Consider the following 143,682-nt stretch of genomic DNA (forward strand, 5'->3'; position numbering starts at 1 on the left):
TGGATACATCTACATTCACTGGGAAAATGTATCAATTTAAACGGGTCGGTTTGAAATGACATCCAGCCCATTAAAACCACACGTGCTGTTCCCAAAGTTGCCATCCTGCGTTCCTCTCTCACTGTCAAAGCCTGGGGAGCCTGTGGTGAAGAGTGGCCATCTGTCCTCCCCATCTCCATCCCCATCTCCCACTCAGGATCTAGCAGGGAGGTTTGAGCAGAGACCTTGCACACGTTTCCTTCTACCTGAGCAGGAGAGCGCCCATGATCTCCCTAGCAAACTTTCCTCTCACAACATGAGGAAGTTATTGGCTTTCCGTTGCCATAAATGACACAGATACCACAATACAAGACACATCATTTTCTCCACACTGAGTGGTTTTTTATGACAGCAGCTAGATTTCTCAATGTAATTTTTCTTAAGGTCAGATTTTCTTCACCGAGTGTATTCAGTGATATGAAACTTGTCAGAACAAATCTAGAAACATCTTCATGTTCTCCTATTATTTGATTTCAAGATTCTATTGGGAAGATAGAGAGAAAAACAATATACCATTAGCAACAAAATAAATGTCAGACAGTGCTCTGTACAATATCTGTGTAAAGCAGATGGAAAGCATCCCAGTGGAAAAAAAAGAGAATTGGGTCCTGCTGAGGTCAAGTGTTAGTGTTTTTCTCTGGAAAATAATTACTCAGCTTTTGCTGGAATTTATTTCCTGATTCTAGGACACTATCACAGTAAGATATATCTTAGGTTAAACAGGAACTTTTAAGGGGAAGAGAAAGGAGATTAAGGACTTATCAACTGCAAAATACAATCTAATTGAAGAAATGTTAAAATGGGAAAAGGTTATTTATTTGATGAATTCAAACTAGCAAATGTGGCTCTGTCTCATAGGAACTCAGCCATTAGAAACTACATAAGAAGGAGTAGCCTGCCAATCCATACTGGGAGTAAAAGAAGGTTATAAACTTGGACCCAAAGGATTGGGGGAGATTGCCCAGAGGTTAAAGACACTTTCTTTACAAAGCCTGCTGGCCCGGGTTTAATTCCCCGGCACCCACGTAAAGCCAGATGCATACAGTGGTGCACGCACCTGGAGTTTGTAAGCAGTAAGACGTTCTGTCACACCTATTTCTCTCTCCTCATAAATAAGTAAAAATATTTTTAAAACTAAAAAAAATAAACTTGGAATAAAGGGATAGAGGTGAGCTTTTCCAGGCCCTCTCAACAGGGCCCATAGTAGTAAAGACCACGGTCTTTGGGGACTGTGGAGTCAGATCTCAATTCTGGTATTCACAGCCCGTGTGACTTGCAACCTCAGTTCCCCTGTTTGTAAATGAGGACTTATCTCATTTATGCAACAAGTATTTTTGCTGGCTAAAACATTTCTGGTGCTTTTCTACACACTGAGGATATACAGAGAACAAGATCCAGAATGTTCCTGCCTCCTAGAATTTACATTCAGGGGAGAAAGGGCAAACATGCAGGAAAAAAAAGAAAAATCTTTGTCCATCGTGAGGAGTGCATTGAGGAAATGAGACTGGGAGGGGTGACCTCATACACAACGTGGGGGGGGGGGTGGCAGAGTCTGCGACAGGACCTAAGGACGGCAGTCCCCCTGAGGAGACAGCATGTGAGCTGACCTCAGACAGCTGGGAACATCATTCTAGAAGAAGGGGAAACAGCCAATACAAGGGCCCTTAGAGAAGGAGATGGCAGTGTCTGCGACGTCACGCACGTGGCTGCATGGCCAGTACAGCTAGACGGGCCGAGGGGGTAAGAGCTGAAACCAGCACGCTAGCACAAGCTGCGGTTCTGCACCCCTGAAGCCATGCTGAGGCGCCTGACTATGTTCTAAAAGAAATGGGCAGCCCTCTGAAGCTGAGGTTGCCACGATCAGATTTTTTGTTTAAAAATCCATTCTAGGGCTGGAGGGATGGCTTAACAGCTAAGGTATCTGCCTGCAAAGCCAAATGACCCAGGTTTGAATACCCAGGACCCACGTGAGCCAGATGCACAAGGGAGTGCACGTGTCTGGAGTTTGTTTGCAGTGGCTGCATGCCCTGGCATGCCCATTCCCCCCTCCCCCCCCCCTCTCTGTCAAATTAATAATTAAATAAAAATATTAATAAAAAAACATTTTTAAAAAAATCCATTCTAGGACTGGAGAAATGGCTCAGACACTTGCTTGCAACACTTGACAGCTCTAGTTGATTTTTATAGCACCCACGTAAAGTCAAATGCACAAAGTGGTGCATGCATCTGGAGTTTATTGCAGTAGCAGGAGGCTCAGGCATACCCATTATCTCTCTTTCTCTTTCTCTTTCTCTTTCTCTTTCTCTTTCTCTTTCTCCCTCTCTCTCCCCTCTCTCCCACTCTGCTTGTAAATAATAATAAATAAGTTTTTTAAAAATTCCATTTTGGGGTTCGGGAGATGGCTTAGCAGTTAAGGCACTTGCCTGAGAAGCCAAAGGACCCAGGTTCAATTCCACTGGGACCCAGGTAAGCCAGATGCACAAAGTGGCATATACATCTAGAGTTCATTTGCAGTGACTAAAGGCCCTGGCACACCCATTTTCTCCTCTCTCTCTCTCTCTCTCTCTCTCTCTCTCTCTCTCTCTCTCTCTCTGTCTCCCTCTGAAATAAATAACAATTTTAAATATTTTTTGTTTTGTTTTGTTTTTGTTTTTTTGAGATAGGGTCTCACTCTGGTCCAGGCTGACCTGGAATTAACTATGTAGTCTCAGGGTGGTCTTGAACTCATAGTGATCCTCTTACCTCTGCCTTCTGAGTGCTGGGATTAAAGGCATGTGCCACCATGCCCGGCTTAAATATTTTTTTTTAATTTACCCTTAAAACAAAATCCATTCTGGCCAGACATGGTGGCCCACACGGTTAACCCCAGCCCTTGGGAGGCAGAGGTAAGCGGATCGCTGTGAGTTTGAGGCCAGCCTAGAAGTACAGAGTGAGTTCCAGGTCAGCTCGGGCTAGAGTGCGACCCCACCTAGAAAAACTAATCCACTCCCCATGTGGCCATCCAGACAGATATGCAGTGGCAGAATCATATTGCCTATATTAAAAGGTTGGTTGTGGAACAGGTGAGGAAACATCACCTAGCACAGTGCCCTGGTCCTCTCACGTGCTCTTGAATGGTCACCGTTAATTATAGCATGGATTAATCTACCCATATTTTCTTCAGCATTACAAGCATGAAGGCCTATTTCCCTCTTAAGAATGACCATGAGCCTCTGGGGGGTGTTTGTTTGTTTGTTTGTTTGTTTGTTTTGTTTGCTTGCTAGCTTATGTATGTGTTTTGTTTGGTTTTGTTTGTTTGTTGAGATAGGTTCTCTCTATGTAGCCCAGACTTGCCTCTACTTTATGATCCTCCTGCCTCAGACTCCTGAGTGCTGAGATTACGGCTGGGTACCACCAGGACCAGCTCGAGGTTGAGCTTCTTTTGGTGTTTGGTGCTGAATATCAAACCCAGGGCCTTGTAGATGCTAGGCAATCACTCTGCCAGCAAGCTGTATGCCCAGCCCCAAGACTGAGCTGCTGTTTGTTTGTTTGTTTGAGACAAGTTTTTTTGTTGTTGTTTTTTAATATATTTTATTATTTACTTATTTGTGAGAGAAAGAAGGAAAGCGAGAGAGAATGGGCATGCCAAGGCATCCAGTCATTGCGAAGGAACTCCAGTTGCAAGCGCTTCCTTGTGCATCTGACTTATGTGGGTCCTGAGGAACTGAAGCGAGGTTCTTTGGTTTTGCAGGCAAATGCCTTAACTGCTAAGCCATCTTCTCCAGCCCATTAAGACAGGTTTTCATGTAGCCCAAGCTGGTCTGGAACTTGCTATGTAGCCAAGGCTGGCCTTCAATTCTTGATCTTCCTGCCTCTACCTCCCAAGTGCTGGGTTACAGATATGTGCCACCACTCCCAGCTCCAGGATTGGACTTGTGGGTGGCAGATACTGGGCCACATCCACCATTGTATCCTTGAGGCTTGGCATGCTTCCAGTACTTAATCATATTTGTTCAGTAAAGGGCTATGTATTTATCAAATATTCCTCTGAACATTGAGCAAGGAACCAGGCACAGTCTCTGCTCTTCTGCCATAAGCAGAAAGAGATAGAGACTCTGGTTTAGAAAGGTGAGTGAAGTACAAAAGAAGGTGGCCAGGGCTGGAGGTGTGGCTTAGTGGTTAATGCATTTGCCTGCAAAGCCAAAGGACCCAGGTTCGATTCCCCAGGACCTACGTTATCCAGATGCACAAGGGGCGCACGCATCTGGAGTTCATTTGCAGTGGCTGGAGGCCCTGGCATGCCCATTTTCTCTCCCTCTCTCTCTTTCTCCCTCTCTCTCTCTCTCTCTCTCTCCCCCCCCTTTCTCTGTCAAATTAATTAATTAATTAAAATAAAATAAAATAAGATGGCCAGTCCTCACCTGGCAAGGTAAATGCAAAAAGCAAAAACAGCCACTAAGCCAGACATGGTGGTCACACGACTTTAATCCCAGCACTCGGGAGGCAGAGGTAGGAGGATCGCCATGAGTTCAAGGCCACCTTGAGACTACGTAGTGAATTCCAGGTCAGCCTGGGCTACAGTGAGACCCTACCTCAAAACAACAACAAAAAAAAAAGACACTAAGTCTTTTTAGCTCCTCCTACTGCCAGGGGTACCTGCTCCCTAGCACTTGAATCTGAGATGGCTGCATGCATTGCCTGTGCGGAGTCAAGCAGGAGTCTGTCCTACAGTATAGGAAACTCACAAACTGAAAGCAGATACGCCGAACTTTAACTCTGGGGGCCCAAGTGAGGAGCCAATTCGCCTTAGGAAATGCAGCGTCATTTATTTATTGTTTGTTTGAGGGAGAAGAGACAGTATGGGCATGCCAGGGCCACTCGCCACCACAAACAAACTCCAGCTGCATGTACACTTTGGGCATCGGGCTTTATGTAGGTCCAGGGTAATCCAAACCAGGCTGGCAGTCTTTGTTCACAAGTGCCTTTAATGGCTAAGTCATCTCCCCAGACCAGAAAAAGAAATTTCTTAAGTGCCTGTCATAAACTCGCCTAGCGAAAGCTTTTTCGGGTACCTCCAACTTCCTGCAACTCTTGCTGAAAGCATCCCTGCTATGGAAACCTGCTTGGTCCAACCGAGGCCAGAAGCGGCAGGGAGTTAAGGGCCCCGTAGCAAATACCCGGGAATAGGAGTTGCTAACTAGAACCTTAGCGCTCCTTCAGGAACACGCCTTTGCCCTGGTGCGCGCATCCTTCCTTTCTTGTTCTTTCCCCCTTCCTGCACTCACTTCCCTACTTCTTTGACACACTTCTTTTTTTTTTTTTTTTTAATTTGAGAGAGAAAGAGTCAGAGAGAGGGAGGGAGAGAGAATGGGCGTGCCAGGCCATCCAGCCACTGCAGACGAATTCCAGATGCGTGCGCCCCCTTGTTGCATCTGGCTAACGTGGGTCCTGGGGAATCGAACCAGGGTCCTTTGGTTTTGCAGGCAAACGCCTTAACCGCTAAGCCATCCTTCCAGGCCCTCCCTTGCCACACTTCTTGGGATTGCCTGTCAAACCAAATATCCATGTAAGTACTTGTCTCAAGGTCTCCTGTGAAGAGCATTGTGTCCCCACATTGTCCCAGGTGGGTTTTGTCTCCAGCAGCCTCCAGCACAGCACGTGTGGGCCTCTTGCACGCTGCCACGGCCATGGAGGTGGGCCCTACTTACGTTGTCTCGGGTCGGTCTAGCCACCATGAGCCACGCCACTTCTGATCCCCCTGTTGAATTTAAGAAGCCAGAAGTAACTCCAGATGACATAGCTCAGCTTCTTCACTCAACTCAGGAAAAAGAGCCATCCCATCTGGTCCTCTGGGATCCAGCTCAGCCTGGGCTTAGATGGATAGTTGTCCCTTCAAGAATGTGGAGACAGGAGCCGGGAGTTGTGGCGCACGCCTTTCATCCCAGCACTCGGGAGGCAGAGGTAGGAGGATCGCCGTGAGTTCGAGGCCACCCTGAGACTAATAGTGAATCCCACGTCAGCCTGAGCTAGAGTGAGACCCTACCTCAAAAGAACAAAAACGACAACAAAATGTAGAGACAGGGCTGGAGACGTGGCTTAGTGGTTACGGTGTTTGCCTATGAAGCCTGAAGACCCACGTTCAATTGCCCAATACCCATGCAAGCCAGATGCACAAGGTGGCACATGCATCTGGAGTTCATTTGCAGTGGCTGAAGGCCCTGGCAAAGTCCTTTAAAAAAAATGTGGAGACAAAATACCAAAAGTTAAAGTTAAATCCCCACACTTTAACAATCAGGTCATACCTAAGTTCGGACCCCAGCACCTTCACAAAAGCCAGTCTTCGTGGCACGTGCCTCAGGGCTAGGGAGGCAGAGATAAGAAGACACCCAGGGCTTGCTGGCTAGCTTGTCTAGAAGATTTGGTGAGCTCAGGGTTTTGTTGGAGATCTTGTCTCAAAAAATAATGTGGAGAGCACTTGAAGAAGAAGTGCCAAAATCTTTTTAAAAGACCCAACAAGAGCTGGAGAGATTGCTTAGCGGTTAAGGCATTTGTTTGCAAAGCCAAACGACCCTGGTTTGATTCTCCAGGACCCACATAAGCCAGATGCGCAAGGGGGCGCATGCATCTTGAGTTCGTTTGCAGTGGCTGGTGGCTGGAGGCCCTGGCATGCCCATTCTCTCTTTCCCTCTCTCTGCCTCTTTCTCTCTCCCTCTCTCTGTCTCTGTCTCTCTCTCTCTCTGTCTCTCTCTCTCTCTCTCTCTCTCTCTCTCTCTCTCTCTCTCTCTCTCAAATAAATAAATAAAGATAAAGTTTTAAATTTTTTTAAAAGGCCAAACAATTTTCCCCTTAACTGTTATAAAAAATAAAACTAAAGAACCTCCCTTCTCTCCCCCAATCCCTCAGCAGTATAATGGCCTTTCTAGAAATTTGCCTGCTGCTTTCTTACAACGAATTCCAATAAATTTTCCCCTTTTCTGTTCATGTTGTTTTAGGTAGGTTGGCATGATCAGGCATGAAGGACAATCCCTGCCTCTGGGCTCCCTGGTATGAAAGGTATGCCAATCACACATCTGGTCAAGAGACCATCCCTCACCTACAGACATGCTAAAGAGGTGGGAAGGACACTTATCCTTTTAAAGAAATAGTGCACTATACTCTCAGAAACCCCTACCCCAGTGCGGCTGCTCATAGATGCTCCCTGCCCACTCCTCTGAGTTCTAACTCAGAAGGAATAACTCTTCCCTTTCTTCCTTTCTTTCTCTTCTTTGGATGCCAGCCAAAGTCCTAAATGTATTTGCTGTGACATGTTGGGGCTTTTTCACCTTTACCTCAATTAGTCTCCTTTGGTCTTGCACCGTTATCTATACGCCTAATTTTTCATGGTCAAAGACAAAAGACCACAATAGAATAAAATCTGTGACAATGTCTTGTTAAATTGGATTGTTTTGTTTATGAGAGAGAGAGAGAAGGAGGAGGAGGAGAAGGAGGAGAAAGGTAGAAGGAGAGAGAGGGAGAGAATGAGCATGCCAGAGCCTCCAGCTGCTGCAAACAAATTCCAGATGCATGTGCAACCTTGCGCATTTGGCTTATGTGAATACTGGGGAATCGAACCTGGGTCCTTAGTCTTCACAGGCAAGCACCTTAACCACTGAGCCATCTCTCCAGCCTCAGTAAATTATTTTACTACCTTCTCAGTAAATTATTTTACAGGGCCTTCTATACACCAGTGCACATGACCAAAAAAGGGGGGATGTCTAGGAAGGACCCCCCGTGTAGCTACCCACTACTCAAACTAACTGGAAGTAAGAAATTCACAGACTTAATTTCCCTGGGAAGCAACAGTCAAAGAGATCTGTGCGCCGAGTTACCAGGAACTGCTCTCCGTAGCAGCACATGTTGCGTGTGAAATCGGCTCATAACAATAATCAATAATCAGTAACAGTGAATGAAGTTCAACTGGAAAGAGGAGGAAACTGTGGTTAGTGGAGCAAAGGCATCCCCTGAACCTGCAGGAGACACACGGTTGCCCTGCAGAGCTGAGCTGGGTTGAGACAAAGGGGACAGTGTCTTTGTAGTCACTAGACATGAGCTACCCCAGAGAGGGCCAAGTGGACACAGTGAGGAAATGCCTGGAAGACTGGACTTGCTACAGCTTATCATCACAAACATTTGTTTACATGCATCTGTAGAGACGGGAGCAGGCCAGGGTCTCTTGCCACTGCAAATGGACACCTGTTTGGCTTCTGTATAAATAGCTGGGGAATTGAACCCAGACCAGCAGGCTTTGCAAACAAGCACATTTAACCACTGAAACACCTCCCAGCCCTGGGAATTCAATTGTTAAGTTGTGCTTTATTCAGTCTGAGAAGTCAAAGGTTTAACATCTTAGAGATCTGCCTTCCCTGCACACATCATAGAGAACAGGAGCAAAAGCAATCCACGGGGCTGGAGAGATGGCTTAGCAGTTAAGGCACTTGCCTGTGAAGCCTAAGGACCCATGTTTGACCCTCCAGATCCCACATAAGCCAGATGCACAAAGGTGAGGCAAGTGCAAGGTCACACATGCCCACTAGGTGGCACAAGTGTCTGAAGTTCAGTTGCAGTGGCTGAGGCCCTGGTGTGCCAATTCTCTCTCTCTTGCTTGCTAGCTTTTGCTTTCACGCTTTCTCTCTTTAAAAAAATAAAAAATAAAAATAAAAAAAGCAGCCCAACATTCAGCATTCAGTCTGATCCCTCTGGCCAGATGGTCAGCCTTGTCTCTGACATTCATGCGCTTCTCCTCTTATCATCTCCTGTGCTTTTTCCTCATCATCTGTGTGCAGTTAGGTTTGTATATTCCCAAGGCTGCTGAGTCTGGCTTTCCTCCTGAGACAACACCTGCGTCAGACCTGGGTTAACTCAGAACAAATAAACCGTTGGCAGTATGTGTGTACTGAGCTATTTACAAGGTGCACATGCAGGCCCCTTTCCACAATGTGAAGTCCACATGCATCTTTAAAATATAAAATAAGGCTGGAGAGATGGCTTAGCATTTAAGGTGCTTGCCTTTGAAGCCTAAGGACCCAGGTTCAATTCTCAAGGTTCCATGTAAGCCAGATGCAGATGGTGGAGCATGCATCTGGAGTTCATTTCCAGTAGCTAGGGGCCCTAGCACACCCATTCTCTCTCTCTCTCTCTCTCTCTCTCTCTTTCTCTCCCTCTCTGTCTCTAATAAATAAATAAAAACTGTTTTTAAAAATTAAAATAGGGCTGGAGAGATGGCTTAGCAGTTAAGGTGCTTGCCTGCAAAGCCTAAGGACCCATGTTCGACTCTCCAGATCTCATGTAAGTCAGACACACAAAGGTGAGGCAAGCACAAGGTCACACATGCCCACTAGGTGGTGCAAGCATCTGGAGTTCGATGGCAGTGGCTGAGGCCCTGGTGTGCCAATTCTGCCTCTCTTCATGTCTCTTTCTCTCTCTGTCTCTCTTAAAGTAAAAAATTGTAAATACACACACACACACACATATAATGTAAAACTGCTCCCAATCCATCCCTTGTGTCCCCTATCAAGGAGCTAGCTCAGCAAAGGGCAAGACTATCAGGGTAGTTCTTCCGGGATAGTCACAAGATAGTCACAGTGTCCATATCAGCCTTTATACCTTGGACCCCCTAAAGCAGTTAAAAAGTGCGAAGTGATTACCTTATGATGATCCAGCTGAGAAGGAGCTGATGCTGAGCCCCAAGAAAAGGTGAGTCACTTGGCAGTCCCCACTGGGACTGCTTCCTGGAAAGGGTGTCCCCTAGAAGGCTCAAGCGAAGCTCTTCAGGTGAGGTCCGCCTCACGTAGCTAGCATGTTTTGTAAGCCAAGAGATGATGCGCAGGTCAGGTCTCTTCTGAGCCTATAGCTGCCACATGGAAAGTAGGCCGAGGATTGTTAACATAGGACACAACTCTTGCTCCAAAGGGATGAGGAAATCATTTATTCTGAGCTAAATATGAGTGGCCATGGCCTGGTTACACGGATTGAAGTTGCACTAGATGACACGTTCCGTAACAGGAGTGATTACACAAGCTTTTAGAGTTGCACAATAGAACAAAGCCGTAAGTTAGTGCAAGTACCAAATACACGGGTGGCAGCATCAGACGGGCAGGTTACAGCAAAGCGGGGAAATCGCTTCTGGAAGTTTTCAGACATTTTCATAACATTCTTGGCTTTGGGGCTGATGAAAGCTAGTGGTCTGCCATGTTAATGCATTCAAAAAGGCTTTATCTGATAGCTCAAAGACGCTAGGTCAGATACATACAGATTAATGTATGTTCAGGAGACTAATAATTTTGGCTCTCAATTTGCAGCGTCTCAACTACTCTCCACAATCATGAAGTTCTAACCGTTTAGGCAGCAGAATCTTCAACTCAGGTGTGTTTGGGGAAGGACAGAATCATGCCTGCTGGTCTCTGTGTTGTTCTGAGATGGAAATGGGAAGTTACCCCAAGATATAAAGTACCCCACAACCGTCAAAACTCTGAACATGCCTGTGTTGAACTATAATTCCCTGGCTCTCACCTCCAGTGTTAATGTCATCATGGTACAGACCCCCTTCTGTTATTGAGAACATGTTTTACTAACACAGAAAGACCATGGTTCACCTCATTAGTTATGTGGTGGAGCCTAGATGCTGGGAGATCACTGGGTGAGTCGCCGGCTGGTGATCTCTGCCATGTTTTGGATCTCTAGGGGTAACTTTTTATTATGTTTCTCAGTCCCTGGAAAGCCAACCCTGAGGTTCAGAATATCACTCAAAACATATGTAATGGCTCAGCTCCTCTGACCATAAAGACAAAACTGACCAAGGAAGAAAGAAGCTGGGCTACAATGCATGTAAGGACTTAGAAGCTGGGCATCTCTTCAGCATTGTTCACACAAGGGGCAGGTGTTAAGCCACCTATGTGGACCAGTCACTGTGTAGAGCCTGCCCGTGACAGGTCTAGAGCTAACAGCTAAGAGCTGTCTACCAGCTGCAAGCCAGTTTCTGTCCTTCCCATCTGAAAGAACATCTGGGTGGCCGACTGTAGCCTCCACTACAAGGTGTTTCTTCTCCAAGCTTCTAGGCACTGATAACCCCGGCCTGTTGTCTACCTGGGAATGGACGCTGATCCGTGCAGCTGCTGTCTCTCAACCATAGCTTGGTCTGTTCCCCAACACCTTGTTTAAGTAACTCTTGACTAAATTCTCCAGTGTTGTTACTGCTTTTCCACCCACGTAATGGAAAAGCTGACAGAGAAGACAGGGAAAGGACGAGAAGCCTGTGTTCTGGCTGAGCCTATGGACTGCTTGAGCAGGTCACACAAGACCTGGAAAGAGCAATTCGAGCAAAATCAAGAGAAAAAAAAATTACTCTTTCAGCTCCCACTCACTCCCAGCATCATCTGAAGTCTGGAGTGTTTATTCCATGCCCTTTGCGTATATGCTCTGCAGATGGGAATAAGACCAGACTCAGAGCCTCTTCCAGTTCCTGAGGGAGCCACTCGCTGCCTTTCTGATATATTAGTCAGCTCAATGGCTCCCTTCTGATCTGAAAATGATAACGTCATCGCAGCTTGCAGGCCTGACTCCATATAAAAGTGAGTCAGGATCAAGGATAGTGGAGGTCAAAAAAAAAAAAAAAAAAACCAGCATAACTATGCTACAGGTGCAAGAATGATTCGGTGATTTCTTCCAATTTAAAAAATATGTGTATTTTTTATTTATTTGAGAGAGAGCTAGCATGTACCAGGGCCTCCAGCCACTGCAAACACACTCCAAATGCATGTGTCGCTTTGTGCATCTGGCTGTATGTGGGTCCTGGGGAATCGAATCTGGGCCAGCAGGCTTTGCAAGCGAGTGCCTTTAACTGCTGCCCATCTCCCCAGCCCTCTTCCGTCCAGTTCTCAGGTTGTACCAGAGCTGATTTTTCCGTTGGGTCTAAAATGCTGGGGACATGGGTTAACACATTCTATATGTAAAGAGTTCTTGCCCATCCCTCAAATGTCTGTCACACTTAGGTATAGTCACAATGGCCTCAGGAGACAAAACTGAGCGTTTCATTCACCACTAGCATCAAGTCTTCAGAGTCCAGATCCCACTCTGTTAGTCCGCGCGTGTGTCAACACAGAATGGCCGTGGTCCGCTTCGTTCATTGCATGGGGGACCTTAGACACTGGGAAGCGCCACTTGTGCAATACACTGTGAACTTGATTACATGGAACCAGAGTATAGCATTAGTACCAAAATTCCTCACTGGTTACAATTCTTAACCAAAAAGTATTAAAGTCTTTGGATATATAAATCTAAAAGTATGGTGCAACATTTAACGGTAGGACTCAGTTTGTTTTTAAAGTGTGCTCCGTGTCCTCAGTCCTCATTACCAGCCGCAAGAGGAAGTGTCTCTTAGTGTCTTGCCTGCAGATCCTGTGTCCATGAGAAGATCTGAGACCAGAGAGGTGCCCGAGGCAGGACTAGGACGCCTGTTCTGCAAGCCTCTTGTGCTGGCTCTGGATTTGGCCTTCACCGCTGGGGGGATCCTCTTTCTGTGGGTTCCCCAGACTGATCTGTCCAACGGTCTCGATCCAGGGGTGCTGAAGGACCTGGTGGGCCGTATACCGCTTTTTGGGGTCTATCACCAGCAAATGCCTCACCAGATCTTTGGCAGCTATGAGAGAGAGAGGAGTTGGGGGAAGAATGGTAAGTGCGCATGCCTCTGAATCAGGTCTTCATGCCCACACAGAAAGCGGGCACTCACACACCCACACCAGCACTAGGGGCTCCTCTGTGTTCTAAAACAGCACAGTTACTCATGACCACTGGAACTGGAAATACGGCTAAGTGGAGACAGAAGGATCACCATGAGTTCTAGGCCATCCTGGCTTACAGAGTGAGGCCTTGTCTGGAAGAGAGAGAGCGGAGAGCTGGCCCAGTGGATAAGAGCACTTGACATAAGCATGAGGGCCTGAGACCACCTGAGTTCACTTCCCCAGGACCAATGCAGATAGCTGGGTGGAACCATGAATGCCTTATAACCCCAGTACTGTGGGGACAAGAAGAGAGACTCCATGGTCCAGTGGTTAAGGTGCTTGCTTGCGATGCCTAATGACCTGGGTTTGATTCCCCAGTACCCACATAAAGTCAGATGCACAAAATGGTGCATGTGTCTAGAGTTCGTTTGCAGTGGCAAGAGGTCCTGGCACACCCAAACACACTCCCTCCCTCCCTCTCTCTCTCTCTCTCTCCTTGACAATAAATAAAAGGAAAACACATGGATGACTGATAGAAAAAGAACACCTCCTCTGGCTTCCACATGTGTGAATGAAGAGGTGTGTGCCTCTGCACACATGCCTGCATGGGCTCCACACACCACCACACGCACTACACATGTAAGAAAGGAATAAAGAAAGAGAGAGGGGGAAGGGGGAGGAGAGAAAAGGAGAAAAGAGAAGAGAAGAAAGGAGAGGGGAGGGAAGGGGGGGAAGAGAAAGGTAGGGTGAGAGAGGAGGGGCAACGGAGGGGAGGGGAGTAAAGAAGGAAGGGAAGGAAGGAGAAAGAGAAGGGAAAAAAGAGGTTAAGAAAACATTTTTACTGTTTTGTTTTGGTTTTTGGTTTTGGGTCTCACTCTAGCCCAGGGTGACCTGGAATTCATGATGTAATCTCAGGCTAGCCTTGAACTCACAGCAATCCTCCTAACACTGCCTCCCAAGTGCTGGGATTAAGGCGTGCACCACCACGCCCAGCCATTTTTACTGTTTTTCAGAGATGCCTCTTGTTCAAGGTCAGCTCTTCACCCACAAGTCACCTACTCTCCACACTTCCTCCCCAACCTTCTCCAGAGCCCAGAAGTGATCAATGTCTCTTATGCTGCCCAGTTCAACCTGGGAAGATTCTGCCCTCCTCTTACAAGCACCTTTCCTTCAAGGGCTTCTGAGGCCCCAGAGGTTGGAAGGCCAGACATAGACTGAGAATCCTCAGGTTCTTCCTGTATGCATTTGGACAACTGAACATGCCACTCCAAGCTCTCTCCACACCCACCAAACATCTGCTCCATGCCACCCTTTAGAACCATGGGAAGAGGCCCACAGCCCTGCTTCCCTGCCTGGGAAGCCTCAGCTCTCACCATCGGAGATGTTGTCCCAGTAAGGGGCGAGAAATTCAAAGTGGCCCTGCTGGATGATGTTGAAGAGCTCCTCCTGGTCCCTCTCAGGGCTGCGGAAAGGTGGGAAGCCACACAGGAGGATGTAGAGGATCACGCCAGCAGCCCACATGTCCACCTCCAGGCCATAACCTGCATAGAACACGGACAGAGACAGGGGACCCTGAGATGGGCAGGTCAAAATGATGATGGACTGCTAGAGGCCCAAGACAGACTCAGTAAGCCAGAGCCACTGCTAAACACAGAGGGCTCCACCTCTGGCTTCCACGTGTACACATGTGTATACACACACACACACAGAGAGAGAGAGAGAGAGAGAGAGACATGCCAAAAAATAAAGATTAAAAGAATGGGGGACTGGAGAGGTGGCTTAGTGGTTAAGGCGCTTTCCTACAACGCCAATGGACCCAGGTTTGATTCTCCAGGACCCACGTAAGCCAGATGCATAAGGGGGGGCACACACATCTGGAGTTCATTTGCAGTGGCTAGAGGCCCTGGTGCGCCCATTCTCTCTCTCTCTCCTCTCCCTCCTCTCCCTCCTCACCTCTCTGTCTCTCTCTTTCTCTCTCTCTCTCTCTCTCTCTCTCTCTCTCTCTCTCTCTCAAATAAAGAAAAAAATAATAATAATGGGGCTGGAGAGATAGTTAAGGCATTTGTCTGCAATGCATACCCACCTGGGTTCAAGTGCCCAAAACCCACGTAAAGCCACATACACAAAGTGGTGTATGCATGTGGAGTTCATCTGCTATGGCTACCTGGTGCACCCATTCATTCTCCCTCTCTCTCTCTCTCTCCTCTCTCTCTCTCTCCTCTCCCTCTCTCTCAAATAAATAAAAATATTTTTTAAATTGAAGATAGATGCTTATTTCTAAACCCCAAAACAAGCTTATCAAAATACAATTCAGCCAGAAATTATTAAGGGGATAAGTCACTGGTGTCCTATTTGGACCACATTGAAGGTGTCTGTTCAGGATGCAATCTCCATTTACTCTTGGCGAGGCGTGGATTCTCCCGGAGTCTCACCGTCCTCTTGAAATTTTCCACTGGCCTCTGGGACTTTCCTAGTCTTGTCCCGGCCTTCAGGCTGGCTCTGCTCTCTCGCATGCAGAACCTTTAGTGTCCCTCGAGACCCCGAGAGTAGCTGTCCCTTTCCAGGCGTCGCCACAGAGCCCACCATCTTGGTGGTTTAGCGACTATGACGGGGTCTCTCCAGATGACAGGCTCATCAGTCTCCCCTTCCTTGCCAAGTGGACAGCTGTGGGTGACCACCCTGCTATCTCTGCAACAGTGTGCACAAAACCCAACTCCTCCCACATCACCCCCCCAAATGGGTTTTCTCTCCAACATTCTATTTCAGTTGGTTCTACCCCCGACGTGTCCTTTGCCTGACAAGCTCACACTATCTGTTTTCTTGCTCATCTAATCCTCCTCTTTCCACTAAAATGTGTACGTCCCACAAGTTGGGGCATTATGCACAGAGACATTGCCTCTTCCCCATGACTGATGGCTACCCCCACAATGCATGACCCACAATGCCCAACGAGGAGGACAGGAAGGAGGCTAATGATGGTACCGACGTGGCTGTTTGCACACTGCGTAGGTACATAACTAATAAAGGAAAAAATAAGTAACCAAAAGTAAATGTCTACATCCCTCACTGTTCTCCTGGACCCCTGTCACCACTGTGCTGTGCCCTGATACCCACCGTTCCAATCTAAACACTTTCCTGTTTATGATGGATCTGGGCTCAGTTGACCCAACCCATTGTTCCTCCATGTCCACGGAGACCAGTCTTCTCAAGTCTCCACTCCCCAGCCTCAGCTTCCGGGTACCTCTGCTGATGAGGAGCTAACCCCTTCTTCCCCCCATCACCATCCAGCGCCTCCCATCCAAGCTAGTGGGTAAATTCTCTTCCACCGTGCTGCAATTGTGCGGTAGCCTTCCAGAAAAGTGAGGCGGATAATGTTTAGTACCGGTGGATACGTCTCACAAAGCATGTTGCTTAAACCTCTTCACTGCATCCCCACAGAACACGTAAACACATGAAAAATATTCATGGAGTTCAAAATGGGACCTCTTTTCACTTTGAACGCAGGGTTGGTGGAGGATTTTGAAAGTAATTGCCCTGAGCGTTGCTGCAAATTCCTTGCAGCGAGCTTGTTTTGCATGAGTGGCATAAAGGGCCTCGTTTGGTCCCAGTTGCCCTTACGGTTTGCCACTGCCTGTCATTGTCCTGCCTACACAAGCCACCACCATCAACCCATCCTCTGAGTCAAGCGTGGCCCTGATGGGAAAACGTTCTCATGCATAGGTCAAAGGAAGCCTGCCTCGTATGTCCACTGAAACCCTGGTTTCCAACCCTGAGATTGTTGAACTACTCCTGATTAGAAATACTAAACCAGGTGTGGTGGCGCACGCCTTTAATACCAGCACTCGGAAGGCAGAGGTAGGAGGATCACTGTGAGTTCAAGGCCACCCTGAGAATACAGAATGAATTCCAGGTCAGCCTGAGCTAGAGACCCTACCTCAAAAACAAAAAAAAGAAAAGAAAAAGAAATATTGAATACTGAGCTGGAGAAATGGCTTAGTGGTTAAGGCACTTGCCTGCAAAGCCAAAGGACCCAGCTTCAATTCCCCAGGACCCACGTAAGCCAGCTGCACAAGGTGGCACATGCGTCTGGAGTTCATGTGCAGAGGCTGGAGGCCCTGGCACATCTATTCTCTCTGTGTGTCTCTTTCTCTCTATCTCTCTTCTCTCCTCTTTCTCCACTGCAGAAGAGGTGGCAGAAAGAATGTAAGAACAAAGGAAGGCTACCACTCCTTACATATAATTGCCCAACATCTTGCAGTGCCTAGCAATACCTACGCAAGACCCTCATAGTAGGAGAAAAAGATGATGTCATCAAATTAAAAGACAGACTAATGGAGAGAGGGAGGAGATAATGATGGAGAACGCAGTTACGAAAGGGAAAGTGGGGGAGGGGTGAGAAATACCATGATTTGTTGTCTGTTAAGTATGGAAGTTGTCAATTTTATATATTTTTTTAAAAAAAGAGAGAGAGAGAGATGAGCTAGAATCCCAAACAGAAAAATGCAACACTTACCTTTCTCCGACAGAATCTCAGGAGCTACATATGTCGGGGTTCCACACACAGTAAAGATGGGCCTCACCACGTGTTTCGCAAGACCAAAGTCAGCCAGCTTCAAGGTGGTCGATTTGTCTTCGTTGCGCTGAACCTGTAAGGAGCCATCAAAACCGTGACGGAGACCAGGAGATTCTGGGACAGCGCACACACAAGCAAGAAGCCACAGCAGCCTGGAGTGTGGCCCAGGATTAACACGGCCATCCTGACCTCAGGAAAAGAGCTCACATTCTCCACCAAAGAACCAAGGTCAAGTTCACTGTACCATCCAATAGTCACATGGGCTGTTTAAACTCATTCAGTAAAATTCAGTTTCCCAGCTGCATTAGGGACATTTTGATTGCTCAACAGGCCTCCCATGACTTGGGCTACACCATGCTGGACAGTGGCTTGGGCTGCCCTACCAAAGAGAGCAGATGGGGAAACTCCTCATCATTGCCACTGTCACTGCAGGGACAGCGCACTGGACAGCCCCGCGTTAGAGCCGGGATCCATGGTGCTTTCGGCATAGGCCAATCTCTGTGAGAACTGAAAATTGCCTACGGGTGATAACAAAGGATAGGTGGTAGGAAAAAGAGCTGGGAATTAGAACAAAGAAGTAAGCAAAGAAACAAGAGAGAGATGTAAAGACTCCTGTAAAACCAAAAACTGGGACTGCAGGACACTAAACACTGGTCAAAAGAACAGCCGGGAATGGTGGTGCACGCCTTTAATCCCAGCACTCGGGGAAGCAGAGGTAGGAGGATCACTGTGAGTTTGAGGTCAGCCGGAGACTACATAGTGAATTCCAGTTTACCCTGGGCTACAGAAAGACCCTAACTTGGAAAAGAAAAAGGAGATCTGAGTCAAATGTCTGGCCCTGGGTAGACATATGATATTCTGAATCACCCAGAAGGTTACTACAGGGATAGGGAGATGGCTCAGTGGTTAAAGGTGCTTGCTTGCAAAGTCTGTTGGCCCCAGGTTCTATTCCCCAGTATCCGCATAAAGCCAAATGCACCAAGTGGCACATGTGTCTGGTGATCCTTTGCAGTAGCAAGAAGCCCTGGCATATGCATATACCCTCTCTCTCCTCATAAATAAATGAGTAAAAATATTTTTCTAATAGAGACTTTCTGATAAGTAACCAGGACCTGGGCCAGACATGGTAGCTCATGCCTTTAATCCCAGCACTTGGGAGGCCAAGGTAGGAAGATCACTGTGAGTTCAAGGCCAGCCTTGAACTCATAGTATATTCCAGGTCGGTGAGATCCTACCTCAAAAAAACCAGAAAACAAACAAACAAACTAGGAACCCCCAGTTCTAAAACCTGGCTCCACTGAACTAGTAGAGACCCACTGAATATTCTGGAAACTTTGACTCTGAAATGTTATTATTTTCAGTGTTTATAGGCTAGTGGATACATTTTCAAAATGCTACATCTGTTTTGAAATAAATTTATGGGCCTGGTGAAAACATATTATACCCCTCCTGTCTCTTCACAGGTCAGCTTTTCCCATTAAGTCTCAGGACCACCCTGGAGCACTAGCCATTGCCTGAGAAGGATTGGTGAGGTTGAGACTCCAGGCTTCTGCAGTCCGCAGTTTCTTAATCATCTAGAGTTTACTCATGTCACTGCGGAAAGGGCTTCCTTCCATTTAAGAGTGTGCATGATGTGTTTGGTCTGGGCTTTGTATCTCAATAGCTAACCTTGTCCCCAGTGGTCTCTGCCTGGCTGTTTCCAGGGTCTTGACATCTTATTCACAGAACTGAAGAATGTCCAACGAATAGTAAAGCAGTAAGTTTTATCAGAGAGCAAAGCAAAGGGTCAAGGGAAGTGGGGATACACTGCAAGGGAACAGTGGGCTCCTTGGGCCAGAAAACAGTGGATACTGCTGCTCGGGGCTTCCTTATATGGAGTCCAGGTGGAGGGGGAGTTGGTTGGTCTGGGGTGGAGATGGGTGGGTTTTCTGTGTTGATTGACAGGCTTGGGTTATGTAAGCGTGGGCTCACATGTTCTTTCCCATGCTGCGTCTGACTTTAATCATATGGACACTAAATCATGCATAGACATAAGAAGATAACTAGGATTTTCCCCCAAAAAAGTTCACTCAAAGGACACAGCTTATCTACTGAGCATGCACCGAACCCAGTCCAGTTGATTTGGCCCCCTGCCTCCTGCCCCAGATGTGTGCCGAAACATGTCTGAATAGAAATTAGCCATCAGGAGCCGGGTGCAGTGGCGCATATCTTTCATCCCAGGCACTCGGGAGGCAGAGGTAGGAGGATCGCTGTAAGTTTAAGGCCACCCTGAAACTACATAGTGAATTCTGGGTCAGCTTGGGCTAGATCAAGAACCTACTTTAAAAAAAGAAAAGGAAAGGAAAAGGAAGGAAAAAGGAAGAAAGAAATAAAGAGATTAACCATCAGGGGCTTGAGAAATGGCTTAACGGTTAAAGCACTTGCCTGTGATGCCTAAGGACCCAGGTTTGATTCCTCGGTACCCACATAAGCCACATGCGCAAGATGACACATGCATCTAGAGCTTGTTTGCAGTGACTGGCAGCCCTGGTCTAACCGTTCTTTCTCTCTCTCCCCTGCCCCCCCCTTTCTCTCTCTCTCTCTCTCTCTCTCTCTCTCTCTCTCTCTCTCTCTCTCTCTATCTGGTTGCAAATAAACAAACAATTTATTTTCTATCTCTCTGCTTGCAAATAAATAAGTATTTTTTAAAAAGAGAGAGGACAGGGCTAGAGAGATGGCTTAGCAGTTAAGCACTTGCCTGTGAAGCCTAAGGACCCCAGTTTGAGGCTTGACTCCCCAGGAACCAGGTAAGCCAGATGCACAAAGGGGCGCATGCATCTGGAGTTCATTTGCAGTGGCCGGAGGCCCTGGCGTGCCCATTCTCTCTCTCTATCTGCCTCTTTCCGCCTCTTTCTCTCTCTGTCGCTCTCAAATAAATAAGTAAAATAAACAACAACAAAATAAAGGACGGAGCTATTTCATTGTTTGGAGTGGGACGCGTGACAACGCACGTGAGGGGCAGAGGCTGGTAGGCGCGAGGTTGGGAAAGATGTGTGTTCCACTCGTGCCAAGCAAAGTCCCAAGTCGCATGGCTATCCATATTCTTCCCTGCCTCACCTCGCTCCTCTCTTCTCTGAGAATAACCCTTAGACCCGCATCACTTTCATCCCTTGGGAGCTTGTCAGAGACATCAGAGCCCCAGGCTCCTGAAACAAACTCAGCACTTCTGTGGAACCCCACGACACCAGTACCTCTTTAGTCATAGAACTGAATATCACACCAGGTATGATTTGACTTGGGGGGCTGGAGAGGGCTTAGATCTGAGCAAGCACAGGGTGGTCCTCAAGGCAGGCCAACGCCCTACTAAACGTCCCACAGCAATGTCCTATCGCAGAAAGCCTGTCTGGTTTTCCTGAGAGCATTTCTGCCTAGAGTCCTCCTCACCGGTGCCTCGGCTTTCTCTCCCCACACATCTCCAGGTCCCTGACTTCTGATTAATTTAAAACTCACTCTCCTGGGTCATGTCCCTGCTGGGGCTGCCTCAGGCCCTGTCCGAGAGAGAGAGAAGATGGCTGCACACAGCACATGTAATGAGTCAGTGTCCCAGTACCCCTTCCCAGCCATACCAGACCATCCTGCTTTAAATCCACATGGTCCTCACTAGAGACGTAAGCAACAGATGACTGTGGCCCACGTGGTCTCAAGAGTCAAGGGGATCTCTATCTTTCTGAATAATTAGCCTCCACTCTGTCCCTCAATAGTATATCAAGTTAAACATGATCTTGAAGCCAGACATGGTGTCATATACCTGTAATCCTAGCACTCAGGAGGCAGAGACAGGAAGATCATGAGTTCAAGACCAGCATGAGCTAAGCTACCTAGCAAAAAACTCTGCCTCAGGAAAACATTCTCTTGCGCTCTTCGCATGTCTGACCAGAAGATGGCAGCAGAGTGCAGCCCAACAGCCCTGAAACACTAAGCTTTGTTTCTTTGTTAACTTCTTGGTCTTGGGTGAGTGTTGGGATCACCTCCCTCCAAGATGTATCTTCCAAATGGCCCTAAAGATTTAAGCCGGCTTAGAAACTAAATCACCCTTAAAAGCCAATGCCTAGAACCAACTTTGGAAAAGGTGCCGTAATCCTGGCCCATCCAAGTTCGTGGCTGCACTCTTCCCAACAGCTGAGCCAGGGAGGCAACCTAGATGTCCACCAGCAGAGGAACGTGCAAAGAAAATGCGGGACATCTGCACCACAAAGCCTTATTCAGCCACGAGTGAGGATGAAACCATGGCATTTGCAGGGAAATGGATAGGACTGGAGATGATGTCAAAGAAAATGAGCCGAGCTCAGAAAGACAGATAACAAATACCATATGTTTTCTCTCATGTAGTGCATGTGTACGCGTGTGTGTGTGTACGTGTGTGTGTGTGTGTGTGCGTGTACATACACAGGTATGTAGGGTATAGAAGGGAGGGGAGGGTGGTACTAGAATACATGTGACATGAAAACAGAAGGTGAACTACTGGGAGGAGGAAGGGGAACAAGAGCAGGGGCACGGGGGGGGGAGTGCAGCAGGGTAGGAAGATCAACAGAAATAAAGTGTGTATAAAACTACTACAGGCTGCCAGGCACGGTGGCGCACGCCTCTGATCCCAGCACTCGGGAGTTTGAGGCCGCCCTGAGACTACACAGTACATTCCAGCTGAGCCTGAGCTAGAGTGAAATCCTACCTTGAAAAACAAAAACAATAAAAAAAAGGTATATGATAGTGAATTCCAGGTCAGCTTCTAGTTACAAGCATTACTGAGATGGGTAATTTCAGGCACTAATAAGTGCTAAAAGTAAATGTGGGGGCGGGGGAGGTGCTGGAAAGATGGCTTAGCAATTAAGGCATTTGCCTGCAAAGCCAAAGAACCGAGTTGCAATTCCCCAAGACTATGTAAGCCAGATGCACAAGGTGGCACATGCAGTTGGAGTTTGCAGCTGCCTGGTTCTCTCTCCCTCCCTCTCTCTCTCAAATAAATCAATAAAAATAAGATGTTTTAAAAACTCTTGTATTGGCATTTTTATACATGTAAAGAAATGTATTCTGATCATAATACTCCCCTGCTCCCTTCTCTTTTCCCCCCCCACCCATCATTCTTCCACTGAGCTCCTTCTCTCCAACTGAGGCCTCTTCTACTTTGATGTCTTTGCCCCCCACACACCACCACCCATGATGGAATGTGAACGGGCCATACAACACTCCATCTCTTTCCTATATATAGCTCTTACATTCTTTTTGTTTTTGTTTTTGTTTTTTAAGGTAAGGTTTCACTCTAGCTCAGGCTGACCTGGAATTCACTATGTAGTCTCAGGGTAGCCTCAAACTCACGGTGATCCTCCTACCTCTGCCTCCCGAGTGCTGGGATTAAAGGCGTGCGCCACCACGCCCGGCTGGCTCTTACATTCCCTCTTCTCCCTCCATTCAGCCCCTGACCACGGGGCATCCAGCACAGCTGACCAGAACATGAGATCCACAGTGCAGCACTGGTGAAACTGGAAGCCATCCCAAAAGGTAACCGGGTCCTACTCACACAAAGGCACGTGCATAGGCCTGCACTGGAAGTGCTAATCTCTCTTTCCATGTCAGACATGAGTTACATATTCTTGGTTGGCTTTACCGTTCTCAATTAAGCTGTATGTTGGGGTTTACCTTTGTTGCCTTTGACATTTCCTGATTCATAGGGCCTTTGTCTGTTTCTTCTATCATTATTGGGGGTAGGGTCTGACTCAGCCCTAGGCTGACCTAGAACCCATTGCAGACCAGAAATCTCAGCTTCTCGGCTGACAAGAGCAAGGATGTGGGCAACACACACCCTCAGGGACTTGGGCTTTATTCGATTATCTGTTTGTTTCAATTGCCACTCTTGCATAAATACCCTGTGCTGGTTTGGAGTAAATGTGTATACTACTCGGTTAAATTTTAGAATTTGCCAATAAATTGCTCCACCCAGTCTCCTAGAATAGTTGACTAGCAGGCAAATTCAGCACCTAGGGTCACTTCTGCTGTTTTCTTGGAATATAAGAGCTACACCTGGCACCTTAAACTCCTGCCCTGAAGACATATAAAATTGGATTTACACGGCTACAAACATGGCAGATAATTAAAAAAAAAAAAAAAAAAGCAAGCATCAAATTAACTCAAGATGCAAAAATCTTTCTTCCCCCTCTTCTGTAATGTTCCCTGGACCCTGGAGTGGGCAATATCGATGTCTCACTTAATGGTGAGCACTCAACAGCCATCTATTTTCAGTGCTTCGATGAGTTTTGTCACCACTAACTCAAAAAGAAGAAGTTTCTCTGAGCAAAGGTGAGAGCAGAACTAATCTATGTGCATATATAGTATAAATATATGAGGACAATCTGATGGATACAATGCATTGAGCCAAACAACAGAAGTAGTGTCTATCCTGGGACTTACGATGTTGGCAGCCACCGGCTTTTGAGTCGGTTTTCAGTATTAGACGTGAATTCTCTCCCATGAAGCCGGCCTCAAATACAATCAGAGTAGCTGGGTAACTCCAAAATAGCCATGCCCCTGTTGCACCAGTGAGCACATTTTGCCTAGCTGGTTGGTTATTGTGGTGGTTTGATTCAGGTGTCCCCCATAAACTTTGGTGTTCTGAATGCTACATTCCCAGCTGATGGAGATTTGGTAACTAACGTCTCTTAGAGGGAGTGTATTGTTGGGGGTGGGCTTATGGGTGTTATAGCCAGTCTCCCCTTGCCAGTGCTTGGCACATGCTCCAGCTACTGTTGTCCACCTGATGTTGCTCAGGAGGTGATATCCACCCTCTGCTCACGCCATCATTTCCCCCTGCCATCATGGAGCTTCCCCTCGAGTCTGTAAGCCAAAATAAACCCTTTTTCCCACAAGCTGCTCTTGGTCGGGTGTTTTCTGCCAGCTATATGAACCTGACTGCAACAGTTACGTAGTGTTCACGGTACACTGTTGGTTAGACTGTTGATGACCCCTCTCCCCCAGGACTGCGCAGCACTTTCCAGCACTGTGACAGCTATCGTGACGCTATTTCTTTAGTGATTTAATGTCATTGCCGAAATCTGTATTTCTTAATTTAGTTAAGTATAGCATAATAAGATTGTTTGAACATAAACAGGGTCGCTTTAAGAGGCTTTGCTGCCCAGGACCAGTTGCCAGGGAAACCCAAGGCCACCAGTGCAGATCAACCCTTCCCCCTTAGACACCCTGAGTGCACAGAGGCTCTCTTTACGTCCTAGCCTCCATGGCCTGGGTGGCCCCTAGCACACACAGGCTAAATTACATGGAGTAGAACTCTTCCCCTCCTCCACCACCCACCCAGAAATTCGGTCAAAGTAATCCTTTCCTTTCTTCATTGGATTTTCTAGCATCTCTCTTTCTCTTTTCCTCTCTTTCCCTCTTTCCTCTTCCTCCTCCTCTCTCCTCTCTTGTCCTTAACCACCAACCCCAACTTTGGCATGTTACTCTACTAATCAAGCTTTAACCCTTTAAAAGGATCGCTCATCTCAGCTACCTCTCCTCAAGCAGCCCGCTCTCCCAGAGCTCTATTCCTTTATCTGTCAAAGGTATGTTTCACAGCTGCAAACTTTTTTAAAATATTCATTTATGGGCTGGAGAGATGGCTTAGCGGTTAAGCGCTTGCCTGTGAAGCCTAAGAACCCCGGTTCGAGGCTCGGTTCCCCAGGTCCCACGTTAGCCAGATGCACAAGGGGGCACACGCGTCTGGAGTTCGTTTGCAGTGACTGGAGAACCTGGCGCGCCCATTCTCTCATTCTCTCTCTCTCTCTGTCTGCCTCTTTCTCTCTCAAATAAATAAACAAATAAACAAAAAAATTAAAAATATTCATTTATTTTTTTGAGAGAGAGAAAAAAATGGATGTGCTAGAGCCTCCTACTGCTGCAAACCAACTCCAGATACATGAGCCACTTTGTGCGTCTGGCTTTACATGAGGACTGGGGAATTGGACCTGGGCCATCAGGCTTTGCAATCAAGCACCTTGAACCACTGAGCCGTCTTTCCAGTCCCAGTTGTCAATTTTTTTAAAGTTGATAATAGGTGGGTACCTATCTCATGGGTCAAGGAGAATTAGACACTACTGAAACCCCTGGAGCAATGATCATGGAGTCCCTTTCATAGCAGAAGTAGAAAAAAAAATTTAAAGGAATTAAGGCCACCAAAATGACTGAACGGGTTACCTAAGAGAAAGAATGGTCCAGGAGAGTGTTTGGCCAGTTTTATGTTTTTCTACGGTTCCCTTCCCACCCTTGATGTGCGTTAGTGTAATTAATTTGGTAATTAAAATTCCAGACAGGGATGGGAGACTGCTCAGCATTTAAGGCAAAGCCTCATGACCCAAGTTCGATTCCCCAGTGCCCATGTAAAACCAGATACACAAAGTGGCACATGTGTCTGGAGTCTTTGCAGCAGTTGGAGGCCCTAGCATACCCATTTTCTTTGTCTCTCTTCTATCTCTCTGTGCTTACAAATAAATAAAATATGGAAAAAAAACACCACATAATACGTATATAAGTCTGTTTCTTCCCAGAACGAATGAAAGAATGGAAGGAGGGTGCTGATTTTGTCTTCAACCAAGCCATGTCCTAGCCTCACAACCTCACCACCACATCCCCTGGAGTCCAAAGGTCTCTGCCCCAAGCATGCCAGAGCTCTAGCGCCTGGGCTAGGGACAGAGACACGAACCAGAGAACTGGGGGCCAAGGATGTGGCTCAGTTGTCAGAGTGCTTGCCTAGAATGCACAAAGCCCTGGGTTTGATTCCTAGATATGCATGCCTATAATCCCAGCACTCTGGAGATAGAGGCAAGAGGCTCAGAAATTCAAGGTCATCCTCAGAGAGATATACAGCAAGTTCAAGGCCAGACTCTGTCTCATAAAGAAAGGAACTTAAAGAGATTAGCATTAATGTCAAATAAAAGGGCAGCTGCCCATCTCTCAGCCTCTTTCCAGAGAAAACCTGTGTCTCTCTTCCCCTTCATCCTGGGAGTGTCTTTCCTCAAATACAACTCATGGCACTCCCCTAGCTTTCTTTACAGGCTGTAAATAAACTGGCCTGTCCACTTCCCATCTGAGTAGGTTGGTCTAAAGATCATCAGTTCTCCAGCTTATGTTTCTCATCCCTGCTTCCCCAAGGCCCAGCCAACACAACAAAGCATATTCCAACCCCTCCAGGGGATCCCACACTGGCAGAAGAAGCAATTAACGTGGATATTTCTGCAAGCTGGAAATTCTCATAATTAAAGCTTCTTTTGCAAGCTCTCAAGAGCCTAAGGAACCCTAAGGGAAGAAGGATGCTAGCATCTTATCAAGAAATGCGATTGCCAGAGCCAGATGAACTTGGTAATATAGGCCTGAAATTTCACTCTAAGGCCTAATGATCAGACACAAATATTCCTGTTGATTAAAACAACATGATAAGTTAGTGCCATTCATTGCAAGCTCTTAGCATGTACACAAAGTCTCCAAATGCAGCTCAGTTACAAGCAGCTGTGCAATCCGAAGTCAGTTCTGACATGGTCACTCTCCTCAGCTTAGCCATGGCAGGTCTAATAGAGACCTAGCAGCCGTCCACTAAGGGAAGTCAGTTCTGACACGATCACAGTCCCAGAGCACAAATGATTCCATTCCATGTACTTGAGAACTTGAGTAACTGGTACAGTGCTTTGGTAGTAGGTACATGTCACAGGTGCTCAGCTCACAGGACCTACTCAGGCCTCTGGTCAGAATCTTTCCTATTTAAGTGATTCAGTGAAGTTTGCCAAGCCATTAAAAGAACACCGTTCTGGGCTGGAGAGATGGTTTAGCAGTCAAGGTGCATGCCTGCAAAGCCTAAGGACCGCAGTTCGATTCTTCAGGACCCACGTAAGCCAGATGTACAAGGTAGTGCGTGCATCTGGAGTTCATTGCAGTGGCTAGAGACCCTGGCATGCCCATTCTCACTCTCCCTCAGCCTCTAATAAATAAATAAAATAAAATAAAAATTCTAAAAAAAGAACACTGTGCTATTGCAAAGTCCAAAGTATCCACAATGAATGCCTTTTAGAACATGCCACACACGTGTGTGACATGTATATATGTATAGTATATGCACATGTGTGAGCAGATGCACGCCTCCCTCGTGCACACACATGTGGAAGACACAGAAGTATGTCCGGAGTCTTCTTCTATCACTCGTTCGTGTTTTTCTTTTCTTGAGACAGAGTCACTCACTGAACTTGGAGCTGTCATTTTCTTTTTCAGTCAGACGAGCTGACCAGTGAGCCCCAGTGATTCTCCTATTCCTCCCCCCACATAGGACCGGGGTTACAGGGGTGGCTGGCTATGTCTGGCTTTTTCCTGTGGGTGCCAGAATCAAACCTGGGCCCTCATACTTACACAGCAAATGTTCTTACCCACAACACCACAGTGTACAGAAGCGTATCATATGTGAAAAACACCTCAGCTCACATACAAAAGACAGAAATTCAAAAAGTGAGCGGATGCGCTGTTAAAAACGTAATAATCAGGGCTGGAGAGATGGCTTAGCATTTAAGTGCTTGCCTGTGAAGCCTAAGGACCATGGTGCGAGGCTCAATTCCCCAGGACCCACGTTAGCCAGATGCACAAGGGGGCACACATGTCTGGAGTTCGTTTGTAGTGGCTGGAGGTCCTGGTGCACCCATTCTCTCTCTCTTCATCTGCCTCTTTCTCTGTCTGTTGCTCTCAAATAAATAAATTAAAAATAAACAATTTTTTAAAAAATTAATAATCATTTAAAAATGAAATTTTAGGGTCTGGAGGGATGGCTTAGCAGTTAAGGTGCTTGCCTGTGAAGCCTAGGGACCGAGGTTCGACTCTCGAGGTCCCACGTAAGCCATATGCACAAGATCACACATGAGTATAAGGTGGCACACTTGTCTGGAGTACAATTCCAGTACCTGAAGGCCTTGGCACACCAATTCGCCCTCTCTGTCTCTCTCTCTCTGTCCCTTTCTTCCTCCCTCATAAAAAAAAAGCCCGTCTGAGTCAGGCGTAGTGGCTCACGCCTTCAATCCCAGCACTCGGGAGGCAGAGGTAGGAGGATCACCATGAGTTCGAGACCGCCCTGAGACTTTGTAGTGAATTCCAGGTCAGCTTGGGCTAGAGTGAGACCCTACATTGAAAAAAAATAAAAAACAAAAGATCTTTGAAAATATGACTGGAGAATGGACAAAAAAACCACTGGCTATAGACAAAACTAAATTTTCAAAGATGGCTATCCAAGGCTAGTTGAGACCACCCAGACACCAGCCAAATTATTCCTGCAATTCTATGAAATTTGGCAAGAACAAGGCTCCTTAAGTTAATGGTCAACATAGACCTCAACTCACCAGAAAATTAGCTTGACTCAGTCTGCGCTCAACCTGCTTGTGGGAGCAGTTTACAGACATAGTTCTACATCTGTGCAAATTAAAGGAAACAAGCTGACCCCCTTACCTTGCCAAAAACTATGCGGCTGCCTGCGTTCACGACTGCTTTACCTGCAGTAACCTTGCTTTGAGGACCAGCTTGGGAGAAGCGCCTGGGTGTGACCGTTATTTCGATGTGGCAATCGTGATAGCTGCTGCCACCAATGCAATGTTTATTTCCCAGACCAGCGTGCTATGGTCTCTCTCCACTCATCCAACTAACTAAAAACGACTAAAAGAAAAATTAACTAAAGGTCATTTGGTAGAGAGAAACGCTTAGACAAATTTCTTTCTGGTGTGGGGGGGGAAGGTTTATTAGAAAATGGTTAGTATGCAATAAAAGAGCACCCTAAATGGCCTTGGGTTTATCTGCTCCTGCCTGCCTGGCTTTGTACCCCAGGCGGCTTGGCCTCACATGTTTTCTAACACTACTGTCTCTTAAATGTCAACCAGAAGACGAACTTGTTCTGGGTTTCATGGTATAGTCGGCATAAAACAGTCCCTAGTGCGTGGAACTGTCTTTCCGGTGAGAAAGAAGACATAAAAAAGCAATGTGGACCGGGTGTGGTGGCGCACGCCTTTAATCCCAGCACTCAGGAGGCAGAGGTAGGAAGATTGCTGTGAGTTTGAGGTCACCCTGAGACTCAGCCTGGGCTAGAGGGAGACCCTACCTCGAAAAACCAAACCAAAACAAACAAACAAAAAAAAAAAAAAAAAGCAATGTGGATGGTATCGGGTGGTACACATGGCTGTGAAGAAGCAAGGGGGACAAAGATGCCAAGTGGTCACAGTGTGAGCTACGCTATCCTGACAAAGACCTCCAGGAAAGCACCCTCTAGAGAAACACGTCAACTCACTGCAATAGAGAAAGCACATGTCACCTAGAGAGTGTCCAAAGGATTTATAAGGTTTGGGAGCCGGGCGTGGTGGTGCACACCTTTAATCCCAACACTCAGGAGGCAGAGGTGGGAGGATCGCTGTGAGTTCAAGGCCACCCCTGAGACGACAGAGTGAATTCCAGGTCAGCCTGAGCTAGAGTGGGACCCTACCTCAAAAAAACAAAGAAAGGGGATGGGATTTATATGGTTTGGGGTGCTTTAGGTGATTGGAGAACATGAGAAAGTGGGACCTGCTTTGGGTTGGACAGGGTCAGGAAGTGACGGTAGCTCTAGAGTTGGGCGTCTTTTTTCCCATTTCTTTTTATTCTGGGGGGTAAGTTTTGAGGTAGGGTCCCGCTCTAGTCCAGGCTGACCTGGAATTCACTATGTATTCTCAGCGTGGCCTCGAACTCACAGTGATCTTCCTACCTCGGTCTCTTGACTGCTGGGATTAACGGCGTGCACCACCACACCCAGATTTTACTATTTCTTTTTGAGACTGTCTCATGTAGCTCACGCTGGCCTCAAATGCTCTGTGCAGCAGAGGAGGATGTTAAAACCCCGATCCTCCTGCCGTCACCTCTCTAGTGCTGAGAGGACAGTACGGGTACGTGGTACCACACCCAGCCGCCCATCTGGGGTTTCTTCACTCACATGAGGGTTGGGGAAATAAGGCAGTCTCTGGGCTAACAGAGGCACATGTGGCCACCCTCATGATTCACACAACATTGTCCTTCTCGGCAGCCTCCTGACATTACTACAGTCTCTCTGTCTGGATGTTGTTTCTGTCTTGACCCACCAAGGACGCAGAGTGGCCCTACGGGATGTCCATGTCCTAAGACATTGCTATGATCTATATTTAACTTGAGAATGGAACAGCCAAGCCGGGACTCTAGGGCTGGCTCCCTGCTGTCGGGGGCTGGGTTTTTCCCCCCATGCTTACTCTGCACTTATCCTCCCAAAAACAGTATTATTGCTATTCTTTTGTTTAATAAGAAAAGTGAAGTGTTATACAGCTATCTCCTCCAAACTGGAGCGAAGATTCCCTCCTGGAGGAAGGAGAGTTCCTAAGAATCAGGCTCAGGAGGCCCAGAACGTTGCAGGACTCACGAAGTCCCCTCCCCGCAAAGTAGTCATGAACAACTGCTGAAGGAGAGGAGACCCTTGGGCAGAGCTGCCTGCAAACTGAGCAAGGGGACCCTCCCCCACCCCCCGTAAGCTTTTCCATGATACAGCTGCCTTTGAGCTATCATGCTTCTCCATGTAATCCCATTAAAATTCATTGGTTCACGGGCTGGGGAGATGGCTTAGCAGTTAAGGTGCTTGCCTGTGAAGCCTAGGAACGTGTCCAAATCCTCCAGATTGAATAACCAGATGCAACAGTGACACAAGTGTGCAGTGTCACACATGCGCACAGGGGCGCACACGTCTGGAGATCTTTCACAGCGGCTGAAAAGCCCTGCAGCACCCTCTCTCTCTCTCTCTCTCTCTCTCTCTCTCTGTGTGTGTGTGTGTGTGTGTGTGTGTGTGTGTGTGTGTGTGTGTCTCGCTCTCTGCCTCTCTCTCTCTCTCAAAAAAAAAAAAAAAAAAGCCATATGTGGTGGCGCACGGCTTTAATCCCAGCACTCGGGAGGCAGAGGTAGGAGGATCACCGTGAGTTCGAGGCCACCCTAAGACTCCATAGTGAATTCCAGGTTAGCCTGGGCCAAAATGAGACCCTACCTCAAAAAAAAAAAAAAAAAAAAAAACTCATTGGTTCACCAAGTTCAACTTAGGCAAAATCATTAGTTCTATCTGTCACTGATATGAAATGAACAGACTTTAGTTTGCATCTACCTAACACTAAGATCTCCCAAGAAGGCCAGCTTTTCCTAGAACAAGTCACGGAACCATGAAGGGGAAGAATCAAACCCAGGGCTCCTGACTCCCCCGCCCGTCCCTCATGCAGCTCTACACATAGATGGCTGCAGCTCGGCACCTCTTAGATTTCTTGGCCATGTAGTCTCCTCCAAGGGACCATGGGGAAGGCCTCAGTGAGAAGGCAGATGGGGAATGAAAAGAGCAGAGGAGAAGCTGCCACAGGTAGACACATGCCCACTCCTTACGAATACCATCAAAGCGAGTGCTTTTCTCCCAGGGATGAGGAAACATTTTGCCAACTTAAGTTTATTTAATTTAACTTTTTTCAAGAATTTAACCAAAACCAACTTATCTTAGCAGCTTATAAACTATCATGAAGGTTTCAAGTATTGAAATAACATAGTAAAAAAGTATAATGTGGGCTGGAGAGATGGCTTAGTGGTTAAGGTGCTTGCCTGCAATGCCAAAGGACCCAGGTTTGATTCCCCAGGACCCACATAAGCCAGATGCACAAGGTGGCGCATGTGTCTAGAGTTTGACTGCAGTAGCTGGAGACCCATTTTTTTTCTCTATCTGCCTCTTTCTCTCTCTCAAATAAATAAATAAATAAAAATGTTCTTTTTAAAGTATAATGTCACCTGTGCAGGTAACACAGTATAAATCAGTGAATATTTATTTGTTTACTTGCATGTGTGTGCTTGCATGCGTGTGTATGTGAGATGTGTGTAATGTGTGCATGTGAGTATTATAGTATTTACATGTGTGTGGGTACATGTGTGTGTGGAGTCCTGAGGATAACCTCAGATATTATTCTCAGGAATGCCATTCACCTCCTTTTAGGGACAGAGTCTGTCACTGAGGTAAGCCAGACTAGCTAGCCAATGACCTCCAGGAATCCTCCTGTCTCCACCTCCCCCAGCTCTGGGATTATTGGCACGTACGGCCATACCTCATATTTTTACATCTGTACTGAAGATCAAGCTTGGGTCCTTGTGCTTGTAAAGTGAGGACTTTACCCACTGAGCTTTCTCCTCGGTCCCCTTAATAGTTACTTTATCACATACTTTATAACCTCTCCCTCTCCTCACAGCAGCAAAACCCAGGACTTACCAGGAGGTTTTCTGGCTTGAGGTCCCGGTGGACGATGTTCTTGTCATGCATGTGAACAAGGGCCTTGCACAGATCCGTGATGAGAAGGGCAGCGTGGGGCTCTGGGAACTTCACGCTTTCTATGATGGCGTCAAAAAGGTCCCCTCCCTGCACATACTCCATGATCAGGTAGATTTCTGTTTCTGTTTCATAGACCTCGTGCAATTTCACTATGTTGGGGTGAGAGAGGCTCTGGATGATTGAGATCTCGCTATCAACAATGTCCTCCTTGCCCTTGAGCTTGGACTTGTCAATAATCTTCATGGCATACGTCTGCCTGGTGTCGCGGTGCTTACACTCCTTGACCACGGCAAAATTCCCATCCCCGATGACCCTGCCAGTCTCATAGCGCTTCTCCACGTCGGCCGCGGCGATGCCCGCGGCTCGCAGCCTCCGGCCGCTGGACCACTCCGCCTTGCCGTCTTCGGGCCTCGCCTTGCTCTCCTTCTCCGCGGCGCTCTTCCTTCCTCCAGATCCTGCCGGCCTCTTCTCCTTATCCGCTTCCTTCTCGTCCTCTTGGGCTCTGGGGAGCTGCGGGGGCTCAGCCTGCTGCTCCCGCAGGAGCCAGCCGCCCTGTTTGTTCCTGCAAGCCTGCCTGGTGTCTTTCTTCGTGTCCCTGGGCCCCTCGTCCATGACCGGCGGTCCTTCCGCAGGATCTTTCTGGGTCTTGGCCGTTCCTGGAGGATGGCTGCTTTGACTCTCTGGATTTCCATCCTCCTTCCTGTCCGAGCTGCTACTGGTCGGGCTTCTCAGCTCTTCAGTGGGATTCCTGGGGCTGCCCCAATGGCTGTCACCTCTCCGCCCTTCCTCTCCGTCTGCAGAGCTGGCCTCAGAAGGCCTCCTGCAGCTCTTGGTCCTCACCAGCTTCTCAGTGGTGGCGGCTTCGCGCCTCGGCCCCTTTCCCACGTCCGGCTCACCGGGGCCCAGGGGCCGCCGCTCCCTGTGCAGGCCCAGCCGCAGCTCCCTCTCCCGTGTGCACCTCTCGCACCTCACCATCTCCCCGGAGGTCTTCTCGATGTCCACCCCGAGGTGCTGCTCCCCACTTGCGTGCTTCTCCTCCAGCGTGGCTTCCTTGGGAGGCTGGCCACCACCAGCTCCGGGCTCCTGCTGCCCCCTTGCCCACCGCTTCTGGACCCTCAGCTTGTCCTCCGGGGCCAGCTCCACATTCGTCTTCCCCTGCTGCCTGGTGGCCACCCTGCTGCTCCCCATGTGGTCGCCACCATTCCCGCTCTCCCCACAGCGGTGACCTCCTTTCAGAAGCTTGCTGGGCTGTCTGCTCTTCGGCCTTGGGGAAGGGACCCAGTTGTGCGGGGTCAGGGTGAGGGCCCGGTTCTTACTGGGGTACAGCTCCTCCATAGCCAACTGAATGCTCTTCAGTGTCAGTGGCTCTTTGCCCATGGCAATGAAAGCATCACCCTCCCTGAAGAAGTCAGACACACTCCTGACTTCCTTGCCCTTGGGGGTGAACAGTTTCCTCACACGGTCGCTCCTCCATCTTGGAAAACCCAAAGCTTCGGAGATGTCTGCTAGGAGCTGCTCGAAGGTCTGAACTGACCTCCTGTTGAGGAGCAGGGTGGCCTTACGGAGGGGCTGCGCGCCCAGCTTCACCACCGTCACCACCCGGGGCTTCAGCGGGCTGTGCTCGGCGCGGCCTGAGCGAAGACCACTCTGAGGGTTGAACATGGGCATGATGGCACCACGTGGCCCCAGGACCGGTTTCTCCAGTGGCCCTCGGCCCGCAGGCAGCCAGGAGCCTTGTAGCTTTCGCTCGGTTATCTTGGAGCTTAGACATTTGAGAGAATGGTCACATGGGCCTCCATGTCCTGCAACAGGAAGAGAAAAGAACAGCGTTAGTCAAAATGGGTTCCGAGAGCTTAGGGCTTCATCCAACTCTACTGGAAGGAAGGCTGCAAGTGTAGCTCATGGACCACCTGGCCAGCAATTGAGAGACCCTCCTAGGTTTGACCCTCCGCAACACACACACACACAAATTATTAAAGATTGCTGTTCTGGGCTGGAGGGATGGCTTAGCGGTTAAGGCATTTGTCTGAAAAGCCAAAGGATCCAGGTTCAATTCCCCAGGACCCACGCTTGCCAGATGCACAAGGGAACACATGCGTCTGGAGTTCGGTTGCAATGGCTGAAGGCCCTGGCATGGCCCTTCTCTCTCTCTCTCTCTCCTTTTTCTGTCAAATAAATAAATAAATAAAATATTTTTTAAAAAAGATTACTATTCCAAGAGGCCAGAGAGATAACTCAGTGGGAGGGAGGGGGATGAAGAACTTGTCTTCACGAGGACCTGAGTTCAACATTGTAAAAAGAAAACGTATTAGAATTTTAAAAATAAATAAATAAATAAAAATTAAAAAAAAACAGCTGAGCATGGCCGTGTGCACCTGGAATCTCAGAGCGGAGGAGGCGAAGACAGAAGGATCCCTGGAGTTCACTGGCTAGCCAGTCTAGCCTAATAGGTGACCTCCAGGCCAACAAGAGACCCTGTCTCAAAAGGAGGTGGGTGACAGTGTGGTTGTTTGCCTGAACTCTTTAAAAGCTATGTATCTTTCCACAGAAGTAAACAAACATTGCCAAAAAAGGGGGGTGCTGGGGAGATGGTTTAGCAGTTAAGACGCTTTCCTGCAAAGCCCAAGGACCCATGTTCGACTCTCCAGATCCCACGTAAGGCAAGGCAAGTGCAAGGTTGCACATGCCCATTAGGTGGCAAAAGCATCTGGAGTTTGATTGCAGTGGCTGAGACTGGCATGCCAATTCTCTTTCTCTCTCGTTCTCTCTTGCTTTCTCTTAAAAAAAAATTTTTTTTTAAAAGAGATAAAGATCCAGGCATGGTGGCACATACCTTTAATCCCAGCACTCAGGAAGCAGAGGTAGGAGGATCGCCTTAAACCACTAAGCCATCCCTCCAGCCCTGGATATTTATTTTGTACTTGAATTTCATTTGATGAAAGTAGAAGTCTCTTGTGTACAACCTCACCAACCTCCCACACACTGCTATGCCCCCTTGATACAGTGGGGGGCTTCCTAAAGCTCGGAGATTCTCTTCATCAGACATTGCTGTAATGGCACTAAGGGAGATTTCACTCGAGGTACAGAAACGTTCTTCTCCAGATGCTTTTTTTCTCTCATTAAAATAAAGAAAGTGGAGCTGAAGACATGGCTCCATGGGCAAGAATGCTTGCCCCAAGCATGAGGGCCTGAGATTGGCCGAGTTCAGTTTCCCAGGAACCATATACACTGGAAAATCACTAGGCTCGTGTTCAAAGAAAGATTCCATTTCAGGAAAATATGTAGATGAACAATACAGGAAGACCCAACGATCTCCTCTGGCCCCTGTGCACACACAGGTGGCCTCATTTGCATACACACATGTATGTACCCCACACACACGTACACACACACCAAACTACATATGCTACATCAAGAAAGAAAAAAAGGAGAGGAAGGAAGGAAGAGGCCGAGAGAAAGGAAGAGAGGAAGGGAAGAGAGCAGGGGAAAAGGAGGAAGGAGGGAGAGGAGAGAGGGAAGAAGGAAGGAAGGAATGTAGATAGGAAGGAAGAGCAGATGTGGTGGCACAGAGCTATAATTCCACATTCAGGATTCAGGAGGCTGGGTAGAAAGATTATCATGAATTTGAAGCCAGCCTGTGCTACATAATAAGTTCCAGGCCAGCTGGCTACTGAGTAAGACCCTGTCTCAAAAACACACATTATTTCAGAGTGTAACTGAGTCAACTGTAGCTGAAATTTCACTTGTGCTAGGATGGGCAGGTTGGCCCACAAGTCCTCACAGAGTATGTTTTGTTTTTTTAATTATAACATACAATCTGTTCAGAGGCACAGTTTCCAACGAAGCCCAGGTGTCGAGTAAATGGCAAGGTAGTCGCAGTGCTTCCCACATGTCGTGAATTTATGAGCTTAACGATCGCAGTTACAGTTAAGGGATTTATTTGCGGACATCTGTCAGTCCTCTTCTTCTCAGTCTTTAGATCTCGCTGCCCCCGTTTTGTCTGGTGGCTGGTGTAAGTAGAAAGATTGGCAGCAGTAACATTCTTCTACACTCCCCACATGGGAGAACCGAGGAAGGGTGCCAGGGAACGTGACCGCGAGACGCACGTGTGCCGAGGGCTGGTGCCTCATCTCCTTCTGCTCTTCACGTGCAGTAGGACCCTTGGTGCAGGCTTAGCAAACTCCCCGAGAAGACGCAGCATGGGAACAGAGAGGAGTAGCCTAGGCAGAAGCTTCCCCAAGCACAGGTGAAGAAAGGACGGGGGTAGCCCAAGACATCAACCCTCGGCGGGGTTCAGGGGACGGGCAGACCCACCGGGACCACTCGAGCAAATCAAGCCCAAGGCAGGGACAATGAGTGCCCAGGGGTTTTGAAGACCAGGAGTTGGGCCTTCGATACTAGACGGGGTGGAGGTCCCCAAGGAGAGTGGCCAGGGACCCTGGTTTGGGGTGGGACAGGTTGTCCACGTGGTGTGAGGTTACCTACCACAAATGAAGGCAAAATGTGAGGCAGAGCAAAACATTCCATAATCTGGAGCTAGAACCAGACAGTCATTACCTGGCACAGTCAAAGCGTGATATAAGCCTCAGCAAAGGACGGGTGGTGGCTCATCAGTGGGGAAAGAGAAAACTTCTGCCACAAACCTGAGCCCTGCCTTCAAACTCCACAGTCTCAAGGCTGGGGAGATGGTTCCGTTGGTAAAACACCTGCCTTACATGCATGAGTAGCTGAGTTCAGATCCCAAATACACACGTAAAACATGGGCATGGTGATGCATAGCTGTGATCCCAGTGCCAGGGAAGGACAGGAGGATCCCTATGCCTTGCTGTCCAGCTAACCTAGCTTAATTGGTGAGCTCTGGGCCAATAAGAGATCTTGCATCAAAAAGAGATGGGAGGGGCTGGAGAGATGGCTTAGCGGTTAAGCGCTTGCCTGTGAAGCCTGAGAACCCCGGTTCGAGGCTCGATTCTCCAGGACCCACGTTAGTCAGATGCACAAGGGGAAACACGCATCTGGAGTTCGGTTTGCAGTGGCTGGAGGCCCTAGCATGCCCATTCTCTCTCTCTTGATCTGCTTCTCTCTCTCTCTCTCTCTCTCTCTCTCTCTGTCACTCTCAAATAAGTAAAAATAAACAAAAAAAATTAAAAAAAAAAAAGAGATGGGAGGTGGGCTGGAGAGATGGCTTAGCGGTTAAGCACTTGCCTGTGATGCCTAAGGATCATGGTTCAAGGCTTGATTCCCCAGAACCCACATTAGCCAGATGCACAGGGGGGCGCACAGGTCTGGAGTTCATTTGCAGTGACTGGAGGCCCTGGCACACCCATTCTCTCTCTCGATCTGCCTCTTTCTCTCTCTGTCACTTAATAAAAATAAACAAAAAAAATTAAAAAAAAAAGAGATGGGAGGTGGGCTGGAGAGATGGCTTAGCGGTTAAGCGCTTGCCTGTGAAGCCTAAGGACCCCAGTTCGAGGCTTGATTCCCCAGGACCCATGTTGGCCAGATGCACAAGGGGGTTCATTCATCTGGAGTTTGTTTGCAGTGGCTGGAGGCCCTGGCACACCCATTCTCTCTCTCTCTCTCTATCTGCCTCTTTCTCTCTCTGTCATTCTCAAATAAAAATAAAATAAAATAAAATAAAGCTATAAGCCAAAATACCTCTTTTGTTTCCTTAAGTTGCTTCTGGTCAGGTGTTAGCTGACAGCAACAAGAAAGTCACTAACACAAGCATCCACAATTCACACTGAATGTGCCTACCACCCTGCTTGGACTCTGTAACTGTACTAAATTTTCCTAAACTTTAAAGAAAAGAGGAGTTGTGGTTCCCCCCCCCCCCAGATCTATGCACACCTCAAGATCAATGAGAAGAGACACTCACGCTGACCCGACAGGATATACTTATCCTTCATATAGTGAGTAAAACACAAAATCAGCTGGGTGTGGTGGCACACACCTTTAATCCCAGCACTCAGGAGGCAGAGGTAGGAGGATCTGAATATGAGACCACCCTGAGACTACAAAATGAGGTAGACATGAGGCCCTATCTCAAAAAACAAGCAAACAAAAAATACAAACCCAGGAGGGATAGGACATGAAAGGAAACTCTCCAGCAAACCAAAGTACACAGGTCTTCTGGGGAGATGACCCACCTTTCTGCTCACTGGTCCTGAGATACTCTGTCACCCATGTGAGGCAGAAGAGTCAATGACTGAGCAGCACGGCAGGCTGTTCCGGCCGGGACAGGTTTTACTCCCAGAACCCAGATCTCCTACTAGCTGCTGCAACTCAGATAAATTCACATACTGTGATTCTGCCGTGACCAGCTCTGGAAGTCACGCTGATCCAATTTCCTGTCCAATCATTCACTATGTACTGTTTTTCGTTAAAGATTAGCTACTAGTCACCAAGTTTATAATCAAGGAAAAAAAAAAAAAAAGCAGGGCTGGAGAGATTGCTTAGCAGTTGAGCGCTTGCCTGTGAAGCCTAAGGACCCCAGTTCAAGGCTCGGTTCCCCAGGACCCACGTTAGCCAGATGCACAAGGGAGCGCACACATCTGGAGTCCGTTTGCAGCAGCTGGAGGCCCTGGAGCACCCATTTTCTCTCTCTCTCTCTCTCTCTCTCTGCCTCTTTCTCTCTCTGTCTGTCACTCTCAAATAAATAAATAAAAATAAACCAAAAAATTTAGAAAAAAAGTTAATATATGACATCTTTTTGTGTGTGTATGTGTGTGATCAGCATATGTGCATGTCTGCACGTATGGGGTGCACATGCATGTGAGGGTATGTCTGCGTGTGTGTATGAAGGTCAGAGATTGACACTGGACATCTTTCTCAATCACACTCCCTTATTGAGAGACAAGTCTCAACTGAACCCAGAGCTCACCAATTATGCCCCAGGGACCCACCATTTGTACCTCCCAGGAGCTTGAATTGCAGGCAGGCTGCCATGCCCGTGCAGCATTTTTCATGGGTTCTGGGGATTCGAACTCAGGTGGTGGTATTTGCACAGTAAGTATTTTACCTACTGAGCCATCTCCCCAGCCCACATTACCTTTAAAAAAAAAAAATACAATCAAAATGAAAGGTGACGTTTTTCCTTTCAATTTAAAATCATAACCCATGTGTCTAATCAAACCAAAGAAAAACTATATCTCTGCTCAGTATTACCTTCTGGAATGTTCATTTGGGCTCCTGGAAAGCTATAATAGCCCCAGTGGAAAAAGAAATGGGAGAATTACACTCAACCACGACAGGACGTAAGTAATGCATAATTGCTCTGGAAGCATGCACAAGTTGTGAATAATAAAAAGAATGGAAATTTCTGTTTTAAAATATTTTTTAGTATCCAATACCAAAAAAAAAAAAAAAAAAAAAAAAAAAACCCTAGAAAAGAACAGTTTTTGCATTGAAAAGCCTGTTCTCCCCAGTAGGGAAGTTCTTTAAATACTCCCCCCTTATCAGCCCTTCATTCCTTGGTGGTTCCCCCAGATTAGTCACTGTGGCCCCCAGATTTAAGCACTGAGCTATTCACTCAGGTGAAGGAGATGGAGAATGACTGGCAGAAATAAGTTGCCTTTTCACCAAGTCGTTGTCCTGGGTATATTCCAGACATTGTTTGGGAACACACTCATGTTGCTCATATGAAGATATGAGCCTGGAGAAACATCTGTGAACTCACATTGTATTATGCCAACAACCCAAAGCGAGTTTCTAAACGAATTTAAAAAAATAAAATAAAACCTGGAATACATCCTAAGCTTCAGAACAGTACTGTTTGGTAATTGGGAAGCCTGGCCAGTCTGAACTGATGAAAGCTGGAGGCTTTGATAAGGGAAAGTAAGCAGACGAAAGTATCATGTCACTCATTACTGACTGTCATCACTGGTGACACACCAAGCTCTTGTTAAGGTGACCATCAATCTTTTTCACCACCATGACTTAGTGAGCCCACAGAAGCAGGGATCACAGGGACTCGGTCGTGTCTCTATAGTGCCCGTTAGTTCCACTAACCGACTGTTGCCAATTTCCCTAAGCATTTCCTAGTATGCGGGCACAGCGTGTGGCCAGGTCTCCATGAGGGGCATCCCCCAGTCCCTACTCTATCCTGCCTGGCAGGCCTGCAATACTTTTCCCTCAGCCATTCAGTGAATGCCAGCTACGTTGAACTGCCGTGACACTTGGGAACTCCTTTGATTATTTCCAGAGCACCTTGTAGTATGTGGTGCGTGTGCATGTATGTATGTATGTATGTTCGGATGTGTATGCGCACACACATATGTGGAGGTATGTGCAAGTGGAGACCAGTGGACAGCTTTGAGTGCTAGCCTCAGGAACACCAACCACCCGTTTTTTGAGACAAGGTATCTCCTTGGCCTGGATCTTATGAATTAGGCTGGACTCACTAGCCAACAGGCTCCGAGGCTCCTGGGTCGCCACCTCACCATGGCAGGAGCCTGCCCCCACACACGGCGAGGGTTATGAAGACAACCTCAAGTTCTCATGTTTGTTAGGCAAACACATGGTCCACTGAGCTACCTCTCCAGCCTGTTTCCAGAACGTCTTTGAAGTGAGCATTCCTTTCCTCACTTTGAAGGTCCATCCCTGGTGCCTGAGATAATGATTGTCTTCCTGACCTTCATTTTCCCACTCACTCTCTGCTGGACCCCAGTTTTCATCCATTTCTTCCTATCAAAGTTCCACTTCCATCTCTGCTGGATTTTTTTTTTTTTTTTAACATTTTATTTATTTGTGAGAGGGAGGGACAGCAAGAGAGAGAAAGAAGGAGTGGAAAAGGCAGAGAGAGAGAATGGGCCCTGCAGGGCCTCCAGCCATTGCAAACAAACTACACGCCACCTAGTGCCTCTGGGGAATTGAACTGGGGTCCTTAAGCTTTGAAGACAAAGGCCTTAACAGCTAAGCCATCTCTCCAGCCCCTCTTCTGGCTTTTTAATGTGAAAATCCTCACACTCCAGACAAGCCAGAAAACAAAAAGAGTTGATTTTTTGTTTTACGAGGTAGGGTCTCACTCTAGTCCAGGCTGACCTGGAATTCACTATGTAGTCTCAGGCTGGCCTCAAGCTCACAGCGATCCTCCTGCCTCTGCCTCCCGAGTGCTGGGGTTAAAGGTAGGCACCACCACGGCAGGCTAAAAAGAAAAAGAGTTTTTTAAAAAGCTTCTGTGGCACTCTGGCCCCACACAGGTGATGCAACAGGTGAGAAGAAGAAACCATTCCATTCATAATCTCCCCTCAGCAAGGAAAGCCATGGGGAGCCCATGAGAGCAGGAAGACAACAGAGGGAGGAAGCAAGGGTACCACAGCAACTGAAGGAAGGGCGGGCACCAGTGTACCAGAGCGCAGGAGCCCTTTCCTGCCCTGGGGACTGAAGTTGCTGGCAGAGGCCTGTGTGAGCAGCTGGGGCTGCTGGTACTCTGCACGCTGGGCATTAATATTAACATGGCCTCGTTCGCTCCCAGGGCTGTGACGTCCCTCAGGTCTGCCAGTGGTCATAACAGTGACACTTGTCTCCTTTACGCTTTTTCTACAAAAGGTCCCTCCTTCTGCTGACCAGTTCTGGCCCATGTGCCTCCTTGGGGTCTTCACTGACCCCATCGGTTTCTAAAGTGGCCTGGCCTGTGTCCTTTGCCTGACAGAAGCGCCCTCATGCCAATGCACCCTGTCCCTCACATTGTCCTTCTCCAGGACACCTGAGGAGGCTGGCCTGCTTTGAGCCTGTGGGCTCTCCCTGGGGACAGCTGGTCTTTCTGTCCCTCTCCTGGGTCTAATGTTTCCTCCCAACTCACCTACGATGACATCCCTGAGGCTCCATGGCCCACACGGTGAAATTCCGACAGGGCACATCCTGGCTGCTGTTTCTTCTGACCTGAATTTTTAATCCTAACTGTTTGCCTCAGTGAAGAGAGTCTCAATTGCTTGACTTGGGTCTGATTCTGGGGAACGAGCGACGGGTGGGGGTGGGGGAGGGTTCCTTTGGGATGTGTATTTGGAAGCATGAACCCCACCTTGGGCCTTCTTTCTCTCTCTCTCTCTCTCTCTTTTTTTTTTTTTTTGGCTTGTTTTTGTTTTTTCTTCTTTTTTTTGTTTTCTCAAGGTAGGGTCTCGCTCTAACCCAGGCTGACCTGGAATTCGCTATGGAGTCTCAGGGTGGCCTCGAACTCAACGGCAATCCTCCTACCTCTTCCTCCTGAGTGCTGGCATTAAAGGCGTGTGCCACCATGCCCAGCTTCCTCATAGTTTTTCAAAATTGGAGTCAAAGGTCTTTTTAAAAAATTGTATTAGGGCCGGGCATGGTGGCGCACGCCTTTAATGCCAGCACTCAGGAGGAAGAGGTAGGAGGATTGCCGTTGAGTTCGAGGCCACCCTGAGACTCCATAGCGAATTCCAGGTCAGCCTGGGTTAGAGCGAGACCCTACCTTGAGAAAACAAAAAAAAGAAAAGACAATGAAAAACCATGAGGAAAGGGCTGGAGAGATGGCTCGGCAGTTAAGGCACCTGTCTGCAAAGCCTAATGACCCAAGTTTGATTCCCTGGTACACACATAAAGCCAGATGCACAAAGTGGGTACATATGTCTGGAGTTCATTTGCAGCATCTAAGAGGCCCTGGTGCATCCATTTCTCCCCCCTCTCTTTGCTTGCAAATAAATAAATAAAAATATTTTTTAAAATTTTAATGAGGAAAGATTATGAATACAATTATTCAGTAAAATATGACAACAAACAAGATCAATGAAATGGATTAAGTGGATGAAAGACACAGGTTACCATGGCTACGCTGCGCTGTTAGTCAGATTTATCTGATCTGAGATTTAGATCCCTAACACTTTTCATAAATATTCAGCCATGTGGTTGTTTACACGACCCAGCTGACTTTCTGGTAAAAATTCTCACAACTAGCTTAAGCTGAAATACAAATCCTTTGTAAACAAAAGTAATCTAAGAAATCTGAGGAGGAGGAGGGCGTGGGTTGGATGCAAAGGCTGTCTGGGCACAAATCTTGGCATATTAAAGCTGGAAGGATATCTATCAGTAGCCCAGCAGCCCCAGCTAATGATGCAACTTTAGGTCAGAGAAGGTAAATAATTAGTTTTAAAACCACACAACTCACCAGTATGAACTAAAACAATTCTTTTTTATTTTATTTTAATTTTTTTTTTTTTTTGAGGTAGGGTCTAGCTCTAGCCTAGGCTGACTTGGAATTCACTATGTACTTTCAGGTTGGCCTCTGCTGGGATTAAGGGCATGCCCAACAGGAAGTAAAACAATTCTTGAAGCTGAAAATGTGGTTCAGTCAGTGAAATCCTTGCTACACACACGCAGGGTAAAACACACTCCTATCACCCCAGCACCGGCAGGCCGGGGGACACGTGGGGCTGACTGGCCAGCTAGTGTAGCCGAACTGGTGAGCTCTGAGTTCAGGGAGACTGTCTCAAAAAAAACCAAGATGGAGGGCTGCAGAGATGGTTTAGCGGTTAAGGCGCTTGTGTGCAAAGTCAAAGGACCCATGTTCAACTCCCCAGGGCCCACATAAGCCAGGTGCACAAGGTGGCGCATGCGTCTGGAGATTGTTTGCAGTGGCTGGAGGCCCTAGTACACCCATTCTCTCCCTCCCTCTCTCTCTCTCTCTCTCTCTCTCTCTCTCTCTCCCTCCCTCCCTCACTCCCTCTCTCTCTCTCCCTCACTTGCTCTCACAAATAAACATGTAAATAAATAAAATTACAAATATTTTTTTTTAAAAGCAAGGTGAAGAATGATTGGGAAAGACACCTGATGTCCCCCTCTGGCCTCCACATGGACGTGTGCGTACATTCTCACACACACATGGGCAAAAAATAAACAATCCTTCCATGAGTCCTGAATTGTTCTGACAAAGACTCTGACACACCTAGTGTGTCATTTGTAACCGCAGCACAAAGCAAACTCCTGGGGTCTGCCGAGGAAATGGAGCAGGACTCAGGACTCACCAGTGGGCGTCCACACCTGGACTAAGTAAGCCGCCGGGGCTCAGCTCTGTCCTACTTGGGAAGCCAGCCGGCTTCCCGCTGAGTAACACACAGTCACACGGTGTCCCTGCAGCTGGCAAGAAACAGGTGAGCTTCCCTCAACATCCCTGCAGACTGGGTGATCCCAAAATCCACTCTCCAAAGCGTACTAAGATGCCAGAGAAGAACGTCAGCACAAAGCAGATTAAGGTGCAAACATTTCTTCCACCTGGGAATTCAGAATGGGCTGGGTGCTCTTCTAATTGGAAGTAGAAAGGGCAGGGCGGCAAAACACCTCCGGAGTTCTAGAAGCCATGCCAATACCCACTCTGAAAGGCAGACCACAGCGGGGCACACCAGAGCTGCTGGCAGAGCCCAGCAGCCTCCCTGCTGGCACCACCAAGCTCTCCAACCGCCACCACCACCACACAAACTCCACCAAGATGCTAGACCTAACCTCCCCCCTACACGTGGGCAACTGTACCACTGAGGCAGGCTGCTCTTCTGCAAGAAGCTGCTCTGTGGCAGAGACAAGAGCAGCTACCCCCCCAAACCACCTTCTCAGAACATCAAACGAGGACGGCCTCGGGACCTCCATAGGGTAACCCTGCAGCTTACAGCTTCTCTGGGAGTTGTGCTTAAGTTTCTTCAAGATGCCTTGCAATGCTATCTCCTGGCACTTGTGTGTGTGTGTGTGTGTGTGTGTGTGTGTGTGTGTGTGTTACATACATACATATACATACATGACATACATATGTATATGTATATACACACACACACATATATATGCATGTATGTATGTATAGTACAAGAGTGGAGTCTATTAAATAAATGAGTCTTGCTTGGTAAGATTCCAAATGTGGATGAACATGTTGCCAGGCACGAGGTAGGCAGCAGTGAATGGGCACTACGTGAACGAATCTAAGGTGGTATTTATGAAAACAACCCGTCGCGTGAGCTCATAACCATCAAAAGGTGGTGAGCGATCTGGGCGATGAAAGCGACCATATGCTTTTTCCAGTGCTAGAACTGAACTCAGGGCGTTGTGCTCTACCACTGAGCTACATCCCCAGCCTAGCTCAGGATCTTTCATTGGCTTCTGCCCTGTAATGTGTGTGTGTGTGTGTGTGTGTGTGTGTGTGCATGTGCGCATACACATGTGTATGCATGCTCGTGTGTGTGTGTGCCAGAGGTTGACATCTGGTGTTTTATTATTTTATTATTTATTTATTTATGTATTTAAGAGAGAGAGAGAGAAAAGGAGGCAGGAGAGAGAGAGAACGGATGCAACAGGGCCTCTAGCCACTGCAACGAAAGAACTTCAGGCTCATGTGCCACCTTGTGCATCTGACTTTACGTGAGTGCTGGGGAATTGAACCAGTGTCCTTAGGCTTTGCAGGCAAGCACCTAAATCACTGAGCCACCTCTCCAGCCCTCTGCCTTAGTTTTTAAAGACATTTCTCACTGAACCTAGAACTGAACCTATTAATTAGACCAAGCAGCCAGCAAGACCCCAGGATCCTCCTGTTTCTGCCTCCCCAAATTTGAATGTTATTTAAATTTTAAAATAATAAGGAGTCCTTGCTATTTTGTGACAGTGCTTTGAGAATTTATAAGTAGAATGCAACTTTTCCATCCTATTTCATTTTTTAAAAGTGGCGGGGGGGGGTGCTAAGGAGATCGCTTGGTGGTTAAAAGTGCTTGTAAAGCCTGCCAGTCCTGGTCAACTCCCCAAACTCCTCTGTAAAACCAGACTCAAAAAGTAGAGCATGCATCTAGTGTTCATTTTCAGTGGCAAGAGATCCTGATGCGTAAAATAAATGTAAATAAATAATTTTTTAGAAGTAAATAATTACTTAGAAGTGCCAAAAATGTCTTCCACCTGTTTCCCTCACACAGCCTTCCTGTCTTTGTTCAGATCGGCCAGAACCCTGTGTCACTCCCCAGAGAGCTCCCCTGAGGACAGCAAGCTTCTACCCACAGGATCAATTCTGCCTGACCCCACAGCCCAGACCACAGGACACACATGATGCTTTGACCTTTGCCGTATGTCCTCCCACTTGCAATGATACCACAGCCACTTGGTTGCTGCACCTACCACAGTGGCATGTTGCAGACACTCAGTAAAGGCATGCAAGGAATCAATAGACAGTTCAAGGTAATAATCAGTGATTTCCCTGGAACCTAATTGTGTAGCCATTACACACACACATACACACACCAAAAAAAAAAAAAAAAACCTGATATTGCTGAAGATAAGAAAAGAACTATAAGAATATCTAAGAAAAAGAAAGTTTGTTAAGCTATGAAAGTATGTGATTATCACCGGCTATATTTTTAGCAGGTGGTAGTTAATTGTAGATTTAAAAAGCATAATGCGGGGGCGCGGGGCCTGGGTGGATGGCTTAATGGTTAAGGTGTTTGCCTGCAAAGCCAAAGGACCTTGGTTGGATTCCCCAGGACCCATGTAAGCCAGATGCACAAGGTGGCACATGCATCTAGAGTTCATTTGTAGTGGCGGAAGGCCCTGGTGCACCCGTTCTCTCTCTCTCACTCTCTCCCCCTCTTTCTTGCTCTCTCAAATAAATAATATTTTTTTTAAAAAAAAGCACAATGCCAACCTCCAAATGAAAACAGCTCACTCGCTAGAAATGCTGCTTTTGACAGTTACTCAAGGCAGCATGGAAAACCCAAAACTTCCATTCCACCTCCCAGAGATAAGCAGATATTTAAAGTACCACTGCAGGGCTGGAGGGATGGCTTAGTGGTTAAAGTGCTTGCCTGCAAAGCCAAAGGACCTAGTTCGATTCCCCAGGACCCACGTAAGCCAGATGCACAAAGGAGTGCACGCATCTGGAGTTCATTGGCAGCGACTGGAGGCCCTGGTGCATCCATTCTCTCTCTCTCTCTCTCTCCCTCTTTCTCTTTTAAATAAATAAATACTTTGAAGTACCACTCTATCCTCCTAATAAAATGAAAATCCAGCATGTCATTTTTTTAAACTTTTTTACACTCTTCTTAAGAATATTTAAAAGCAGGGCTGGAGGAATGGCTTAGTGGTTAAGGCGCTTGTCTGCAAAGCTGAAGGACCCACCTTAGCCAGATGCACAAGGGGGCGCACACTTCCAGAGTTCGTTTGCAATGGCTGGAGGCCCTGGCACAACCATTCTCTCTCTCTCTCCCTCCCTATTTCTGTCTCTCTCTCTCTCTCTCTCTCTTTCTCTCTCAAATAAATAAATAAAAATAAAACTCTTTTTAAAAAGACTATTTAAAAGTGGGCTGGGGAGATGGTTCAGTGGTTAAGAACACTTGCCAGAAAAGTGTAACAGCCCAAGAAGGTCTGATTCACCCTGGGTTTAGTTTCCTAGCATACATGTTTCCCAGCATACATGTGAACAGCTAGGTATGGCCATGCACGCCGATAACTCCAGTTCTGCGAGACCAGATCACTGGGGCTCGCTCACAGGTCAGCCAGTCTGACCGACGACGGCAGCTCTGGATTCAGTGAGAGATTCCATCTCAAGGAAACATGCACGGTCGATAGAGGAAGACACTCAGTGTTCTCCCCTGGCCATCTGCACACACACACACACACACACACACACACACACACACAGCACATGTTACACTCACAAGCCAACAAGGAGTATTTAAAATTCGACAGACTGTGTTCAAGCAAGCATCTTGGGGAGCAGGAGAAGGAAGCGACAGCCTGCCTCCAGACCCAGCCCTCGGCACCTCCACCAGTGCTCTGATCTCCAAGGAAACAGCTTAGCAGAGACCCCTGCTTGGCGCTCGCTGTAGAGAAAGAACAAAACTAAGCCCTGAGAGCCAGGCTGTCTTTGCTTCGTAACAAAGCTTTGCCGAAAACAGCCAGTAACTAACACTCAGGCCCGGGAGCACAGGGACCCGAGGGACTGTCAGCGGGGTCTTTATGCTCCCTTTTCGCCTAGTTTTTTTTTTAGTTGTTTGTTTGTTTTCCCAAGGTAGGGTCTCGCTCTAGCCCAAGCTGGCCTGGAATTCAATGTAGTCTCAGGCTGGCCTCAAACTCACAGCTATCCTCCTACCTCTACCTCCTGAGTGCTGGGATTAAAGGCGTGTGCCACCACGCCTGGCTGCTTTTCTCCCTCTAGTGGGTGTGGGGAACACTGTTTCCCTTTCACACCACGAACACCTCTGGAAAATACCATCTTCAAACCCAGTGAAACACCTTCAACTATACGGCCCATGTAGAAAATGGCCAGTTGATCAGCGTCCTAACTGAATAAAATGGCATTTCAAGGAACACCAGGAAAAGGCATCCACAGCCAACTGTCAGCCTAGTTCCCCATGAGCATCTGATGTCGGATCCTGGGAGCTCTGACACCCTGAGGCAGCAGGAGACCCCACATCCCAACAAAGATAAAGGAACTTCACTCTAGTGTGATTCATTACTTTCTTTTTTCTTCCTCCCTTTGTTCCGTTCTCTTTCTCTTCCTTTTTCCCTCCCTCCATTCCCTTCTCTTCCCTTCCTTGAATGTCCCCATGTCCTTTCCCTTCCTATCTCTCACTTTCTTTTCTGCTTTAAAATATTTTATTATTATTTATTTATTTGAGAGAGAAAGACACAGGGGGAGAGAGAGAGAATGGGCACACCAGGGTCTCCAGCCACTGCAAACGAACTCCAGACCTATGCACCTCTGGCTTACATGGGTCCTGGGGAATCGAACCGAGGTCCTTTGGCTTTGCAAGTAAACGCCTTAACTGCTAAGCCATCTCTCCAGCCCCCTATCTCTTTCTTTTCTTTATTTCTCTCTTTTTAATATATTTATTTATTTATTTATTTATTTATTTATTTATTTATTTATTTAACAGAGAAACAGAGAGAGAGAGAGAGAGAATGGGCACACCAGGGCCTCCAGCCACTGCAAATGAACTCCAGACATGTGCGTCCCCTTGTGCATCTGGCTAACATGGGTCCTGGGGAATCGAACCTGGGTCCTTTGGCTTTGCAAGCAAACAACTTAATTGCTAAGCCACCTCTTTAGCCCAACCCCCTGCCTTTTTGAGGCAGGGTCTGCACATAAGTCAGCTAGCCTTGAACTTGCTATGTAGCCAGGGATGACCTAGAACTTCTTATCCCCCTGCCTCCACCTCCTGAGTTCTGGGATTACAGACATGCACCACCATGTGCAGATGGTACAGAGCTGGGGAAAGAACCCAGAGCCTCATACATACTAGCAAACACTCTACCTCAGCCCATACGCTCAGCTTCTTCCCATGTATTTTCTACTTTGAAGCTAAGTCCTGGACTGAAGGGATGGCTCTATCACTTCCTGCACAAGCACAAGAAGGCCTGAAACTTCTGGAGTTCAAATCTCCAGATCCCACGTATACAGCGGGGGGTGGCCACGCAGCCCCGTGACACCAGTCCCACAAAGGGGAGCAGAGACCTGAGAAGCACCTAGGCTGTCAGGGAAAAAAAGAAAGGAAGGGAGGAAGGAAGGAAGGAAGGAAGGGAGGGAGGGAGGGAGGGAGGAAGGAAGGAAGGAAGGAAGGAAGGAAGGAAGGAAGGAAGGAAGGAAGGAAGGAAGGAAGGAAGGAAGGAGGCAGGCTGGCTAGCTAGCTAGCTAGCTCTAGTCTGGTATCAGTAAGAGACTATAAGTCAAAATAAAAAAGGCAGGGGCTGGAGGGATGGCTTAATGGTTAAGGTGTTTGCGTGCAAAGCCAAAGGACCCAGGTTTGATTCCCCAGCACCCATGTTAGCCAGATGCACAAGGGGGCACATGTGTCTGGAGTTCGTTTGCAGTGGCTGGAGGCCCTGGCACCCCTATTCTCTCCCTCTCTCTGTGTCTCTCTGTCTCTCCCTCTTTATCTGTCAAATAAATAAATAAAAATAAAATATTGTAAAAAATAAGACTGGCAGAAGAGCTATGGAGCAGGACACATGACTTTTGCTGGGGCCACTGCAGGCGAACAACCCCTGCCTGAAGCAAGTGCACATGCATTTCCTGTGCCCACACCATGCCCACCACCCACCAACACACACACACACACACACACACACACACACACACACACACACACAAGCAAAAATAAATACACAGAAAATAAATTAATTCGTTTGGTTTCCTTAACTCATACACAGATAAGAACCTGACTGGGGACATGATGTCCTGACTCTTGGTTTTATATCAACCAGTCTGGCCTGCCAGGCCTGTCATTAGCATCCATGAAGAGGAGGGCCGCCTCTGGCACCATCTGTTATTACCCCGGCTCAACATGTAAATATGTTATTACCGACAACTGCCAATTGTCAGGGAGAAAGACTTTGATGTGTGGGGTACTGATGTCTCTGACCAGACTGGGGCAGGTTTTACACGCGTGTGAGGTTATGTCTCAAAGAGAAAATACATACCAAATCCAAGTTGTTTGGCCCGTGGCACCGATAGCTCTGCGCTTGCACTGTGGGAACAAGGTGCAGTGATTGCACCCCATCGTCAGCTCCTCTCCTTAGCCTTCTCCTCTACCTCTGCTTCTCCCTTCTCCCGTCCCTCCGTGAACTTCTTTCAATTTTAGGACATACCTATGTATTTATTCTAAGCCATCTGGAAAGGCAATTCGAGCTCACAGAATACCATGAAATAATCTTGTTTTCACTTCAAAATAGGATCAGACAATGGTCAGCTACAAAGCCAAAATATTTAATGATATATATTTATTTTCATGTGTTTCAATTTTCTGTACATTTTAGGAAGTTTATTCGCATACTACCTTTTCTATAAATCTGTAGTAAGTTGGAAAATTTTATATTGTCAATGTGTAGAAAATTTCTAGAATTGTGTGTGACCAATGTAAGGAAAACTACACAACTGGGAAAGTTAAGAGTCGTGGAGATGAGCATCCACCGAAGAAAGGAAGGTCCTGGTATGTTAGCTCACTCATTTAACAGTTCACAGCTCATAATTTGTAGATTCAAGGGAATTTCAACACAAATACCATTTTTGAAGGAAAACAAGATGAGTAATGAAAATAGTAAAATATACCAAGGTTTCTTAATTTTCTTCCCCACTCATGACCTCTTATCCTCTAAGACAATTTTACACAACCCCAGGAATACAAGCATATAACATATGTATACAAAATGAAAATAAACCATTACGGAATTTATTTTAGATTTAATTTAATGTCTGCTCACAAATAAGCAAATACAATCTTTTGAAAAATTAAATACATATAAGAAAAAAAAATTTAAAAGAAATAAATTTAGGCTAAGTGTGGTGGCACACACACTTAATTTTAGCACTTGGGAGGCTGAGGTAGGAAGATCACTGTGAGTTTGAGGTGAGCCTGAGACTACACGGTGAATTCTAAGTCAGCCTGGGCTAGAGCAAGACCCTACTTCGAAAAAAAAAAAAAAGAAGGAGGAGGAGGAGAAGGAGGAGGGGGAGAAGGAGGAGGAGAAGGAGAAGAAGAAGAGAGAAATTTAGGAACTAGGGATATGGCTCAGTGGTTAAGGGCACTTCCTTGCAAAGCTGGCCAGCCTGGGTTCAATTCCCCAGCACCTGCACAAAGGCTCATGCATCTGGAGTTCATTTGCAGCAGAGCAAGAGGTCCTGGCATGTCCAAATGTATCTCCCACTCTATATGCATCAAATAGATAAAAAGTTTTAAAGAAATTAAAACTAAACTTATTGTAAAACAATTCCTTAGTATATATAATTATATCATTTATTTAAGAATTTGCTTTTTTTTTTTTTTTTTTGATTTGGCTTTTCGAAGTTGGATCTCACTCTAGCCCAGCTGACCTAAAATTCACTGTGCAGTCTCAGGCTGGTAGGAACTCTCAGTGATCCTCCTACCTCTGCCTCCCGAGTGCTGGGACTAAAGGCGTGTGCCACCACAGATGTTTAGAGCCATTTCAGAAATTGTTGAAAATGCTATCCTAACCCTAAGCCAAAACTCATCAACTAACTTTAAGTGAAACCTAAGTAGGTAACAAACAGCAATTCTTAAAATCAAATATTCTAACATAATAACTGAATGCAAAATATTACGATTAAACTATTATGTTTTTATGAGAACAGAAACCCCAATAATTTTTTTTAATAAAAGAACAGAAAACCTCGCAGATATAAAAGAAACTGCAATTCATAACATACGAGAGTCAGAAATCCGAGCCCGGGTTTCAGGCAACATTCACTGGTATTATACGGGGTGATGATGTGCACAATACAAAGTGGGCGTGTTGTGTGCCGAGAACCAAGGCTATAGTAAAGTCGAGTGAGACGGCAGGTTCACGAGCTGCCACAAACACCTCAGATTCATTATGAGTTTGATTTTGAATTTATTTTTTGGTTATTGTGAGTCCAGAAACCTTCTATTGCTGCTGAATTTTCCAACCCCCACAACATTGCGTGGGGTCTCAATCCACAGTTAATAAACTGTGGAATACACAATAGAGCTGAAATTACAATGAGCACTTTGACAGAACTAGAGTCTCCAAACAGGTGCTACTGCACCTAATAATTTAATATGAAATAATAGGCAATTTCAAACCAAGCAGGCAGGACAGAATAATTTTTATTCAATGATGGGGAAAGTAGTTAATAATTTGCAAATGAAATGGATTTGGACTTTCGTTTTGTAACTAACACCAAAGCAACTCCCAAAGGAATTAAAGATAACAGAAGAAAGTATAAATGTTACTTTAATTTTTTTTTTAAGTTTTTATTTATTTATTTATTTGAGAGCGACAGACACAGAGAGAAAGACAGATAGAGGAAGAGAGAGACAATGGGCGCGCCAGGGCTTCCAGCCTCTGCAAACGAACTCCAGACGCGTGCGCCCCCTTGTGCATCTGGCTAACGTGGGACCTGGGGAACCGAGCCTCGAACCGGGGTCCTTAGGCTTCACAGGCAAGCGCTTAACCGCTAAGCCATCTCTCCAGCCCTACTTTAATTTTTTAACATACGTGTGTGTGTGTGTGTGTGTGTGTGTGTGTGTGTGTGTGTGTGTGTGCATGTGCATGCAGGTCAGTGTGCATATGTCTGTGGAGGCTAGAGACAACTTTGAGTATCAGACCTCAGGCATGCCATCAGGTTGTGGGGGCTGTTGTTTGTTTTTGCGACATAACCAATCACAAATTAAGCTAGGCTGGTGGACTACTGAGCCCAGGGCTCCACCTAACTGTGACTCCCCAGTGTTGGGATTACAAGTGTGTGCCACCACACCCAGCATTTTATTTATCAGGGTTCTGGGGATCGACGGCAGGTCCTCATGCTTGCAAGGCAAGCACTTTCCTGAATGAACTATCTCCCCAGACCCCGTGAATGTCAGCCAAACCAACGAAGAGTACAAGGAGAGGAGTGGAAAGCACCTAAGAAGATTGTAGGTCAAAGATCCCAAGAGTCCCCAGCCCGTAACAGAGAAGTGGACAGCGGGCAGACTTTGGCCACATTTCCCCTGAAGGGCGATGCTGATGTCCGGTACCAAGCAGGCAGGTACCCGGGCTAGTAATTACCACGAGGCTAAGGGGCCACCGCCGAAGCAGCTTCTTGGTATCATGAACCCCAGTGTAACTGCATGGTCGTCCTATGTCCGTTCCCCCACAGAAGCCCATGGTCACAGCAACAGAATAAAGTAGAGGGGGCACTCTGGATTGTAGCTGCCAACATCAGAAGTGACGTGCAACGCTTCAACTGGAAGGCCAGTGGCAGGAGCTGGTCACATGACTCCAACCCAAGGCCTCCCCCAAAGGTTTGACCTTGCCCAAAGCAGTCAAGCTAAGGACTTGAGTTGATCTGAGCTCTCTGGAGACCAAGCAGAATGGGTCTCCCCTTCCCTAGCTGAACTGTACCCCTCTATTAGCAGCTGGAGGGTGCTCCAAGGCACACGAAGTTCCCCCACACTTCTGGTTTGCACCACAAGTGGGCCAATCACGCCCCTACAACTACTGAAAGTCCTCCAACAGGGCTACAGTTGTTTGTGATGGGACTCAACAGGACAGTCAAGGTGAGAGTGCCCAAGGACCATGGCAGAGATGAGAGCCTCTTCGAGGAAGGGGGCAGCACGTGGGCATCCAGAAAGACCACCAGTCCCTGCCACAGAGACCTAAGCTCCAGAGAGGTCATTTTTTAATGTTTTATCTATTTACTATTTATGTATGTATTTAAGAGAGACAGAAAGAGGCAGAGACAGAGACTGGGTGCACCAAGGCCTCCAGTCACTGCAAACGAACTCCAGATGCATGCGCCCCCTTGTACATCTGGCTAACGTGGGTCCTGGGGAATTGGACCTGGCTCCTTTGGCTTTGCTGGCCAGTGCCTTAACTGCTAAGCCATCTCTCCAGCTCCAGAGAACTTTTAACTGAAGATGCCTGCAACCAAAACGACACCCATAATAGCCCACTGCATCTAAACCATCCCTGGCAGAGACAATTCTATTATCTCAGCCACCCCTGAGACCCAAAGACGGTTCCTGTAGGGCCTTGCAAGAGCACGTGAGTATGGGATACACCCCCACACACACACCTAAGGGAAACACTGGGCAAGTGGGGGACCTGGATTAAAGACGTGGTCCTCAAGGGGCATACAGTCTCTAGGGTGCCAGGTATTTCTGATCACAGGACTTCTATCACCATTCTAGCAGATGGAGAGGAGAGAGGCTCTAATAGGATGCTTCACCAGGGTGGAAACGAGGGAAAGTTCCTTCCAAATGGGAACAGGACAGGGAGCTGTGCTTCAGGTCGCTGGCTCAGGCTGTTTCCATCAGTAGGTAAATTAGGTTAATCATTTATCCAAGAAGGTAACACTGAGTTACAATTTAAAATATACACCCAGTGGTCCCGAGTGAGAAACCCTGCCTCAAAGGAGGTGGAAAGACAGAAACCGATCTGAAAGTTGTCCTCTGTCACATATAGGCTCTGGCACATGCGTGCCCACACTCACAAGCAAACATGCACACACACATGAACACACATGCACACATAAATAAATAGTAAAAAAAAAAAAGTTTAACTGTCATATGGAACATTTCAGTTAACAGAAGCTACCTCTAGAAGCCATACAAATTTATTTTAAGAAGTTTCTGCCTGTGAATTTCCTGTTTTCTCCCTTCGTTTCCTCATAGCATAGAGTTTCCATTTTCCATGTTATGTAATTACCTAGAGACCATTTAACCTGAACCTGTCACTCCTTGGAGAATTTAAAACATCTCTGTCTTAAAAAAAAAAAAAAAAAAAAAAAAAGAGTGGGAAGTTGAGTGTGTTCTTAAAAACTGGAGGCAAATACAAGTCTCACATTGGAAGTATGACAGCTTCGTGTCGAAAACATCCACACTTTTTGAAATTTCTTTTCATTTTTTTTAAACATGTAGAAGAGGGAGAAAAAAAAATAAGTCTTAATTGGACAACATGTTCCAGACCCCACTCCGACAGGTCAGAAGCAGCAGGAACAGTAGGAAGATGATAAATCCTCCAGGTACAGCCTAATGACCACGAATTAAATGTTCCATATAGGAAAAAATAGATACCAGACATGCAGCAGCTTTGCAAAAACTGGTTCAGGCAGGTTCATGTTAATTAGAGAATACGGGGTAGATGGGGAACACAGCTGAGCCACTGTTTCTGGGGGCATTTGTGGTCCTAACCCCCAGCCTGAGCTCTTGTGTTCTGTGGGCCTTTGGGCTCCTCAGCCCAGTCTCAGCTGCTCTGTTCCATGGGTCGCAGCAGTCCTCAACCAGCCATGGCTGCTGCATTCTGTGGGCCCCCGGGCTCCCCACCTTCATCCAAAGGCATGTGTCCTCACTCTGAGTACCTGTGGTCAGCAACAGCGCCAACCAGACCTCTTCCCTTCCGCTGTCTCCCATATGCAGCCAGTCTCGAAGCTCTGTTGATATGACACCCAAAGTCTCTCAAATCCAGTGCCGCCTCCTCCCCATCCCCTTAACAACTGACTCAGTGTCCACCCTTGTCACAGCCGACCTCAAGAAGACTGTGACAGAGACCAGAAAACACACTGTCATCGTCTACTAAGAAAATAACAGATCAGAATTCTAATACAAAAAAAAGGGGAATTTATGAGAGAATCGAGCTATCAAATAGCCTACTACATGGCATGACACGCGGCACATTAAACCCATGCAACCCTAAAAAGGATTTTCAGAAGCAGGACCAGTGATTCAGCTTTAGCAAAAATAACACCATAAAAAAAATAATAATGCCATCCATCAGATTCAATTCAGAACCTTGAACACATTCAATTTGTGTGTTTATATTTTATTTATATGTTTGTATTGGTTTTATAGTTATAAGAGAGCTCTGGATATGAGGATTTTGGAATGATTTAATGCCAAGATATATTTGAATTGCATTATCCTCATCATCTAAGCCAGTTGTAGGAATGTACATGTTTTTATCCCTTTGGTTCAATGGATCCAGAGAGAGCTCCCATTTGAAAACCTCTGGCCTCAGGCAAATATGGAAGGGATGAAGGTCTCTAGCTTTCCATGCACTCCCTCCCCCAGTCCTTAGGTCACTGTCTTTAGTTCTGGTCACAAACGACAATGCATTCATTGCAGAGGAGCCAGAGAAAAAGTCTCCCATTCTCTTCCAACACGAGTGACTCCATCACAGGCCACATTTTCCTGGTGGTGAGACTGCAGAGTAGGGAAGCTCTGTCCACGTGCCTTCCGTTGGCCTGTGAGAGACACCGCTCGTGAGTGAGATGCCACCTTTCCTGGGTTAGGAGACTGACATGATGAAGATGATGTGTTATGCAGCTAAGCTCAGACTATCTCCACTGACCCAGCCCTGGACTGAGCCCTGTCCCCATCAAGCCCTTCCCACCGCACTTCATGCTGCCCGTGACTCTGAGCTCACGGACACGAGCCCACTAAGGTGTTTGTGGCATGCTTTACCTGTATCGCTCCTCAGTCCTAGAATGCCATTCCCCATATTGCCCTCTTCCTCCCACCCCAGTTACAGGGTTGCTTCTTTCTTTTTTCTTTAACTTTATTTATTTATTTTCAAAGAGAGAAAGAGAGAGGAGACAGAGAGAATGGGCATGCTAGGGCCTCTAGCCACTGCAAACGCCCTCCAGGTGCATGTGCCCCTTGGGCATCTGGTTTACATGGGTCCTGGGGAATTAAACCTGGCTCCTATGGCTTCACAGGCAAATGCCTCAACCACTAAGCCATTTCTCCAGCCCTCATCTTTCTTTAAAAAAAAAAAGTTATTCATTTATTTGCAGGCAAACAGAGAGAGAAAGAATGAGAGAGAGAGAGATAGAAGGAATGGGCACACCAGAGCCTCTAGCCACAGCAAACATACTCCAGATGTATGTGCCATTTTGTGCATCTGGCTTTACATAGGTATTGCGAAATTGAACCTAGACTGACAGGCTTTGCAAGCAAGCACCTTTAATTGCTGAGCCATCTCTCTATACAGTTTTTTTGTTGTTTTTTTTGTTTTGTTTTGTTTTTTTGTTTTTGTTTTTGTTTTTTTGGTTTTTCGAAGTAGAATCTCACTCTAGTCCAGGCTGACCTGAAATTCACTATGTAGTCTCAAGGTGGCCTCGAACTCTCGGTGATCCTCCTACCTCTGCCTCCTGAGTGCTGGGATTAATGGCGTGTACCACCATACCCAGCTAGCTCCAGATCTTTTATTTTATCTTTTCTTTTTTTTATTTTGAAGCAGGGTTTGTCTCGCTCTTTCTAGTCCAGGTTAGATTACTCTCTGTAATCCAGGCAGGCCGATTTCATCTTTGAAAACCCAGTTCATATATAATTGCCATCAGGCATGACACGATTTTGTTGTTTTCTTTCTTTATGGCTGAATAACACTCCATTGTGGAGAAAGCCCTTATTTTCCTTCTCGGTTCATCTGTTGATGGACACCTAAGTTGATTCCAGGTCTTGGCTACTATGAATAGTGGTGCAATAAGCATGGGTATGCAGGAGGAACAGTTAATGTTTTTCGTTTATCTTTGTGTGCATGTGCACATATGTGTGCATGCCCATGCATTTGTGTGTGTGAGTATAGACGTGCATGTGCCACAGCACACGTGTGGAGATCAGAGGACAGCCCAGGGTGTCAGTTGGTGCCCTTCTCCCTTGTGTGAGATGGTCTGTTGTTGCTCATCACTGCATGCGCCAAGCTAGCTGGGCTGTGAGCTTCCAGCGACCCTCTGTCTCCACCTCTCATCTCACTACAGGAGCACTGAGATTACACACACAAGCTATCATGTCTATATATGCGCCCCCTTGTACATCTGGCTTATGTGGGTCCTGGGGAATCGAACTGAGGTCCTTAGGCTTTGCAGGCAAACACTTTAACCGCTAAGCCATTTCACCAGCCCATGTCCATGTTTTATGTAGGTTCTGGGGATCCAAACTCAGACCCTCACAATTTGGTGTCAAGCCAAATTAAGCCATCTTCCCAGCCCTGAGGGTTAATCTGGACTGTCAACTTTATAGGATTGAGAATCACCTTAGAAACAAAGCTCTGGGCCTATCTGTGAGGGACTCTCTACATTAGATTACTGAAAGGGGGGAGATGCACCCTAAATGGGATACCATACCACTAGTGGGCTTGGATCCCAAACTTAATAATAAGAAAGCCATGCCGAGCCTCTCAGTTCATCTCCGTCTGCTTCTTGGCCATGGATGCACTGGGACCAGCTGCTTTCCTCACCGTGGCAGGCTGTGCTCTCAAACTGTGAAGCAGAATAAGCCCTCCCTTCATTAACTTGCTTTTGTAAACTATCTTATCACAGCAATGATGAAAGTAATTAACACAGCAAACCTTTCTACTTTACATTGTGATTTCTTTAGATATATATCCAGAGGCGTATACCTGGATCCCATGGGTGTTCTGTTTTTAGGAGGGATTTCTGTTTTATTGTCAGGAAACTACATTTTGATTTCCATAGCATCTGCATGAGTCCACATTCCACCAACAGTGCATAAGGATGCCTCTCCCATCCTCACTAGTATTTGTTGTTTTCTTCATGATAATCACTCTGACCGGATGAGTTGAAACCTCAATGTACCCTTTCTGTTGTTCATCAACCCCATCGAATGGTTTTCTCACCATGCTATGATCACCATTTCATGTCCTGGCCACCACATCTACCACACTGGGATAGAGTCAACGACCTATATTCATCTCTGTGTCCTTAAGGTCAACATGCAAGAAATACAGTATCTGGCCATTTACCCTAGAGGAACTTTCTTGGATGGTGGGGGGCTGGCATTAGGGCATTTGAAAGAGGTTGGATTATATCCAACACACACACACACGACAACATACTACTCAACAACAGAAATTCTCAGCTATCCCTACCCCAGCTCCAAGCCAGAAAGCCCAAATCTGCCTTCTGTCTCCCCAAACACTCTTCAGACCCACACAAGAATTCAGACTTTTCCTAAGAAAAGAAATAAAAAGAAATAACTAAGAGCCTTGTACTCAAAGTTTGCTCTCCCAACAAGCCTCTCATACAAGAACCTGGGAGCTACTGAGGAAAGCAGAAACTCAGACTCGGAGACCTTCTGCATCAGAAGTTTCATTTTCACCAGGTTCCCAAGTGGTTCGAATGTCAAAAGCTATTGGAAAAGCACTGGTCTTGTGGGGTCAGGCAGAAGCTCTAAGCATTTTAATAACTTTATAACACATTCTGTTGTAATCTCTGGTGAGTGTTTTATATTAATCACTAACCCCTGAGAACAAGTGGTCTATGCCCACATTACCAATAAGGAAGCTGAGCCCCAGGATCACATGGAAGTTCTGAAGGACCAAGAGCCCTAACCCCATAACCTTACCACTCTTGGCTCTCTGCCATTTCCAAGTTTCTGTGAACAGCTAGGCCCAGGCAGCTCTGGAGTTCCTTTTGGCCCTTCATACAACCACTTAGCTGGTGTTTCTTTCTCTCTACTGTCCCCCTGATGGCCCACATGCACTACTGTCTACGGAAGACTGCCAGGTTTTCCCAGGTAAGGATTTCATAGGCTTTCTCAATAACAGTTTGATGAGTCAATGAAAACTTGCCTCTTTAATCATCAAACAATACTCAGAGGCCAGTTGGACAATTGTTATTAAGTAAAGAAAGGCAAAGATGCCAAGATTCCCAGAGAAGTTCAAGGTCTTGCCTCAAGTTATTGGGAGACCTCAGACCTTTGGGAATGGAACTCCAAGCACCTCCCTGAGTCCCGGACCGATGTCTTCTTCCCACTCCTCCACCTTCCTGGATTTCCCACTTGTGACCTACATTACTATGCAGTTAACAGAAACACTCTTTTCAAAGAACTCCCCCATAGACACATCATTCAAAGGGGCTCTGCTCCACCACCAGAAGGGACAGATTTAGACATTAACAGGCAGCCAGGCAGCCAGGCACTACAGGAAGTGGGGCAACTCCAGGTACCACATACAATGAGTCCTGGGGCCCAAACAAAGGAACCTCCATCAAATTAAAACCTCCAACTACAGCAGCCCTCTCCCCTGCAGTGACCCCAATGTGAAAAGAGAGCCCTAACCCAGGCTGGCAAGGAGTCACCTGTGGAAGCTTGTGAGACAGTGGCTCCACCGGCCAAGGCAGCACTTTTCCTTCCCTTTGTTGGATTTCAAAAGATACTAAGACATTTGCCCTGCTTGTCCAGAGAAAAGCAAAACATTGGCCCGAAAATTTGCCAGGGAAATTTCCCTTCAACCTGGAAATGAGGGTCTAGGGAATTGGCTCAGAAGTTAAAGGTGCTTGTTTGAAAGCCTCCCTGCCCAGGTTCAATTCCCCAGTCATCCACATACAGCCTGATGGGTGTTGGTTTGCAATGGCAAGAGGTCCTGCTGTGTTCATACACATGCACGCGTGTGCAAATAAATAAATAAAAATAAAATTAAATGAACCAGAAAATGGAAGGATACGAGAAATCAAGAAATGAGAGTGGAGGACAGAGGTACACCTCTCCTCCTTTGTCTCTGCTTCTCTGAGCACCACACCCAAACACTGGATCACGGAGAACATTGAGCATTGTGTGCTCTTCCAAAGGCACAGTGATGAGGGCCAAGGCCCTGAGCCCCTGTCAGCCAGCCGTGCATCTGGGCACGGGACCCATGTGCCCAGATGGGGCATCTTCTGTGAACTCACATATAGGCACCCTATAGCAAGTACAGGCCACCCACTGCTAGTGATGTGGAACAGAAGAGAAAGGAAACATATCAGGAGTGAGAAGGCTGTCAGATGTGGTGGTACACACCTGGAATCTTAGCACTCAAGAGGTCATGGCAGGAGGTCCAGGAGTTCAAGATCATCCTCTACTACAAAGAGAGTGCAAGGCCAGCCTGGGCTCCTTGAAACCCTTCCATAAGGAAAGGAAAGGGAAAAAAGGAAAGGAAGAGAAAAGAAAAGAGAGAGAAGGGAGGGAGAGAAGAGGAGAGGAGAAGAGAAGAGAGGAGGGGAGAGGAGAGGGGAAAGAGAAGAAGGAGGATGAGGCAGGAAGGAAGAAAAGGAGGAGGGGAGAGGAAGAGAAAGTGGGAGAAGGACAGAAGAACGTGGTTGGGGAGTGAAGAAGAGAGGCAAGAAAGAAAAGCCATCCACGCAAGGGAGTAAGGGAAACAAGCCCAGCCAAGACCCCCAGAGGCCAACCTGATGGAAGCCCACGGGGACTTGGGGGGAAACCACAGGCAGCATGCCTCCAAGTGTCCCAATGTTGCTTTTATGTCCTATCAGTCACTGGTCAGGAGCTGCTCCAGAGAAATGTACAATTCCAGCCTGTCATCACTCTCAGCTCTGATAGACAAAGCAAGATCATCCTTCAACCACGACAGAGGGGCTTGCAACTGGGAGCAAAGCACTCCATGCACCCACGAGCACAAAGACGGGAGGGCTCACCATAAAAAGACATGACTTGGGCTGGGGAGATGGCTTAACAGTTAAGGCATTTGCCTGCGAAGCTTAAGGGCTTCCTTTCAATTCCCCAGGACCCGGGTAAGCTAGATGCATGAGGGGGTACATGCGTCTGGAGTTCCTGTGCAGTGGTTAGAGGCCCTGGCATGCCCATTCTCTCTTTCTATCTACCCCTCTCTCCCTCCACCTCTCTCTCTCTCTCAAACTAATTAATTAATTAATTTTAAAAAAGCATGACTCGAACACTTTCATTCTAAATGAGAAGAGGGGCTAGAGAGATGGCTTAGTGGTTAAGCGCTTGCCTGTGAATCCTAAGGACCCCAGTTCAAGGCTTGATTCCCCAGAGTCCACATAAGCCATATGCACAAGGTGGTGCATGCATCTGGGGTTCCTTTGTGGTGGCTGGAAGCCCTGATGCGCCCATATTCTCCCTCTCTCTCCCTCTCTCTCTCTCTCTCCCTCTCTCCCTCCCTCCCTCCCTCCCTCCCTCTCTCTCTCTCTCTCCCTCTCTCATAAATAAATAAAACTAAAACTAAAATCTAAATGAGAAGAGGTAGAGAGCATGTCCCAGGCATGTCTGCCTCTGTCTGTTCTTTCTCCAGTGAAGCACTTTGAGGTACCACTCAAGCAATCAAAACAGTATATCAAAGTGCTTTTCCAAAACTGGGCCTTTCTTTTTGCCACCCTGACCTAGGTTATATGTACAATGCTTGCCTATTGCTCTAGAAACTTCATTCACTATGACCCTTACACAACAGTAGCCAAGCATATCACTTCCATAAACACCAAACGTACCAACCTCACTGGCCTGAACGCAATCACCACAGTACAGGGTTCCCTAACCCCAGCAGGTGGGACCCAGCTTCCATTGGACTATCAAATAAAGGAAAGGGAATGGAATGGGCTAGGAGGGTGGTGAGGTGAAGACATGACTCACTGCCAAGGAGTGAATAACAACTCAGATCCCTCCACAACTTCTCCTCCCCCCCCCCCCACCAACTCCTAGCAGGCAGATAGTCTGGGAAGGTGTCCCCAGACGCCTCTGCCCAGCCCTGGAGCAGCCTTGCGCCTCCCCACCCACAGAACCAGAAGTGGAAAGCAGTGAAAACTTGGGTCTATATTTGAAATGACTTGATGGGCTATTTCTCCAGCTCCGTTTTTATAAATTATTTTTAAAAATATTTTTATTTATTTATTTGACAGAGAAAGAGAGAGAGGGAGAGAGAGAGAATAGGCTGGCCAGGGCCTCCAGCCCCTGCAAACGAACTCCAGACGCGTGCACCCCCTTGTGCATTTGCCTAACGTGGGTCCCGGGTCCAGCTCGGTTTTTAATTCCCTTCATTACCCCAATGCTCTGCCTGGATGGATAGACTTTATTCCCTCCCCACCCCCCCCCCAAAAAAAATGCCTTTTGTTTTTCTTTACCTAGAGCCTGAGAGCTCTGGAGAACAGGGTTCAAGTTTGTGTGTAACTCTACCACTAGGAAATGATGTGATCTGTAGGAAGAGTGCACCTCCTGGGCAGGTCTGGGGAAAGGATGAAGCGATGGAGAACTCAGACAGGCTCAAAACCAATGGCAGGTCCCTTGCTGGCTCCCTCCTCCCCGTGCAGCGCAGTTGCACCTGCCCCAGGTCCAAGGCGATATTCGGGAACGGCGTCCTGGCTGTCCCGAGAGCTGCAGCACCCAGCGTCCCCTCCTCCGTGCAAGGGATGGCCCCCACACCCCCCGGGGGAGACGCGCGCACAAGGGGAGGGGGAGAGGGAGCGCGCGCGCCTCCCCGCCGAGTCCGCCTCTGCCGCCCCATCCCGCCCAGCGCAGGTCTAAAGTTGGCTCGGCGGGCGGGCGGACACCTCCCCGGCGGGCGGCCGGGCGGCCGGGCGGTCGTGGCGGGCACTTACCCGGGGCGGGCGGCGCAGGGCGTCCGGGAGCCGGCGGGGCCGGGGTGGGCGGCGGGCGCGGGACCGGCGCGGCGGGCATGGCGGGCGGTCCGGCTGCAGGTGGTGGTGGTGGTGGTGGCAGCGGACGCGGGAAGCCCGGGCGAAGGACGGGACGGGATCTCTTCCCCTCGCCGCCGCCGCCGCCGCAGCCCACAGCGACCGGGCCGGCGACGTCTCCTCCTCCCCGGGGGCGCGAGCTTGACAACCGCGCGCGCAGCCGCCGCCCTCCAGCCCCGCCCCGCCCCGCCCCGCCCCCCCGCCCCCCCCCCCACACGTCCCCAGGGGACAGCGCAGTGAACTTGAACTTGGACATGGCCCGGATGCTCCCAGGGAGCTGGCAAGGCCGATGGAACCCCCAAGAGGACCTCGCCCTTTTCCCCTCCTCCCTTCTCTCTCTCCCTTCCTCTCCTTCACCCATCTGCTGCCCTCCTAGCCGAGGTCCCAGGCCAGGGTGAACCTGGGGGACAGACTTTGACCTGTTCTGTCTATGGGTAGGTCCCAAAGAACACCCCTGGAACCCCAACAACCCTGCACCCCACCTGAAGCGCAGGGGTCAGGCCCCCCAACACACACACACACACACACACACACACACACACACACACACACACACACACACACACACACTGGCCCTAGGTACCCTTCCAAAGCATCCTTCTTGTGACCACTGGCTCCTAACAACACGGGTTCAATAAAAGGCTTCAGAATATCTGTTAACCTCGTGGATTTTTTTAAGATGTATTTTTATTTATTTATTTAAGACAGAGAGTGAGAGGGGGTGAGAATGAGCACAGCAGGGCCCCTAGCTATTGCAAATGAACTCCAGATGCATGCCCCACCTTGTGTAAACGGCTTACATGGGACCTGCAGAAGCGAACCTGAGTCCTTAGGCTTCACAGACAAGCGCCTTAACCGCTAAGCCATCTCTCCAGCCCCCTTGGAGATTCTTGATGTGAAAATGGCCTCTCATCGGTCTCACTCACCTAAGCCTCAGAGTTGCAGATCTCTACAGTCACAGAGCCTGGCCTGAGGCACCAAAATCCTTTGGTACCAACTTGAAGACCCTTCTCTGGGAGAGATGGTGAAACTCATCATGGAAACGCGCATACCTCTCCACAAATACACATGGACAGGGTTACAGAATTCTGTTGCTTCTGCTTCCATTGGCCAAGTACAGGCCTTGTCTCTTCTCCCCAGACATGTTCCCTTTTCTCCCCAGACATGTTCCCTTTTCTCCTCAGACATGTTCCCTTTTCTCCTCAGACATGTTCTCTTTTCTCCTCAGACATGTCTTTCTTCCCAGACATGTTCCCTTTTCTCCCCAGACATGTTCCCTTTTCTCCTCAGACATGTTCCTTTTTCTCCCCAGACATGCTCCCTTTTCTCCTCAGACATGCTGTCTTTTCTCCTCAGACATGTTCCCTTTTCTCCCCAGACATGTTCCCTTTTCTCCTCAGACATGCTGTCTTTTCTCCTCAGACATGTTCCCTTTTCTCCTCAGACATGTTCCCTTTTCTCCTCAGACATGTTCCCTTTTCTCCTCAGACATGTTGTCTTTTCTCCTCAGACATGTTGTCTTTTCTCCTCAAACATGTTATCTTTTCTCCCCAGACATGTTCCCTTTTCTCCTCAGACATGCTGTCTTTTCTTCTCAGACATGTTCCCTTTTCTCCTCAGACATGTTGTCTTTTCCCCTCAGGTATTGCCTTTCTCCAGACATGTTACCTCAGGCCACAGAATAGCTGCAAGCAGTACCAAGAAGCTACTGTGAAAATAGGAACTCCAGGTTCTATTCAGCTTATAGGCCAGATCACTCAAAGTCATCATCAAGGACTATTTCCAGTAGTGTAGTTCACCAATAACAAATGTTCTACCTTTAAATCATTCTCAGGTAATAAATAATGAAATATGCAGATAGTGTGGGGAAAACGAAGAAAGCAAAAGGAGCATGTTAATATTCTAGTCTAGGTAGTCAGACAAGAAAGGGGTCATAGGAGCAAAACCAGACAAAATAACATTTAAAATCATTTTTTTTATTTTTTTATTTTTGGTTTTCCAAGGTAGTTCAGGCTAACCTGGAATTCACTCTGTAGTCTCAGGGTGGCCTTGAACTCATGGCGATCCTCCTACCTCTGCCTCCCAAGTGCTGGGATTAAATACATGCGCCACCATGCCCAGCTCCATTTTTAATTTTTTTTAACCATGTTTATTTATTTATTATTTATTTATTTATGTACTTACTTGCCAAGGATCAAAAATGGGCACGCCATGGCCTCTAGCCACTGCAAACGACCTCCAGACACACATGCCACCTTGTGCAGCTGGCTCGCGTGGGTTTTGAGGAATCAAACCTGGGTCCTTAGCCTTTGCAGGCAAGCGCCTTAATGGCTAAGCCATCTCTCCAGGCTTTATTTGGGCATCTTTCTTGGAGATAAGTGTCCTTAGGATTCTTGTGGTCGTTTATCTTCGTTGACAACTCGACTGGATTGAGAATCGTTATGGAAGCAACTCTCTGGATGTGTCTATGAGGATGTTTGCAAAAAGGTTTAACTAAGGGAAGAGCTACTCCGAATGCAGATGGCACCATCCCATGGGAGGAAGTGAGCTGAGCTCCGGTATTCATGTTTCTCTTCTTCCCGACTGTGGGCTCAGTGTAACCGGCCACCTCACCCCCCTGTCACCATCCCTATCACGATGCACTTGTACCCTTTCCTCACCCCTTAAGTCGTTCTCTGCGGGTATTTCGTCACCGCCATGAGAAAAGCAACTAATACAATACTTGATCGTTTTCTGTTTTAGAAAAAGCCTTTAACACTTATTTATATTTGTGGGGGGGAATCAAAGTGAAATAATCTGAGTTTTAGAAACCACGTGACTTATGTTTTCTGCCTTGTGAAAGCAGTAAACAGTATCTAATCACTGACCGCCAGTGTCACCTGCTTTGGACACGCTTGTCTAGCAATCACGCACGCCTCGGCTCAAGACGCCTCACCGCACCGAGGCGCCGACTCCGCACACCTCGCTACATGCTGAAGAAACCGCTTCTCGCCTACTCATGGCCTACATTTTCCTTCTGACCTGCTAACAGAATTCTAATTGTCAGCCAAGCTCACTGAAACCTGCAAGAAGGAACACTTTCCCCAACTGCTCTTGCACCAGAAATGGCCACAAGAAGTGGAAGCTGTAGATGGGTCTCTCAGATTCCCCTTCAAGAGGCTGCGGAGGCCAGGAGATGTATTCCATTATCCCTTGAGACCGTTTATCTCTGCCCCTTCTTATCTTTGCTTCTTAGCCATCATAATGCAATTGGGTCTCTTCTGCCATATATTTGTGCTATGAGGTATGGTGGTATAGGCCCAAAGGCCCCAGGCGTGGCCCCAGTGACCTAACTTCCTCCCATGAAGTAGCACCTGCTAAAGGTTCCATTCCTCCTAATAGCACCACAGGCTGAGGACCAGGCCTTCCACCCCTGGGTCTTTGAGTGGAGTTCCAGATCCAATCCACAGTATCTCTCTGAGCCTTCATGTTAATTGTGGCTGTCTTATTGACTTGACCAGTGGGATGTGACTGGGCATGATTGGGACATATGGGCCGAGCATTCACTCCTCTGGATCAGTTTCCTCAGATCCTGCCAACAGGTAGCTACAGGCAGAAGGAGTTTGTGAAGACATGTGTAGCAGTTCTGAGCTTCAGCCTGCAGCTAAATTCTGTTAACCTGAAACTGGGCCATTCCACAGACCTGTAGACCCAGGAGTGAAATAAACAAATTTTTTTGTTTATTTTAATTTATTTATTTGAGAGTGACAGACAGAGAGAGAAAGAGCCAGATAGAGAGTGAGAGAGAGAATGGGCACGCCAGGGCCTCCAGCCACTGCGAACGAACTCCAGACGCGTGCGCCCCCTTGTGCATCTGGCTAACGTGGGTCCTGGGGAATCGAGCCTCAAACCAGGGTCCTTAGGCTTCACAGGTAAGCGCTTATCCGCTAAGCCATCTCTCCAGCCCTCCATTGTCTTTTTTAAAAATTGTATTTATTTGAGAGAGAGTGAGAGAGGCACATAGGAGAGAGAGAGAGAATAGGCACACCAGGGCCTTTAGCCACTGCAAATGAACTCCAGATGCATACACTCCCTTGTGAATCTGGCTTATGTTATTTTGAAGCAGGGTCTCACTCTAGCCCAGGCTGACCCGGAACTCACTCTGAAGTCCCAGGCTGGCCTCTGACTCACAGCAATTCTCCTACCTCTACCTTTCGAGCACTGGGATTAAAGACATGTGCCGCCGCACCCAGCTAAATGAAAATATATGCTGTAAAGACCTTCTAATACATACATATCTAATACATACATATCTCCTGAGGTTCCAAATTTAAACCCTTTACTTTGATCTTCAAGGCTATTCTACCTCCGGTCTGTCTAAGACTCAGCCAGTGTCTCCAGTCACTCCTCATGGATGGCTAGGGCTCCAGCCAGAACAACACACTTCTTGCTTGGCATTGGCCTCCGTCTCGTGGTGTATGTTGCCCCATATGCTTCTGTGCAGCCCGTACCCAAGTGTCTACCACCTCCTCTGCCAGGCCATGACTCAAGCCTATGCTGTTCACCACTACGTGTTCTGGCCCCATTTCCAACAGAAGGAAGGGAAAGGAAGGTGGGTGATGTGCTTGAAATGACTACATCAGGGCCAATCAAATCCTTCCCCAGGCTGACAACTGAGCAAGTGTGTGGCCATCCAACAAGTCAGTAGTTCCTATCTTCCTTAAAGTCAGGCAAGATAGCTGTCTGGTTTAGAGATTCGTCATATTTTACTCAAGTCCAATCTAGGGGGAAAAAAAAGGACAAAGAAATCAACTGTTGTCTAAGGTAAAGCACGGGATGACGGTGGTTGCCGTGGCTAATGCAGTCTCTCTTCTCATTTGATTGGTGACCATCATTCATGTGTGGATAAGAATGAAAGAACAAACCAGGTGTGGTGGGGCACGCCTTTAATTACAGCACTCAGGAGGCAGAGGTAGGAAGATTACCATGAGTTCGAGGCCACCCTGAGACTACATAGTTAATTCCAGGTCAGCCTGAGCTAGAGTGAGACCCTACCTTGAAAAAAACAAAAAAAAAAAAAAATTAAAGAACATACCTAAAATATGTTACCATGTTTCCTAGAAACTTTTTCTGCTTTTAAACAGATCAGTTTATTTCCAATATCTAGTCAAGTCACCATCTGACACCCCAGATGCCCACAAATACGGTCTCGGTACTGCACATGAGATACAAGCCATCATTTCAATAAAAACAAAAGTTATTTTCAACACTGCAAATCAACATTGAAGTGTGGAATGATACGAATGAAATGTGAAATGATATGGAAAGGAAAGACCAAATATTCTCAAGTCCTTGCAGTGTAGTAATAGATTCATAGCAAGATTTCAGATATCATGGAATGCTGCCTTACTTTTAAAACTTAATCTGCACATCTAAAAAAAAACCAAAAAACAAAATACAGCCTATAGCTGAAAATCCCAACAAACTTTAAGTCTGAAAAGGCAGGACTAGGCTATAATGATGTATGTGATTCTATTGAATTATCAAGCCTGCTCTTAAAAATAAAAAGATAGGGGCTGGAGAGATGGCTTAGTGGTTAAGGTGCATACCTGCAAAGCCTAAGGACCCAGGTTCAATTCTCCAGGTCCCACATAAGCCAGATGCACACAAGTGGCACATGCATCTTGTTTGTTTACAGTGGCTAGAGGCCCTGGCATGTCCATTCTCACTCTCTATCTCTCTCTCCCCCTCTCTGTCTCTAATAAATAAATAAATAAATAAAAATAAATCTTAAAAAAAATAAAAAGATAATAAGTAGGACTGGAGAGGTGGCTCGGCAGTTAAGGCGCTTGCCTGCAAAGCCTAAGGACCCAGGTTCAATTTCCCAGGACCCATGTAAAGCTAGATGCACTAGGCGGCGCATGCATCTGGACTTTGTTTACAGTGGCTGGACAGAGGCTCTGGCACACCTATTCTCTATCTGCCTTCTTCTCTCTCTCTAACAAATAAAATATTATTTTTAAAAAGATAAGTAAACGACAGCTGATCCTAGATCTCAGCTATGTATCACAGGAAGCTAGAGACAAACATGTATGCATACACATGTGTGGTTTATGCTTACCTGTGGGGCATACCATGGCTGGAAATTCTGGGAATACTCCTCCAGTCTCTTATGTTAAATTTTAGGAAGCATAGACAGATGGTTCAGTGTGTCAGTGCTTGCTACCTAAGGACATAAGTTCAGATCTCCAGAACCCATGTAAAAGTCAGTCATGTGTCTTTAATGTAACATTTGAGAGACAGAGGCCAGAAGATTCCCGCAAGGCTAGTTGGCCAGCTAGTCTAGCCAAATCAGTAAGCTGAGGTTCAATGTCTAAAAAAAATAAATAAATAAAAAATAAAAAAGGAAGGAATTGAGAAACACCCCTAATGTTGATTTATGATCTACACACACACAAAGATGCATGCACACACAGACATGCATACCACACGCATGTTAACGTGAATGTGTCCATGACTCAATTGGCCTTCAATAAGTTCATCCTCTTCGTGAAGGGCTAGGTGACCCCAGATACTGATGTTGTGCTCAAAGGTGAGCAGAGGGAATGGACAGATCTTGCTTCTTGTGTAGTTCAAAGGCCTGTACAACAGTCCGCAATCTGGAAACTGCATAGGCTTTTCAGCCAAATCTGATCTTCAGCTAGTTTTGTTTGTTCGTTTGTCCATTTGGTTGGCTGGTTGGTTGGTTGTGACATAGTCTCATCGTGTAGTCCAGGCTGCCCTCCAGCTCTGTCCCCTGCCTCAGACTCTCCAGTGTGGCATACAGCAGCACTCCCCACATTGGATGTCATTCTTTTGCAGTATGATCTTGAGTTGTCTTTTTTTATATTTATTTATTGAGCTATCTTTTGTCTGAGGTTTTAAAAATTGGAAGCTCACTCACAAACTTGATACAGCATCTTCAATTTCCAACAGCAGCTCTGGGGACTTAAAGGAGGATTTTGATTTTTATTTTTTTTTCTACTGAATTTTCACAGCTATATGAAGTTTCTCTAAGGAGTCTAAAATGGGTACAGAGCGTGGATTATAAACATTGGCAACTCTGATGTTTTACATGTAAACCGTGAAGGAGACTTCAGTGGGAGAAGTAAAACAGATCTGTCTGTGGCACAAGAGATGATGCCAAGAACTGATATTTGATTTCACACAGTCAGACAGGTCTTGCTTGTTTTGATTTTGTTCTTATTCTTTCAAAAGAGAAAGAGCCAGAGATAGGAGGGTCAACAGTGAACATGTAAAATCTGACCACCCCTGGGTCACTAGTGTCAATACAAAACACAGCTCTGGCCTTGAAGGGAATTAAAAACAATGTAAGAGTTGGGCTTTTGCAAGTTAAACGTGCTTTGCTTGCAAGCCTGCTGGCGCAACTTGAATCCCCAGCACCCATACACAAATTCTGTGATCCTAGTGTGCCTATGGCGATGGGAGGTGGAGCCAGGAGAATCTGGAAGCTTCTGGACCAGTTAGATTAGTCTACATGCAGTGACAAAAGGAGAGAGATCCTGTCTCAAGATGAAAGTGGAAGGAGAAGACAAACACCTCCAGGTTGTCCTCTGACCACACACATGTCATGGGACACTTGTGCCCATACACATGCATATAAATTTTAAAAAGATGATTTATTCGGAGGTGAATATTAGTAACCATGGCCGGGGAACATATATTCAGGTTGCACCAAATATCATGCAAATAAATAAGAGTATTTTTAAAACAAGAAAGAAAGAAAGAAAAGAATAAGTATAAAAAAAAACCCTCCAATCTTTGTTCTGGTTTACTTATAATAATGATGTTTTTCTTGAGGCAGTTTAACTCAAATTATCCCTAAGTCAGAGAAGATAGCAAATGTAGGCTTTAACAAAAAAAAAAAAAGAAAGAAAGAAAAGAAAAGCTATTTTCAGTAAAGCATTTAAAAAGCACAATTATCTAACTAGAAAAACTGATAATTATGTAATTCCACAGCATTTGGCAGCATAACTTTTGTTTGATGGGGTGGGATCCACCATGCCTTGGTAGAGTCCTGTTTCAGATCTCTAGATCACCAGGGCACAGCAAGGTTACCATCAGTCAAATGTCTTACAGGGACAGACACTTTTTATCTTAGTCTTTAGAAAAAAAATAAATAAGAGAACTTGAAGAGTACAAATGGAATTACCAGCAATGAAAATAGTGGAGATAATGGTTTAAAGAATGTCTTCTCTTACAAAGGAAAGCACAGTGACACACCATCAGTGACAAAAGAATTGGTTCCCAGAATAAGGACGCCTCCCACACCTTGAACTTTCACAAGGTGTCACCTTGGCTCTGAGAGAGAGAGAGAGACTCAGTTGTTGAATAGCCAGAATGTGCTTGGCTGTGCTGTTAGATGCATATCAATTGTCTTATTAACTCTAACCAATGTGTGGAAATTGACATATACATCCGAAAAACAAATCAGTCAAGGCTGGAGGCATGGCTCAGCAGTTTAGGTTCTTACCTGCAAAGCCCAGTGACCTGGGTTGGACCCACATAAAGGCAGATGCACAAAGTGATGCTTGCATCTGGAGTTCATTTGCAGCAGCTGGAGGCTCTGGTGTGCCCATTCTCTCTCTCTCTCTCTCTCCTTCTCTGTGTGTGTGTGGGGGCGGGGGGTATGTGTGTGTGTGTTCCCTCTGTCTCTTTCTGCTTGCAAATAAATAATAAAAAATAGGGCTGAAGAGATGGCTTAGCAGAAAAGCGCTTGCCTGTAAAGCCTAAGGACCCCAGATCGAGGCTCAATTCCCCAGGACCCACGTTAGCCAGATGCGCAAGGGGGCGCACATGTCTGGAGTTTGTTTGCAGTGGCTGGAGGCCCTGGCACACCCATTCTCTCTCTCTCCCTATCTGCCTCTTTCTCTGTTGCTCTCAAGTAAATAAATAAAAATAAACAAAAAATAATAATAATTTGGGGCTGGAGAGATGGCTTAGTGGTTAAGGCATTTGCCCGTGAAGCCTAAGAACTCATGTTCAAATCTCCAGGTCCCACATAGCCAGATACACAGTGACACAAGTGTGCAATGTCACACATGTGCACAAAGGGTGGCATTCATCTCAATTTCCCTCACAGTGGCTGAAAGTCCTAGCGTGCCCATTCTTTCTTGCTCAATAAATTTTAAAATAATAATAATATTTTTTTTAATGAGTTATGGACTAGAGAGATGACTCAGCTGTTAAGGTGCTTGCCTACAGAGCCTGATGACCCAGGTTCAATTCCCCAGGACCCACATAAAGTCAGATGCACAGTGGTGCATGCATGTGGAGCTCATTTGTGGTGGCACCACCCATTCTCTCTGTCTGCATCTCTTCTCTCTCTCACTCTCTCTTTTTCTCTCTCTTCTCTCTTTCATTCTACTTGCAAATAAATAAATAAAAAGTAAAAAGTGATTCAATTAGATATGATGGGATTTGAACCCAGGTGTTTATTTACCATATCTCTTGGTTTATGGGCTTGGAGACAAGTGTAGCAGTTAAGTTTTGTTATGTAACAAGCTCGAGCTCATAATGAGAGAGAATCACAATCTCTTTTGCTAACATTTTACTGACAACTTTTATATATGCACATAACATAATTTGATCATTGCCCTCTCCCACAACTCTCTCTCTCTCTTTTTTTTTTTTTTAATTTGAGATAGACAGACACAGAGAGAAAGACAGAGGGAGAGAGAGAGAATGGGCGCGCCAGGGCTTCCAGCCTCTGCAAACGAACTCCAGACGCGTGCGCCCCCTTGTGCATCTGGCTAACGTGGGACCTGGGGAACCGAGCCTCGAACCGGGGTCCTTAGGCTTCACAGGCAAGCGCTTAACTGCTAAGCCATCTCTCCAGCCCTCCCACAACTCTCTCGTCTCCCCTTTCCCATGCCCCCTTCACTGAACCTCTTCTTCCTTCCAACAAGTCCCTCTACTATTTTGATATCTGGGGTAGAGGGGCTGCCTTCCTTTATCATGCCTGATGACATGCTGATGGGCCCAATATTGTGCATGTAACGACAGCCACTGTGAGGCCTTGAATGCAATGGGAACTGTGGTGGTTTGATTCAGGTGACCCTCATATAAACTTAGGTGTTCTGGATGCTAGGTTCCCCAGCTGATGGCAATTGGAAATTAAAGCCTCCTACAGGCAGTATACAGGGGGTGGGCTTATGGGTGTAATAGCCAGTTTCCCCCATACCAGTGTTTGGCACACTCTCCTGTTGCTATTGTCCACTTGATGTTGGCCAGGGGGTGATGTCCACCTCTGCTCATGCATTGTTTTCCCTGCCCTTGAGCCTGTAAGCCAAAATAAACCTCTTTTTTTTCCACAAGCTGCTCTGGGTTGGGTAATTTCTACTGGCAATGTGAACCTGACTGCAACAGGCACTGCATGTCTAAAATACAACATTCCAAAGCACTCCTCCCCACCCTTTGCCTCCTACCCTGAACCTTGGTGGGTGTAATAGAGATGTCTCACTTAATCCTAAGCATTGTTTAAAAAAATTAATATTTTTATTTATTTATTTGCAAAGAGAGATAGAGAGAAAATGGGCACAACAGAGCCTCCAACCACTGCAAATGACCTCCAGACGCATGTGCCACTTTGTGCATCTGGCTTTACGTGGGTACTAGGGAATCGAACTCAGGTCATTAGGCTTTGCAGCAAGCACCTTAGCAGCTGAGCCATCTCTCCAGACTTAATTCTGAGCCTTTAACTATTAAGTTTTCTCAGCACTTTGATGAGTTCAAGTCTAAAATCACAATCTCTTACTCAGCTCATACCCTGGGCATTTGGTTAGTTATGATATAGGCTGAGCTCAGATGGGCAGGCAGTTCCTCCTGTCCTGACGGGACTCCTTCATGCTCCTGCAGTTGGCTGATGGAGTGGCAAGATGACATCTTGTCCAGGATGGCTTTGTCTGGCAGGTTTGCCTTGGCTCCACTTAGTTAATAATACTTTAGTTGGGCTGGAGAGATGGCTTAGTGGCTAAGTGCTTGCCTGTGAAGCCTAAGGACCCCGGTTCAAGGCTCAATTCCCCAGAACCCACATTAGCCAGATGCACAAAGGGGCACACACGCATCTGGAGTTTGTTTGCAGTGGCTGGAGACCCTGGTGAGCTCTCTCTCTCTCTCTCTCTCTCTCTCTCTCTCTCTCTCTCTCTCTCTCTCTCTCTCTCTCTCTCTCACTCACTCTCTCTAACTCTCTCTCTGTTTGTTGCTGTCAAATAAATAAAAATAATCAAAAATTTTTAAAAAATAATCCTAAGGAAGGTGAAGGAAATTAAGATCTACTGAGTGCTTACTGCCAGACCTGATGTTGAGCATTTCTGACCTTGGGAAATCATGGAAATGAAAATAAATACTGCTAATTCCATTTATTTACCAGACTCCTTATCTATGTAACAGCTCACGCCATGCATCTTTCCCAGCTGTATCTAATTCTGAAGACTATATTCTGTGTCTTCAGAACCTCTGGATTATTAAGACAGTGCTCAGCATTTTTCACCATGCTTGGTATATCTCTCTACCTTCTCTTCCTCTCTTGTGTGTTTGTGTATGCATAGAGTATGTTGCGATGTGCTGTATTATCCATGGTATATACCGGGGTGTGTGTATGGGTATGGAGCATATGTAATAAGGTATATTATTTATGGTGTACATAGGTGTGTGTGTGTGTGTGTGTGTGTGTGTGTGTGTGTGTGTAAGCATGCAGAGGCCAAATGGCCATCTGTGTACTTCCATGAGATGGGGGCCTCTCCCTTAATCCAGTGCTGCTGTTTTAGGTCAGTGAGCCCCAAAAATTCTCCAGGACCCCCCTTACTGCCATGAACTGGAATTATAGTACCTCGTGGAAATAACCAACATTTTACATGACTTCTGAGGATTCTTGGTCGGTCTCGCAGGCACGCATGCCTAAGCAACACACACTCAACCATCGAGTCATCTCTCCAGCCTGTCCCTTACTCTGGCCTGGAGTCATCATGAAGCCCCAACAGACACATCTTCAGTCCTCAAGCAAGGGATACTGGAGGATGTGTGCTATGTTCCAAACAACTATATTCAGATAACATTTGACTCTCCGGGACTGCAGTGATGATTCAGTGGTTAAGGCATTTGCCAGGGCCAAGCCTAAGGACTGGAGTTCAATACCCCAGTACCCATGTAAACCAGATGCAAGCCAAGACAAGCAAGACAAAAACTGGAGTGGCTATTCTTAAACAAAATAAGCAGGGCGTGGTGGCGCACACCTTTAATCCCAGCCCTTGGGAGGCTGAGGTAGGAGGATCACTGTTTGTTGAGGCCAGCCTGAGACTACATAGTGAATTCCAGGTCAGCATAGGCTACAGGGAGACCTACCTCAAAAAAAAAAAAGTGACTCAAGGTCTCTCCACTGTGCCTTCCAGGCAATGATGCACTCAACCCCTCAGAATGTAAGGCAAAATAAACCCTTCCATCCCAGAGTTGCTTTCATCAGCTGTTTTGCTGCAGCAGTGAGAAGTCTCTAGCACACGAGGGGACAGTACCTCAGGGCCCCAGGGCCTCTTTGTCCAGACTGACAAGGCCCATAGCAACCATTCCCTGAGGTGCTCTTGTCCAGAATCTGGGCTGGCCTGGAGGCGGAGGCACAGAGCTCCACCCAGACATTCTCTACGTGAGTCCTCACTCAAGAGGTCTCCAGGCTCTCCTGCCCTGGTTACTCAGCGCTGGAAATCCTAGTGGGGCCTCCTTAGGCTCATGGGGGCTGGACAGGAAGCAGCCTTCTTGGGAGTCTTAGTAGCTGTTCCTCCGAATGTCCCTGGGTCACTGTGAGCTTCCCATGGCTTAAGTCCCTCAGCAGTCTTTGCAGTCCATTAACTCTGTGTCTCTGAGCCACATTTTTTTCCATTGAGCTGATTGCTTGTGAGCAGTTCCCAGGGGTTGCTGACATCTGTCTCTAATGCACCAAATGGAGGAAATTTTCTTTGGGAACTGGGAAGTTTAGCACGAGCTCCCACAATTGCACTCAGTTTGTTTGTTTTTTCCTCTCAGAATTTCTAATGTGACCTAGATATTTTCTTCGAGTAATTTCCCAGATGTACAGAGAGTGAATTTTTTTCAAAAACTATTTTAGGGGGGCTGGAGAGATGGCTTAGTGGTTAAGGCGCTTGCTTGCAAAGCCAAAGGACCTAGGTCCGATTCCCCAGGACCCACATAAGCCGGATGCATAATAGGGCACATGTGTCTGGAGTTCGTTCGCAGTGGCTGGAGGCCCTGGCTTACCCATTCTCTCTCTCTCTCCCTCCCTCCCTCTCTCTGCCTCTCTCTCCCTCTCTCTCTCTCCCTCTGCCTCTTTCTCTCTTTCAAATAAATAAATAAACCTTTAAAAATTTTAAAACTGTTTTATTTATTTGCAAGCAAAGAGATACATACACAAGAGAGAGAGAGAGAATGGGCACACCAGCGCCTCTAGCCATTGCAAATGAACTCCAGATACATGTGCCACCTTCTGCTGGGGGCACTTTGTGGAAGCAGGATGAAGACAGAGCCACAGGGTTGTAAAAAGCACTTTGGGGCACTGACCTCTGGACATGAACTGACTGCCTCATCCACGACCTCACAGTTGTCATTACCCTGTGCGCTACTGAGTCCATCAACATTTTGACAGAGAGGGTGGGAGAGGGCAGAAGGAATGAGATATCAAAACAGAAGGACTGCTTTGAAAGAGGAAGGGGCTCATTAAAATAGGGGTTCAGGAGAGGGAACAAAAGAGGGTAATGAGAGTGGAATACAGCCAAATTAAAGTATGGCCTGTGTTGAAATTCCCAATTTAAAAATATGTCTTAAGCTGGAGTTATGACTCAGTGGTTAAGACACTTGCATGCAAAACCTAATGACTGGGTGACCCAGGTTTGATTTCCCAGTACCTACATAAAGCCGGATGCACAAAGTAGCACATTCATCTGGAGTTCATTTGTAGTGGCTAGAGGCCCTGGCATGTCCATTCCCTCATTTTCATTCATTCTCTCTCTCTCTCCTTACAAATAAACAAACTAATTAATATATTTTTTAAAAATTTTAAAGATTTCTTGTAACTCCTTGTCATCAGCCAGACTAGCAGTCTCCCTGTGCATCTGAAATATTTACATAGATCCTTGCAGTTGCTGTATTTCTGAAGCCTCTGAAATTTAAGGATTTTGAATCCATGAGGTTGGGAAGGAAAGTCAAATAAAAGATGAATATTGGCATATGAATAGCATATTGAATTAAGTGTGTTTCTTTTTCCCCAGTTAAAAAAGTTCTTGGATTGGCGAGATGGCTCAGTAGTTAAGGCATTTGCCTGCAAAGCCTAAGGATCTGATTCCCTAGTACCCGTGTAACACCAGATGTACAAGGTGGCACATGTGTCTGGAGTTTGTCTGCAGTGGCTGGAGGCCCTGGCATGCCCATTCTCTCTCTTTCTACCTGCCTTTTTCTCTATCTCTAAATCTCTCTCAAATAAATATATAAAATATTTTAAAATTCCTATCCAGTCTTTTTTGAAAGTAAAAAAGAAAAATTAAGAAAATACGTGCAATGGTAATGACCGAAACAGAATAGAAAGAAATAGTAAGTTAACTAGAAATTTCATAGCAACAATTTTTTTGCCTTCTCTATCAGCTTCTGCCTTTAGTCATTTAATCCATCACCAAATCCTGTCAATTTACCTACAAAATGACTCCCAAATCGATCTACATCTTTCATTCATGACAACCATCTCCCTAGTCCAAGCTCTCATTGCCACATCTTTCTGCCATCCCCTGCCTCAAATGCTCACCTGGACGCTGGACTTCCACTTTCCTAGTCCACACCGGAAGCCTGAGAGGACAGCAACTATGACCATGCCCTGCTCATTCATAAAAGTTTTTAATGGCCAAAACAAAAAAATTAATGGCATTCTGTGGTTTCCTCATTAGGAAAATCACAGTGAGGGGATCTGGAGAGATAGCTCAGTTGGGAAGGTGGGAAAGATGAGGATTTGAGTTCATTCCTCAGTACCTACATAAAATGTCAAACATGGCAGCTTGTGCCTATAATCCCTGTGCTGGAGAGGCAAAGGGAAGAAGGTCCCTGGAGCTCGCTGCCCAACTAGTCTAGCTAGCCTCACTGGTGAGCTTCAGCCCAATTACAGACCCCGTCTCAAAGGATTTGGACAGCTTCCTGAGGACTGACACTCAAAAAGGCCTCTACATGCATGCACATACATGTGCACCCACACACATGCAAACGTGTACACAGCATGCACGTGCAAAACAGGAAAACAAACAAAAACAAAATGGTGTAACCCAGCAGTAGAGCCCTTGGCTAGTGTGCCTAAGTCTCTGGAACCCAATTCCAGCAATACACACACACACCACCGCTGCCAGCCGTCACTGCCCCCACCGTGAGCCGAGTGTCCAAAATAAACAGACAACCAGCTGGGAGGTTGCTCAATGGTTAAGGGCACTTGCTTGCAAAATAACCAGATGCACTAACGTTTTTCTTTCTTTCTTTCTTTCTTTCTTTTTCTTTCTTTCTTTCTTTCTTTCTTTTTCTTTTTCAAGGTAGGATCTCATTCTAGCCCAGGCTGACCTGGAATTCACTATAGGGTAGCCTTGAACTCACAGTGATCCTCCTACCTCTGCCTCCCAAGTGCTGGGATTAAAGGCGTGCACCACTACACCTGGGGCACTGACATTTTTAAAATTTAAAAAAAGCATAGATAAATAGGTGAGTAACTTGGAACTCTTGTACCTTGCTGGCGAGAAGGTAACACCCAATTATCTCTTTGGAAAGGAATTTTATGGCATCTTGAATTGGACACCTAACTATCCAGTGACCCTGAAATTACAGCATCAAATGTGTGTAAGTCCATCAGAAATGTATGTTGATCTAGAACTGCTCACAAAGCTGAGAACAATTCATAACAGCCCCAAGCTAGAAACATGTTCAAATGTTCATCCACATTAGTATAAACTGATGACGCGTTGATGTAGAGAGGGTGAACGTGCTACAATTACAATTCAGATAGCTCTTCCTGAGACTGGAGGGAAAGAAGTCAGGCATCTGAGCACATATTGCATAACTTCACTTATAAAAAGTACAAAACAGCCAAACCCATGTGTGTGCTAGGAGCCGAAATAGTGCTGAGTCCAGAACGAAGGCAGCGCGGGAAGTCCTTGGCATCTGTGGTTTCTAGGTCTGGATGCTCGTTACATGGGTATTCAGCTTATGAAAGTTTAACAAGCTGTGCAGTTATCTTGGGTGTGCTTTTCTCTAATTTTATAGTTTTTGTAAAAAAAAATATTGTATTTTTTTATTTATTAGAGGCAGAAAGAGGGAGAAAGAGAATGAGCATGCCAGGCCTCTAGCCACTGTAAACAAATGCTAGATGCATGTGCCATCATGTGCATCTCGCTTACATGAGATCTGGAAAATAGAATCTGGGTCCTTAGGCTTTGCAAGCAAGTGCCTTAACCACTAAGCCATATCTCCAGTCCCTGATTTTATAGTTTTAAAAGATGCTGAAAGCCAGGTGTGGTGATGCACACCTTTAATCCCAGCACTTAGGAGGCAGAGGTAGGAGGATCACAGTGAGTTCAAGGCCACCCTGAGACTCCATAGTGAATTCCAGGTCAGCCTGGGCTAGAGTGAGACCCTACCTCAAAAAACAAAAACAAACAAACAAACAAACAAAAAGTAAAAATCAAGCAAACAAAAGATGCTGAAATTGGGGATCAAGAGATGGCTCAGTGGATAAAATGCTACATGCATAAGCAGGAGGATCTGGGTTCAAAATGCTAGCCTTAGTAACAACCAGGCATTGGCAGTGGGCACCTGTAACCCCAGCACTGGGGAGGCAGAGATAGGAGGATGCCTGGGGCTAGCTGAATGAGCTCTGAGTGAGCTCTAGGCTCAGCAAGACTCTATCTCAAAAATTAAGGTGGATCCAGGCATGATGGTGCACGCCTTTAAACCCAGCACTCAGGAAGCAGAGGTAGGAGGATCACCATGAGTTCAAGACCACTCTGAGACTACATAGTGAATTCCAGGTCAGACTGGTCTAGAGTGAGACCCTACTTCAAAAAACAAACAAAAAAATTACAAAAAAATGACAAACAACAAAACTTTTGTTCATCCAAAGTAAGACTAGGGGCTAGAGTGATGGCTCAACAGGTAAGGCACTTGCCTACAAATCCTAATGACCCAGGTTTGATTCCCCAGTACCGTGTAGAGCCAGATGCACAAAATGGCACATGCACCTGGAGTTCATTTGCAGTGCCTGGAGGCCCTGACACGCCCATTCTCGCTCTGTGTCTATCTCTCTGTGTGCAAATAAATAAAAAATAAGCTGAGCCTAAGTAGGAGTTGTCCCAGGGATGCATAAGCGGGTCTCCATCATCTTAGATGATCTCAAGATATCGTGAGTTTAGTTATAGTGAAGAAACTTTCACTGGTCAGAGAACTCTGTTCCATCCACTCCATTCATCCTACCGCAAAACGCCCTCCAGCTAGTGCGTGGATAAGCCAACTATAGTGCAGGGGCTGGGGGAGAAGGCTCAGTGGATAAAAGTGCTTGCCACACAAGCGTGGTTTTCCAAATTCCCTAATCCAAAGTCCAAGCGTCCATGTAAACCCCATCAGCTATGCCAGGCATTTATAATGACATCTGTGCCTCCAGGTGAGAAGGGAAGCAGAGACAGGAGAGACTGGGGGAAGCTTGGGGATCATTGAGTCTGGCAAAAGCAGCCAGGAATAATACAAGAGCCTTCCTCAAAAAAGGTGGAAGGCACAGACCAATGTCCTAAAGATGTCCTTTGACCTCCACATGCAGGCCATAGCATTGTACACCAGCCCTCATAAACACAAACACTCACGAAATAGATTTTACAAACCTAGAGAGCACCTATGTAATTGAATGAACCAGATACATACATACATACATATATATATATATATGATACAACATGGCTAATGGTCAAATGCATTACACTAAATGAAAGAATCCAGATAAAAGGCTACGACTGTATTTTTGTTGTTTGGTATGGAGGTTTGATTCAGGTGTCCCCCATAAACTTAGGCGTTCTGAATGCTGGGTTCCCAGCTGATGGAGATTTGGGAATCAATGCCAAAGTGTATTGCAGGGGGCAGGCTTATGGGTTTTATAGCCAGTTTCTCCATGCCAGTGTCTGGCATACTCTCCTGTTATTGTCCACCTGATGTTGGCCAGGGCAAATGTCCACCCTCTGCTCAGGCCATTGTTTTCTGCTGCCATCACGGAGCTTCCCCCTCAAGCCTGTAACCCAAAATAAACCTCTTTTTTCCCTACAAGCTGCTCTTGGTTGGGTGATTTCTGCCAGCAATGTGAACCTGACTGCAATATTTTGCTTTAGAAAGATGGTCTCAGTCCAGGATGGCCTAAGCAAGGGCACCTTTAGAGTAACTGATTTCTGCACACTGATTAAAACTATTTTTTTTAATTTTTATTTAGTTATTTGAGAGCAACTGACAGGGAAAGAAAGAGGCAGACAGAGAGAGAGAATGGCCATGCCAGGGCCTCCAGCCACTGCAAACGAACTCAAGATGCATGCGCCACCTTGTGCATCTGTCTAATGTGGGTCCTGGGGAATCAAGCCTCGAACCGGGGCCCTTAGGCTTCACAGGAAAGCGCTTAACCACTAAGCCATCTCTCCAGCCCCCAAACTATTTAAGTTTTTATTTTTATTTATTTATTATGGACAGAGAGAGAGAGAGAAAGAATGGGTGTGCCAGGGCCTCTAGCCACTACAAAAGAACTCCAGGAGCATGTGCCATCTTGTGCATCTGGTTTATGTGGGACCTGGAGAATGGAACCTGACTTTGCAGGCAAGCGCCTAAACCCCTAAGCCGTCTCTCCAACCCAGAAACTATCTTTTACTTAAAGCTATTTAAAAGTCAGGTCGTGGGCTGGAGAGACAGCTTAGTGGTTAAGCACTTGCCTGTGAAGTCTAAGGATCCCGGTTCAAGGTTCGATTCCCCAGGACCCACGTTGGCCAGATGCACAAGGGGGCGCATGCATCTGGAGTTCATTTGCAGCTGCTGGAAGCCCTGGCATGCCCATTTTCTCTCTCTTTCTCTCTCTCTCTATCTGTCTCTTTCTCTCTCTGTCACTCTCAAATAAATAAATAAAAATGAATTTAAAAATTTTTTAAAAAAGAAAAACAATTTAAAAATAAATAAATATTTTTTTTAAAAAATGTCAGGTGGTGCAGCTTCAAAGAAGTGATCTTATCCTGCTCCATATAGTAGAAAGACTTCAAGCACAAATATGTCCCTACACAATGTTCTGGAAATTTTCCAATTAAGGAAAAGCTTCTGGGCTGGAGAGACAGCTTAGCAGTTAAGCACTTGCCTGTGAAGCCTAAGGACCATGGTTCAAGGCTCGATTCCCCAGGACCCACATTAGCCAGATGCCCAAGGGCATCTGGAGTTTGTTTGCAGTGGCTGGAGGCCTTGGCACGCCCATTCTCTCCCTCTCTTTCTCTCTCTCTGTCTCTGTCTGCCTCTTTCTCTCTCTGTCACTCTTAAATAAATAAATAAAAATAAACAAAATTTTTAAAAAAAGAAAAGCTTCTGAATGAGAGAATAAGAACTACATGGCATGGAGTTAGAGAGATGGCTTAGTGGTTAAGGCGCTTGCCTTCAAAGCCTAATGACCCAGGTTCATGTCCCCAGTACCCACATAAAGCCAGATGTATAAAGTGACTCATGGATATGGAGATTATTTGCAGTAGCTGAAGACACTGGGGTGCCCACTCTCTCCCCACACCCCCCCCCCCGCTTTCAAATAAATAAATGAAATGAAATAGTTTTTAGCCGGGCATGGTGGCGCACGCCTTTAATCCCAGCACTCGGGAGGCAGAGGTAGGAGGATTGCTGAGAGTTCAAGGCCACCCTGAGACTACAGAGTGAATTCCAGGTCAGCCTGAGCTAGAGTGAGACCCTACCTTGAAAAACCAAAAAAAATTTAAAAAATTTAAAAAAAAAAGAAATAGTTTTTAAAGACAAACATGTGCTAGAGAGATAGCTCAGTGGTTAACTGGGCTTCTTGCTCAAACATGAGGCCCTGAGAATGCCAGAATTCAAATCTCCAGTTTATACTTAAAACAGCTAGACATGGCCACAAGCCCCTGGAACGCCAACCGCAGGGGTGAACAGAGACCTGAGACTCTTTGGAGCCCCTTCAAGGTCTGAAGTTAGTTTTAATTAAAAGGACACTCCGGCTCAAAATCAGACCAGGTGGAAACGCTGTGCAGTGGTTCACCCAAAGTTCCACTCGGGCCTCCACGGGCCAGCAACCCCGCCCCAGGCAAAGCATACGGGACACTGCAAGGGCACATACAATCATATATGCCACGTACGCCACCTCACACATACATGGGCAAATAAAAGGACATAACAGAACCAACTGCTAAAACCAGTAACCTCACTCAGCATGGTGTTCTGCGGCAAAACTAATGGAAAAAAAAATAGCAATCCAAAACCGGGGGAAACGATTTGGTAGTATCCACTAAAAAGGCACATATGCTGACCATCTGACGAGACACTTCTACTCCTAAGTGTACACCTAACAGAAGGTGTACATATGTTCACAAAAGATGTCCACAAGAGTGACTCAAAAAGCCTACAGTAGCTCTGTTCATAACTGTCCCAAAATCCAGAAATAATAAAACAGGTTACATAAATTCTAGCCAATAAAATGTAACTGTTGCCGGGCATGGTGGCGCATGCCTCTAATCCCAGCACTCGGGAGGCAGAGGTAGGAGGATTGCCATGATTTCGAGGCCACCCTGAGACTCCATAGTGAATTCCAGGTCAGCCTGGGCCAGAGTGAGACCCTACCTCGAAAAGCCAAAAAAAAAAAAAAAAAAAAAAACAAACCCCAGTAAGTGTTCACTCTGCAGGGCAGGGCCTGTTCGCCTCAGCTGCAGAGCCGATGTCTATCTCCTCACTCCCCCCCCTCCCCCACCCCAGATCACTCTAACCATCTCATCCCTCCTCTGAAATACCCTAACTGCCTCGCGTTCGCACAACAGCACAACAGTGAAAATGAATGATTGCAATCATAGGCAACAATATGACAGAATCTCACAATTTTATGTTAATGTCTAAAATACAAAAGAAAAGCAAAAAAAAATAAATAAATAAAAAAGTAAAACCCTCAACAGCAAGAAAGCAAATCCAATTTTGAAAACCAGGCAATAGACCTAATAGATATTTCTCAAAAAGAATGTCAACAGATATATTTTTAAATGCCTCAAAATCACCGGACATCAAGAAAATGTAAAATAAAGCCACAGTAAGATATCGCCTCATATCTGTTATAAATAGTGATTATCAATAAAATGAAAGTTTAGGGGGCTAGAAAGATTATACTGCTTCATTGTGAGACCCATAGTCCATGGAACTTAGGAGAAGGAGGGTTTGTTCTTATCAAAATGCTCAACTAGAAGCTGCAGAGATGGCTCAGCAGTTAAGGCACAAAGGACCTGGGCTCGATTCCCCAGTTCCCACATTAATCCAGATGAACAAAGCGGCACATGCATCTGGAGTTCATTTGCAGTAGCTAGAGACCCTGGCGTGCCCATTCTTTCCCTCCCTTTCTTTCTCTCTCTCTCTCTCCCTCAAATAAAAATAAATAAATAAGCAAAATGCTAATCTGGCCAGGACCATGAGAACTAACTGCTATCAGTCGTTTTTATCTAAAGTTATTTCTTTCTTAGTCATTTGTGTGTGTGTGTGTGTGTGTGTGTGTAACAGGGTCTCATGCTACTGAAAATGAACCTCAGACACACATGACACTTTGCATCCAGCTTTCCATGGCTGTTGTGGAATAGAAGCCAGGCTGCCAGTTTTGCGCACACATACACCAAAAAAAACCCGCCTGATTTTGTCTCCGTGATCACCTTTAGGTGTTACTTCTCCAGGGCTCTACCTCATGCTCACATTTCTCAGGCTCTCCTCTGTGCCTCGCCCTTCATGCTATCAGCTGTGGAAAGACAGAGACCCGGCTCCTCACTACCCTCAACAACCTGAGGAGTCCCCTTAGACTCTTTGGTACCCCAACTCAGTCTAATCCCAGGATTCATGGCTTCAACACTAGAAATAATTTTAGGGACTGGAGAGATGGCTTAGCAGTTATGGCGTTTGCCTGCGAAGCCAAAGGATCTGGGTTCAACTCTCCAGGACCCACGTAAACCAGATGTACAAGGGGTCACGTGCATCTGGAATTCGTTTACAGAAGCTGGAGGCTCTGGCATGCCCATACTTTCTCTCTCTCTCTCTCCCTCCTTCTCTAAAATAAATAAATTTTTTAAAAAAAGAATTTTAGGAGGAGCTGGTATAAAACAGTTGGAGATTTTATTGAAAATATTTCAATATAGGCATGAGAGTCAGGAGAATGAAAGGTGCTCTGTCACGCCCGCCTCACCAGCAAGGAGGACGCCACAATCAGGATTCTTCTGAACACACTTTATTGGGGACTGCCAAGCTGCTAGATGCGAAGACCCAGAACCACGAAAGGCAACTGTTTATATAGGGTTTTAGGCTGCCTGCCCACAAATGATTGGTCAACTGAGGATATGTGGCCACCAGTGATTGGTTACTTTCTGGATGCCTCATTAGCATCGGCCCACGCCGGGTTGGAGCATGCGCACTGTGCTTGATTTACACCAGCTGTGACCAAGAAGAGGCTGGAAACCGGCGCCAACTTGTAATGGCGTCTGCACGGCTCCTAACAGTGCTCAGAGAATGAGGGCTGGAGAGATTGCTCAGTGGTTATGGCGCTTGCCTTACAAAGCCTAATGACCCCGGTTCAATTCCCCAGGACCCACATAAAGCCAGCTGCACAAAGGGAAGCATGAATCTAAAGTTCGTTTGCAGTGGCTACAGGTCCAGGCACACCTATTAATCCCCCCCCCCTCTGTCTCTCAGCTTGCAAATAAATAACTAAAAAATTTTTAAGAGAATGAGGGCTGGAGAGATGGCCTAGCAGTTAAGGGCTTGCCTGTGAAGCCTAAGGACCCTGGTTAGAGGCTCAATTCCCCAGGACCCACAATAGCCAGATGCACAAGTGGGTACACGCATCTGGAGTTCGTTTGCAGTGGATGGAGGCCCTGGCATGCCCATTCTGTCTCTTTCTCTCTCTCTCTCTCTCCCTCTTTCTCTGTGTGTCGCTCTCAAATAAATAAAAATAAACAAATTTTTTAAAAATGGGATGGAAATCTATGTGTGGGACCCTCATATTTTAGAGCAACTCTGCCTACAGGCCTTGCCCCCATGGAACACGGATCCCACAAACACTTTCTGAAAAGTATGCACCCTGTGGGTGAGAGAATCTTAACTCTTTTCTAGGGCACAGTTACAGGAAGAAGAGCATCAGGGGTGCGTGGAAGTGGGGGAGCAGCAGAAGAGAGGAGACAGCTACCACATAGAACCGCACAAAAGATTCCAAATTAAAACCTGGGAAACTTAAAAAGAACATGTCTACAGGAGCGGGACCATAGCTCAGGTCCTTAAAAGAGGCGTTGCTGGGCCAGGCTCAGGCTCTCGGTCTCTCTGGGGGGAACTTAATACCATGTCAAGAGCCAGCTCTGTGGGCGATGGCTGCCTTCAGTGAGCTTTGCAGAGAGCAGGGTCATATGCAGACTGTGAACATGTGAAGGGCAGGGTAGGCTGGCATACTAGGCATCCATCCCCAGAAAGCAAGACTAACCAGAGGCCAGCAAGGTGGCACAGGCACCCATCACTATGAGAATAACGGGGCATGCTTTTATTATAAAAATCATGAATGACTACCCCGGGCGGGAGACATCAATCTGAAAAGACAGAAAGATCTTGAGGCCGAGGAAATAGCACGGTCTGTTCTTACTGTCTCCAAGTGACATGGTTGAGTGATTTCAACACCCTGCATTTAGGCTTGCATCTCAGACCTGACCACATTAACTTCCCTCGACTGCAGTGTCCCCAAGCATGGGGGCCCCTGCTCTCACGGCCTCTGTGACGCTCACACCCCTTTGTCAGAAAGTGGTCTGGAAGTGGGGGGGCTTTCTGACTGACAGCCAGGCCAGCCTTCATTGATGGCTTGCTGTGGTACTTTGAATGTGATTCTTTGAACACGTTTGGCCCCATTGGCTCAGTCATTTTTTGTTTTATTTTATTTATGGGCTGGACTGCAAAGCCTAGGGACCCAGGTTCAACGCTTCAGATCCCACATAAGCTGGACACACATGGTGACACAAGCGTGCAAGGTCACACACACGCACAAGGTGGTGCACACATCTGGAGTTCAATTACAGTGGCTGGAGGCGCTGACACACTGATTCTCTCTCTCTGTCTCTCTTGTTTTCTCTCTTTCTCTCTCTCTCTCTCTCTCTTCCTCTTGCTCTCTTGCATCAAAAAGGGGGCCAGTCTGTTGGGCTTCTCTCAAAAAATTTATTTACTTATTTATTTAAGAGAGAGAGAGTTAGCTACTGCAAATGAACTCCAGATGAATGTGCCACCTTGTGCATCTGCCTTACGTGGGTTCTGGGGATTCGAACCTGGGTTCTTAGGATTTGCAAGCAAGTGCTTTAACCGCTAATCCATCTCTCCAGCCCAACTCGGTCATTTTTTATTAAACTTCATACTTGAGCCCCTACCAGGCAGATTCCTGGGGCGAGAGGGGGGAGTGTCACTGGGGGTGGGTCTGGTTCCAGACCAAAGATGGGAAGAAAGCAGTTTAAGTTCTACAGTGGCGTTGCTGCTCACGTTTCTCGTTTGTGGTGCTGGCTGCTGATGACCCTCTCTGCTTGGATCTACGAAAGGGAGCCAGCTTCTTGTGCCGTTGATGGTGCTTCCCTCGAATCTGAGCCTGAAGTATACGCTTTCCTTCCAGAAACTGTGTCTGATTGGGTTCTTATCCCAACAGTGAGAAACTGCAACACTTGGTCTCAACTTTCTTTCTTTCATCCTTTTTCTTTTCTTTTCTTTCTTTCCCTTTCTTACTTACTTTCTTTCTTCCTTTCTTTCTTGTTAAGATGGAGTTTCATGTAGCTGATCCTCCTGCCTCCACCTTCCCAGTTCTATTATAGGTCTGCACCACTACACTGGCTTGTTTTGTTTTGGTTTGGTTTTGGTTTTGGTTTTTCGAGGTAGGGTCTCACTCTAGTCCAGGCTGACCTGGAATTCACTTTATAGTCTCAGGGTGCCCTCGAACTCACAGCGATCCTCTTACCTCTGCCTCCAGAGTGCTGGGATTAAAGACGTGTGCCACCACACCTGGCTCTACACTGGCTTTCTATGTGGTGCTGGGCACTGAATCCAGAGCTATGTGCAAGTTAGACTGATACTCTACCAACTGAGCTATATCTCCAAATCTCAGTTTCTTCTCTAATTTCTTCATCAGATATGTTGATGACAAAGACCTTCCTTTAACACTCTCTCTCTCTCTCTCTCTCTCTCTCTCTCTCTCTCTCTCTCGCCCACCCCCCTTCCTCTCCTTCTTCTTTCTCCCTCCCATGCAAGTCTTACATGATTGAACATATGCAAATACTGGGGTACACCTCAGCCCTGAGTCCTTTTTGACTTGTTAGTCACATCTTCCCTTTGGCCTGCCTAGCTAGAAGAAGAGGGAGGAGGGGGAGAAACAAAAACCAGGTGTGGTGGCACATGTCTTTAATCCCAGCACTCAGGAGGCAGAAGTAGGAGGATCGCCATGAGTTCAAGGCCAGCCTGAGAATACATAACAAATTCCAGCTCAGCCTGGACCAGAGTGAAACCCTACCTCGAAAACATAAAACAAAACAAAAAGCCTGACATTAGGCAACATTATGTACCTGTTCTATGTTCTTTAGACAAAGAAACTTTAGATCCCAGGTCACCTTCTAGGCAAATGTGCATTCACAAAAAGTCAGGTAGGCTGAGTGTGGTGGCGCACACCTTTAATCCCAGCACTCAGAAGGCAGATGTAGGAGGATCGCTGTTAGTTCCAGGCCAGCCTGAGACAAGTCAGCTTGGGCTAGAGTGAGACCCTACCTCAGAAAAAAAAATTATGCTGTGATTAAAATACTTTATTATGATCCAGGCATGCTGGCACACAACTTTTAATCCCAGCACTTGGGAGGCAGAGGTAGGAGAATCGTCGTGAGTTCAAGGCCATCCTGAGAATGCACAGTGAATTCCAGGTCAGCCTGAGCTAGAGTGAGACCCTGCCTCAAAAACAAACAAACAACAACAAAAAAAAAAAAAAAAAAAACAGGGCTGGGGCTGGAGAGATGGCTTAGGGGTTAAGCGCTTGCCTGTGAAGAGGTCCTGATGCACCCATTCTCTCTCTCTCTCTCTCTCTCTCTCTCTCTCTCTCTCTCTCTCTCCCTCTCTCAAATAAATAAATAAATAAATAAATAAATAAATAAATAAATAAAAAGAAAGAAAGAAAGGATAGTGTTTTGAAGTATTCATAACTACATACTCAAATGTGCTTTACAGGTAACCTGGCCTAGGAGATAGTTAATGCTAAAACCCAAGCACTTCCTCCAGGAATCAATGCTATTATTTGGCCAGGATTTGACCAGAACCACAATGCTTCTTGTACAGCTATGTCTCCCAGTGCTATATAAACTGAATAGGTTCACTCAAAATTCATATTTTTCAAATTATTGAAATGATTTTCCATTTTCTATAAACTACTCAAAACATGTTGTTTTTTTTTATGTGAAAGCAACAGACAGAGCGAGAAAGAGGCAGAGAGAGAGAGAGAGAGACAGAGAGAATGGGCGCGCCAGGGCCTCCAGCCACTGCAAATGAACTCCAGATGCGTGTGTGTCCCCTTGTGCATCTGGCTAACATGGGTCCTGGGGAATCGAGCCTTGAACCAAGGTCCTTAGGCTTCACAGGCAAGCGCTTAACCACTAAGCCATCTCTCCAGCCCCATGTTTTGTTTTTTAGTAGCAGCTCAAACGAAGTCTTGAGGCATTGTTCAACTCTCAATAAAGCAAGCTCACTCTTCCATCTCCAGCCCAGGAAGGGTGGAGGGGGTTGGAATATGGGTGTTAGGCTGAAAATCCATCTTCCAGAAGTGACAAAGCAAAGCCCCAGGGATTCAGCGGCACTGTCTCATCAACAGTTGCTATGGCAACGACAAGGCACAGCAGTTGCCCAGTGTGCGCGCCCCGCAGGCTTGCCCGGGCCTCGGCAAAATGTGTGTGGGATGTGAGAGAAAGAGAAAAACCAGGGGTTCTTTCTGCTGTTGTTGTGATATGAAATGGTAAGCTTAAATTTAATGTGTTCGAGGAGTGGCATCACGAGATGGCATGAACTTTAGGCTTTGGGGTGTCCCGCTGAGTTGTTTTTTTATATTTTTACTTATTTATTTGCAAGCAGAGAGAGGAGACAGGCAGAGAGAATGGGCACACCAGGGCCTCCAGCTGCTGCAAATGAACTCCAGATGCATGTGCCACTCTGCATCTGGCTTTAAGTGGGGACTGGGCAATCGAAGCCAGGCCGTTAAGACTTTGCAGGCAAGTGCCTTAAACCACTGAGCAATCTCTTCAGCCCTCCTTCTTAGATTTGAAATGGCCAACTTTTGAAATTATAGCGCAGGTGACATGCCTTTTGAAGGGAGCATGTGTGTGTGTGTATGTGTGTATGTATGTATGTGTGTGTATGTATGTGTGTATGTGTTGTATGTGTATGTATGTATGTGTATATGTGTGTACGTGTATGTATATGTGTTGTGTGTGCATGTGTGTGTGTGTGTGCGCGTGTATGTAAGGATGGGGGTTGGGGGGTGCCATGAGGGTATGTGTGGAGGTCAGAGGACAATCTCAGGCTGTCGGTCCTTGCCTTCCACCTTGCTTGCAGGATCACTCTTGTCGGCCACTGTAAATACTAGGCCAGCTGGCTGGCAAGCTTGAGGATTCTCTGACTCCACCTCCCAGCCCCTTGGATTAACCACTGTGTCCAGTTTTACTTGAGTTCTGGGGATCTGGTCACCAGGCTTGGGCAGGAAGTGCTTTTAATCCCTGAGCTATCTCCCAAACCCCGTTTGTTTGTTTCTGTAGCCCAGGTGGGCCTCAAACTTGCTACCTAGCTGAGTGGGAGATTGGCCTTGAACTCCTGACCCTTTACCTCTTCCTTCCCAGTGCTGGGATTACAAGAATGTGCCACACCCTTCCCAGCTCCTGAAACATTTTTTTCAAAGACAGCAATGCCCTTATGGGTTTTATCTGTAGAAGCCCCTTTGGGCTACATCTTCAGCAGCTTGTCCTGATGAGAATGGTCAAGTCAGTCAAAAAAACATCCGATGGCTGAAGGAATGGCTTAGTGGTTAAGGCACTTGCCTGTGAAGCCTAAGGTTCCGGATTTGATTTTCCAGGACCCACATAAACCAGATGCACATGGTGGCGCATGCATCTGGGGTTCGTTTGCAGTGGCTAGAGGCCCTGGTGCACCCATTTTCTCCCTCCCTCCCCCTCTCTCTAATAAATAAGTAAAAATAATTTTTTTTAATAAAAAGCATCTGACTCCCAAGTCCCTGGTGGTCAGAGGAAAGACAGGCCTTGCTTCTCTTCCTGGTGGGAGTAAGTTACTTACCTACAAGGTATTGTGGGGGAGAGACCTTGAACTTGACGTGAAAATAGGCAGTGCTCCACAGAGAGTATGGGAAATCTTTTTTCTTTTATTTTCTTTATTTTTTTTTTTTTTTTGAGGCAGTGTCTCAGGGACCCCAGGCTGACCTCAAACTCACTATGTAGCAGAAGATGACTTTGAACTCCTGATGCTCTTTCCTCTACCTCTCAAGTGCGGGGACTATAGGTGTGCACCACCGTGCCCAGAGAATGAATGAGCTTAGACATCCCACTGAGGTTAGCTATGAACAGAACCAAAGAACCCGTACCTCAGACACCTCCAGGCGTGTGTGGGGAGCTCAGACCAGGGAACTTGGAGGACAAGCATGCCAATTACAGTCACTGGAGTCTCTAGAACTTTGTTCAGGAGAAACACAAGACAGTGTTCGTGATCCTGGGTTCTTTGTCTCATCCGTGCTGTGGAAGGCTGTTAGCAGAGGCATGAGGAGACCACATAAAACCGAGAGTGCTATTAAAAGTAAGTTCTGTGTGTACCCAACACCAAGCTGGGAATGTCAACTGCCTCAGTTGTGACCTTGTGCCTACTAGTTACTAGATCCTGGCTAGTCTGGAGCCTGGTTTCCTCTCCTGGCTCCTACTTCCTGAGGGATGAGGAAGTGAACAAAAAGAACAAATTCAGGGCTGGAGAGATGGCTCAGCTATTAAGGCGCTTGGCTGCAAAGCCTAACAACTTGGGTTCCATTCCCCAGGGCCCACGTAAAGCCAGATGCACAAGGTGGTGCATGTATCTGGAGTTCGTTTGCAGCAAATAGAGGCCCTGGTGCACCCATTCTCTCTCCCTCTCTCTCTGCATCTTCTCTCTCTCAAAGCAATCAATGAATAAAATATGTTTTTGAAAAAGACCAAATTCTAGCTATCCTGGAACTTATGTCCTACTGGGAAGAGATGAGCAATAAAGAAAAAAGGTCTGGCATGGTGATGTACGCTGATATTCCCAGTACTCTGAGGCTACGGCAGAAGGATTGCTTGTGAGTTTGAGGCATTCCTGGGCTACATCTCCAATACCAGGTCAGCTATGCTGCCTAACAAGACCATGTCTCACAGAAACTGAGTAGGGACTGGAGAGATTGCTCAGTAGTTAGATAGACCCCCAGTTCAATTTTTCTTTTTTTTGGTTGGTTGTTTTTGTCTTTGTTTTTCCAAATCGGGTTTCACTCTAGCCCAGGCTCACCTGGAATTCACTATGTAACCTCAGGGTGGCCTTGAACTCATGGCGATCCTCCTACCTCTGCTTCCTGAATGCTGGGATTAAAGACGTGCGCCACCACACCGGGTTCCAGTTCCATTTTTCTAGTATCCATGTATACAACCAGTATGGCCGTGCACATCTGTAACCCCGGTCCGGTGTAGAGCAGAGACTGGAGAACCGGAGCTTGAGTGGGGCATAGGAACAAGCTCCAGAATCAGTAAGAGACTCCATCTCAAGGGAAATAGGTGAATGAATGGCGGAGGGGGACTCCAAATGTTCTCTTCTGGCCTCAGCAGGCAGGAGCTTGGGGCCGCCACATCAGCACCTACACAAGTGTGCACCATGCACACTACACACACAATAAAGAGAGAGAGAAAGGAGAGGAGAGGGAGGCAGAGTTTCTCACTTGAGCCCAGAGCTCACCAGTTCAGCTAGTAGAGCTAGCCAGCTTGTCCTGGGGGTGCCCTGTCTCTGCTTTCTAGGCACCGGAATTACAGGTGGGCCACCACACCCACCCAACATGTACATGGGTGCTGGGGATTTGAACTTCTAGCCTCATATTTCCGCAGCAAGCACTTTAACCGATGAGCCATCTCCCCAGCCCCCAAAACATCTTCTTATCATATATCTGCAAGCAGAAAGAGAGAGAATGGGAATGCCAGGGCCTGTGCCACTGCAAACTACAAAAGTATGTGCCACTCTGCATCTGGCCTTAGGTGGTACTAGGGAATAGAACCTGGGCCAACCCAGGCCAGCAGAGTTTGCAGCCCCTAAAATGTCTTTGTGGTGTCAAGAGTAGTAATATTCAGGCTGGAGAGATGGCTCAGCAGTTAAGGTACCTGCCTGCAAAGGCTAATGACCTGGGTTCGACTTCCCAGTACCCATGTAAAGCCAGATGCACAAAGCGACACATGCTTCTGGAGTTAATTTGCAGTGGCTAGAGGCCCTGGAATGCCCATATCCATTCTCTCTCTCTCTTTCCCTCTCTCTCTCTGGTTTGTAAATAAATAAAATATTTTTATAAGAGTATCAATGTTCAGCACTAAGATCACTTGGTCTCTCTTGTGTGTACAGCTCCTCACATCCAAGCTAGAAAATCGACCCTTGTCACTCCTGTTCTCCCTGAGTGTCCCAGGAGGTCTCCCTGTTCAGTTCTGATACTCAGGCGCATTTCCTCAGCCTTGGTGAAGAAGGATGTGAGTGGAAACCAGTCAACAAATCTCCTGCAGTGGGTGATCAATGGATACCCGGGTCCTGCCACCCTGTTCAGTGGCAGGGTTCATTTGCTGACTGCCTGGACCTTTCCTGAGTTCAAGGGCAACATCTCTTTCTCTCACTATTCAAGATTTTTAATTCTGCATCATGTAGCCGATGGCCTCAGGATCTTGGGTGTAGAGCCCTGTCCACCCCGCTGGTTGCCCGGGTCCCTGTGTGAGGGTAAAAGGGAGCTACTAAGTTAGAGACAAACAGTTGGCAAGATCCTAGAGAAAACAGTGAGCTTGGTGCTGGAGCTTTTTCTTTTCTAGTAGCTCATGCCAAAAACAAAATTCTGTTAGAAAGCTAGGGTGTACAGAGGCTTCTTGGTGGGTCTAGGGACACAAAAAGGAGTCCAGAAGTCACCAACAGTGAAGTGACTAGCAAAACAAACACACACACTTCTAATTTGAAATATTTTTATTTATTTGCAAACAGATACAGTGGGGAGGAAGGGAGAGAATGGGTGCACCAGGGCCTTTAACCACTGTAAACAAACTCCAGATGCATGCACCACTATGTACACCTAGCTTTACATGGGTACTGGGGAAGCGAACCTGGATCATTAGGCTTTGCAAGCAAGCGCCTTAACTGCTGAGCCATCTCTCCAGCCCCTCACACACTTTTTTTAAATTTTTTTATTCATTTTTTATTTATTTATTTGAGAGCGAGAGACATAGAGGGAAAGACAGATAGAGGGAGAGAGAGAGAATGGGCGCGCCAGGGCCTCCAGCCACTGCAAACGAACTCCAGACGCGTGCGCCCCCTTGTGCATCTGGCTAACGTGGGACCTGGGGAACCAAGCCTCGAACCGGGGTCCTTAGGCTTCACAGGCAAGTGCTTAACCGCTAAGCCATCTCTCCAGCCCCCCTCACACACTTTTAAATTGGGACATGCAAAGGTCGTATGCCAGGATTAAGAGCAAAACAGAAGTAAACCATTCCTTACAAAGCTATCATCCGGGTGGTCCAGAAAAGTCCAGTTCCTGATAATGGATTTGATCTTGGTGCTGTTATCAAATAATATGGAGGTTCCTCCAATAATTAAAAAACAGCTTCCTCTATAACCTAACAATCCCACTACTGGGTCATATCTGTGAGGATTTATATCGATTGCCAACTTGTCAGGGGGAAGGTTAGGTGAGCTTCTGGGCAGGTCTGGGAGGGATTGTCTTGATGAGCTTAACTGAGGTGGGAAGACCCACCTTAACTACAGGCAGTGGCATCCCGTGGGCTGGGATCCCGGGCTGTATCGAAAGGAGAGCGTGGGCTGAACAGCAGCGTTCATCACTCTGCTTCCCCACTGAGGGCTGAATGTGAGCAGCCGCCTCCAGCTCCTGCCACCACGCCTTCCCCGCCGTGATGGGCCGTGACCCAGAACCATGAGGTGAAATAAATCCTTCCTCCTGTAAACTAATTTTTGTCAGGCAATTTATCCTAGCAACAAGAAGGTAAGTAATACGATATCCAAAGGAAATGACACCAGGGTGTCAAACACAGCCAGCACTCCCACATCGTCGCCGCACTGGTCCCAATCAAACACAAGAAACAGAGACCACGTCTGTGTCCACCAACTGATAAATTGATGAGGAAAATATGGTATGTATATAATACTGTTCAGCCATTAAGAAGAAAAATCATCTGTGGTATTGATTCCCAGGAGCCTTTCCAGAGAAGGCAACAGAGTTTGAAAGGGAGGTGATGCTCAGACTTTCCCACACACAGCAGAGGACATGCTTGAACCAGCTAGCCTTTCCTGTCTCTGTTTGAAGCTTAGACTGACACACGCTTGCAGATTTCTTTTTTTAAAAAATATTTTATTTCCATTTATTTATTTGAGAGAAAGTGGGAGAGAGAGAGAAAGAGAAGGAGTGGGCACACCAGGACATCTAGCCACTGCAAACAAACTACAGATGCATGTGCCACCTTTGGGACCTGGGGAATTGAACCTGGGTCTTTTGGCTTTGCAGGCAAGTGCCTTAACTACTAAGCCATCTCTCCAGCCCACACTTGCAGATTTCTGAGACTCGTGTGGGTAAAGGTCCAGACCCCGGCTCTTCCCTCTCTCCCTGGGTTACTCCTGTCTCTGTTCCCCTCACATCCTCTCTGGAGCTTAGCTCAGGGTGGCCTGGCCCCAAAGGGAACCACATGTCTAGCTGGGCAAGGCAGGAAAGCACAGAGGGACAGGGAACAAGCCAGGCAGCACTCAAACATGGTGACAGTCTCCTTTGCACCCACTCAAGTGCACAGTCTTGGCCCTGATTCTGTGTGAAGCTGTGAAGAAAAAATGTGTCTCATTTAGACAAGAAAATGTGTCACGAATAACAATTGTCTCCACCCCCCCCCCCACACACACACGCATACACACTCCATCAGACTTGCAGACTGCTCACTAAGACTGCCATGCAGCAGGATCCTGCCGGCCCCTGGTAGCCCTTCCTTTATCTCCTGCCTTCGGGCCCTCAGGACCAGCTCGAAGTTCACTTGAGAATTCTGCGGAACAGCTTCAAGGCCCTGGGACTTTTCTTTACTTGGTAAGCCTCTGGCGTTTCTCTTCCTCTTTCTGAAGCAATTGTCCAGTTCAATTCAAACATCGATTGGGCCCTACTGTGTGCCATCATTGCATTTAATGTGGGTCAGGCATCCAGGAACTGACCACTGAGACGACACCACTCAACTGGACGTCGGGGGCAATGGGCATGTTCTCTGCTCTGTGCCTGCACTGTCTAGCTGTCCAGTGTAGTAACTGCTAGCCACATGTCTCTCCATAGCACTTCAAATGTGATTAATGCATCAGGGGAACTGAAATATCCATTTTATTTATTTTGTTTAAATTGCTACAGACAGGGATGGAGAGATGGCTTGGCAGTTAAGGCACTTGTCTGCAAAGCCTAAGGACCCATGTTCGACTCTCCAGATCCCACATAAGCCAGACGCACAAAGGTGAGGCAAGCACAAGGCTGCACATGCCCACTAGGTGGCGCAAGTGTTTGGCGTTCGATTGCAGTGGTTGAGGCCCCGGCACATCAATTCACTCTGTGTTTCTCTGTGTGTGTATCTCTGTGCCTAAAAAAAAATAAAATAAAATAAGCCAGGCATTGTGGCGCATGCCTTTAATCCCAGAATTTGAGGGGCAGAGGTAGGAGGATGACCGTGAGTTCAAGGCCACCCTGAGACTACATAGTGAATTCCAGATCAGCCTGAGCTAAAGCGAGACCCTACCTCAAAAAAACAAAAAATAAAAAATAAAATTAAATAATAAATAAATTGCTACAGACAGTCAGTGGCTGCTGTATTAGATAATGGAAACTAAGAGACAGGCTATCTCTCTTGCTCTCTGCTTGCAAATAAATAAATTAAAAGTTAAAAAAAAAAAAAGAATAGAAGGCAGAACACTTGCCCAGAGAGGCTCAACTTATGGATTTGGGTGAACCTGGATCAATAGCTAGTTTAGCCAGTCTAGAACTGGATTCAGGTGTCCACAGTCTGTCTCGGTCTCTTCCCAGGAATCTTAATTTTCTAGGGAGTAGAAGGTCTTCCTAAGAGAGAGAGATAAGGAAAGGCCGGGCCCTGCTGACATTTCTGACCTGTAGTAGGGTGTAATGGCCTACATTTTTTCTCTACAGGCCCAAGGACAATTCCTGCACTTGCACTTTGCCAAGAGAAGACTATTCACTTGGGGCTCCTGTCCTTAAACTGCCTGCCTAGCCAGTTTCTGTCTCTTATCACAGGAGCTTGGCACATTATTGAAGGAAGTGTTGGGACATAAGATTGGAGTGTGTTTCCAGGAAGTGGGGTCACAAAAGGCATGGTTCAAGGAGAAACACACTCCCCACAGCGTCCTCCTCACCAAGACGTCAACCCTTTGGCTCCCTTGGTTCATGTGAAATGTCACCAGCTCAGGCTCTGGCTTCTGGTTGACAACTGGGACTAATGGGTTCAATAAACCCCTTCTTCCTCTAGCTGTGCTCAGAAAAGTGAGTGTCTTCACCTACTGTGACAGGCTGAACTGGGTCCCTTCAGAGTTCATATTTCAGGTCGGCCATGTAAAATGGTGTCTAGAAGGCCAGTAATCCGGCCATGAGCAGTGTGTTAATCAGCTTCTCATTTCAGAGACAAAATGCCTCCCCAAAGTCAGTTGAAGGGAGGGAGGGCTTATTTCAACTTACAGTTCCAGGATCCAGTCCTTCATGGCGGAGAGGCATGGTGGCAGGAGCTGGTCACCATCGTCCACAGGGAGGAATGCGAAACCCTCAGCCAGCCCTCTCCTTTCCATGCAGTCCAGCCACCCACAGTTAGAGTGGGTCTTCCCGCCTCAGCTAATCTAATCTAGAAAATCCCTCGCAGAAACTGACCAAAGATTTGTTTCCATGGTGATTCTAAATCCTAGCTGGTTGACAAGATTAACCATTTACCATGACGCAACGAGAATTTATTGAAATACACTGCAAGAAAGCGTTAGGTGAGCTCCAGGAGAGGGGATCTCACTGCTGAGAGAACGGGGGAGTTACTTGCTCTTAACAACATGGGACTAAGTGTGTGAGCAACTGAGGGCCAGGCAGACCATCTTCATGTTACCCTACATAGCAGCTGTTACAGCTTAAGTTGATTTTAGAAGCTGGGCTCTAGGTGTCTGTGTAAGACATCATGGGTCACTAGGGATGAAGCTCCAAACGTCATTGCCTGATTGTTAAAGTGTAGGGATTTTTCTTTAAATTTTATTTGTTTGCAGGCTGGAGAGATGGCTTAGTGGTTAAGCGCTTGCCTGTGAAGACGAAGAACCCCAGTTCTAGGCTCAATTCCCCAGGACCCATATAAGCCACATGCATAAGGTAGTGCATGCATCTGGAATTTGTTTACAGTGGCTGGAGGCCTTGTGTGCCCATTTTCTCTCTCTCTCTCTTTCTCCCTCTTTCTCTGTCTGTCTCTCATAAAAAAATAAACAAAACTTTTAAAAAATTATTTATTTGCAAGCAAAGAGAGACAGAGAGAAGAGAGAGAAAGAATAGGCATGCCAGGTCCTCTAGCTGCTGCAAACTCCAGATGTATGTGCCTCTTTATGCACCCAGCTTTATGTGGGTACTGGGGAATCTAACTTAGATCATTAGACTTTGCAGCAAGTGCCTTAACAGCTGAGCCATCTCTCCAGCCCCTGTTTTTTTTACACCCCCCACCCCCCGCCAAGCCTTTTGTCTCTGCAAAGTCCTTACTTGGGAAGGTGACTGTACTTGGAAATGGGATCTTTAAAGAGATGACTAGGGCTGGGGGAGATGGCTCAGTGGTTAAAGGTGCTTACTTGCAAAACCTGTCAGCCCAGGTTCAATTCCCCCACCACTCACATATAAAGCCTGACACAAAAGGGGCACAAGAATCTGGCATTTGTTTTCAGCAGCAAACACACACATGTGCAAATTAATCAATTTTTTAATATTTTATTTATTTATTTATTTGACAGAGAGAGAGGGACAGAATGGGCATGCCAGGGCCTCCAGCCACTTCAAACAAACTCCCAGATGTGTGCATCTGTCTAATGTAAGTCCTGGGGAATCGAACCTGGGTCCTTTGGCTTTGCAGGCCAATGCCTTAACCACTAAGCCATCCCTGCAGCTCCAAATTAATCTTTAAAAAAGATGGGCTAGAGAGATGGCTTAGAGGTTAAGGTACTTGCCAGTGAAGTCTAAGGACCCAGGTTTGATTCTCTAGTACCCATGCAAGCCAGATGCACAAGGTGGCACATGTGTCTTGAGTTCGTTTGCAGTGGCTGGAGGCCCTGACATGCCATTTTCTCTCTGTCTCTCTCTCTCTCTCTCTCTCTCTCTCTTTCTCTATCTCTATCTGCCTCGTTCTCTGTTCTTCTCAAATAAATAAGTAATTTTTAAAAAGAGAGATGACAATTTATTTTGTTTTGTTTTGTTTGGCAGTAGGATCTCACTCTAGCCCAAGGTGACCTGGAATTCACTATGTAGTCTCAGGGTGGCCTTGAACTAACAGCAATCCTCCTACCTCTGCCTCCCAAGTGCTAAGATTAAAGGTGTGTGCCACCACGCCCAGTTTAAGAGTTGACAAATTTAAAATGATGTCCTAAGCGTAGCCTTGAACTCAGTATGACTAGTGAGAAAGGAAATAAGGACAGCAGCCCACGGAAGGATCATGTGAAGACACAGGGAACGGCAGGCATCTCGAAACCAAGGAGGGGCGTCGTGAGAAACCAAGCCTGCCAGACCCTTGACCCTGGGCCCCTTAGAGCAGCCCTAGTGTTGCATGACCTTTCCCGGGGAGATCTGAGCAAATGCCTATTCGCCCCAGTTAGGGCGTCAACAAGAGACCAAAGAAATGACTTCACCCAAGTCCACCTTGGTTAATCAAGTAGCTCGTTGGTGTTACTTACAGGAGTATGAGCGAGGGATTACTTGCGACTCAAAAATAGCTGCGTCCCCCAAGAGCCCCACCCTGTCATGGGTGAGGTCTCACCCAAGGCCCACCTTCAATTAATTGTCCCACTTCCTGTATACTCTAGCACCTTCCCCAGGACCATGCGAAGCTAGGGGGTAAGAGGGAGCAGGGGCTGGAGCCCCAGGTGACAGTCCTGTGATCCTTCAACCTCTCCTATTAAGGAATGTTGATGACTCCACCTCTATCACTCAGCTGTCATTGTATGGTTCCCTTTATTTCTTTGCCATGACTCCAGAGCCACAGATTATTCTGCAGGTCACCTCAGCAACCTGTTCCATGTTGGCCAGTGGTCATCCCATGCCCATGCCTGCAGCAAACTGTTCTCCCAACTTGTGGCAAACCAGGGCCCGGTTATTGCCGGTGTGGTGACCGCTATGGGGTGAAGACTTCTGGGCCTCTCCCTGATGCCAAGCAGGCATCCCTCCCACAACCGAGCAGAACCCCCCTCTCCCCGCATGACCCTCCCACACACCCCAGCCCCCATCACTGCAAGGCTGATGAAAAGATTTTTTAGATCCTCTCAGAACACAGGCTCCCACTTGGCTTTTAAAAATATCTCCTGTAGCAAAAGGGTAGACAAAACAGAGTTTCGAGATTCCAGCTCACTTAGACGACTCCATAGCAATTCCACTTCCACCAGGACACTCTCAGAGCCTTCGGAAACGACGCAAGGAAGGAAGAGAAGGGATGAAAATGAACCTCTGTGCACCCTCTCCCTTCATGCCTTCCCCATGCACACACTCACACGCACACATACCCATGTATGCAGTCATACAGCATGCATACACGTGTCATACATACCCCATAGTTCTGCCCCGGGGCTGGGCTACATTCTGCCTTTTGCAATGTTTATGGCCTAACAGCCCAATTTTTCAAGAATCCACTTTTCATTATTATTATTATTATTATTATTATTATTATTATTATTTGGGTTTTCAAGGTAGGGTCTTGCTCTAGCCCAGTTTGACCTGGAATTCACTATGTAGTCTCAGGATGGCCTTGAACTCACCATGATCCTCCTACCTCAGCTTCTTTTTTTTTTTGGTTTTTCAAGGTAGGGTCTCACTCTGGTCCAGGCTGACCTGGAATTAACTATGTAGTCTCAGGGTGGCCTTGAACTCATGGCGATCCTCCTACCTCTGCCTCCCAAGTGCTGGGATTAAAGGTGTGTGCCACTACACAAGAACAGAACCCACTTTTAAGTACTTTATTTACTTATTTATTTGAGAGAGAGAATAAAGCAGATAGAAAGAGAGAGAATGGGCATGCCAGGGTCTCTAGCCATTATAAATGAACTCCAGACATATGTACCATCTTGGGCATCTGGCATACACAGGTCCTGGATAATTGAACCTGTGTCCTTTGGCTTTTCAGGTAAGCACCTTACCCACTAAGCGATCTCCCCAGCCCCAGAATCCACTTGCTTTTTTTTTTTTTTCTTTTGGTTTTTCAAGGTACCAGAATCCACTTTTGAAAAAAAAAAATATTTACTTGAGAAAGAAGAGAGAGAGAATGGGTACATCAGGGCTTCTTGCCCTGCAAATGAACAAAAGAACTCTACACACATGCACCACTTTGTGCAACTGGCTTTACAGGGGTACTGGGGAATTGAACCTTTAACCTCAGAACCATCTCCCCAGCTCCAGATTCCACTTTCTTTCTAATAGGATTTCTGCTGCTTTAAGGGTTTTTTTTTTTTGTTTGTTTGTTTGTTTGTTTTACTTGTGAAGCCCTAGATAAGAGACAGATTAGAATTCTTCCAAGCAAGGGCCACATTTACAAGCCTGTCTCCCTGACAGCCTTCCCGAGAGCTGAGTTCTGATGAGTCGCAGCAACAAGTGACCAGGGCAGCGGGACAAGCACACAAAATCCCAGCATGGTGGACCACGTCCTCCATTTCAGCCAGTCCATCTGATCACGTGGCCCCAGTGGAGGGGTTGAACACGTTAAGAAAGTCATCAGTCTAAAGTGTAGTTCTGTGTCTCCCTTGTGTATCGGGACCAGTCCACGGGTTGGACGCTTTCCTTGCTTGGAGGCTCCTGACATCATATTGCCTCAAGGGCCTGAAAGACCAGCAGGACAGAACTGCAGCACTGGGCTCACCCTCACAGCTCTCTTCCTGGAAAATGGACATTGTGAGGCGCTCGGCCCGCGGCAGGAAGGTAATCAGAGTGGCCCAGGAAGGCGGGTGAGAAATCGCCTCCTACCTCCTTCGCACCGTCATTAGCACCTGCACGATCAGAGGTCCAAAGAACCAAAGGACTCCAGTAACCAGAGGTGTGCTTTGCCGTCACTCCAAGGAGAACCGAAGGCAGGAAGGAATGGTGGAGTGGAAGATGATGGAAGATAGATGGGCACCGCCTCAAGAAGATTCCCACCCTGTTTCCACATAGGTCCAGAGCGGGACCTCGATGAAGAAGGCTGGACAGGGCTCTGGGGGCCCCAGTCTCCGCCTGTACAGGGGATATAACAGCAGCACCTCGTGTGGGGTGGTGGCGTTACTCCCTGGGAAGAGCTTGTGTGAGCTAGTATGAAGGACTCATTTAATAAGTATTACTACTGAAGGAGGTGGGGAGGGCAGCAGGAGGAGCGATCGCTTGTGAGATTCCAGAACGACGAGGCTCTCACGACCAGAGTACGCAGAGAAGGACACAGAAGATCTGGTGACAAAGTTCAAGGTATTAATAATGGACAACCTTAGAAGATAAGACTCCATTTTTTGGGGGGGGGGAGGTGTGGGGGGGTTCAAGGTAAGGTCTTACTCTATCCCAGGTTGACCTTGAACTCACTCTGTAGTCTCAGAACATGGTCTCAAACTCACAGTGATCCTTCCTCAGGCAACAAATATTCACCTCCTTGTACCTCTCCAATTTGACTTCTAAAAGCATTTCTGGGTGGCATAAATGGCTGAGTGGATGAAGTGCAGGGCGAATACCTGAGTTCAGATGCCAGAACCCATGTGCTGATCAAGAGACCCTGCCACAGATGGGATACCTTCCAGTGAGTTGTTGGCCAGGGAGGTCCCTGATGCCCCCAAAACATTATAGACCATTGCTGAGGCCCTTGGTTTCCCATCAGGAAGAGATGCTAAGACCCTATTGCTGAAGACTCCACATACTTGGGCTGCAAGGCCACTGAGAAATCCTGCTGGAGCTGAGCTGAAAACCTCCTCCATGTAGACCAGCTGACAGAAAGCTGGAAGAAGCCATTCTGCATGCAGTTCAATGGGAGAGAGAGAAATCGCCAGTGAAAATACTCAACAGTGGACACTGCAGCCCTTCTATTTGGCCAGCCAGGCCAAACAAGCCAACGGGTGCAATAGTCGCACATCTGTCATGGTGGAAATCAACTGCTCTCTAATTGGACTGGAGGCCTGCTCCATGGGAGGGAATACATCCCTGATACTGAAAACTTAAAACAGGGGTAGTCATGACCCCTAGGGGTATAATGTCTGCTGCTATCTGGCTAAATGTATATACTATGCTCAACAAACTGCCCAGTAAGCACTTCTCTTAATGTTCACACCCATATATTAATGCTACTCTCACTTTGGGTAGCGAATCTTCTCTTTTCAGATGGCAGTGACCTTGCAACGACTCAGAAGGTATCATGGTGCTGGAAAGAAGTGACCGGAGTGCTCAGTACTGTAATATCTCTATCACACCTTCCAAGGCTCAGGGTCTATTGCGGAAGAGGTGGCAGAAAGAATGTAAGAGCCAAAGGAAGGGCAGGACTCCTTACAACGTGCTCCCTCCAGATATAAAATGTCCTGGATATCCATGACCTCACAGTGCCTGACACTACCTACACAAGACCATCATAATAGGAGGAAAAGATCATGACATCAAAATAAAAGAGAGACTGATTGAGACGGGGAGGGAATATGATGGAGAATGGAGTTTCAAAGGGAAAAGTAGGGGGGGAGGGCATTACCATGGGATATTTTTTATAATAATCATGGAAGTTGTTAATAAAAATTTGAAGAAAAAAAAAAAGAGACCCTGCCACAAGCAAGGTGGAAGGTGAGGCTCAGCACCAGAAGTTGTCTTCTGGCTTCCACACACAATGGCACACACTTGCCCAGATACTCACACACCAAAATGATTTTCTAATTTTTTTGTATCTATAAATATAATCCAAACTATTTTGTAAAAGCCAAGTCTTACAGAACACTCAAGGTCATCACCATCAAGATGAAGCTGCAATTTTCTCTATTTATTTATTGAGAGAGAGGAAAAAATTGACATGCCAGGTCCTCTAGCAAATGAACTTCAGACACATGGGCCACCTTGTGCATCTGGTTTTACATGGGTATTGGGAATTCAAATCTGTGGCCTTATGTTTTGTAACAAGTGTCTTAACCACTGAGCAATCTCTCCAGCCCTTTGTTGTTGTTTTTTTTTTAATAAATAAAGCCTCTTCTGCATGTTGAGTTTCAGTGAGTAGCAGATCTGGGCCATATTCCTGTGCCAACACACCTAGATCTTTAAAAAGAAAAATTCAAAATTCAAAATTTACACTAAGAAATCCCTGAAGTAAACATCTATTTTGACACTTGTTGAAATGTTTCTCTAATATAAGTTCCTGAAAGTGGGAATGGTGATTATATACATGCCATTTAATTCAGCCTTAAAAGGAAAGGCTAGGGTCTGGAGATTGCACAGGAAGTTGAACATTGTTAACACTACTAAACTATGTATTTAACATTGTTGGGATGATAATTTTTTGTGTTTATTTATTAGTGAGGAAAAAGAGTATGGATTCACCAGGCTTCCTGCCTCTGCAAACAAACTCCAGACACATAGGCCACTTTGTGCATTTGACTTTACGTGGGTACTGGGGAATTGAAACCCAGGCCAAAAGGCTTTGCAAGCAAGTGCCTTTAATTGCTGAGCCATCTCCCCACTCCAGATTCAGTGTTTTGGAGTTCATTTATAGTGGCACAAGGCCCTGGCACCTTGCCTGCGAAGCCTAAGGACTCAGGTTCGATTTCCTAGTACCTAGTGCCTGATGCGCAAGATGGCACATCTGGAGCTTGTCTGCAGTGGCTAGAGGCCCTGGAGCTCCTATTCTCTCTCTCTCTCTCTCTCTCTCTCTCTCTTGCTCGCTCATAAATAGAATAAAATATAAGCGTAAAAAGAAAGCTGGATCTGAAGGTGCACACTTCTCATTTCAGTAGATTCTGTCAAAGTTTACAGTCCCACACAGCATTTGCAAGGGCCTTTCTCCAGTAGCCTCCCCGCCGACACCCCCCCCCCCCGCCAGCCCCCATGGGCCTGGTCAGTCCTTTCTCCATCCCAGTAATGACAAGTGAAGAGGACAGAGAACAGAAATTGACTCCCTCCTCCTGACTGTAATAGGAATGTTAGTCTACTGGGCCTCATGCAGATCCTTCAAGGGAGGGGGGTGCTGTGCAGTAAATCTGGGTGGCCACTTTCTACAGTGTGGGTGCAGATCTCTGTAGCCGCCTCTGAAAACCCCAGAGCTATTTGAGTTCTCTTCCCCCATCCCACTCCCCAGCCTCACAAATGATGACTCCTCAAATCTCAGACTGGCCTACATATTCCCCTGAAACAGCTGGCCAACACAATCACTAAGACTTGAGTTTAAAAAAAAAATAGCCTTTGTCAGGGACAGAAGGTTGGCTCCCTCGGGAACAATGCCCTCATAGAAAGGCTCCCACCTCCACAAAGGGCACACAAAAGCTGACCCAGCTTTCTCCTGCTAGTGACCACCCCGTCTGCCCTGAAAACAAACCAGCACTTGAAATCTTTTCATAGTCTTCGCCAGGGAGCTCTAGATACAAGCTTGTGTCACTGTTTCCATTTGGAGGGGAAAAAAAAAAACCCTCCCCAAAGAGCTCAGGGAGTTTAAATACATTGCCTGAATTCAGTCAGTGTAAGAAGTCAGGTTTGAATCTTAGGTGTCATTTCAGATACTGTAGCGGCAAGGCCCTGTGTCTCTGTTGTAATAGACCCCTACACACACACACACACACACACACACACACACACGCCCTGGAAAATTCCTGGCAGACAATAGGGCCAAGTTGTCAGTGAGGAGAATGGGACTTGCGTGTCTTAAGCAGAGAATCGAATTCTGAGCATGCTCTGAATTATGCCATGCCAGGAGCCAGTCGTGCTTCTGAACAACCCACCTAGGACCCACCTGTGTCTTGGTGATGGCTTCTCCCTCCATCTGAGTGAGTGGGAGAAACATGTCCTCCCGGGGAGGGGTGGATGGGTGGGCGTGGCGATCAGCTGTCTCATTGACTCAGATCGGGTTTCTCTGCAGATCTGCAGTAAGGAATCAAAGCCGTCCAGTTAAATACTGGGGTTTGCATGAGCTCCTCACCTCTGTGCTGGTGGGTAGGGGGGTTTCTAGGTAAGGACATGGCTCCTCAGGCTACCCCCTGCCCTCCCGTGCTTTGAGATTTAGAGTGACAAGATCAGGGAAGGGCTCATCTCATCACCTAGGAAAGATATTTTTGGTAGAAACAGTTATGTGCTATTATTAACTTGTCCATTCTCTGAATAATGAAGGGGACCCCCAAGAACACAGACCTATGACCTATATCGTATGAATCCTGAAACACGTTTAAAGCACCCTAAGCTCAAATCAGTCTGCTGGGGAAGGCCAAAAAGAATTTACCTCGTTGGGTGAGAAGGGAAGAGAGAGAAACAAAAGACATTAGGAAAAAATTTTGAGGGCTAGAGAGATGGCTTAGTAGTTAGGGGGCTTGCCTACAAAGCCAAAGGACCCAGGTTTAATTCCCCAGGACACACGTAAGCTAGATGCACAAAGTGGCACATTTGTCTGCAGTTTGCAGTGGCTGAACACCCATTCTCTCTCCCTCCCTCCCTCTCTCTCATTAGTAAGTAATAAAATTTAAGAAAAAATTTTTTTGACAATTCCATGCTGGAGAAACTATGGATTCTGTCCTGCTCCACAGGGAGCCTGAAGACATGATGCCTGGGGAGAAATGAGTAAGGAAGGGTACCAGTATGTTGTTATTGTGCCCCAAGTCTGTAAAATGTGTACACACGTCCAAGGTATATCTTCTGTCACCTTGTGTTCCCTACGTGTTCCAGCTCTGTAACCCTCAGCCTCTTCCCCCGATGCCCTGAGTCCAGGACGGGGAAAGGATGGATGTTTGGGGACGAGCGGGTGAGCACAGGCCCTGTGTTTGTATGCACGGCTTCAATGTTCATACACACAAGAGAGGCCTTTCATGGCGTGGGATGAAGTAGGATGGGAAGAGAGGGATAGAACTGCAAAGCCTCCAACTGTATTTGTTTTGTTACTTTTTGTTGTTGTTGTGCTTTTGATACAGGAAGTCACTATTTAGTCCTGGTTGCCCTGAAACTCACTAAATAAAGAAAGCAGGCTGGCCTCAAACTTGTGGCAATCTTCTTATGTCTGCCTGTCAAGAACTGGGCATGCACTCAATCTATATTTCTTTTTCCTGAGCTTGCACTGGGAGATAACATAAGAGCAGGAACCAGCTCCTAAGAGTTGAATGGAAAGGACCCTGCCATTTGGTCACGGGAACCCACTGCCCTGAAACCAAACACCCATTGGTGATGCCAGCACAGCCAGCTAGCTACCTGTTACCGAGGTGACAAATACTTGCTTCCAGAAGAGAGTTTTGGATCTCCTCAGGTCCTGGGGTCCTAGATACTAGGGTACTACTGATACCCACCAAGCTCGGGAGACATGGATTGGCAAGCTGCAAATAGAGCTTTGCTCTGCCACCCACTTAACAGTCCTCAGGCACAATCCCTACTTTACATGCAGATAACTGAGTAGTTCTTGCACTAAATGTGGGAGATCTAAGATTTGGGGATGGTAGACACAATGTACCTCACAGGACCTGACACACAGGGGGCCCTCATTTTAATAAAACTCCCCAAAACTGAGCAGCTTAAGCCACTAATTATTAATTCTCGTGATTCTGAGGTCACTGGATAACCCCACATCTACCAGGTCTCTCTCTCTCTTTTTTGATGTATATGGTATGTGTGCATGCGAGGGCACATGCCACTGTGTATGTGTGTGCGCATTTGCGTGTGTGTGTGTAGGTCTGAGGACAATCAAAGTGTTTGTCCTCTCCTTCATTCTGGCTACAGACAAGGTGTCCCTTGTCTTCCCCCCTTTCCCCAGGTGTGGGCCAGTTTAGCTGGTATGAAAACTTCTGGAATCTCTCGGTTCTGCTTTCCCTCACCATGGACATGTTGGGATCACAGAGGCATACACAAGTATGCATCCAGCTTTGTTTTTTTTAAGATTTTATTTTTATTTATTTATTTATTAGAGACACACAAAGGGAGAAAGAGAGAGAGAGTGTGAGGGCCTCTAGCCACTCACTGCAAACAAACTTCAGATACATGTGCCACCTTGTGCATATGGCTTACGTGGGATCTGCAAAATTGAACCTGGGTCCTTAGGTTTCACAGGCAAACGCCTTAACTACTAAGCCATCTCTCCAGCCCTGCATCCAGCTTTATGTGGTTGCTAGGAAATCAAACTCAGGCCAGCAGGCTTACAAGCAAGCACCTTTTACCCACTGAGCCATATTCCCAACCCCTCTGTCAGGTCTCTTAATGGCAAGACTAGAGTTGGTCCAGCATCACTGCTGTTGTATTAACTAAGGTCCTAGGGGAGGGAATGAGAATCCACCTTTGGATGAGTAGAGTGGGATACAGGGGGTGGAATGAGGAAGCAGTGTAGCCATCCTTGAAGTCTACCTGGCTCTCAACTCTACTCAGCTATGAATGCGTCTTTCTCTCTGTATTTTTCTGCCCTTCTTCTAGGAAAGTAGTTAAGGCTTCAGGCTCCCCAAGTTCAGGGATAAAGAGGGTGCCAAGGGTGTGTTGTGGCCTGTAGGGAGCAGCACCCACCTTTAGGGCAGTACAATAGGTGATGGGATGTGAGTAAAGGGTTCATCTACAGAACGGGAACAGATGCCCCAGGGTCCCTAGACTCCCACTCACTCAGCTCCAAAGGAGAAAAAAACGACACCCATTGTCTCAGACACATGCCAGCTCAGAAGGACCCTCTGTGCATGGCAGACATGATGAACTAAGGGGAGTAGGCCATCCTCCTTTTGCCCACACCTTCAGAGACTAATCCTTCAGAGACTATAAAGAGGCAGACTTAGGTTGATTTCCCACTAAAAGAGGGCTCAGAATGGAGATTTGGATTAATTTAAATATGACATTTTATGCACCACCAAGGTTCATATATTATTATATTATTTTATATTATATATTATATTATTAGACCAACTAAACCTCAGGATTATCAACATCATACTTGTATCAGCTGGAAACACAGGAAGCTCCCCTCTAACGCCATTAACATTTTAAAAAGTGGAATACCTAATGTGGTAATTTGAATGTAAATGTATCCCCCCCCAGCCTTAGGTATTTTTATTAAGATTTAGCCTCCTACTCCCTACAGGTGCCCTGTGGAAGAGGTGTGTCACAGGGGGCAGATCTTGAGTCCAGCCCGAAGAGGTGTGTGGAGATCCAGTTTGAGCTCTGGCTGTCCTTGCTTGCTGGTGTTCGTTCTCTCTCTGCTGTGGGCGCTGAAGTGAGCCAGCTTCTTCCACCATGAAGCTTTCTCTGGCATTTGTAAGCCTGAAATAAACCCTATACCCCCCCCCCAAACTGCCTGGTCGGGTGTTTGTCCCACTGAAAAGACCTTATGTGAGGGCTGGGTAAAATGTAGCTGATGTCTTGTTAAGATGCTACGATAATTTAGAAATAGGGCCACTGTCCTGGGCCATGGAGTTGAGGGCGAGAGGGGGAAACCTTGCTGTCCGGCTTGGAGGGCCCACACTGTAAGCGTGAGGGTAGATCCCATCCATCTTGCAGCCTCATTTTGTTCACATGCCCCAATGACTGTGTGCGCCCATCTGACAGCACTGGGCCCAAAAAGCCTGCTCCACAGCGCTAGAGAAACCAGCAAGTTGATGCACCCCGACCACCAGTGGGGAGACAGCGGGGGACAGTTAGAACCTATGAGCAGGAACAGCTTTCTCGGCACGCCACTTGTAGGTAGATGGAATGTGAGGACCAGGGTACCCTGGCTCACTTTGGAACTGAAAGACTTTAACTCTGGGGAAACTGAGGCTAATTGGCTAGGAAAGGGGAAATTCAGTCCTAGGTTTGGGGATGGAATAGGACGGTGTGATTCCTGTGCATGAAACACAGTGCTGGGTCGGAGAAGCTCAAAGGCTTAGAATGAGATCAAGAGCGTGCAGCACACTGGGCTGGGCTGGGCTGGGCTGTCTCCTGAGAGTAAGGTTTTTTTTTGTTTTGTTTTGGTTTGGTTTTTCGAGGTAGGGTCTCACTGTAGCTCAGCTGACCTAGAATAATTCACTATGTAGTCTCAGGGTGGCCTTGAACTCATTGCTAACCTCCTCCCTCTGCTCTCCCAAGTGCTGGGATTAAAGGCATGCACCACCACACGGGGCTGCAGGTGAGTTTTGACAGTTGCCTTTGTCTTGTCCCTAGGGTCAGAGGCCAGGCTGCTCCTGATGGGTGATGGTAGAACACACGCAGGCTTTCTCACTAGACATTCTATATTCCCACAGGAAAGACGCCATCACCAAATGAGTCTGAAGGGAGCAAGTTTTCTACACACTGACACTGGGCAGGAATGGTAGGTCCTAAAAGAATGGCTGGCATTTGCTTCTGGTTTTGGTATGGAGATCCTAGTGAGAAGTGCTGACTGGTGTCAGAAACCAGCCCTGACCCAAAATGACTCTGTGACCCAGGGTAGTCTGACAAGGTGGGTCTCAGTTTCTCCAGTGGGGAGTCAATGAGAGGCCAGCAACATCAGGGATGTTAGTTTTATTACACCAGCTCTACAAACCCTCCTTTTGTCTCTAACACTGGACTCCTGTCCCTTGAGTTTGCAAACAAGAGCTGTTAAACAAGAGGGCTCAGGTCAAACCACGTGTGTTGGGGATGAAGGAGAAGGTAGATGATAGAACCACCAGAGGTGTGAGGCTCTTCCTCCCCCAAGCCAACTTCCAGACGCTCAGACGACATTCTGGAGGGTAACCACTGAAGACAAGGTTGGGCATCACTGGCTAAGGCACGGGGAAATGGTTTCTTCTTTAGGAAAGGGTTTTTACAGCTGGGCATGGAGGACTATTCACAAGGCCAGCTAGTTCCGTGATGGTTGGCAAACAGCACCCCAAAGGTGGTGGGGGGAGATCCTCCCAGGGAAGAAAACAGCTTAGTAGCATAAGTCCTTTGGAGGCCCATGGCTGATGTCTGGAGCTCAGAACTTCAAGAGGTTCCCTTCATTCCCCAAAGTGGTATGAATAGCTCACAATGTCTCAACGCCTATCCTTCTGGAACTCTGCCTGACAGAAAGGTGCCTGCCTATCCCAGCGAGAGCCAAGGACTGACTCTCCGCTAAGTTTGCTCCGCTTCCCTGATTAGCAACATTGCACATGTACTGTTCCAACTCAGTGTGAGCACACTCCGCATGACTAGAAAGAACACCCGCACCTGGCACCCCTACCTTGGCACCATATGCCCATTCTGTTAAGAGTATGCTTAGAGTGATTTTGCAAAGGTAAATAATGAGGGCTGGGCTCAGCGGTTAAATGCGCCTGCTTGCAAAGGTTCAATTCTCTAGCTGCCCACGTAAAGCAGGAAGACATTTGTATTGTAGTGGCGAGACCCTGGCATAACCATGCATGCACGCGTGTACACACACACACACACACACACACACACACACACACACACACACAAATCTACAAAATGTAAGTGGATCATGAGTAGTGTTGTATGCTGTCTTTAAGCCCTCTCTCTTAATGAACTGCTTAACCACAGAGAAGTCTTGGGACCTCTTGCTACACACCTGTATCTTGTACTTAAAACCTCTGCCTCGCGACTGGGTTGTGGGCTCAGATCGTTAGCGGCATTCCTGACTCTCCTACAATTTACATCTTCCTCTCGGGGGACCTTCCGAGAGGGGTTCTGCGCACTCTATTGAACGGCGCAGGTGGAGAAGACCGCAGGATCTCCTAGCTAGCGTCCCTGATGTTGCTAGCCCCTCATCAACGCTGAGACTCTTCAATCCTGAGCTCAGGGACAAATACTTGCCTTGTTCCGCTGGCCCACTGGACACACACTGCTATCACAGCTCTAAAGTCTAAGGGTACCCAGACCCCACAGCTTACAGAACCCTCTAGGTCAGGCAGAAAAGACCGTAGACCAACTTCCCAAAGGAGAAACTGAGACCCAGCAGCAAACGCTGCTGCCACCCCCATGCTGAGTGTATTTCTATTGGTATTGTATTGTCACATCAGGTCACGAGGGTGGTGCTGCTGTACTTAGAAACCATGTTGTGCTGGACAAACCCCTTATCCTAGGTGATTGACGGGGTCATTAGGGGCAAGTCTCTTTCCTCCCAGGGCAACAGTCCTTGCTAGGAAGCAGCCCTGGCACACAGCACTGACACAACCCTGCACACACAGGCATGTCCAGAGGGCAAAGAACATGTCCTAGGCCAGCCCTCCACACTACCACCAGCCACGAGTGCTCACACTCAGCTGCAGTTGTCTGACCCTGGATTTCTTGTAACTTTTGGGGTGTGTGTGAGAGAGAGAGGAGAGAGAGAGAGCGGGAGAGGGAGAGGGAGAGCACACAGGTGCTCGTAGCACCATGTATGGTAGTCAAAGGAAATTCCAGTGTTGATTCTTGCTTTCCACCTTGAGCAGAGTCTCTCGTTGCTCATGGCTGCATTCACAAGACTTGCGGGCCTGTAGGACACATGGGATTACAGATGGTCACACCATCCAGTTTCACATGGTGTTGAGAGTTCAAATGTATGATTCTCCCCTCCCCCTAGACTCAGGTGGAGGCTTTTTGTTTGAAAGATTTGCAAAGAGAGAGAGAAAGATGACCAGGGTCTTCTGCCACTGCAAACAAATTCCAGATGCATGTGCCACTTTGTACATCTGCCTTTACATGGGTGCTGGGGCCATCAGGCACTGCCAGCAAGCACCTTAACCGCTGAGCTATCGCTCCAGCCCTCAGGTGTTTTATTAAAGCTTGTCACTTGGGTCTCCAGCCTCCTGGCTGAAGGACGTGTCACTGGGAGTGGTGGATCCTGGAGTCCAGCCCTAAGGTGTCACTGGGGACAGAACTGAATTCCAGCCCAAAGGTTCGCAGAGCAGTCTGAGCTCTGGTGGATTTTTGTGCTGTTGCTTTTTGGTGTTTGCCGGCTGATGGTGGTTTCTCTCTCTGCCTGGACTTATAAAAGGCAGCCAGCTCCTTCTGCCAGTGCTGGAACCTCCCCAGCAGCTGTAAGCAGGAAATAAACCCAGTTCCTCCCATAAACTGTGTCTGGTTTAGATGTTCTTCTCAGCGTCACATAACTGTCTGTACACATGGATATGGGGGATCTCAGATATTCATACTTAGTACACAGCAAGTGGTTTATCCACTGAGCCACCTCTCTAGCTCTGACCCTGGATTGTTTTTAATCGTGTGTGTGTGTGTGTGTGTGCACGCGCGCGCGCGCACACACACACACACACACATGTCCATGGCAGACTGCACATGTGAGGTCTAAGTACAACCTCAGAGTGTTGTGCTCTCCTTCTACCTTCTCTGCACAGCCTCTCACTGTTACTGTTACCGTATGGGCCAGTCTGGCTGGCCCATATGCTAGGATTCTCTGGCTCTACCTCACATTGCTAACGTAGGCGTGTTAAGATCACAGACATGCATGCTGCTTTGTCTCTCGTTTTATAAGGAGTGCTGGGGAATGGAACCTGGAACTGCAGGCTCGCAAGGGAGTGCTGTTAACCAAGAAGCCATCTCCACAGCTCTAGAGGCCTAAACCTCAGTGGTCACAGAGAACTTTGCCTGGCCAGCATCAACCCACAGCCCAGACAGAACCAGCCCCAAAATTCACGCCTTTACTCTACACAGGGATCATAAATAAAGAAAAGGACACGTAAGAGATGCTATAACTTTATAAAAATGTAGGAATACAGCAATATTTGATAGGGATTATTTCTGGCAAGTTTATAAAAATCTGAAATATAAATGAGAAACATAACTCAATCAAAATTATAAAGCAAACATTTCGAGGAAGTGAGTCATTAGAAAGACAGCGGAGGGAGCGTGAGCAGCAGCAGTCGCACAGTGGAGACACTGACTCTGTTATGACAGACTGTCCGAGAGCAGTGTGACCCTGGGCTCAGGGCAAGGGTGGGCAGTGACCATTAGAGAGGCAGGAAAGCTTGCTTCCACATGAGGGCAAACTACTGGCAGTGGGTGGAGGGGAACACTGACCTGCTACAAACAGCCCCTTTTGCAACCCTTTCTTTCAGGGCCTACTGGCCACGTGGCAGCAATCTACAACCAAATTTCAAAGATTGTCCCACAGCAGTGTGCTCAGCAGGAGGAAACTCAAGATGTCAACCTAGGCATGGTGTCAAACTTGCCGGGGAGAACCAAGAAACCTAGATGTAGAGAGCTAGCCAATGCACAAAGCACTTCTCAGGACATCAACACAATAGCCAAGGAAAAGGTAGGACCACCATGGAGAGGCAGACCAGGAACACCCCTGAACATTTCGATAGATAGATAGATAGATAGACAGACAGACAGACAGACAGACAGACAGACAGACAGATAGATACGGAGAGAGGGAGGGAGGGGAGGGAGGGAAGGGAGAGAGGTGAGGAGGGAGAGAAGAAAGGAAGGAATTAAGAAAGGAAGAAAAAAAAAGTGTCCAAAGGATGCTGAGTGAATGCTTGACTACATTCTGAGGTAGTCTATCCGCAACTTGCACAGGTAGCTGAAAATAACCACAGCAAATGAAGGGAAGAGGGAGGGTAGAAAAGATACCAGAGAGAAAAAGCTAACGTATCACAGACAACCAGAAAGTAGTCCGGGTTCAGGGTAATGATGGCAGACCCAAATGAACCCTGGGTACATCGAGTTTCTGCGCTGCTCACAGCAGATGTGAGATCTACAGAAGGATTTCCTGACCCAAACAGGGCACTGTGCGAAGTCCAGGACACTCATCTTAAATGCCTAGTTCTCTCCTGACTCACATCAAATGGCGATAAGCCAGAGAGCCTGACACTAGGAGTCCCAGTGTTCTCTTCAACTACCACTCCCCTAAACTGGACATATTTGAAGGGACCAATACCGTTAGATTTCAGCTTGGAAAATAATCATGAGGTCCCTTCAGGCTAAGAGAAATAACAAGAATGAAAAGCAAAGGTGGCCTACACTTATTTTTGAAACACTAATCCATGTTCTTTTTCTCTCTGGCCTCAGCATTCAGAACTCTAGGACTGGATGGAATGTCTGAGAGTGTAAGAGGCAGCTGTGTAAGACATTAATACTTCCTCTGCTTCCCACATTTCCGTGAACGCCTTCTAGGACGGAGCTCACCAAAGTCTTCAACTTCGTTTTCATAGTCATCTTCCTGAACAATACCTATTTAAGAAGAAAGAACAACAAAGTGAGGACAGCAATTTCCTACTCTACTGTAAAGTCTGGCATCCTGGTAAAAACCTGTTGTTTCCATAATCATCAATCATAGTCTGAAGCTAAAGATACAAAGCTCTCCGCCAGATAGACACCAAGTGTTCTTTGAATACTGACACTGCTTCCCAAGAACAGCCAAAGCAAAGACCTTCCTTCCTCCAAAATCCAATTCTTTGAGGCTGGTTTCTTGAGTTGCTATGCCAAATAGCTTTCTTTTGAAACAATTACAAAACCATAGTCCTCTGAGGGACTAGCCAAATTCTTCCCAAGTTTTCTTCCGTTCTGACTTCTGGCTTTTCCAGTAGCATCTGGATTAAGACATGGAAAGGCTCAAAGCAAGAACTATGGTCCAGTGTGGAGGACGTAGATGTTTAAAAGGCAAGGAGAGACATTCTGAATCACAAAGAATGTGCCAGAACTTTCCAACTCCCAATCAAGAAGCTGAGGCACTCACCACCCACAAGCCTGAAACCCTCTGGCAACTTTCCAATGGCTCTACTTTGATTACCATTGTATCCCAGGACCAGACCAGCACCAGCACATACTAGACTCAATAGATTACCACCACTAAAATGAGGGAATGACAGAGACAAGCATTTATCAAGAAATGGCTTTTGCATTATCCTTGAGAGTCACTGTATTTAGTATGCACATGACTGATACCATCAATAATGGCTCATATGCAACCAAGAAGTTTTTAGCAACATATGTAAGCCCAGAATAATGGCCCTCACAGTCACACAGATAAACTGTGTTACTAGTAGTTTGGCTCATCAGCATGATACTCCCAGAGGGGGATGGTAACTCTTGACATCAGTGGAAAACCCACTTGAGGCTAACCTGAGAGCAGAAGTAGCAAAGACCTCAGGATCCTTACCTTCCTCTTTTAAGCGGAGCTCTGTCTTAGTCAGCCACTCCTGTGCATCCTTGACTGATAGTGCCAGAACCCTCACCTGCCGAGACATTGCTTCCCCTGCTGTGGAAATCAAATACGAGCTCTAATGAAGGGACGGCTGGCTGCAAGCTGGAGACTTTATCAAGCATGAGGCTACAGCCCCATGCCCCAATGTCCAGTCTGGGATCTCACTAAACAGAACCTTCCTACCATGTAAGGGACCCAGAGCTTCATCCTGCCACTGTCACCACAAGCATAAGGTACCATTAAATGCTACCCCATTGCTGTGTGTATGTACAACTTGCTGACAGCAACCCTTTCCAAGAAACTTGTGATCAAAAGGTCACTAAGTCCTAACCTGGGGAAAGTAGCTGAATAACAGAACATTTTTGAAATGCAATTTTACACACACACACAGGAGACCCTATCTCAAAGTGAAAGGTGAGGACAAATACCCAAAGTTATCCTCAAACCCCCATGCATGTGTTATGGCACATGTGTGCCCATACATACACACACCACACATACCCATCCATAACATACATACACATACACATCATACACATTCATACATATGTAACATACATATACACACATTATATACATCTATCCACCCACAGCATACATATATACACATAATAAAGGATGCAATTTTACACATAACTTGTAGAGTTGCTAGCTCATAAGGAAACTTGACTCTCTGTGACTTAGGAGCCAACCTAAGAGATCTACAATTTCAGTGCCAGCTGTAGATGCTGAAGAAAAGGTCACTGAATAAATAATTCAAAAGCACCTCAAAGAGTGCCCTCAGGATTTCACACATTCTCCCTGTAACTTCTCCACAGAATTAGTTAGAAAATTATTTTCTCATCCACAGTGCCTAGAGAAATCATCCTGGCTGAAAACACATCCAAAACATTTAATTCTGTGTGGTCCAAACAATAAGATCTGAGAATATTGTTTACTTGTCTTTCTGCTAATGCTGACATCCATCATCTTCAAGTTACTCTTAACTCAGAGTGCCTGTCAGGCCCACGACCACGCGGTCCCACCTCCACAGGTGAAGGCCCTCACCTTCAGCCCAGGCCTTGCGCCTGTACAGCTCCTCCACCATCTCTGAAACCCGCCGGATGTGCTCCTGCACTTTCCTCTGTAGCATGCGGCTCTGCTCCTTGGAGCCCACATGACTGCGGATCCATATGCTCTGCTCGATGCCCTGAACTACCAGCTTGCCCTCATCAATGGCTGGATCCACCTTCTCACGGAAAAACTCCAGGTATTTCTGGTAAGCTGCTTGCTGCTGCTGATGACTTTCCAGATGGATGTGCTGCTCGTAGGACTCATTGCTTCTCTCTCGACATTCCCTCCCTTCCAGCTCAGAGTTGGAAAGGACTACAGCCCCTAAGGTCGCGCCTTCAAATGCTCTGCTGGGACTGAAGTAGTTCTCGGGGCTGCGGATGAACTTCACTCCACATAGGTCACACTGGGTCCGATCCACATCAGCTCTTTTGAAGCTCCCAGCCCTAGGCTCCCTGGTTTCCTCCCTAACCTGGTCTCTCTGGACCCATCTCCTCCAGCTGATGCACAGAGCTACCACCAGGCAGGCCCTGCGCAGCTTGCGCTGGATAGAGGCCTTCCACTGCTTCTGGAAAAGGATGGCAGCCAGAAAGTGATCTCGGTCTTCCAGTGCCAGCTCATCAGTCTCATCTTGACCAAACTCGCACTCCAGCTCATCAAAGTGACCCGCCGAGCCCACACAGAGCAAACGGTTCAGTCTGACTTCTTCATGATGGAGGCCACGGACCACAGCGCCTTTGGCAGGCACGCTGTCCCAGCGCCAGCGGCAATCCACCAGGTATTCTTCATCCCGTGCAAAGAGCAGGTCCTGCAGTGCCTCTGCCACGGACTTCACGCTGCCTGCCATCAACACCCGCTGCACCACCCTCCGCAGCCGCTCGGGAACCTGGTCCGGCCAGTCCACGCTCATGAGCTGCAGCCTTGTCTGGATCTCCTGGAAGTGGCGGTTCAGAAGTGGCTTGCACATGGGCTGCAGGATATCCTCCGCATTGACTAGCATCACCAAGCACAGCACCAGCGTCCGCTCCGCCTCACCAGAAATCACATGGTCGACTTCACTGAAGGCATCGAGCAGGACATTGAAGTTCATATTCTCGTAGCCACACAGCACCTTGGCGAGGTAGGAGAGGTGGAACCGTAAGTCCTGAATGGCTCTGGTCACATCCTTTGGCTTGTACTCCTGAATGATGGAGAACACATCCACCGGCTCCCTGTCCTTCTTGCCAGACAGAAACTCCCAGTAGTGCAGGAGTGCGATGTAGCTCTTGGGGAGGCACAGGATGGTGTTCTTCCGCAGGCGGGCCAGCACCACTCCGCAGTGGACAAACTGGAGCTCCAGCAGCACCACTGTGTTGATAATGCTGGGGATGAGCGGCTCTTTGCACCTTCTGATAAGGACATTCATGAAGCGGTAAAAGAGTCTCTTGTAGTCTTCGGGGTTTCTATGAACATACAGTTGGTCTATGGAAGTCTCCAGGAGGCGGATGAAGCACAGATGGGTCTTCTCAGTGCTTTCATTGTCCTTGTTGGGCACCAGCATGCCAAATTTCCCTTCTATTCCTTTCATTCTGCTGCCCCTCCCCCTGCCTTTTTCCTCCTTGTCAGCCTCCAGAGTCTTCAGTTCCCGGTTGTAGCTGTTCTCCTCCTGGTGGAGTAGCCTTTCAAACTCCTCTGGGTAGCTCGAGGAGAGCAGAAAAGCCTGCATGGCGCTCAGCCACAGGTCTGTGGATTCCCGGCGGCTGTGTGCACTTTCGTTTTGAAACAGATAGTGAATGTACTCTTTCAAGGCCAACCTGTAGAATCGGAAGGATTTGTAATTTGGCTTGAGGATCTCTTTGCATGCCATGGGGTTTTCTGACAGCACCCTCTGATGGAAATGTCTAGGGAAGAGAACATTTAGGAAGGATTTGCAAAGGCCATACATATCTGTAGACAAAATACAATCGATCTCTTCAAGTTCTTCAGCCAAAGTTTTAGGGAATACTTTTTTGGCTTCCAAAAGCAATCCATTGATTGCTACCAGGTGCATCTTCGACTGAACCATACACTTGGCCTCACAGCGACGCAGGGGTCTGTGGAAATCTTCACATCGTTGGTCTTCACATTTTAAACCTGCAATAAACCTCATGCAGACCCCCGGGTAAGTCTTCCCAAGTAGGATCTGTGTGATCTGACACAGTCTATTTAAAAGGTGCTTGTTCAGGGCCAGCTTCACGTGCTCAGTTGTTATCAAGAAATGATCTTTTATTTTCCTCTCACTCAAGGTCAAATCCAGATCAGAAATGATTCTTAGTAAGGGCCCAGGTTCATTCTGAGCTATCTGACAATACTTGGCATCCACCTGGGAAATTCCGAAAAACTCAAAGCAAGATTTGACCATTTCCTTCTCAGCATTGTTAGTCACTCTTTTGAGAGCCCTGACCAGACTGAGAAGGACTTCCAAGCCCCCTGGAGCCAGGGCCAGAACCTTCTGAGGCTCAGACTCACACCAGATGGCTGCTGCGTAGAGTGCTTCCACCACTCCAGCTGAGTGGTTGAGTGTATCAAACTTGAGGAAGGCATCCCTGAGCTTCTGAAAGTCTCTCAGGATGATACCCTGCAGGAACTGGGCCTCTGCTAAGCCAGAGAGCTGGCTGGTTTGACAGCAGAGATCGAGGGCTTCTCTCAGAATGGCCTTTGTGTGCTCTATGTTCAAGCCCCTGGCCACATTGAGGCGGGCAACTCCCAGCAAACAGGATGCCTGGAAGTCTTTGTCAGCAGTGAGCCTGGCGGCCTCCAGGAAGCAGCCATGTTGCTTCATCAACAGGGCAGCCTCTTCCCTCCGACCTTCTCTGTTGAGCAGGTCTGCGGCCTCTGCAAGGCGCTTCCGAGATTTCAGGAACACCAGCTGGTCTTCCACATCGAGCTTTGAGAGGACAGCCGTCATTTCCTTGGTCTTGTTGGCACTCAGGTATTTTGCTGCAGCCTCCAAGTAGAACTGACTAGCAGAATAGGAGAGCTTGGGGACTGGAAGGGTCTTGGTCTTTAGCATTTCTTCATACCTGCAAAGGCAGAGGATATAAATGTCAACTGATTTTCACCCAATTTTTCACTCCAAAATATAATACTAAGTAACTTATGGAGACTCCCGACTCAATCGGTTCTACAAGTACTTCACGATTATGCAATTATCAGTACAATTATGAATAATAACCTCTTTTTTCTAGGGCACTTACTTGATGAAATACTGTGGAGTTACAACTCAAGCAAAAGTTAAATGTAAAGGGCAACATTTACACATTCAAAACTGAAGTGTCACATCATTTGGGGGGTACAACTCGGATAAATTTGAATGTGATCAATGAGAAAGGATGAAATGGATACCATGTAAACACCAGCAATGGCACCAGCCTACATCATCGTATCTCACCTGTTGTTTTCTATTTTTAAATTTTTTTTTGTTTTTGTTTTTATTTATTTTAAAGTGACAGAGAGAGAGAGAGAGGCAGCGAGAGAGAGAGAGAGAGAGAGAATGGCATGCCAGGGACTCAAGGTACTGTAAATGAACTCCAGCCACGTGCGGCCCCCCCCCTTTGTGCATCTGGCTAACATGGGTCCTGGGGAATGGAGCCTTGAACCAGGGTCCTTAGGCTTCACAGGCAAGTGCTTAACCACTAAGCCATCTCTCCAGCCCATCACCTGTTATTTTCTATTGCCAAGTGTAATGTGTTAGAGTCAGACTAACGAAGCTCTCAAGGTCCTTGTGTTCTACTGACTGGAGTCAGTAATCATGCTATGAACACCCTGTGACAGGCCCTGCACCTTCCTCAGGCCCATCTCCTCACAGCACTGCGTCAGACTTATTAAGAGACTAGGAGACACAGTCCTCACCTGCTCCTCTCCTCACATTTTAACAGACCTAATCAAGAATCCCGGAGACAGACTCACCTGCCCTTCTCCTTATGGTACTGTGTGTCAGGCCACTCAAGCAAAGGAAGCAGGCACGGTCAGACCACTTAATAAGCAGCAAAGTGACCATCCTAGGCATGAGGTCCCCAAGATGCACAGTAATAAAACCACCTACTTTTCCACTGCAATAGCAGCTTCCTCAAAAAGCTCCTCTTGGCAGTACATTCTGAGAGCAAGATCGAATTCCTGAATCTGTTCAAAGCATCTGAAGGCATCTTTGTAGCACTGGCATCGCTTATAGAAATAGGCAGCATCTCTTATCTAGAACAGAACAGTTTATGTTTATTTACAGTATCCTAACCTATCATAAAAATAAACTAATACCATGAATAATAAAGATGATTGTCAGTCAATTTTTAGAGTCCACTTATAAGATGTATTATGAAAATGAATTATTTATAAACTGAAGGAAAAAAAAAGTTCATCTTCACACTATATTCAAAGATAAATTCCAGGTTGGGTAATAGTCTAAATATGAAAAACTATTGAGGGAAAATGTGTAAGAATATCTTTGTGGCCTAGAGGTAAATAATGTTTTCAACAAAATTCCAAATACATGTGGTCTGGGGAGATGGCAGTTAACAGTGCTTACTGCATAGCTGAGTGTGCCCATATGTGTCTATAACCCCAGCCCTGAAGCAGGTGAAGACTAGAGAACCCCTGCGCTTGCAGACCGGGGGAGAGGCAGGGAAAATGGCAGCTCTGAGCTGACAGACAGTCTTGAGGAAACAAAGCAAATGAGTGAAGAGGACTCTAGATATTCTCTGGCCTCTGTGTGCACACAGGGCAGAGCATGTGCATCTGCAAATACATGTCTACACACACACCAATTTATACCACTAATAACTTCAAGAGTGTTCAACAAAAAGCACATGAGCTAAGTCAATAGAGACTGATTTTAACACTGACAACAGCATTGCTCAACCTCTGTGGGCATGGAAGAATAATCCAATCTGCTGTCCACTCACCACATCTGAACACTGAGATCTTGATATGGGGTAGTATAACCTACGGATTCAAATGTTTACTATCATTTCCTTTTACCTAATTTAACTTTTAAATGACATAGCCACATGTGGTTGCTGGATTGGTCAGTGAAGACCTATGGGAATTTCTGGGAACACAAAAAAATCTCCAGGTAAACACCAGACCATTCACCCAAGATGACTCCAGGCTATGATCATAGAGAAAGAAAGCAAGAATATTTTAACACCCATTTGTTTCTGGCATGAAAACCTGGCCTCCTTGTGGTTAATGTTCGGCATTGACTATTAGAATGAACGTGGACAAACATACATACACAACCATTCAATCTTCTAAAGAGGGGTCACCATAGCTGACAGGACTGGAACCTCTTCCTGCCACAAGCACTGTGAAGCGCCTACCCCTCCATCTGCTGAAGGGAAGCTCCATTCCCCCAGGAGCACTTCTAGGGTGGGGGCATACCTTTCCCAGCTTCTCACACAGCTGAGCAGAGAGCTGAAACTCCTTGGCATAGCTCAGGCACTTGAGGGACAGCTTTGGCTCATGGCATTCCAAGTAAGTTTTAGCCAGTTCCAAATACTGTAACTGCTTATCCCTGGGAAAGGGAAACAAAAGTAGTATTTTCATAATATAGTGACATAGCACCAACATATTTAGCCTGTTACTTTTATCAGAACAAGTCTGACATGGTCCCAAGATACTTACTTGGGGCTAACTTTCTTGGATTTCATGTTCAGAGCAGTGTTGTGGGCCAGGGCCAACTTCTCCTTCTCAAATGCAGCTCCTTTCTGGTAACACTTAGCTGCAACCTGGAAGAGGCCAAAGATTTGATTCCCCGCAAGGTAAGGGACATGACATAAAACAGGAGTTAAAGCATGCATTATGTTCCTATGGACAGAGCTCTAAGTCTGGCCCTGTCCAATCTGAGAGGGAGGAGAAGGAAGGGGCAGACGTGCTAAAGGGAGGAGTCTCAGAAGACCGAGTCCAGCTGTGGGACCAGCTAACACACCCAAAGGATTCATTACAAACTAGCCAGAAGCCATGAAAAACGTATACATTACATATTTCTATAGGGCTCCACAATTTAACAACTTTGCTCAACCTTCCAATACCACGTGCAAGAGACATCCTCCTCCTCATTGTCCATAGTAGCAACCTCAGTCAGAGCCATAGAGTGACTGAACCAGTCACCCAGTGATTTTTCTGGGCTTTAACACAGTTGCTAACTGCAGAGGCACACTGTGCTGACAGAGCAGCAGCAGCAGCAGGTGCAAGGGGTAGAAATGCTGTAGAGATGGCATCACAGCACATCCAGATCCTCGGAGTATGTGGATCTCCTCAGGTAAATCCTCTATGATGTGTGCAGGTGACTGGCACAGGGCCCCTAACCCTAGTACTAGCCAGCAGAAAGCTGCTCTGCTCTTCTAAAGCAAGAATGCTTGCATCTTGTCTCCTAGTAGAGGCTACAAGGAGCAGAAGGCTCGCATTTGGTCTCAATGTGGATGGCAGGCACTGCACTAAGTAATGCCTGCTGATAAAGCAGAAAGGGCAACTTCCTCTCATCATGCTCTTTGCTCCATTCTCCCCCAGGTTCCCTTCCGTCTTATGACCTGTGCCATACTCTGTCCTACCTGAAGACCTTGGCTATGTTCTGCTGACTGAAATGCAACTCTTCCTTCTTTCCTCGGTCTATCTTCATTCTTTCTAGAACTCTCAGCTCAAGACCCAAAGAGGGATTCCCTGACCCCCTGTCCAGAACAGGTGGCTGTAAGGGCAGTTGGTGTCTCATCTGTGACACCCACCAGCTGGGTCTGAGCACCAATCTCTATGCTTCTTTGCTCACCATCATATTCCGAGGATCTAAACATAATGTTTGGCCCACAACTCAACAAGTATTTGTTGAATGAATGATCTTGGATGGCGGCTCTGAAACATTCATTGACATGCAGCCAAAAACTCAATAAACCACCTGAGTCCTGAAGTCCTTTAGCAGGTCAAAATAAAGTCAGGCGAGGAGAAGGCTTTTTATAACATTCTCATCTGTGCCGGCTCCCCTAAAAAGATTTTAGATTCAAACATTCAAATGGTATTTTAAAAGAAATAAATAGTTGGAAATCCATGGACAACACATATGGGCAACACCAATGATGTTCTGAAAGGAATAAAGGGTAAAATTTTGTATAGTTTTCCAAGTTCATACCCATCCTGCTGCCCATTTTATCTCTCCCTACCCTCCCTTCTGCCCACCCTTCATTCCACCAAAAAGTTCATGGGTTTATGATGACAGCCAAATGCTCAGCATTTCTTTCCAATTGTAACAAAGACACACAATGAATTAAGTTAGGCAGGGACCCAATGAAGATCTGAAGATAATTTTAAAAATGACTCTCTAGACATACCCAAACCTACACCACAGCAGTCTCTATCTCCTTGGCTCACAGAAGAGACTGCAAATGTGGCCAGCCTTTGATCCTCCCAATCTCGACCCTCACTCGTTGACAGTATGAGGTTGTGGCTGCTGACATTACTACCATAGCAAGGGCTACCATCTCCCCTGTCTTCCAATGGAGACTGAAAACTCAGCAGAAGTGACCCGGGAGTGATCCTAAGACCAGGCCTCAAGAGATGTCATGTGAACAAGCTCAGAGTGATCTGCTGAAGGATGAGGACAGGTGATCCAGAAAACTCAGTGACCCAGTCACTGGAGCCAGAGACCAGCCAGTCCTCAGAAGCAGACCTATGCAACTGCTGGCAACCAGGAGCAGACACACAAGTTCCCCAGGTGAGTCCAGAAAAATACACAGTTGAACTCACGTTGCCAACCTATGGAACTAGAAACAGCACAAATGCCCTGCAATGAGCCAAGCTTTGGGCTTATCTGTTATGCAGTTAGAGGCAACATGAGTCGTCTACTGTACATGTCAACTATTTTCACTGCTGCAACAAAACTCTTCTAGCAAGTGGCGGGGGAGGGTCTGAGGAGAGGAGTCCCTTCTCCAGGCACGTGAGACTGCAGGCACCTTGCTCACAGCACAGCTTGACTTGAGGGTTCAGAGTCCTCACCACTGCCCAGTCCCTGCACTCAGGCCCAACTCCACAAACTCAACGAGAAAGGTTACCAGAGCAGCAGCAGGACACCCCTCCCCCCCCCCCCGCGACCCTGGTGAAATCACTATCTCCCCGTATCTCTTCAGAAGTGGAAGAGAAACTATAGGCATTGTCACTGAGAAGCCAGGCTAGCAACAAGGGGTGTACAAAGAAGCAAAGAAAACCATCTATCCTAACCCAGTGCGGGAAGGGCTGGAGCTATGGGAACAGGCACCAAGCACACAAGCAGCCAACCCTAAGGAAATGTGTATTTCTGGTAGGACACTGTGGTTGCCCACAGCACTCTCCTCCCTTTCTTGCCAGGTAACAGAATCTACCCAACATAAAGGGCTTCTAGACAATAGTGTACTCCCAAATGCCCTTGAAGAGAAGATGGGCCTGTGACCTATTAGTGACCAGTGAGAAGTATGAGGAAGTCCTCTGGTGCCTTAAGACGTAAAAAGAGATCTGTGAGAAGCAAGTGTCTGTCTTTCATGACTGCTTGGGTACTGCTAAGAAAAATGGGGTGTTTGGATGTGCTGAAGCACCCACTGTACAACTACAGAAGGGAACATCTCTAAAGAACGTTTTTTTTGTTGTTGTTGTTTTTCTAGGTAGGGTCTCACTCTGGCCCAGGCTGACCTGGAATTAACTCTGTAGTCTCAGGTTGGCCTTGAACTCACAGCGATCCTCCTACCTCTGCCTCCCGAGTGCTGGGATTAAAGGTGTGCGCCACCACACCCGGCTCTAATAAACATTTCTAACAAAAGGAAGAGATAAAATAAGATTGGGCCCACGATGACTTCACTGAACTGTGAAATGAGTCTAAGGACAGACTTCTCATTGTTGAATTAGAAAACGAGCAGCACTGGTTTGCAGCAGCACGTGTGCGAGGAGAAGGCAAAGTTGCCATCCTCACTACCCTGTGCAGAGGCCTGCCTGCCACAGCGCCCCACCTGAGAGAGGCCTGTGCTATGCAGGGATGCTGACTGTGGGAAAGCAATGGGCTCTTTAACTACATGCCCAGGAAGAACACTGCTCAGGCTCACGAGGCGATGTGAGGCTGGGAGTCAGTCGGTAGAGTCAAGTGGCAAAGCTTCGACCACATGCAGACTCAGACTGTCAGCAAGGTCTATGCCTGATCAATTAAAAATGGACAAGAGGCCAACTCGTCACTGCTTTAAAATGCAAGCTTCCAAGCACAGAGTACAGAAGGAAAAGGAGAAAAACAAGAAGCTTCCTTGGTGACACCAGGCCACGACCCTCGACCACCGTGTGCCGGCTCTTGAGGGTTGTCACGCTACACTGAGTGAGGGGGACAAGGAGCTGTCCTCACCTTGCTGTGACCTGATGACTAAGAAGAAGTGGCACAAGTACCTTTTTACTCTCCCTGTTGCTGACCAATATGATGATGAAAAACATGTCTGTAAGGTTTATCAAGGCCAGTAGTCAACACAGACCCTTCTCCCCTGGCTCCTGGCCCAGCCCCTTACCTTCCAGCACTGGTGCTTGGCGTAATAGTCTCCTTGTGTGATCCACTCCTCGCGAGTTGAGGTCTTAACAAACATGCTATCATCAAAATCTAAAATGAAAAGGAAAAGCAGGTTTGTTTGGTGCTTATTAGCTCTTTTACACTTCCTGCTTGGACTGAAGTGTGTCCCTGCAGAATTCATTTGTTGAAGTCCTAACCTTTATTATCAATATTTAGAGAGAAAGTCTTCAAAAGTAAAGCTTATAGGGTAAGCCCTAATCCAGTGGGGAGTACCTATAAGAGGAAATTAGGACACACATACACACCAGGAGCACATTTACGCAGAAGACAAGACTGTATAAGGACACAGCAAGAAGGTACCATCTACAAACCAAAAAGAAGAGACCTCAGAAGAAATCAGTCCAAGCTATGCCTTGATCTTATACTTTTAGCCACTAGAAAATGTTAGAAAACAAATTTCTACAGCATACAAGTATACCCATGTTGGCCTTCTTGTCTTTAATGAAGATATATTTTAACTTACCAAGTAAGGTTTGTGTGGGTTTCAGAAAAAGGAGGTGTAAGTGAGAAAAGATACAGTTTGGTTTTTAAATTTTGGTCTACTTTCCTTTTCCATGGCTATGAACCAGAAAACAGCCATTACTAATTCCTCCTTGAAAATATAAAGCCAGCTAGTTCTTCTCCACCTCCAAGTTAAGACAGCAGAGAACAAGGCAACAGAATTTGATAATACTGATGTTACCTATAGCACAGGACAGTACATACCAAGAAACCCAATGGTAAATTGAAGATGTCATAATTCAAAAACATGTCAAATACACTTAACCTCCCAGACATCAGGGCTTAGCAAGGGTGATTTGTACAAGAAGTATTCTGCAGTTATTTGCTCTTGTGGATGACTGGGAGTTGTGGCTCACTGTCAATGCCCAGCACTGCAAGAGTGTACTGTACACAGACATTACTAGCCTGGCAAAAGATTAAATTTCAAAACGTAGTTTCTACTGAATGTATATCACTTAGGCACCATTGTAAACCTGAAAACCCCTAAGTCAAACCATCATAAATCAAGGACCATCTGTATTTCTAACTATGTACACACAGTATTCTAATCACGGTAAGCACAGCAAGTGATCTGACACAGTCCTGTTGGTGTCTGTCCTTTGTGTTGCACACTGGCCACTAATGACTTGATCAGCCCTCCCCAAACAAGGCCCTCAGAGAGTCACCGGCAATGAACAACAATCCCAGCTTCATGAAGTACAAGGTAATGAAAGCCAAAACACCACCAATAGCAAAATCAGAGCTGAAGTGTCAGATACCCAGATCAATGGATAGCAACCAGAGAAACAAGCAAACATGTTCAAAAAGTGCAAAAACACACACTAAGTTCCACAGCCTGGTTCCCACCCCAGCTTTCTTCCCCCAAGCCCCTTGAGGCACAGTGCAATGATGACTCTACAGCCTCTCATTGTGAATCCGGGGGAGATTTTATTCCACACCAAAACCCCAGGGAACCAGGTTAAAGAAACCCAAAGTATCCTGTTACCATCCTCACCCCCACATGCCTCTGCACACTAAAAATAGATACTCTGAAGAAACTTAACATGCTCAAATATAACAATTAAGACCAGTCTCTCTTGCATTCTGAGCATTCTTTTTAAAAAAATAATAATTGTTTAAATTTTTATTTATTTGAGAGAAATAGGCAGATATATAGAGAGGACAGATGCTCCAGGGCCTCTAGCCACTCATTGCAAATGAACTTCAGACACATGTACCACCTTGTGCATCTGAGTCCTTAGGCTTTGCAGGCAAGCATCTTAACAGCTAAGCTATCTCTCCAACCTCATTCTGAGCATTCTTAATGTTAACAAGATACAAAATAAACTGAAATTCTCTCAGATTTTCTTGGTGTTTGTGTATGTATGAGCTTGCACAGCACTGAGCATGTGTAGAGGTCAGAGAACAACCTCAGGATGTCAGGCCTTGTTCCCTACCTTGTTTGAGACAGGGTCTGTCTCTTTTGTTTGCTGATGGGAACACCACACCCACTGGCTCACAAGCTTTGAGATTCTCCTGACTCTGCCTCCCATTGCCATAGGTGCATTTGACACTGCAGACCTGTGAGCTAACTGCATTTGGCTTAACATAGGAGCTGAGGATCAGAACTCCAGTCACCATGCTGGTGCTAACTAGTCCCTCTTCTATTTTGATGCCTTTTTTTTTTCTTTTTTCTTTTTTCTTTTTTTTTGCCTTCCTCCATCATACATGACAGAATGCTGATGGGCTCAATATTGTCCAGGTAATGACAGTTGCTTTGAAGTCAGTAATGTAATGGCCACCTCGTGTCTACCTTAGGTTATGTGATATTCCACTGAAAGCTTACCTTTTTCCATCTTGGACACTTTGCTTTTATTTTCTTGTAATTACAGTCTTATTTTGAAAGACACTACCAATCAGCTGCCCAAAAGCTCAATGCAATTTGCATTCTCCCAACAGGGCCTATTTCCTCCAATCTTTATGCAAAACACTCACTTTTCACAGAACAAATAAAAGATTTCTCCTTGGGCTGGAGTGGTTAGTGGTTAAGGCACTTGCCTCCAAAGCTTAAGGACTCAGGTTCAATTCCCCAGTACCCATGTAAGCCAGATGTACAAGGCAGCACATGCATCTGGAGTTTGCAGTGGCTGAAGGCCCTGGCATGCCCATTTTCTCTGTTTCTTCCTCTATCTTTTTCTTTCTTTCAAGTAAATAAATATTTAAATATTTTTTTAAATCTTCTGGGCTGGAGAGATAACTTAGCGGTTAAGGCTCTTGCCTGCAAAGCCTAAGTACCCATGTTCAATCTCTCTCCAGATCCCACATAAGCCAGACACACAAAAGTGAGGCAAGCACAAGGTCACATATGCCCAGTAGGTGGTGCAAGCATCTGGAGTTAGATTTCAGTGGCTAAGGCCCTGGTTTGCCATTTCTCCCACCCACCCCCATCTCTCAAAAAAAAAAAAAAAACTCTCTCCTGAAGGAGTTACCTCTTCCAATTCCTCCACAACCACACTCCCATACACCTTAATAAATGAGTCAAAATGCTCTAAGATTATGAAAATAAAAATAAATACTTTTTTTAAAGCTGAGAGTATAGCTCAGTAGAACAGCACTCACATCACATGCACAAAGACCTGCATCCAACCTCCAGCACTACAGAACATGAACTAATAAAACCTACACCCTTTCTACCTAGAACAGGTGAGAGAAACTAAGTTTCTCCAGCAGTAAGAATACTTCAGCTGGGCGTGGTGGTGCACACATTTAATCCCAGCACTCAGGAGGCAGAGGTAGGAGAATAGCTGTGAGTTTGAGGCCAGCAATGTCATCCTGGGCCAGAGTGAGACCCTACCTTGGTGGGTGTGAGGGGGAAAATACTTCAGTAAGATCTTACCCTTATTTTCATCCATCTTCACAACCTGGACAAAATCTCTCCTAATGAAATATTTGAAAGCAGGTGCCCTTTTCTCTAGGTTTTCATCAAAGACCCAGAGGTTGACCCGGGCCCGAGTGATGGCAGTGTACAGCTGCTTCAGCTCTCCATTCAGGAGCTAAGGACAAGATGGAGGACACACACCATGAGCTTTGTTTCCAGTGGCACTGCAAATTTGCTTTAAAGGGCTTACTCTGATTTTGGAAAAATGTAAATACAAGTTTTAAGAAAAATATTACAAGGCTTTGAACAGGACACCAGGATTTCACAACTGTGTGGCTTGCTTTTTAAAGTTAAAGCAGTCATACACTTGTATTACAACTTGTCATTAGTAGCAAATTATTCAAGACCCACTCTAGGACTGCACCAAAACTTTTGAATAGGGTTTAGCACCAGAGGTGAATAGAAGGTACTTCCTGCATCCAGCCCAGGTCTCTCCCTTTAACACTAACTCCTACTGTTGCTATAAAGGAAAAGCAGACAAGTGCAAGGCTCCATTTTTCATTTCATCTTCTCACAAGCTTTATTTGCTGGTTCTATGCTAGATCAGTCTGTGGGACAAATAGCAGAAATTCACCTTGTACATTTCTGGGTTCACCATGAGGGTCCGAGTCTGAGAGGAGCTTGTTTTCTCAAGGGGCACTTCAGCCACTGGCCAGTTTTCTTCTTTGGAGTCAGATGATGGAGGTATGAATGAAGAAATGATCTTCCATTCCTTATAAGCCTAAACAACAATGATGAGTTAAAACCCAATAGAATAATGTTTCTGATCTGCCTCCCAAGCTTCATGGAGAACTGTGTCCCACTTAGGAAGGAGTAGCCTTCAATACAGGCTGTGAGGAGGGGTCCATCCTGTGGCCTTAGAATGGATTGGAGAAGGCTACAGCAGCACACACAGGGGTCAGAGAAGCTACTGTGGAAATTCCCCAGACATTTGGCTAAAAACATTGAGAAGCCAGACACATATGACCACTATGGGGAAGAATGCTAAGGGCCCAGAATGATGAGCTAATTAAAATGATATCAACAAGTTAAGAAATGCCATGTGGGGACAACAGTTAAGGCACAAGTGGCAGAATTATCTAACTGAATTATTCAAACAAAAATGGAAGAAAATTTAGGTGCTATGGGCTGTACTATGTAAGGTCAACTCTGAGATCAGACAATCATATATTATTTCTTCTACTTATTAACTATGTGGCCTTGGACACATTGTTCCTAATAGTGGATAATAAATCCACTCCAGAAAAGGAGATAATGTCAGTCTAGTACAATGCTTGATATGTGACCTATTCTTTTCCTGGACCCAAACCCCAGACCAGGGGTTGGCAATTTTTTTCTCAAACAGGTCACACTGTTATGTTATACAGTCTCTCTTGGAACTGGTCAACTTGCCACTGCACTAAAACAAGTGCAGGTAACAAATAAATGGGTGTGCTTTATTCCAACAAAACTATTTATGAACTAAATTGAGCTTCGTGTAATTTCCACATGCCATATTATTCTCTTTGGAGTTTTTTCTAGCTATTCAAAAATGCAAAATCCATTCTTAGTCCACAGGACGTACAAAACAGGCAGTGGGGGGCTGGAACTGGCCAGCAAGCTGTGACTTGCAGACTCCAGCAAGGCAGAAATGCCCACAATACATGCAATATTTACGATCCAAAATTCCTATTAACTTTCAGATTTCCTATTTTATGGTGTCATGTAAAAGTAGCCACTTTGCTTCCCTAATCTCTTCTTTCTATAAAATGATGCTATTTGCCATCTTTGTAACTTTTCAAGGATGTCAAAAGGAAGTGAACACAGCTAATTACTTTCTTTAAGTTACGCTACAACTTATACTATGGTTTAAAAAAAATGCTTTAAGCACCGTCTATTAAACAAAAATGGTTGTCTGTGTTACTAATCAATTATGGAGTTATTTGCTATCCTTGGAAAAGTGAAATCACTTAAGACAGTTGAAAGGTTTAAGAAAAACCATCAGGAACTATTTATAACTATCCTCTTTGCCAAGCTAGTTAGCAAGTAGAGTTGCCTGCCAAGAGAAGCAGGCAAAAGACACAAGTGAGCCGGGTGTGGTGACGCATGCCTTTAACCCCAGCATTTGGAAGGCAGAGGTAGGAGGACCACCATGAGTTCGAGGCCACCCTGAGACTACATAAGTGAATTCCAGGTCAGTCTGAGCTACAATGAAACCCTACCTAAAAAACAAAAATAAAAATAAAAAGAGACACCAGTGTCTGGCATTCAAGAGGACCCTCCTGGCAGGCAGCATGAAGTACAGAGTAGCTGACCTTGAAAGGACTAGGGAAACATGGAGTATTTTAACACTGCTGGGAGAGAAACAAACACAGCTCAGATGGCACTTGGCTGACCTGTTTCCATGAAACAAACACATTTTCTTTTCAAGACAGAGATTCTCAGGAGTGAGTATGTATATTTGTAGCCAGGATAACAGGTCCTGCTGCATTTTCGGCAAACTCTTCCAGCTTCTTTCAATTGGGAAGAAAAAGGCAGATTCTACTATCAAGTCTACCATTAAACTAGTGGATTTTCAAAGTCTCTCTCCCATCCCATTAACACAAGTGTGAAAAAAATGTCCCCTGGAAAAGGATGCAAGTGGTAATCACTCTTTCACATTCCCAAGGAAAACAGTTTAGGGGTGACTCAGAAAATATCTGCCCCATCTCAAAGATAAGGAAACATCCTATAAGAAAAGAATGGATGTGATGACTCTTGATTCCCTCTTCATCTCAGAAGACAGCCTGGCAACCATGTGGTTGAAGGCAAAGTAAATCCTCTAGAGAGATGAATCACAAACAGTGGGAAAAAGACCTTCCCTCCACCCATGTCCATGCATAGTCCCAGGGCCAGATACCAGCTGCTACAAGACAGTGCCACCTAAGACACAAATATGAAGGAAGGGAAAGCACTCCACAGTTCCCCATGTCAGTAACAATCACTGTTCCACAACCTTCTGTGAGCCACCTCGGCAAAGACCACATATTCCAGACCATGGAGGTTGGACATATATTTGATCTGTCTTCCCTCTCTTTTATAAAAGCATGTCCTCTGATTTGCTTGCAGACTCTTTGTGGTCTGAAGCTCGTAAGTGATAAACTGAAAGTATACTTTGTGACAAGGAATGCACGAGATTGCATTACTGTTGGGAAGCACCATATCAAAAGCTTCTTCAGAAATCTCATTATGTACAAAAGGTCATGTGGATGTTACCAGAGACTCAAATTTAGGTTGTTGTCTAAATTTCATGCAATTCACTGAGCTATCAAGGGGAGCACTGGGAGAAGCCAGTGCCACTTCCAGGATCAAGTAAGAGTAGCTGATTTTTCTTTCAAAGATTAAGCTCCCTACATGGATCCTAACATCCAGATCTCATTGAACCTAGTACTATCATGTGCATGTAACTGGCACTTAGTAAAGGACAGGAACAACAAAATCTTACCCCTTTCTCTTTCAGAAGAGCCTCAGTCCAACCATGACCAGTGGATGTGTTATTAGAAAAAAAAGTTAGTCCTCAGAGATGAAAAATGGTTCCAGAGTTATGAGCATACATCAGATTTTATTAGCAAACTCCAATAGAAAACAAATGCACACAAGGAATGGCAATGATATATTCATTGTGGAAGGTTCTAGATGCCAACTCACATGTGAAACTTTAAAATGAAGGGAGTACAATGAAACGCTATTTTAGAACTCAAAGCATCTGAGTTTGTCTTCAGGCTTTACCGCCTATATTACAACTATGGTCAGTTTACTTAACCTCAGTGACCTTCCACCTTAGCTGCATAATGAGGGTAATAAAAATACATATGACATATGTTGGTGGAGTTACTCAATACACCAAAACTATAAAGTACCCATAGCAGTATTAGCCATAAATATGATTAAGGCAAATATGACATTTAAAAACAATCACAAAAAAGTGAGGGTTCTATTTCAAGGGACAGTTTTGGGGGTGATCCTAAAGTCTCAAAGCCAATAGTGCTCTAACTTAGGTACAAAACAGCCCCTCCAAATACGAAATAGGAAATCTGCAACAGGGACCAGAACATAGACAGTTAAGTCCCCAAAGAAACCCCACAACACATTCAGCAACCAGCCTAAGTCCCCACCAAAAGAGGGTGGGAAAAGAAAATCAGGGGTTTAACCCCAGGATAATGGTATTAAGTTGGTGGTTCTGCCAATAATGGTCTAGGTTTGGAGAAGGGAGGAAGAAAAAAAAAAAGAACACAAAGACTCATGAACCACGTCCAGGCAGTGGTTGACACATAAGTCACTGGGGTTTGGTCAATCCAGAGACTCTGGCTGCATAGTTTATATGGGCTACAAGCCACAGGAGAGTGAAGCATGCCAGAAAGGGGGCCCCAGCCAGGGCGCTCTTCTTATCCCCTACTTGACCTGACCCAGCAGGACGGAACAAAGCTTTATTGTCTTCCTGGAGCTGTTTTCTATGAAATGACTTTGCCTAGGTCTGTCTGCATCAGGAGGGCATTACTAACCTCACCTTTGTTTGTAAGGCTCTCTTTAGAGCTTACTCCAACTTAAGCATCCCTGAGTGCCAAGCATAACACTTAATAACAAGGCATTCAGAAGGCAAGAATACCAGAGAGCCAGGGAAAGGCCCAGGAAGAACCAACCAGTGACCTACTTGAAACACCCCACAACTATGACCAAAGGAACATCTTGCCGTCCCTACACTAAGTGGAAGGTGCTCTAAGACACACATGAGCACCTTAGCAAACTCTCACCCTCATCTCCAGACTGCCTTGCCAGAGTGCTAGTCCAGCCCAGACAGACCTGAAGAGTATGAAGAATTCTGTGTGACCTACCTCAGAATCAGTAAAAAAGTTGTAAAGAAGGACATCATCAAATTCTAATCCTTTTGCTTCATAAACTGTTAGCACAAGTGCTAACCCCAGCTCTTCTGGAATTTTCTCTTTTGCCATTTCATTGGCAACAAGAATTACCTAAAGTAAAATAAACCAAATCAACTTTAAATCCTGTAAAGAAGCACCATGTAAAGCACTATCTGTTTCAATAAGAGGCAGGCGATAACTTTCGAAAGAAATGGCCAGCACAGACTTCATCAACCAAAACTGAGGAAAAGAGCAAAATGATTAGCCACTGGCCTGTCTCACCCAATATGGACCAGCAGCAGCAGTTTCTGGAACTGCTGTAATTATAAACTGTCTTGAATTTCAAAACATACAATCCTAAGAAGCTCACCTGGTGGGCACCAAATTCAATCGGCTGGGTTTTCCTTTTGTTCCCTCGTAGCAAGATTGCCAAGTCACTCACACTACAAGAGTCCAGGAGAGTAGGCTTGGGACCATCAAAGAGTCCAGAGTCCCTTGGAAGGCGATCAAAGGATTCCGGGAAGTAGAACTGAAGTAGGTCCACCACTCCAGATGCAAGGTTAAGGATTCCTGGGAGGAATCAGAACATGTCAGAAACCACGCAACATGGTTCAGTGTTTTGGTTATTAAGGGTGGGGGGGTCTGCTTTGTTTTGTGTCTGAGAAGGAGCACTAGCCCTGACAGTATATGTCACTGAAAGCTCGTGTCCAACTCCCACTCAGTTCTCAGTGTGGCCCTCAGCACAGCAATCAATGCAGAGAAGCACTGCTGTGCTGACAGGGTTTATGGGACCTAATTCCCAACTTGCCGTCTTATCTGAATGCAGATTACTTTTTCCTAAAGTCAAGGCAGAAGTGTATGCAACTTACAGGAACTGGGATGTCCACATACAACGCTGATATGGAATGATACAGTATAGAAACAAACAGTGTCTCCTCTCACTGGTCCCTAAAACACTAGAAGCAACATTACCATGGTAATGGCAATGGAGGATGTTGGCTGGGGACAACAATCAAGGCCTCTGTCATTCTTCACTTCCAGGTTTATACACAGCTGAGAGAGGACTACACAAAGAAAAACTGTCAGAGTAGGAAAAAAAACTTCCAAAGAGCCTTTTCCCCCAGGCAGGCCTCATTTCTTAGCTAAGCTCAGAAGTGACAGCTGAAGCCTAACACACAAGAGTCACTGGCACAAAAAATCATTTCATTTAATTCTTACAAGAACCCAATGGGACAAATGAAACAAATGCACATCAAAACCGGAGCAGGGCTAATGGTTCTGCACTAAGAGCACTTGCCAAGCAAACATGAAGACTTGAGAGAGGGGCTGACTCACCCTGAGTTCAGTTCCCCAGCATTTACATATGAAGTCATGTACACCTATAGCCCCAGTCACATAAGGCACAGAGTCTAGAAAATACTGGGGCTCACTGGTCAGTCAATCTGATAAAAAATGATAGCTCTGGATACAGTGAGAGACTCCATCTCAAGGAAAACACGAAAATGGGCAGTAGGGGAGGGTACCCCATGTTCTCCTCTGGCATGTGTAAGCATGCGAGCACACACGCACACACACCCCACATGCAAAAAGTACAACATAAAAAACCTTAAATGGGAGCTGGGCATGGTGGCGTACGCCTTTAATCCCAGCACTCGGGAGGCAGAAGTAGGAGGATTGCCATGAGTTCAAGGCCACCCTGAGATGACAGAGTTAATTCCAGGTCAGCCTGGACCAGAGTGAGACACTGCCTCAAAAAAAAAAAAAAAAAAAAAAAAAAAAAAAAAAAAAAAAAAAACCTTAAATGGGACTCCACCACCTGAGAATAAACAAATGCCTCTGACTGATGGAAACTGAACTTGGATTAAGTACCTCACTTCCTGGATCTTTCTACTTCTCCTAAAGCCATCAGCCCTTTGCCTAACACCAGAGAGATTAAGGCAGAACATCAAATATGGCATGATGAGAGCAAAAAGACCCCAGCCAGAAGATGTAGTACCACTTCAAGGTATAGTAACACAAGTTTTTCAAAGTATTTTTTAAGTGGTTCCCTGAAATGTTTGCAAAGTCCCTAACTATATAATTACTTAAAAGGTTTATTTCACCCAACCACATCTTGATTTATCAACTTGTAAAAGTAGCGGCAGAAATCATTAGCTCTCTTGTTCATAAGCATAGCTACTACCAAACTCCAATTAACGACTCTTACTTATGTGCAAACACAGCCCAAGGTCAGTGCTCCAGCACCTCCCCAGCAGCTGAGCCCATGTCTGACATACCGGAGTGGGATCTGTAATTCTGGAACAGCTGGTGGATCTTCTTGGGCTTCCGGACAGGACACTGCTTATCTACAGTGTTTCTGCTAGCATAGTGGAACAGGGAGAGCAGGTCGCTGAAGCGGAAGGCCACACCTTGCATGATGCTTTGTGCAGTGTCTCCAGTGAGGAACATGGCATTGGGGTCATTGATACATTTCATCAGCAATGCCAGCTCAGCTTGGGTGAAGTCCTGAATCTCATCACCATAGAGCTCATGGATGGACCAGGGAAGTACCCTGAGCTTCGACAGCCTCCAGGACAGGTTGTACAGAACGTCTTCTTCATCAAAATACCCTTTCTGGGACCTGATCTGCTGGTACAGGCAGAAAAGGCTGTAGATCTCACTCCGGTCTTCCTTGAAATTGGGGGATCGTTTCCTCCCTAATTTCTTATAAGCTTCCTCAGTGAGTCTCCCATTTGGACAACTAAGGGCTTCAAAAGACCCCTTCAGAAAAGATTTTATTTCTTTCCAAATCAAGGCAGGATTGTAGGAAGTTTTCCCTTTGGTCATTTTGGGCCATATCTCATTTGTGAATACCTCAAATGTCACATATATCCGGGGATCACTGTCACCTGCACGTGTTTCTGCAGCTTTATCCTCCTCGTTGTAATTCCCATCTGCCTCAGGCTCTTCTTCATCCTCTTCCCAATTGGGGATGGTAAACTCTTCCTGTGTGGACCACCCCACAATGGTCCTTTTTAAACTTCCATCTTCATTTCTCAGAAAGAACGGTTTGGGTAGAGAAGCATCAAGTAGGAGCAGCAGCTGTTTGGAAGTGACAAACAGTGGGAAGTTCTCATCCCTCAGGTCCTGGAGCTTGTGGACACTGGGATCTAGCGGTTTGTAATGACTGGTGGCCTTGGTAGACTTAGAAAGCTCAATGAAATTCCTCTGCACCTCCTGGCACAGGACGTGGTTCTTGGTCACAAAGATCTGGTGCAGATGCTCCAGCTGGTGGGGGTGTTCTGGCACACGTCCTTCTGCTGCCTGGCCATGCCTTGAAGGCTCCACCTGAGCTGCCCCTGCACAAGCTTTTCTCTCTTGTGCCTCATCTATAGTATCTGCTGTTTCCACTTTAGTGGAACTTCCCTCTTCCTTGTCTCCTTCCTCCCTACATGGACCACCTTTTCTGGGCTCCACATCCAACCTTCTCTTTGGCAAGATCTGTTTGGTCAGCAATGGGCTTCCTGCTTGCTCAGCTTTTTCCCAGTAAACATGGAATTTCTTCCACAACCTGTATAAGCAGCAGGTTGTTTTCCCAGTGCCACTCCGCCCAATGAGGATGATGGGCTCCAGAGGCCTGGGGTTGAGGTCGATCACCGAATACTCGAGCTCACCCACCCTGAAGGGGTACTCTACCGTCACCGCCATGTCACTGAGGATGTTGAGGGCCATGTTGGTGCTGAAGCTGTGGAATTTCATGATGCTGTACTCGGTCTCCACAGCACTGGCTGGGGGGAAGTACTCAGGGTCTGCCTGTTGCCTGCTCTTTTCAGCCTCTGTGTCCTCCACGTAGCAGCGGGGTATTCTCTTTTGGATCTTCATGTTAGCCGATGGGTGGCTTCTGTTGATACCCTTCAGCTTCTTGCGAAGGACACAGGACAAGCCCCGGGTATAGGCACTGCAGATAGCCACGATGGAATCTGACAACTTGCAGTGATCCAAGACAATGTCCCAGATTCGGATGATTTCTGTGTAGACCCGCCCTGGCTTCTCCACAGAGTATGTGTTCCGCTCTGTAGACATGATCTTCTCTGAGTTCTCACTGCACCGAGCAGAAAAGTCAATGGCAAGCTCCCACAGCATCCTGGCTCCTTTGTCCAGCTTTGCTTCAAAGAGCTGGATATTTCCTTTTGAGTGCTTCAGACGCTTTTGCAAGCCCTGGGTCCACTCACCATTCCCCAGCTGCTGGATAGCAAAGAGTATTTTCTTCTTAATGACCTTGGTCATGACCTTACTGGACAGCTTTTTCAGCATTTCTGAAGTACACTCAATCTCCCAGGTCATGTTATCAAAATCCTGGAGACAGGCCTCTATATCCTGCAAAGTCCAGTTGTCTGGATGGTCATTGCCCGCTCCTCTTCGGTTATCAGCCGGAACAAGCTGGTAGGCCCCAGGGCCTGCCTGAGCAGGTCCTTCCCCAGCCTCAAGGGCAGCAGGATTGGTTCTACTACAGTCAGATCTCCCCACACTCTGGGTTTGCTGGCGCTTGTCCTTCTTTCTTTCTGGGTTACCACCTACTCTGAGGGGACCCTGCTGAGGAGAGTCCTCTAGGAGAGATACATCCAACTCGACCTGTTCAATCAAAGCTGTAATGTCCTGCACAAGGTGGTCTCTCAGAGAGCACGACCTGCTACCTTCAGGATCCTGCCTAGTCACCTGAGCACCAGGAAATGCGGCTCCTTCCAAAAGGGCTCTGGCAGTGGTGTCACATGGAAGTGATTTGAAGGAACCTTGGGACTTGAGCTGAGGTGTCTGACCAGGGGCAGAAGACTTAGAGAACTTCCCTAGTTGAGTGGCAGGGTCTTGCCGGCTCCTCCTCCTGCTCTCTGTCAGGGCTTTGTTCCAGGCCAAAAGCAAAGTGTCATTCTTCTTAATCCGGTGCTTTACATCTTTGCCTTCTTTGTTCTTCAGGTTGAAGTTGATGTCGAACTTCACCAGTAAGTCTATCAACTTCTTGTTGCGCTTCATCTTGCCCTTCTGGAAGAGGAGGTGCATCAGTGTGTTCCCATTGCTATCTTGGACATTAGGATTGAGGTAATAAAACTTGGTGGGATTGGAACAAAATAAATCCAACAGGTGGCTGAGGAAGTTAAAGCCAATGTCAGCTGGAAGACACAAACAAAATCCTGTGAGTGCAGAACCATTCTTCTCTGGGGACAGCAGACCCTGGATTTGAGAGAGGTACCGGCCTGAGGCATCTTGAAACACTGACCTCCTCCGAGGACTAAATAACCCAGGACTCTCAACTAAGGTGACTTGCCCCATGGGAAATCTAGCAATGTCTGGAGACAGTTTGTTCATCAGTCAAGAGGGTGCACAGGCAGCCAATAAAACACCACCTGACAGGAAGTGCCAGCCTTTGAATGTCAATAGTACTTCCTGAAATAACCTGATAGTCTAGCAAGATCCTTTATATTAGAATTCTTTAAAATGACATAAATACCTGGGATGTATTTGTCAGCTACTGAGAGCCATCTTTAGACTTTAAAAATCTTTCACTAAGAGCCAGGGCACACATCTTTAATCCCAGCACTCAGGAGGCAGAGGTAGGTGGATTGCTGTGAGTTCGAGGCCACCCTGAGACTACATAGTGAATTCCAGGTCAGCATGGGCTAAAGTGAGACCCTACCTCAAAAAAAAAGAAAGAAAAGAAAAGAAAAGAAAAGAAAAGAAAAGAAAAGAAAAGAAAAGAAAAGAAAAGAAAAGAAAAGAAAAGACGAAACGAAACGAAACGAAACGAAACGAAACGAAAAGAAAAGAAAAGAAAAGAAAAGAAAAATCTTCCACTACACCTACTCTGATCATTCACCATGATGGACACTTATTCCTATAATGCTCTGGGGGAGAGACTATGAGATATGGGCAGACTTGGCCAGGAAATGGGTCACTTTCAGATCACTTTTTCCCAAACGGAAAGATAAAAAAGCACAGCATCACTCTAATCTCCACCTCCCTCCTCCAGAAACAGACTGCTGAAAACACAGGACTTACCATTGATATCTAGAAAGATGTGGAGTGCAGCGTGCAAAGGCGTGTCACCTTCCATGAAAGAAATACCACGGGGATCTGCGCCCTTGGTCAAAAGAAGAAAAGC

The 143,682-nt window shown here is 46.6% G+C and overlaps 2 protein-coding genes across 4 annotated transcripts in view; both read right to left on the bottom strand.

Moving 5' to 3' along the window:
• Window positions 1-9,959: 9,959 nt before the first annotated feature.
• On the bottom strand, window positions 9,960-64,537 carry Dclk3 (doublecortin like kinase 3). Of its 2 annotated transcripts, none has more exons than XM_045137029.1 (5): window positions 64,494-64,537; window positions 32,660-34,521; window positions 17,287-17,419; window positions 14,147-14,314; window positions 9,960-12,691 (listed from the first exon to the last, which is right to left on the bottom strand). In XM_045137029.1, the coding sequence occupies exons 2-5, from the start codon at window positions 34,385-34,387 to the stop codon at window positions 12,498-12,500; spliced, it is 2,223 nt and encodes a 740-aa protein (XP_044992964.1). In that variant the 5' UTR covers window positions 34,388-34,521; window positions 64,494-64,537; the 3' UTR covers window positions 9,960-12,497. The 2 variants fall into 2 exon arrangements, with proteins under 2 accessions (XP_044992964.1, XP_044992963.1); XM_045137028.1 differs by lacking the exon at window positions 64,494-64,537 and adding an exon at window positions 64,020-64,086.
• A 51,629-nt stretch (window positions 64,538-116,166) lies between these two features.
• The window catches only part of Trank1 (tetratricopeptide repeat and ankyrin repeat containing 1), a 117,784-nt gene continuing 90,268 nt past the window's right edge, over window positions 116,167-143,682 (bottom strand). The window contains exons 11-24 of one of the 2 annotated variants that reach the window (XM_045136937.1): window positions 143,580-143,682; window positions 139,826-142,693; window positions 137,920-138,119; window positions 137,523-137,660; window positions 136,136-136,156; window positions 133,247-133,393; window positions 132,631-132,787; window positions 129,196-129,284; window positions 125,321-125,424; window positions 125,078-125,210; window positions 123,747-123,892; window positions 119,681-122,724; window positions 118,589-118,687; window positions 116,167-117,660 (exon numbers count right to left, since the gene is read on the bottom strand). The exon at window positions 143,580-143,682 is cut by the window's right edge and continues 74 nt beyond it. In XM_045136937.1, the coding sequence (XP_044992872.1) occupies window positions 117,560-117,660; window positions 118,589-118,687; window positions 119,681-122,724; window positions 123,747-123,892; window positions 125,078-125,210; window positions 125,321-125,424; window positions 129,196-129,284; window positions 132,631-132,787; window positions 133,247-133,393; window positions 136,136-136,156; window positions 137,523-137,660; window positions 137,920-138,119; window positions 139,826-142,693; window positions 143,580-143,682 (7,350 nt within the window). In that variant the 3' untranslated portion in view covers window positions 116,167-117,559. The remainder of the gene's footprint in view (window positions 117,661-118,588; window positions 118,688-119,680; window positions 122,725-123,746; window positions 123,893-125,077; window positions 125,211-125,320; window positions 125,425-129,195; window positions 129,285-132,630; window positions 132,788-133,246; window positions 133,394-136,135; window positions 136,157-137,522; window positions 137,661-137,919; window positions 138,120-139,825; window positions 142,694-143,579) is intronic. The other variant, XM_045136938.1, reaches the window with a different exon arrangement.

This window comes from Jaculus jaculus, chromosome 17 (assembly GCF_020740685.1).
Source record: "Jaculus jaculus isolate mJacJac1 chromosome 17, mJacJac1.mat.Y.cur, whole genome shotgun sequence".
Classification (NCBI taxonomy): Eukaryota; Metazoa; Chordata; class Mammalia; order Rodentia; family Dipodidae; genus Jaculus; species Jaculus jaculus.

Bases quoted from the DNA above. Each gene is read 5' to 3' on its own strand.
- Dclk3 (XM_045137029.1), bottom strand. From the start codon at position 34,387: ATGCCCATGTTCAACCCTCAGAGTGGTCTTCGCTCAGGCCGCGCCGAG. The intron at 17,420-32,659 runs GTAAGTCCTGGG...GGCTCCTTACAG, and splicing joins TCAAGCCAGAAAACCTCCTG to GTTCAGCGCAACGAAGACAA. The intron at 12,692-14,146 runs GTGAGAGCTGAG...TCTCTCTCATAG, and splicing joins CTGGGACAACATCTCCGATG to CTGCCAAAGATCTGGTGAGG.